The 144,179-nt window shown below is 39.4% G+C and overlaps 12 protein-coding genes across 12 annotated transcripts; 6 read left to right on the top strand and 6 right to left on the bottom strand.

Moving 5' to 3' along the window:
* Positions 1-18,661: 18,661 nt before the first annotated feature.
* On the top strand, positions 18,662-19,522 carry LOC308233684 (olfactory receptor 56A1; the record flags this gene model as incomplete). Its single annotated transcript, XM_080640656.1, has 1 exon — positions 18,662-19,522. A coding segment is annotated over one exon (861 nt), but the record flags the coding sequence as incomplete, so codon positions are not given.
* A 14,055-nt stretch (positions 19,523-33,577) lies between these two features.
* On the top strand, positions 33,578-34,534 carry LOC308233421 (olfactory receptor 56A4; the record flags this gene model as incomplete). The annotated part of the gene is made up of 1 exon (XM_080640350.1): positions 33,578-34,534. The coding sequence occupies exon 1, from the start codon at positions 33,593-33,595 to the stop codon at positions 34,532-34,534; it is 942 nt and encodes a 313-aa protein (XP_080496476.1). The 5' UTR covers positions 33,578-33,592.
* Positions 34,535-50,708: 16,174 nt separating this feature from the next.
* On the bottom strand, positions 50,709-51,617 carry LOC308233407 (olfactory receptor 52E8-like; the record flags this gene model as incomplete). The annotated part of the gene is made up of 1 exon (XM_080640338.1): positions 50,709-51,617. The coding sequence occupies one exon, from the start codon at positions 51,615-51,617 to the stop codon at positions 50,709-50,711; it is 909 nt and encodes a 302-aa protein (XP_080496464.1).
* Positions 51,618-63,591: 11,974 nt separating this feature from the next.
* Positions 63,592-64,807, top strand: LOC308233683 (olfactory receptor 52E8-like; the record flags this gene model as incomplete). Its single annotated transcript, XM_080640655.1, has 2 exons — positions 63,592-64,248; positions 64,490-64,807. 2 exons carry the CDS (start codon positions 63,592-63,594, stop codon positions 64,805-64,807), a joined length of 975 nt encoding a protein of 324 aa, XP_080496781.1.
* Positions 64,808-81,650: 16,843 nt separating this feature from the next.
* On the top strand, positions 81,651-91,804 carry LOC308233682 (olfactory receptor 52E4-like; the record flags this gene model as incomplete). Its single annotated transcript, XM_080640654.1, is given in 3 exon segments — positions 81,651-82,256; positions 91,428-91,430; positions 91,433-91,804. Coding segments are annotated over 3 exon segments (981 nt in total).
* A 7,170-nt stretch (positions 91,805-98,974) lies between these two features.
* Positions 98,975-99,922, top strand: LOC308233681 (olfactory receptor 56A3-like; the record flags this gene model as incomplete). The annotated part of the gene is made up of 1 exon (XM_080640653.1): positions 98,975-99,922. One exon carries the CDS (start codon positions 98,975-98,977, stop codon positions 99,920-99,922), a length of 948 nt encoding a protein of 315 aa, XP_080496779.1.
* Positions 99,923-105,138: 5,216 nt separating this feature from the next.
* LOC308233361 (olfactory receptor 56A3) lies at positions 105,139-106,086 on the top strand (the record flags this gene model as incomplete). Its single annotated transcript, XM_080640286.1, has 1 exon — positions 105,139-106,086. The coding sequence occupies one exon, from the start codon at positions 105,139-105,141 to the stop codon at positions 106,084-106,086; it is 948 nt and encodes a 315-aa protein (XP_080496412.1).
* Positions 106,087-112,251: 6,165 nt separating this feature from the next.
* LOC308233680 (olfactory receptor 56A1-like) lies at positions 112,252-114,203 on the bottom strand (the record flags this gene model as incomplete). The annotated part of the gene is made up of 2 exons (XM_080640652.1): positions 112,252-112,947; positions 113,955-114,203. The coding sequence occupies 2 exons, from the start codon at positions 114,201-114,203 to the stop codon at positions 112,252-112,254; spliced, it is 945 nt and encodes a 314-aa protein (XP_080496778.1).
* A 4,425-nt stretch (positions 114,204-118,628) lies between these two features.
* On the bottom strand, positions 118,629-119,576 carry LOC308233423 (olfactory receptor 56A4-like; the record flags this gene model as incomplete). Its single annotated transcript, XM_080640352.1, has 1 exon — positions 118,629-119,576. Exon 1 carries the CDS (start codon positions 119,568-119,570, stop codon positions 118,629-118,631), a length of 942 nt encoding a protein of 313 aa, XP_080496478.1. The 5' UTR covers positions 119,571-119,576.
* Positions 119,577-126,812: 7,236 nt separating this feature from the next.
* On the bottom strand, positions 126,813-127,754 carry LOC308233389 (olfactory receptor 56A4-like; the record flags this gene model as incomplete). The annotated part of the gene is made up of 1 exon (XM_080640319.1): positions 126,813-127,754. The coding sequence occupies one exon, from the start codon at positions 127,752-127,754 to the stop codon at positions 126,813-126,815; it is 942 nt and encodes a 313-aa protein (XP_080496445.1).
* Positions 127,755-135,319: 7,565 nt separating this feature from the next.
* Positions 135,320-136,261, bottom strand: LOC308233384 (olfactory receptor 52E5; the record flags this gene model as incomplete). The annotated part of the gene is made up of 1 exon (XM_080640315.1): positions 135,320-136,261. One exon carries the CDS (start codon positions 136,259-136,261, stop codon positions 135,320-135,322), a length of 942 nt encoding a protein of 313 aa, XP_080496441.1.
* A 6,248-nt stretch (positions 136,262-142,509) lies between these two features.
* LOC308233399 (olfactory receptor 52E4-like) lies at positions 142,510-143,446 on the bottom strand (the record flags this gene model as incomplete). The annotated part of the gene is given in 3 exon segments (XM_080640329.1): positions 142,510-142,677; positions 142,679-142,903; positions 142,907-143,446. Coding segments are annotated over 3 exon segments (933 nt in total).
* Between the last annotated feature and the right edge of the window lie 733 nt (positions 143,447-144,179).

Below are 144,179 nucleotides of genomic sequence, written 5' to 3'. Positions count from 1 at the left end.
GTCTTCTGTGTGGACTTCTGTGTGATAAGGGCCCTCTCAAAGCATTTGAAATGTCCACAGTGTGAGAAAGATACTATAATAGGCTCTAAGAATAAAAAGTTATAATCCCTCGTTAAAAAAAGTAAAATAAGCCTGTATTTAAAATTCATTGTATTTTAAGTTATTTATATATTTGCTTAGAATAAAGTGAGAAGAAGACCAGGTATTGAGTATATGTGTGTTTTATAAGTGTTAATTTAACAAAGTAGAAGTAACCATTACATGGTTATCTAATAACTATAAAATGTATTAGAGTCTGGTGTTGGTCAACATAGCTTTATTAATAAACTAGGGGCCAAGTGCACAAATTTGTACACCTTGAAGGAACTGTGGGCTGTGAGGTTGCTGTGGGCACAGGGGCAGGTCTCACCACATCCTCTGTGCCCCTCCTGGCCCCTCCCACACGGCCCCTGGTCCCCTCTCTGCTGGCAGTCCTGCTCCTGCCACCGCCACTCCCATGTGCTGACAGCATTGGCCCTGCTCACACCCACTGACTATGCTGCACGATTGGGGCCGGCGCCAGCAGCACGTGTGAGCAGGGCTGGCGCAGTGTGAGCTTGGCTGCTGCCCTGATCACCCCTCAGGAGCAGGGGGAGGTGGAGAAGCCTTGAGGGGCAATCAGGGCCAGTAGCCACTGTTTGCACCCACTGACAGCACTGAGTGATCAGGGCCGGTGCCAGGAGCCGGCAGTGGATGCAAGTGGGACTGGCATCAGCAGCAGGTGCGAGTGCCAGGTGGGAACACGGCATGCGAGAGCAAAGAATTTTCAGTAACCACCAGAGGTTCACCTCAATGACAGTGACCAGTGCCCCACCTTGGTCTGGTGACCCCGCTCACCTGCTCCACCATCCCGCCGCGGCTGACACTGGCCATGTTCCGTGCTCTGCCATCTTCTGCTGACACCCGCCATGTTCTGCGCACGCCCCCCTGGTGGTCAGCACATGTCATAGTAACCGGTTGTTCAATTGTTCGGTTGTTCCGCCATTCAGTCTATTTGCATATTAGGGTCATGTATATATATATGGAAATAGTTATGCCATCTGAAAAATGAATTTATCTTTCTGAAATGTGGATATGGAGTGAGGTCAATTAGGATTCTCATTTCTGTTCACAGCAACTGGTTAAAAACCTACAAGAGGATTGTCACAATTGGTGTATTGCCTCCTGTTTGTTGGTTATTGCCCTAAGATTTGTCTTAACTCTTTTGTGTGCCTTAAAAAGAACACTTTTTTTTTTAAATCCTCACCTGAGGATATTTTTCCATTGATTTTTAGAGAGAGTGGAAGAGAGAGGGAAAGACAGAGAGAAATATCAATGTGAGAGAAACACATCGATTGGTTGTCTCCTCCACATGCCCTGACCAGTGCCTGGGTCTGGGAGGAGCCTGTAACCGAGGTACATGCACTTCACCAGAATCAAACTCGGGACCCTTCGGTCCACAGGCCAATGCTCTATCCACTGTGCAAAACTGGCTAGGGCAAGAACCCATTTTTATTTGTTCAGTCCTGGAAGAAGTCAAGTCACTGCTACCTTTAGGTAGGATGCTCAAGTGAGGAGAGGATCCTATTTTGGGAATCAATAGTGCTAGAAGGGGTGGAGTGGATCGTTAGTGTTTTAAATTTCTCCTTTCTTTGTAAACTTTATTCCCAATAAATAGTTGTCTGTTAAAGAGACTAAGAATTAAGTCTTTAATTTGGTTGGCACACATGGATGAAATAGAAATGAGTGATGTGGGTTGTTCTTTGCAGGGGGAATTACACATTGTCATTACCTTGGTTCTAGGTCTAGGACTTAAACTCTGGTAAGTTGTCCTGGGGAAGCCCAGGCTATGGTGGATCACACCCATTGGAAAGCAAGTTCCTTGAGTCTAGAGGTACTTGGCTTTGCTAGGTTATAAAAGGAAGCAGTTTGTTCTCTCTTTACACTTAAACCACTGATTAAAGCTTGGGACAGGGATAGTATGATGGAGTCTAAAGCAGTTTCCTTCGATCACGAGATGGAATTATGAGCTGAAGATGGCAGTATGACACTTCAGAAGAACCTGTGTTCCTGAGGCTGTATGGGCCACCAACCCTAACTTAAACCTGAGACAGAAGTAAACTTGTACCTGGTTTAAGACACCATATAGAGGTTGGCAAAAGTAGGCTTACAGTTGGGAGTATGCAAAACAGAGTTTATTCTTATATTATTATTATTTTTTTAATTTAATAAATCTTTATTGTTCAGATTATTACAATTGTTCCTCTTCCCCCACCCCCCATAGCTCACCTCCACCCAGTTCCCACTCCACCCTTTGCCCTTACCTCCCCCGCACTGTCCTCATCCATAGGTGTATGATTTTTGTTCAGTCTCTTCCCGCACCCCCCACACCCCTTCCCCCCTGAGAATTGTCAGTCCACTCCCTTTCTATGCCCCTGATTCTATTATATTCACCAGTTTATTCTGTTCATCAGATTTTTTATTCACTTGATTTTTAGATTCACTTGTTGATAGATATGTATTTGTTGTTCATAATTTTTATCTTTACCTTTTTCTTCTTCTTCCTCTTCTTAAAGAATACCTTTCAGCATTTCATATAATACTGGATTGGTGGTGATGAACTGCTTTAGCTTTTTCTTATCTGTGAAGCTCTTTATCTGAGCTTCAATTCTGAATGATAACTTTGCTGGGTAGAGTAATCTTGGTTGTAGGTTCTTGCCATTCATCATTTTGAATATTTCTTGCCACTCCTTTCTGGCCTGCATAGTTTCTGTTGAGAAATCAGCTGACAATCGTATGGGTGCTCCCTTGTAGGTAATTAACTGTTTTTCTCTTGCTGCTTTTAATATTCTCTCTTTGTCTTTTGCTCTTGGCATTTTAATTATGATGTGTCTTGGTGTGGTCCTCTTTGGATTCCTTTTGTTTGGGGTTCTGTGCGCTTCCTGGACTTGTAAGTCTATTTCTTTCACCAGGTGGGGGAAGTTTTCGGTCATTATTTCTTCAAATAGGTTTTTAGTATCTTGCTCTCTCTCTTCTTCTGGCACCCCCATAATTCGGATGTTGGTATGCTTGAGGTTGTCCCAGAGGCTCCTTACACTATCTTCAAATTTTTGGATTCTTTTTTCTTTTCCGATTGAGTGTTTTTTGCTTCTTTGTATTTCAAATCTTTGACTTGATTCTTGCGGTCCTCTAGTCTGCTGTTAGGTCTCTGTATAATGTTTTTTTTATTTCAGTCAGTGTATGCTTAATTTCTAGTTTGTCCTTTTTCATATCCTCGAGGGTTTTGCTAAATTTATCGGCCTTTTTTAGGAAATTCTTGAAAAACCTTATAACCATGGTTTTGAACTCTATATCCAGTCGTTTGCTTTCCTCCATTTCTTTCATATGTGATCTGTTTCTTTGTCTCCACATTTTCGCTGCTTCCCTGAGTTGGTTGAGTAGCTTTGTGTGCTAGGTGTCCTATATGGCCCAGTGGCTCAGCCTCCCCCAGTTACCTGAGGTGGACACTTTTGGTGCACCCCTTTGTGGACTGTGTGCACAGCCTTGTTGTAGTTAAGTCTTGATTGTTGTTGGTATCACTGGGAGGAATTGACCTCCAGGCCAATTGGCTGTGAGGATCAGCTGTGTCTATGCTGGGAGAACTTCTGTGCTGGAAACACCCTTATGGGAGAAGACTTGCAAAAGCCTCTGTGCTCAGCTTGGATGGGTGGAGGCTCAGGGTGGGGCAGACAGCCTTGGCTTCCTGTCAGCCCTGCCCTATGAGGCCTCTGGGTCTCAGTGTCCCTCGGTAATCGTTGCAAGCACCTCTGAGAGAAAGCCACCCTCAAGTTTCGCCCGCTGCCAGACAGTCCAGCTTCTCCCCGAATGAGTTGGGGTTCCCAGATACTCACCAGGAACTGGAGTTCAGCACAGTCGGGAGCTTCCGTCTCCCTCTCGCTTTAGAAAGCCAGACGCGCACTCAGCCACCCATGCATTCAGCAGTCAGTCCTCTCTGCACACGCGCGCCTCCGGACCTCTGCCTTCCGCAGCTCCTGAGTCTCAGTGTGCTTTCTCTTTTCCTGACAGTCCAGATTCCCACCGAATGAGTCTGGTTTCCCAGCGTCTCGCCCAGGACTAGGGTCCACTGCAGTCGGGAGCTTCCGTCTCCCTCCCACTTTAGAAAGCCAGCCATGCACTCAGCCTCCCGTGCACACAGCTGCCTGTTCTCTCTGCGCGTGCGTCTCTATACCTCAGCCTTTTGTAGCTCCTCTGAGTCTCAATGTGCTTTCCTCTTTCCTTCTAGTGTAGAATTTCCACTCAGCCAGCTTTCCTGTGGTTCTGGATGGTGTCCATTTTGTCTTTTAGTTGTAGTTTGATATTGTTGTGCGAGGCAGCAGTTTAGGTGTTTACCTATGCCACCATCTTGGTTTCTCCTCTTGTATTATTATTAGAATCATAACTTAAATGTTTTTGTCCATAAAACTATAAACCTATCTTTACCCATCCCTGTATTTTTGGGAATCTTTGTTGCAGCTGAGTAACCTTATAGCCTAGTAAGTATATGTTTATTATCTCAGATCTTTCACATGGGATATGTATTCTGCCTGACATATGCTTTTTAAAATTTCCTTTTGAAAAGGTTTGTAGTTTTTATCTAAAAATCTCTTTATTTTACTCTCATTCAAATTTATTATCAGAAGATTGCATCATTTTCTTATTGTTTTATTTTCAGTGTCTGATGTACATCTTCTATTTCATTATATTTGTGTTTATTTTTCTGTTTTCCTTGGTCATCCATGATAAACATTTATTAATATTATAAAAACATTAAAACATTTAAATATCTAAACTGGGGGGTAGGGGAGGCCAGGGGAAGGTCAATGGGGAAAAAAAAAGAAGACATATGTACTACTATGTGTAATACTTTAAACAATAAAATAAAATTTAAAAAATGAAATAAATTAAAAAAATATCTAAACTATATAGTTATTCTGTTAAATGTTAGCATTGGCTCTTTGGATTAACATTTTCTCATTTTTACTGCTGACTGATATTTCTTTATGATTCTACCACCTCAAATTTCCATTAAAGAGGCCATTTAAAAATATTATTACATATTTTATAAATATCTTCATTTTCTCCATGCACTCTTCTCTCTAATGGATTAGCCTTTCTGCTTGTTGTTTTTTTTTTTTTTTTTTTTTGGGGGGGGGTGGTTTGTGTGTCTTTCTTTTTCATTCTATTTTCCTCAAATATATATAGATTCTGACTCTTATCTATTTGTTCATATATGAGAATTAGTTGGTTTGGGTACTTGGGGTGAGTTTCTTCAGAGGCTCTGAAGGGCACAGCTTCTGTGCCAAGATTGCAGGACTCTGTAGGTCATTGTGCAGAGATTTGCTGACAGGTAGAATTCCCTGCAGGCTGTCAAGAGGAAAATGAAGAGGTGAGCTGTGTTCTCTCTCCTTTGCTAAAAAAGAGAAGATTTTATGCTTGGAACCAGAGATGCTACAGTATGTTTTGTGGAGCTGGCATTGCATGTTTTTTCTCTATTTCTAACCTGCCCTATCTTGGAATTGACTCTAATTCTCTCTATTTGGTCTCACTGCAATGATAGAGTGTGGAGATACAGAAGCACCTCCTTCATTTTATATAGGGAGCTGACTTCTTTGTTGCTGAGTATGAAACTGACCGAGCTTCTCTGGCAATACAAGAACAATTACCTTCTCGATTTGCTAATGGATTGCTCTCCATTTCTGTTATCTTTTCTATTGATTGATTCTAAGTGTGGAGTGTCCCCTGGATCTCTTCACAGTAACACGTTCCATTACACAGCACTTCTTCCTCAGGTACAGTTGAAGCTTTAGCTCTGCTCTTCAGGCCATGACTATCATTTTTTGTGAACCTGTTGCTGTCCATAGGCATCTTCTCTGTAGACCCTCATCAGAGTCAGGAAGAAATAAGCAGAGGCACAGAACTCAGAGAGATTATCACCTTTTCCTGAAAATGACTGTTCAAGCTTCTTTTATAAATAAGGGTCATAGTGTTCTACTGGGTACCTTGCCATGTGGTTATGCCTATCAGGGGTTTGGAAAGGTAACACTGACATTTCAAGGGCATGTTATCCTAGATGCATAAGAACATGGACAGGGTGGGCTTAAGGTAAAGATTGACCTTTGATAAGGAAGCTATGGGCCTGGGATATGATTACCTGCCATGACCTGCCCAGTTAGGAATTTATGATCAGACCATCCTGTGTGGTTACTTTTGGTCACTGCGCTTGTCGGACTTGCCATGTAGCCTGTTGAGCTTGTCAGGCTTATTATATAGTCTCCTGTTTTTTTTGTTCACAGGTAGTAGGAAATTTAGGGCTCAGGCTCATCCAATTATCAAACCCAAAGATTAGACATAATTTTTATTTGCAAAATTCTGTAGGGTGAAAGCAAGGACCACTCTGTTAAGAAGTCCTTAAACACTGGTTTTGGTGAGTAGATCCCACAATTATTAAAGGCATTTGGAATGTAAGAGCAATGATCTTCTTTGGTTTTTGAAATGTCCCTTGACTGTAAATTGTAAACACTGGATGAAAAGGTATATATTATATGGTGTTAGAGTGTAACAAAAGTTAGGGAAAAGTGGAAGCCTGGGGAGGTGCTTAATTCCTTCAATTGCAAAGGGCACAAAAAAGTGATTAGAAAGTATTTTAAAGGAATTTCTTTGAAGAATGAGCAGAACTTGATTTTCATTTGAATGTGGGAAAGGGAGAGAACAATGACTATATTTTCATGCTGACACTCTGTGGGTTTGTTTGTCATCTACAGTCTTTGACAACTCAAGAAGTTTTGGCATGAGGTTCTCTTCTTATGGGTGAAGACAGAGATTGGTTTCCCAGAACTAAACATAATTAACCTAGAGGCCTGGTCATGCAGCTGTCCTTGCTCAACTTGTGAAAATCCCCAGTTACACGTTCTTCCATGAGACACTCATATTCATTCTAAATATACATCCTTATATCTCCACACACAAGGAAGAAAATTTTGATAGACTCTTCACTTAAAAATAAACCTAAGTACCATCTTCATCTTGAATATCCTGGAGTAGTCACATCTTACTTGATTTTCCATTTCTGTACACCACTGTCCTTTCTCCATCCTAAAGTTTATTTTCTCCAAATTCCTTAGGTATATTTTGGAGTTCCCAAATCACTCTGACCTCAGGTTCCCCCAGAGGCATATTTCCTTTTATTGAAGAAGAGAGAACTGCATAAAGAGATAATTCCAAAGATCTTCAGAGGGGCTTCCTTGGGTATTCAGCATAGTATGGACTGGTGCATGAATGTGCAAAATTATCCACAAATATTTGAGGAGACAAAAATAAAAACAATAAATCACATAATCACATAAGGAACTCTGGGATGGCCCTTTTCAGAGTTGCCTAATTTGAAGCATTTGGGCTAGGCCTCTTTTCTGTCTTATGAGCTAGTCTTTGAATAGCGTTTGCCTCAGGAAAGAAACTACTTTGGAGGAGGCAGCTCCCTTTTGTGGAGGGCGATGTGCCAAGAGGAACACAGTTGAATGCCCTATCAATGTAAAATAGAAATTCCTGGCCAACACAATCCTACCTAATAAAAGAGTAATATGCAAATTAACCATCACTCCGCTACACCCACAAGCCATGTCCTCAAGCCGATCAGGAGCGAGTATGCAAATTAACCCAACCAAGATGGCTGCAGCCACGTAGAGAGCAGGAGGGAGGCCTGGGTTTCCCTGGCGATGGAGGAAGCCAAGTTTTCCGCATACCCTGGCCGGCCCAGGCCTCTGCTTAAGGCTACAAAGTTTTAATTATAGAAGGTACATAAATCCCCCCAAAATGGCTGCTGCCATGGAGTGAGCAGAAGGCTTGGCTCCATTCCAGGCTACAAAGTTTCAGTTATAGAAGATAAATAAACCCCAGATACCAGGGCCTCTGCTTGGGTCGCCGGGGGGCGTGGCTGGCCTGCAAACCACCACAGGCCCCTCTCTCCAAGGGACCCCCCACCCTGATCCAGGACACCCTTCAGGGCAGCTGGCCCCCACCCATGCACCAGGCCTCTATCCTATCTAATAAAAGAGTAATATGCAGATTGATCATCGCTCCAACACACAAGAGGGCTGCCTCCATGTGAACACAAGATGGTCACCACAGATGGCCAGCAAGGGAGGCAGTTGGGAAGGATCAGCCTGAAAGGGTGGGTAGTTGTGGGCGATCAGGCCAGCAGGGGAGGGCAGTTGGGAGGGACCAGGCCTGCAAGGGAGGGCAGTTGGGGGCAATCAAGCCTGCAGGGGAGGGCAGTTAGGGTCAAACAGGCAGGCAGGGGAGCAGTTAGGCATCAATCAGGCTGGCAGGGGAGTGGCTAGGGGGTGATCAGGCTGGCAGGCAGAAGCAGTTAGGGGCAATCAGGAAAGCAGGCAGGCGAGCAATTGGGAGCCAGCAGTCCTGGATTGTGAGAGGGATGTCCGACTGCCTGTTTAGGCCCGATCTCCATGGGATTGGGCCTAAATGGGTAGTCGGACATCCCTCGAGGGGTCCCAGATTGGAGAGGGTGAAGGCTGGGCTGAGGGACACCCACCCCCACCTCCCTGTGCACGAATTTCGTGCACCAGGCCTCCAGTAAGTCATAAAAGAAAGGAGAGTTTTAGAGATCAGAATAAATTGGTTAAACTATCATTGTTTTCATATGCTATGATCATACAAAATAAACAGATTTTAAAAATTAGTTATATGTTCAGTAAGATGTTCAGGTATAATATGAACTTTAAAAAGCAATAGTTCTCTTTATACCAGCAAAAGTTACCTAAAAATATTAGAAATTAATATGCCATTCACAGCAGGAAAAAACTTCTTAATATGTAGAAATTGGCATCATAACAAACACACAAGACCTTTAAGGATATTACTTTAAAATTATGCTTAAAATATTTAAGTGAAGAGCTGCTTAAATGCAGAGATAAAACTTATACATGAAAAAGACATGTGAACATTTCAAAGATGTCAGTTCTTCTTAAATTAATTGATAAATTCAATGAATTTTAAGAAACTTTCCAGCAAGACCTTCAGGGATGTTTGTTATAGTTATTAACTCATCCTATCTAATAAAAGAGAAACATGCAAATTGATCGTACCTCCGCTATACCACAAGCCATGCCCACCAGCCAATCAGGAGCGAGTATGCAAATTAACCCAACCAAGATGGCGGTGGCCACAGAGCTGGAGCAAGCAGGAGGCTTGGGTTGCCCCTGGTGATGGAGGAAGCCAAGCTTCCTGCCGCCCTGGCCTGTCCTGGCCTCCGCTCAAGGCTACAAAGTTTTAATTATAGAAGATAAATAAATCCCAGAGACCTGCTTCCAGCCTATACTTGGGTTGCCGGGGATCGTGGCCAGCCTGCAAACCACCACAGGCCCCTTGCCCAGGCCGCCCCACATCCCAAGGGAACCCCCACCCTGATCTGGGACACCCTTCAGGGCAAACCAGCCAGCCCCCACCTGTGCACAGGCCTCTATCCTATCTAATAAAAAAGTAATATGCAAGTTGACTGTCAATCCAACACACAAGATGGCTGCCCTCATGTGGTCAAAGATGGCTGCCCCATGTGGACACAAGATGGCTGCCACAAGATGGCCAGTAGGGGAGGGCAGTTGGGAGGGACTAGGGCTACAAGGGAGGGCAGTTGGGGACGATCAAGCCTGCATGGAAGGGTAGTTGGGGAGGACCCAGGCCTTCAGGGGAGAGCTGTTGGGGGGACCAGGCCTGCAGGGGAGGGTGGTGGGAGGGGGGCAGACCAGCAGAGGAAAGCAGTTAGGGGCAATGAGGTTGGCAGGGGAGGGCAGTTGGGGGGACCAGGCCTGCAGGGAAGGGCAGTTGGGGGTGACCTGGCCGGCAGGGGAGGGCAGTTATGGGTGATCAGGCTGGCAGGAGAGGGCAGTTAGGGGCTGGCAGGGGAGCAGTTAGGCATCAATCAGGCTGGCAGGGGAGTGGTTAGGGGGTGATCAGGCTGGCAGGCAGAAGAGGTTAGGGGCAATCAGGAAGGCAGGCAGGTGAGCAGTTGGGAGTCAGCAGTCCTGGATTGTGAGAGGGATGTCCGACTGCCCGTTTAGGCCCAATCCTACCATGATCGGGCCTAAACGGGCAGTCGGACATCCCTCGAGGGGTCCCAGATTGGAGAGGGTGCAGGCTGGGCTGAGGGACCCCCCCATGCACGAATTTTGTGCACCGGGCCTCTAGTAGTATATAAAATGGAGATGCTTTCACGACTTACGGTTAAGTCATGAAACCGTAAAAATCCTGGAAGAAACCATAGGCAGCAAAACTCAGACATCTCTCATAGCAATATGTTTGCAGATACCAGGTATGTCTCCTAGGGCAAAGAGAACTAAGGAGAAAATAAACAAATGGGACTACATCAAAATAAAAAGCTTCTGCACAGCAAAAGAAATGATCAACTAAACAACAAGAAAGTCCACTGCATGGGAGAACATATTTACCAATGAAACATCTGATAAAGGGTTAATATCCAAAAGATATAAGGAACTCATACAACTTAACAAAAGGAAGACAAATATCCAATTAAAAAATGGGCAAAGGACCTAAATAGACACTTTTCCAAAGTGGACATACAGATAGCCAAGAGACATATGAAAAAATGATCATCAGAGAGATGCAAATTAAAATGACAATGAGGTATCACCTCACACCTGTCAGAATGGCTGTCACCAACAAATCAACAAATGACAAGTGCTGGCAAGGATGTGGAGAAAAGGCAACACTAGTTCACTGCTGGTGGGAATGCAGACTGGTGCAGCCATTATGTAAAACAGTAAGGAGTTTCCCCCCAAAATTAAATATGGAACTGCCATTTGACCCAGTGATTCTACTTCTAGGAATATATCCTAAGAAATCCGAAACACCAATCAGAAAGAAGGTATGCACCCCTATATTCATAGCAATGCAATTTATAATAGCTAAGATCTGGAAACAGCCCAAATGCCCATCAGTAGATGAGCAGATAAAAAAGCTGTGGTACATTTACACCATGGAATACTATACAGCAGTAAAAAAGAAGTATCTCTTACACTTTGATACAGCATGGAGGGATCTGGAGAGTATTATGCTAAGCGAAATAAGCCAATCAGAGAAAGACAAGTATCACATGATCTTATATATGAAATCTGATAAACAAAATAAACTGATGAACAAAATAGATCCAGAGACATAGGAACATGGAACAGACTGTGGAGTCTCAGAGGGAAGGTGGGGAAAGAGATCAACTAAAGTACTTGTACACAGCCTGGCCAGCTCAGCTCAGTGGTTGTGCATTGACCTATGAATCAGGAGGTCACAGTTTGACTTCCAGTGAGGACACATGCCTGAGTTGTGGGCTCAATCACCAGGGTGGAAGGGGGTTGCAGGAGGTAGCCGATCAATGATTCTCTCTCATTATTAATGTTTCTATCTCTCTCCCTCTCCCTTCCTCTCTAAAATCAATAAAAATATGTTTAAAAAAAGAACTTGTATGCATATATGCATAAGCCATGGATACAGACAATAGGATGGTGAAGGCCTGGGGTGGGGGATAGAGGTGGGAAGAAGGGGGTCAATGAGGGGGAAAAGGAGGCATATGTAATACTTTTAACAATAAAGATTAAAAAATAAAATGGAGGTGCTTAGCATAAAGGCCTGGGACATAATAAAGAGTTTATAACAGACAAATGCATAGAAGTTAAATGATATGGGATTGTATAATTTACTTATATACATAGCTCCATCAAGGCAACGGACTGCTACAATTACACAATCCCAATCTTGATATATGTAGAAAAACATAGATGAAAAGTGCTTAACCGATTGTTTATACCAGATATTTCTGATGGGTGACATTTTGCTGGACTTCAAATGATAATATCATATAATTTGACTGTTAGCATGTCAATGTATTATTTTATAATCAATGGAAAAATTAAAAACTTCTGTTCAATGGGCTGTTTTGTTCAGGATGAAAATTCAAAGGTAAGTATTAAACTGGTGAGAAAAACACATCTGTGTTTATGAGAAGAAAACGGATGAATTCAAGTACTCCTTTAAAGGCCACCAGTTAGGAACTCCAGGAGAAACAAAAATAAGGATGGAAGGAGTAGGAACTACAAAGCAGTCCTTTTACTCGTTATTGGCTTGATTGTAGCAATCCTTTTGAAATTTCAGTTTTGGCCAACTGTCTGTTTCGGGGCTATCTTCACAGCCCTATTGCTTCCCAGGTACACTGCTCCCAGCACAAGTGAATGGAGCTGTGTTACCAAGTTCCCAGCAGAAAGGCTCCTGTCCAGCTTGTTCACGGAGTTGTTATCTCTTTGTTCTTTTCCTTGTATCTATTACGGATGGGACCAACCCCCATCCCCACCCGTGCAATATAAAAGGACAGGAAGCTCCAGCGAGGCAGCAAACTGCTACAATTACATCAATACCAAACACATTTATAAAAGGGCACCAGGAGAATGTTTCTGCCCATTTTCTAATGAAAGGTAGCTTTCAGGCAGTGACATCTGCAGGTGGATCAGATGAGACAAAGAAATTAAATAGATTATTACCTAACAAAAAAATTCATATATCAAATTATTCCTCTGTTAAACATATTTTTTTTGCCTGAGTCCTTTCAGATTTAAGTAATTATAGTATATGTATCTCCTCCTATAATTATTAATTCATTTATTTTTCATTAGAATGTTATTTGCAATGGAAGTCCCATTGCTGGGAAAACTGGAATTGGCTGAATAATTAGTTCAGCCTGTTCTCAAAATTTAACTTGTCTTGTTGAAACTCCCATTTTTTGACTTATCTAATTTTTGTGGTTGATCTACTTGTAAAATTTAGATTTGAAACATAATAATTTCTAACTCACATTTTCAACTATCCTTAGTATAGTCACGATTGTTGGACAGCAAGACTATAAAGCCATTGATAGAATCCATTCTACACTCATTCATTTCTCTCGCCCTGACTTTATTCCTTGTCTCGCTTAGATTCTATAATGTGTTATTTAATTCTCTTGGAAACAATGTAATCTTCTTTGTTCTCTCCCTCCATTGTAGTTGCTGGAAAAAACCCAAACTCTATTCAAATCTAAAAGCCCGTTTCCTCTGTGAAAGATTGAAAGTTGCTAGAAAAATTCCCCTACATAAATTTATTGATTTTACATTAAATTATTATGACATGTAAACTCAGAAATACCCAGAAATCTTGCTGTCTGATGCCATACTAGTAAATAGGCTCAGATTCACCAAATTCTTTAAGACAGAATCCTAAGAATCATATTTGATTTCTACATAGAATACCTTATTTCTAATTCATCAGTATATCTACTTGATAATTCTTCCAAAATATGTTCATTCCAATTTATTTCCTCCACCACCAGTCTGGTTCAGGCCACTACTCTCCCTTGCCTGGATCATGTACTAGTCTTCTGACTGGCTTTTCTGCTTCTACTTTTGTTTTCCCTTCAATTCATACCTCTCTTCATTAAAGCCTTTTGATCTACCTTATCTAAAGTGTTGCTCCTGCCCTAACCAGTTTGGCTCAGTAGATAGAGTGTTGGCCTGCAGATTGAAGAGTCCCAGGTTTGATTCCAGTCAAGGGAATGTACCTTGGTTGTGGGCACATCCCCAGTAGGGAGTGTTCAGGAGGCAACTGAATCGATGTTTCTAACTCTCTATCCCTCTCCCTCTGCCTTCCTCTCTGTAAAAAGTCAATAAAATACATTAAAAAAAGTGTTGCTCCTATGGTAATGCCCTATGATAACACATGACAGGATTCTGTACATTTTCTTATGTATGATTATTAAATCTGCATATATTGCTCTATAATTTTATCACTATGTTTAAAAGAATAAAATTTAAAATTATGTAAAATTAGATAATACATGAACATGATTCAGTTAGTATTACTTTATTTATTTTATTGATTAAGGTATTACATATGTGTCCATATCCTCCCATTGCCCCCCCCACCCCACTCCCATACATGCCCTCACCCCCCTGCTGTCTCTGTCCATTGGTTATGCTTATATGCATGCATACAAATCTTTTGGTTGATATCTCCCCCTACTCCCATTCCTCCTACCTTCCAGTTAGTATTACTTTTGATTGCATATAATATAATATCCAAATAATGATGGCTTAAGCAAAAATTTTTTTCCTTCCATGTAAAAGAGTTTCAGAGGTGAACATTCAGGGCTGGAACTGGAGCTTCACCAGTGTCTCTCTTTCTGCATTATTATGCTAAGAATCTGACTTTCATTCTCAAAGTTGCTGAATGTTTAAGGTGGTTGTTAGAATTTTAGGCATCAATTCTGTGCCTGTTCCATGAGGAAAGAATGAAGGCAAATGGCCTTCATTTCTCAGCTGAGTTAGTCCACATTAAAGGGTCTTCTTGGAAACCCCACCAAGTGATGTCTACTAACATTTGGAATCTGTATTTTGGCAGTATATGTGGGTAAACAAATAAAACCGTGGTTTTTGTTACTAAGGAAGAATGGGGGGTATTGGGTAAACAACTAGCAATCTTTAACATACCATCTTATTCCTGTCTGCCACGCACATATTTGTCTTACTCTTATAGGTTTCTTATGTATCCTTCCAGAGATAACTTGATTATATATGAAATATCCTATATAATAAAAGGCTAATGTGCAAATTGTCCCCTCGAAAGTTCGACTGCTTGCTATGACATGTGCTGACCACCAGGGGTGTCACAGAACGAAGGAAGGCCTCAACTGGTAGCCAGCAGTCAGGGGAAGGAAGGCCCCGATTGGCCCTGATCACCAGCCAAGCCTAGGGACCCTACATGTGCATGAATTTCATGCACTGGGCCTCTAGTATATGATAAAGATATATTAATTTATATGTATTTGTCATATAGCATTACAAAATTATTTTGTGTAACATTCTATGTACTGTTTTGCCTCTTGTTTGTTTGCTAATCAATATATCTTTGAAATTATTCTGATAAGTACATTAGAGATGCCTATTTTCTTTTGACAACCACATACTTAGAATGAGCTCTTGCAAGGGTGAGGACCACATTTGCCTCATTTACCAGTATACACAGCAGTAAGTAGTTAGTAAGCATTTGTTTAATGGATGGGGCACACAAATAGCAAATGCCAGAGTAAGATTCTAATATGCTTGTGATTGGAATGATTGTATTTCCATGGTCTTATGTACAACCTTGATGTGTTAAATTATATTGAACTCTCTTTGCATTCTTTAGAAGATAAATGTATTTATTGGTTAAAAAAATGTTAGCAATTTGCTGAACTCAATTTGCTAGGATTTTCTTTCGGATAGCAGTACCTACAGTCACATTCCTCGGTCTAGTGGAGACTGTAGAAAAGAGTCATTAAAACACAGACATTGGAATCAGACATGTGGTAACCACGGTGGCTAACTGTGTGACTTTGGCTATCATCTCTCTATCTGTCTCCTACACAGTGGGGATAATAGTTTCTTTTTTTATTATTTTATTATTTATTTAAAAAAATCTTTATGTACCTTGGTTGGGGGCACATACCCAGTGGGGAGTGTGCAGGAGGCAGCTGATCCATGTTTCTCTCTCATAGATGTTTCTAGCTCTCTATCTCTTTCCCTTCCTCTCTGTAAAAAATCAATAAAATGTATTAAAAAAAAAGAGAGAAACATTTAAGTTTCCTCCATATCTGCCTGGCTGGTGTGACTCAGTGGTTGAGACCCCAGGCTGCCGCCCCTGGGAGGGGACCAGGCGTGGGGAGTGAATTTGTTTTTGTTTTTTATAAAGGGTCAGGAGGGCCTCTGGGCAGCATTCTGCCAGGCCGTTTACTCTGCAGGCTCTCAGCGGCAGCCCTCCCTGAGACTGGGGGACTCCTGCGGGGACCTGGTGCATAAGCCTGAAACACAAACATGAATGAAAATGTAGGAAGAGACTAAAAATCAAGATCCTTTATTACAATAACTATAGGCAGTCAGACATCCCTTTCACAATCCAGGACTGCTGGCTCCCAACTGCTCGCCTGCCTGCCTGATTGCCCCTAACTGCTTCTGCCTGCCAGCCTGATCACTCCCTAACTACCCCCCTGCCAGCCTGATTGATGCCTAACTGCTCCCCTGCCAGCTGGATCGTCCCCAACTGTCCTCCCCCTGATAACCCGAACACCCTGAATGCCCTCCCCTGCATATTCCCTCTTTATTAGATAGGGTTTTTTCTTTAACATATTGGACAGCCCTAACTGGTTTGGCTCAGTGGAGCATCGGCCTGCAGACTCAAGGGTCCCAGGTTCGATTCTGGTCAGTTTTGAGCAATTGGGAGCCAACAGTCCTGGATTGTGAAAGGGATGTCTGACTGTCTGTAGTTATTGTAATAAAGGATCTTGATTTTTAGTCTCTTCCTACATTTTCATTCATGTTTGTGTTTCAGGCTTATGCACCAGGTCCCTGACTTCTGGATTCTAGGCAAATTCTTATTTCAGTTTCAAACCACTCCATCCTTTATATTGCAACTCCTTACATGCAGGAGCACCATAAGTCAGAGTTCCCAAAGGACTCAGCTCCTTATCCCCCAAGTCTCTGCTTCCTAAGCCATCTTTTCCCATCTGGGTCTAAGAAGTGGGGCAGAAGAGGAATAAGGATCTCATAAACCTCTCAAGATTTATTTATCGAAGCCCCAGGATAGTTACTACTGCAGATGATACATCATCAAGGACTCATCTTTTACATCTTCTGTAAGTTCCAGGGTCAAGGGAGGGTATTACAGGCTATATTGGATCTATATAGGAAGAGTGATAAGTCAGGCAGGAGTCCTTTTCTAATAGGTAAGCTCCAAAAAACAGGGAGAAAAGACAACGAGGAGGTCGAAGGAGAGGTATAGTGACTCTGGATGTATTAGCATCCCAAAATCCTGAAAGATGCCTTCTACTTTCTTTCTTCCCCTCTACATTCCTTGCTTGGTTAGGAGACTTAGTGCAAGGAGAAAAATGGGCTTCATCTTTTCTGACCAGGAAAGAATGGAGGTCTATACATTCTACAATGGATATAGTGTATAAGATGATGCATTTAGTATATCACTGGACACCTGCATCTGAATTCAGAAAAAAATATTGATGAAGAAGCTTCCACTCAATAGCAGCTTAAACTGGAGAGAGAAATTTTTCTTAAGATGGATAGAAAGCTCTCATTCATATTTCACCAAACTCAGTTTTCCTCTGATCCCCCCTCTCTCCTTTTGCTTTTTTCTCCAAGTTACCCATTCATATATTTTAAAATTATCACAATACCTCTCCAAAAGGAATCCATGCTTTGTATCATCCTGTAACATGATTATGTCTCAGTTTGACAAGGAATTTCTTAATACATAGTGTCCTGAATTGGATAGAATACTCCAGGTGAACTAACCAGAACAGAGTTGAGAAAGATTCTCAACTACTTTGCTCTTGGCACTGTACTTATATGAAATAAATTAATACATAGAGTACAGTTAAAAGAGTGGCTGGTATATCCTGGACAATGGATATATCAACTGATTTTGTCAATCCAGTTTTAGAGTCCCTGCATTAACTTTTACTTTATGTACCACATTATCAGTCAATGTTCATGGATGCACTTCCACCTGTCAGAACATCTAGGAATCTGTTCCCTTTTCCTTCTCTCCTATTTCAGATTTTCTTATGTCTGCTTTCCTTCCTTCTCTTCTCCAATGTTAAATGGTAAAGAAATGGACTTTAATAGGCTTGGAGCTAAAGTGATAATGCTGGCTGGTTGAAGGCAAATGTCCTGGCCTAATAAAGTTCAGGCAATAGAGGTTGGCCTTTCCACAAGTAAATGGCCAAAATATGATGACTGGAAGCAGGTACATAGAAGAATTGATTAGCAAGTGGCCTTTGAGAAGGAGCATAAGAGGTCTGAAGATTATGTGAAACAACACTAGAAAAGGACAAAGTGCTCAGAAGGGCGTTCAGCAGGGATGAGGAAATAGGATATGGGAGGCTATGGGTCAAGGAGGATGCAGGGAGAAGAGATTTTGTATGGAGAAGTTGGTAATTATTTGGACTGAAAGAAATTTGAGAAAATTCTTACCAAAATAATAAGGGACCATAGAGTTGTTCTGTGTTTGTATTAGGGCAAGGGCAAAAGAGTTATGTCAGAGCCCTATCCCAGGTTTTTACCATCAACAAAAACAGGATCTTGAGGATCACCTGCATGCAGCAGCATGGGTAAGCCCCCAAGTTCCAACACACATTTTGTGCCACTCCCTGACCCTTGAAGCTCACCACACAAGCCCACAGGGACCATCATTAGTAGTACTGAGTAGAACTTCTTTTCCCTGCCTCAATGTCCTCTTCAGCACACTGAAACTCTGATTAATTCTCTCCTCTTACATTCTCTTCTTGAAATTTCCCATCAAAATAAAACACCAAGGCACAGTAATTCAAAGTATTTTTCAATGGACTTTTATTAAGAATCTCTGAGATATTAGAGAACATTAGGTTGTATAAATGGAAAAGTTCACTTCAGTTGTCCTTATATATAGGGGTATAGGGAGAGGTACAAAAGCTATGTGTTAAGGGTTACAAAGAAAATTATAGCAATAATAGAAGTTGCTTACTTAACGGACTAACTACTCCAATGATCTTACTTTCCTCCTGGCCATGGGGGCCAATGTTATTCTTCTGATCACCATCCTGCTGGAGGCCTCTCTGCATGAGCCCATGTACTACCTGCTCAGCCTCCTCTCTCTGCTGGACGTTGTGCTCTGCCTCACCGTCATCCCCAAGGTCCTGGCAATCTTCTGGTTTGACCTCAGGTCCATCAGCTTCTCTGCCTGCTTCCTCCAGATGTTCATCATGAACAGTTTCCTCCCCATGGAGTCCAGCACATTCATGGTCATGGCCTATGACCGCTACGTGGCCATCTGCCACCCTCTACGATACCCATCCATCATCACTGATCAATTTGTGGCCAAGGCTAGTGTCTTTATTGTCACACGAAATGCTCTTCTCACTGTACCCATTCCTATTCTCTCTGCCCAGCTCCATTATTGTGGGAAAAATGTCATTGAGAACTGCATCTGTGCCAACCTGTCTGTGTTCAGGCTCTCCTGCGACAATTTCACCCTGAACAGACTCTACCAATTTGTGGCTGGTTGGACCCTACTGGGCTCAGATTTCATCCTTATCTTCCTCTCCTACACCTTCATTCTAAGAGCTGTGCTTAGATTCAAGGCCGACGAGGGGGCTGCAGTCAAAGCCCTGAGCACGTGCAGCTCCCACTTCATCCTCATCCTCTTTTTTAGCACCATCCTGCTGGTTGTGGTGTTGACAAATGTGGCCAGAAAGAGGGTCCCTATGGACATCCTGATCCTGCTCAATGTCCTTCATCACCTCATACCCCCTGCCTTGAACCCCATTGTATATATGGTTCAGACCAAAGAGATAAAACAAGGAATTCAGAAATTGCTGCACAGAAAAATGTGAATATGTAGAAAATGTGTCTAAATTCTTTTTCCCTTTTTTCTTAGTGGTTTTGCCTAGGTAGCAAATGCCTAGAAACGCCTGTGAGTGAGAATTTATTATGCACATGGTGGCTCACTTCATAACTGATCCAGACACCTTTTTTTATGCTCTTTGCCTGGTTCAGGTGGAGTTAGGCAAGAGGGAGAAACACATATTTATTGAGTAACTGCTTTGAGCCTAGGCAATCATATTTAAGTAATTTCATCTTCACAACACCCCTGCATGCATCATTGCTTACATTTAACAAAGTAAAAAATGCTTTTAAGAGAGGTAACTGGCAAAGATCACATATCTGGAGAGGTATAGAGTAGATATCAAAATCCAGGCTATAGAGTCTAAGCTCTTTCTATAGAAATGCTTCTTCAAGTGCAATTGAAGCTGGAGACCAGTCTTCCACCCTACTCTCCTGTGGCCTGTGATTGTCCTTCTGGCTTTCTATATGTATTTCCTGCCTATACCTACTTCCTTGAGATCCAGGGTGTTCTTAGAGAAAACAGAGTTCTGCCCAACAAACCATCTGCAGGACCGCAGGAGAAGAGTGTCCACAAACAATACCAGCTTTCTATTCTATCCTCCACAACCTTATTACCTTCAGGGAGACTTGAAAATGAGGATACAGGTGGAGAGAGAGGATACCAATGGGGTGGAAAATAGAGAAACGGACCAGAATAGTGAGTTTGCCACTTTTCCTATGGTCTTGAGTTACCCATGCAGTGAACTGAAAATCTAGTCTCATTTGATCTGTTGACTCTGCTCAAGCACTCTAGCTGAAGGTGGGAAGGCATGGTATAATATCAGGTTTCTGGATAACAGTGGGCAAGTCAGGAGAGAAGATATCATACCCATTGTTTTTAGAAAATTTAATGTAAGCAATTGGTTAAATGGATATTGGAGAATTGAAACAGAAAAAAAAGAGGATGGCATAACATGGAGATAGTACCTGCAGGAAGAACCTTACACTTAGGAAGAGGTTGGGTCATTAGAACATAGACCCCATTGAACTGATGGGTCTCATCACCCTGGGGATGGGCTCTGGCTCTAACTGGTACTGATGTCACAGGAACTCAGAGGAGGTACCCTTAGAGCTGGGGCTAAGACCAGCCTGGGCATCACAAAGCAGACTGTGAATGGGAGGCTTTAATGCTGAGAGACAGGAGTTAATGACTGTATGGCTCCTCCTGGTTGAGTCTGAAAGCTTTGAAAGACATGAGTGACAGCTGTAACAGCACCCTGCAGTGCACAATGCATCCCAGGGAACTGGAGACAGAATCAAGTCCTCTGTTACAGGTAGGTAAAGAGACATGATGTAATGTCACAGGGGCAACTTCCATAACTATGAAAGAATTTTGCATTAAGTTAGCAGCAGGAATAGAGATTGACTGCCCCACACTAGCAATTAGATAGAGTAAACTGCAGTAAACTGCTCGTGTGGGCTCCAGGTTCTCCAAAGCCACACTCAATTAACAGCAGGGCAGAAAATGACAGCCATTTGCCTACAAGAAGGGGTTTTTAATACTCTTATGCTCTCAGGCTTGGCTCTCATTTTCTCAAACCAGAGCCACAGGTGTGACTTGGTACTTGTCATTTTTATAAAGAAGAGAATTCTCTACTAGGACTTCTCTACATTTCCTGGCTGCTAGAAGAGTTTTATCCACCACCATCTTCCTATTGTCCCTCCCAGGACAGAGTGGCCAATTTCAATACTGATTGCTCAAAATAATACTAATAATCTTAGTATCCTTATATATTGATAATAAGGACAGTAATCACAATAAAATAAAAAGCTCAAGTGTTTTGAGCACTTGTAAACTATCAGTGTCTGTGCATGATAATCTTTAATTTTCATAAGAGCCTTCTGTGGATGATTATAAAATGAGTTGTTTGTTGTTTTTTTAAAAAAATCCAGCAGAGAGGACAGAATTCATAGAAATATGATACACGTGGTCAGGTAATATTTTCACACATTTGGTCCCCTCTGTGGGTCTTTCTAGGAGTGCTTTTTCTAACTCTGCTATGCTTTCACCCCGGTGCAAACCCAGAAGGGACTCGAAGAAGAGTTTGTTAGTTGATCAAAATCTAGATTCTAATTCCTGAATCTGACTTCTCCAGATTAATGCAAATAGCCAACATAATTGTGAGAAGTTTACTCAAACTGGGTATACACAAGAATGGAAACTACCAACTTGCAAGAATTGGTAAAATATCAGAGACTAGCACACCGGTTGTCATTCATCATAGTAACTAGCACAATTGTGGCCCATTGAGGGGCTCAGTAAACACTCCCTTACTTACCATATTGAAGTGGCTAAGTGAAGGCTTGACAAATAGTGTTTTCAATGGGTCTCTAGTTTCATAGTAGTAGAGCCCTAAATATAAGGAATAGACAAGCCGCATCCTTAAGGTTGGCTCTCTGCTCTGGTTCTGAGGGGGGAGAAGTTAAGACCATTGTTTCTCAAAGAATGGTCAAGAAACTGGTCACAATGGTCCTAAGACAGGTTTTGGGGTGAATCCATACCAGGTAAAGGTGATGGGGAAACAGGATTGCTCAAGAAGCCAGATATTGAAGGACAAACAGAACTTTGCCGTAAAGTTCCCATCACATTAAAAATGAGCTTTGGTAGAAATCTTTGAACACTGCTTTGAGTGGATACAACGAACTATCATAAACTACAGGCATTTTAAATTGGTGAGGTATAAAAGGTACAAACTTCCAGTTATAAGTATTGGGGAAGTAATTTACAACACGATAACTATAGTTAGCACTGGTGTATGGTATATTGGAAAGCTAAGTAAATCCTAAAAGTTCTTATCACAGGGGAAAAAAATCTTTTTTTGTGTGTGTATTTGTATGAGATGTTGGATATTAACTAAACTAATTGTGGTAATCATTTCACAATAAATGTAAGTCAAATCATTATGCTGTATGCTTTAAACTTATAAGGGGCTGTATATCATTACATCTCAATAAAACTGAAAGAAAAAAATAAATTGATGGGGTACAGTTGTTTTGTCAGCTTAACTGAGAAAATCTGTGAAGAGTCACTTTGCTAATATAAGCTGACTATGGTCCAATTGTACTGGAAGAGGGTGTATTAATAACATGAGGAAGGGGAGGGGAGTGGCTTACTCACCTCACTGGCTGGTGTGCAGGCTAGTCACATTTGCATGAGAAATTTGCAATGAACACAGAGCCTTTTGAGAAAGAATATTTGAAACCACTGTATGCTGCTATTCAGGAAAAGAGCAGATTTAAATCAAGACCTACTGACAAGAGATAGCAACAAGTCCCCTGGAATTAAATATCTGGAGGAAAAAGAGAGTCTGTGTTGGTGACCATTGCTCAAAACAAAGCCTAAATATTGTTGAGCAAACAAAACTATGTTTTCTATGTATCATAAAATAGAATCAGGGTAGTCTCTTAGTACATAGTGATCCTGAAGCTCTATTGAGATTTGGGATATGTTCTAAGCATATAGTATTAGATGCTCAGTGTGGGACAGCAAGTCTGTGGCCACAGAGTCTAAACATATTGCCAGGATTAAATAAAAGCTTCATTGTAGGGAAATCAACAGTGCCTAAACATATTGCCAGGATTAAATAAAAGCTTCATTGTAGGGAAATCAACAGTGCCGTCTTGTGGCCATTAATGGAAACAGCAACACTGGCGTGAATTAAGTTCTCAACCTCTGCTTGGTGTTAGAAAGGAACTGACAATTCTGGATTGAGAAAACTCCTGAGATCTCCAACACTTAGGGGGAGGGTAGTGGGTAGCTTCAAGAAGAACATACTGTACTTCCTGAACCTAAGGCACAGGGAGATTTAAACGATCAATTTCAAAAATAAAATACATAACAATTCATACTCTGGTTTTCTTTTCTCCAGTGACATTTAAAAGTCAATATCATCAGTAATATGAGTCAAGTATTCAAAAAGGTAGAATGCATATTGGTATTTAATAAGATGTTGTATTAGCTGTATTTGGCTACGGAATATATATAGTAATAACTTTTTAAAAACCCACTCAATCAAAAAATAAGTTATTGAGTGTTTTATATATGAACATAGTAGTGATTAGCATAGATAATTACCAAGAGGTAAATCACTTTCAGGGAGATTATGGTCAAAATAGCCCAGGAAGGATTGCTATCCCCAATTATGCAGATTAGACAACTCAGCAAAAAAGATAAATTACTAATGGTCATTCAAACTAATAGGGACTAGAATCAAGAATGAGAAATTAGGTAAGTTTGCTACCTAAATCCATTTTTCTAATTACTAGGGAGTGAGCTACATTTTTAGACTTCAACTGGATAGCTTTGTAGTTTTCTGAAGTTTTACCTACTACAGATTTTAGTAGCAAAGGCATTGCACATAAAAGCCCTCCATATATTGAATTAGACACTGCAAATAAAGTTAGTTACTATAACAAAGATATCACAGTAAGTTAACACAGTAAAAGTTATCCATACCCCATTCCAATGCATGGGGGCTTTGCTTCATGTCAATATTTAGGGCCTTGTGCTTCTTCCATACGTGGATCCTCCATGTCCAATGGTGCTTCTGAACCTGAATGTTATACAAACAAAGGGAGGGAATGTGTAGAAGGTTTAAAGGGCTCAATCTACAGAGATTTACATCATTTTCTCTATCATTCCATTTGCCAGACTCCTCACATAGATCCAACTGCCCAAAGGAGACACTAGGTCACTAAATATTCATTTCTTAGGAGAAATAATCTTGCATGTAAAATATATGTTACTGCATCCCAAATCAGACTATACAAATTCTCATCTAGTACCTATGTGTAGCGCAAAGTCCAAGATCTCTGGGGGTGTGGTCTTCTCCTAAGTCCGGATGTGATTCCTATTAGACAAGTCATCTTCCCCCTTCCACTACACATTTAAGATGGAGCAGACACTGGGGACCAGCCATAAAGATTCCCAGTTGGAAGTGAAGCATAGAATTCATTTAGGAATAACTTGTCAATGGTAATGCTGGAATACTTTGGGGGCAGGCATCACACAGTTTTACCTCATGATAGTCAGGTAAGTTCCCTGATTGGACACTGGTTATGTTCTCCGGAGGAACTCTCCTGGCCATTGTATTCTCTTGTTCTGACTTTGGGGGGGTTGTACCCTTGTTATGACTTTGGGGGGGTTGTACCTTCTTCAGTGTCCCCAACTGACATTAAGTGAAGCAGGCATTGGAGCACATGACTTCATTTGCAGATGCTACATTTGGAGCCTACTTCTGGTTGTAAACTATTAGGATCAATCATTGTTTCAGTTTACCCGGTGGTGTAGCTCAGTGGTTGAGTGTTGACTTACAAACCAGGAGATCACGGTTCAGGCCTGATCCCCTGTGGGGGTGTGCAGGAGGCAGCTGATCAATGATTCTCTTTCATCATTGATATTTCTATCTCTCCCTCTCCCTTCCTCTCTGAAATCAATAACAATATATTTTAAAAAATAAAATTATTTCAATTCATAATAAAAAAAACCTTCTTTAAAAGCCACACTCATGTTTCTTTGGCAATGAACCCCTCAAAAACCTAACAGATTTTGATCTATTTGTGTTAGGTCAGTTCCATGTGCTAGTAATTACACTGTAGTGTAAACACTTGACAATTTAGCTTTTGTGATTGTAATGTAAGTGTCTGACACGAAGCTTTTGGTTGCTGAAGCATTCACTTCAAACACAAAAGATAACTATCTCAAATAAACTCATTGCCAGTTACACATTTAAATAAAGAGCCACCTATTAAGTTAGCTACTTTAGGAAGCTCCCGTAGACCTAGTTGACGGACCTTTTGTGTGACCCTACTTTTTTTTCCCTGCAGTTAATTTCCACTCCTACATTTTAAATTCACCAATGAAGAGTGAACTCATAAAACCTTGGGTACTTCACCCTCGATCCCAATAAAGACAGAACTCCAGGTTTGTTCTCTCTCTCTTTAAAAAAATGTTTTTTATTGATTTCAGAGAGGAAAGGAGAGGGAGAGAGAGATAGAAACATCAATGTTGAGAGAGAATCATTGATTGGCTGCCTCCTATAAGTGCCCCCACTGGGATGAGCTCACAATCCAGGCTTGTGTCCTGACTGTGAATTGATGACCTCTTGGTTCATAGGTGGATGGTCAACCACTGAGCCACCATAGCCGGGCTGTTCTCTCTTTTTCTCTGTACCCCGGACCTTGCTGTGTGGCCCCATGTGTCCTCTGTACCCTGCAAGACTTATGAGTAATAAACTTCATTTTTTTCAGCTTCCTGGCAATTGTTGCCAAAGTGCATTTTATAATCATAAAAAGAACTACAAGGGCTGCACCAGCCTCAATAGTGGCTCCTGTTGGGAAAATGTCTGAGGGCTTTCTGCCCAGGTGAGTGGCTCCAGGCATTTCTAGCCAATAACATCACTGTCTATAGGCTGAGACCTACACAAAACACACACCCAAAGAATTTAATTAGGCATTATTTTAAAAATTTTGTATTGTCTTTTCTCTTTCCCCATTCCACTCCTTTCCTACATAATGGGGTCTTTCTAAAGATATCAGACTTGACATGGACAGCTATACATACAATCTCATCTTTTCTCAGGGCTGGTTTCTGAGTTTTTGTTACTCAAAAACATTCTAGATTATTCTTTTTTTGTCACTTGAAGTATGACTACATTTACCTGCACCAGCTCCCAGATAAGGCCCATCCTTGAATCCTCCCTGCCCTGAAAGTATGCAGCTGGGCCTCTGGGAATTAGATGCTTGGCACAACAGTGTTGCTAGGGGGCTCTGAGCCAGAGGACCAAGTGGTCAGGGATTGTACTGTGGCCATGCCTCCTGGGGTTTAGAACTCCAGCTGGATCCCAAGTTCTTACCACAGACTCCTGCAACCAGGATCAACTCCGTGGAGGGTGGGGCCTAGGAGCAGGGTTTGCTAGGCGGTAAGTCTTTTTCCCTTTTGAGGTTTGGTGGGGGATGAAAATAGCCTTCCACCCTTAAAAACATGGGGAAGGGTGGAGGGCTCTGGGGAAAGAGGAAGGGGTCACACTGTCATGCTAAGGACTTGATTTTAACTTAGGTCTTTGGTGGAAGAATTATGAAAGAAAATCAATAAAATGGGCTTAGGCCATAAAAAAAATCATCTAACATGTTATAACAACTATGTTTACAATGGCCAAAGAAACAAAAGGTGGAGTCCAAAAACAGCAGAATGGAGGATTAATCTATCAGAAAACCAGGTATATTTGAAAAAAAGAACAATACCTTCTGAAAAATGTAAGATTAGTCATGGATATAAAGAAAAATAGCATCAAATTGACACAGCTGAGTCGAGAATTGGTCAAATGGAGCTAAAGTTGAAGAGCTTCATCTGAAAGCAGTACAATGAAAGAGAGTAGAAGGTGAAATAAAGGTGAAAGGGTAAAGAGAATTGAATAAGAAGGCTTAATATACCCCAAGCTGGATTTCTACAAAAGAATATAGAAAATGAGAGGGAAAAGAAATATTCAAAGGGATGACTGAATTATCTTCAGACTCAAGAAGCTTAATTAATCATGAGCAGAATAATAAAAAATATCTATACACATTTGTGAACATTCTAAAACCTCAAAGACAGAAAGTTCTAAGAGAGCCAGAGAGGCAATACATTACCTACATTGGAATGACAATTGAACTGACAGTATATTCTCAACAGCAACAATATATGTCAAAAAACTGTAGAAGTACATATATATGACATAAAATTATATGTATAACATATCCTATCTAATAAAGAGGGAATATGCTAATTGACCATCACACTCTCACAAAGATGGTGTTGCCCACAGCAATAAAGAGGGAATATGCTAATTGACTATAACACCCTTAAAGATGGCGGCACCCACAGCCACAAGATGGCGGCCCCCAGTCCCCTCAGCCCCACTGGGGCGGCAGGTGGGTCTGGCTGCTCCTCGCTCCTGCCTCGTGAGTCACCCAATCCCCTTAGCACCCTCAGCCACCCAGGGCTGGCCTGAGGCACAGGCAAGCCTTGGATGGTGGCTGCCCAGCTGATGCCTGAGGCACAGGCAAGCTTCAGATGGTGGCTTCCCAGTCGCCCAGGGCTGCCCGAGACTCAGGTAACCAGGGCTGGCCAAGGCTTGCGCTGCCAGCAGTGGCAGCAGCAGAGGTATGATGGGGACATCACCTTCCCCTGATCACCAGGTTGCCTCCTTCCCCTGAGGGCTCCCAGAATGTGAGAGGGGGCAGGCCTGGCTGAGGGACCCCTCTCTCCAGTGCATGAATTTTCATGCACCGGGCATCTAGTATATTATATGTATTACTCTATTTATATATGCATAAAATACTTGTCAATATTCAAACATTTACCCAGCTAAATTGTCACTAAGAATTTGCTTGAACTAATAAAATGGAAACATACTTTTAAAAACACAAGAGTTAAGAATGAAAGTCAAAACTAGAGAAGGTTATTCTGAGAGATAAACTCAGGATTTAAAGCTACTTCAGCTCTGAGGACTTTGGCAATCATGAAGAAATCAGTATGAAATGGATCAAAATTTGGCAACTTCCAGGCATGAGGAGATAAAAAACAAAGGCCAGGACTTGCCAAAAATAGAGTCTGATAATCATCTTCCCAAACACACATTTTAAACTTGGAATATACAAACAGGGTGTGGTTGAAATGAAGTTCATTAATCTTTTTGTTAACTGGTAGCTCTTAACTTGATTACATCTACAAAACCCATACTTCTAAATAAGGTTGCATTCATAGTTATCTGGGATTAGGACTTCAACATATCTTTTTGGGGGCACATTTCCAGCTATAACATTTTTTGATTCCTTATTAGAAATTGTTAATATAGCTGTTGACTATAATATGTATTCCATTAGTTCATTATGAAAATAAAATAAAATATTGGGTAATAACTGTAATAATAATGCATATTAAGGATTCAACAATGACATTATTACTCTTGCTAGTGTAATTCTTGGCATAACTTTATGCTCAGTTTTGGTTTCCTTCTCTAAGGTGGGAGAAACCATTCTTTGATGTACATAATTTCTAACATGTAGTATAGTGTTTTGTACAAAAAGGACAAATGTTTGTTTAATAAAAAAGTAAAAGTGTAATTATTGAATAATTACAGAGAAAAATAATGTTTTAATATGAGAAAATATAGAAATTAAAACCATTAGATCAATAATAGGTTATGCAATAAATTAATGTTTAAATATTACATAACAAACTCCATAAATTTTGAGGCTAGTGAAAAAGTTAAAAAATGAATTATTTTAAAAAAGTATAGAACAAAAATTAAAAGCCAGTTTATTAACATGGAAGAATAATTCTTCCTTTTTAAGTATGTAATTGCTATTAAAATCAGAAATAAGTTGTTTTATTCTAATCAGCTTTTTGAAATTATTTACTAAAGTATAATATCAACTTGATACAATAAAATTAAACTAGTAAATGAAGTAAACATATATAAAAATTAAAATTAATTACTATTTGCAAGTAATATATTATTCTTCCTAAAATATTGACAGAATAGTCTGAAAAATTGCTATTAACAAGATCTTCAGTGTTGTCAACTAAAAACCCAGATATATCTTCTGACAATAAAACCAGTTAAGAACATAATAGCCAAAGTGCAAAATCACAGTAACAACTGCACGCACACATATATGCACTGTTGAGGATCATCGACAGAACGTGATTACAGTGACCAACAAGCTTGACCTGGGTAATCAGAGACTTCTCATCCACTGCCCTGTTCTTGGGAGGTGAAATGTACTTCCACCTACCATTCACACACTAAAGACTGTTTCAAAGACACAGTCTTAAGAGAGTAAAGTGTTGTTGAGGGACTCTATATAAGCACTTTAAAAAAAATAGTATCTGTTGCCTGGCTGACATGGCTCACTGGTTGAGTGTCGACCTATAAACAAGGAGGTCAGGGTTCGATTCCTGGTTAGGGCACATGCCTGGGTTATGGGCTCAGTCCCCAGTGTGGGGCATGCAGGAGGCAGCCGTTCAATGACTGTCTCTCATCATTGATGTTTCTATCTCTCTCCTTCTCCATTCCTCTCTGAAATCAATAAAAATCCTACCTAATAAAAGAGAGTAAGTCCATTTACTCTCTTCTCTCCAGGATTCCTGTGCTCAAAGTCCCAAAGAGCCTACATTTAGTCTGAGTATCCCTGTTCTAAGACACATCTGGAGACCTTCACAGAGAGGCTATTTTCCAGGTCCTATTGTGCATCAGTTCAAAGTGGTGGCTGTGCTGGTGACAATCCCACTGTTTTCTCAAGGATCAATGCTAAGTGATGCTCTGTGGAAGGTGAATATGGTTAACAGCTGCACTTTCTACAACTATACTTAGGAAGCAGACTTTAGACAAAAAGGTAACATTTAGACATAAGACCATATGATAAACGAGGTCACTCCCAGGGATTTACTTGGGTCCAGACTGCTAATGTTCCCATTGCAGGAGAAGGGCTCAGAGGGAAAGTGCTCCCTGCCTGCCTGGTTGTCCGTTGATATGCATGCTCCCCTGATTGCTGGGGATGTTCCTCTATCATTTCCCTCTACAGAGCTACAGGGCTGAGGATAGGTTATTCCAGTTCTTACCCACATAGAATTTTTTCCCAAGGAGATCCTCATCACTCAATTTCCCCCCTTCTTTACCCAGAGTTTCTTTTTCTTTATTTAGATTCCCCAAGGGCTTTTGATCTCCCCTCCCTCACTCTATTCACAATGCTGAATTAAGCTTTTTATAGTATACTCTCTTGAGAAATAGACCAGAGATTCAGGGTACAGGTGCCTAACAAGAGCACATGTCCTGGGAGTAATGGAGAGGGAAGAGGCATAGTGGAGCCAGGGCCCATAAAAACAGCTTCTAGAGTCTTTGGAGGGCCAGTTTCGGTGCTTTTTCTACCAGACAGAAACAGCAATTGTGCAGGCTTCTGAAGACGGTGAGTCTTAAGTTAGGTCCAGGAAAAGTGTGAGAAAGGAGGGGAATTTGGGAGCCTAGTATATATAGAAGATAGAACTCTTTTAATAGGGTGCAGATGTCAAAGCTGCCAAGAGACTTACTAGTAGATCTTGGTGTAAGGGTGACCTAAAGCTGTTATTTCATGTAGAGCTGAGGCTGAGTCATTCTGCGATAATAAAGGGTTGTGGGTCCAAAATGTCTGTAGACTCAAAGGCTACCACCCACATGGCTAGGAGGTCAAGCCTCTGTGTCTGGTTGTGTCATAATCTTCCTTCTGACCCAAGGTGATCAGCCAAGGTGATCACTCCTTTTCTAGGCAATCATAGCCAGGCTTGAATCTTCTGTTGTAATTTTAGCTACCTCAGTACTTGTCTGACCTTCTCAGACTGTCAGTATTTTACAATAAGAGACTGTCTTGCTCATGAGTGCTTAGAACAAGGAACCATTATAACAACTTCTTTGTGAATATCAGCCCATGAATGCAAACTAATAGTATTGAATATTGGAGATCAAAACAATGCCTAGATAGCCAACAATTCCTCATTTCTCAGATTAGGAGGCTCAGTTTTACTGAGGAGTATACAGTCAGAGAGGAAAAATGGTTCCCCTATTAAGGAATTTAAAAGGAACTACAAGACAGAGCTAAAAGTATATAACTGCCTGAGAGAATATGTCTGTGCTATATAGGTCTGAAAATGACTTTTCTTCCCTGTATCAGTTAGAAGATCCTCTTTTAAAGATTCTTTAAATATGTTTTAGAGATCCTCAGTGACATGCTTGACTCCAGTCTCTCTCTGCCCCCTTAATCTTAATTTACACTAAATTCTGTAGTCCTCCCACCCCTCAAATACAACCTTTCTTCTTCACTTGCATGGGCTTTGTTCAGATTATAATCACTTCTCTTTTGAACTATTCAGAAATCACCAAAAAGAGAGTCCCTACCTTCTGTGTGATTCCCCTTTGTTCCCTCTCCCTTCCTCTCTAAAATCAATAAAAATATATTAAAATATTTTTATTTTGATTTCAGAGAACAAGGGAGAGGGGGAGAGAGATAGAAATATCAATGATGAGAGAGAATCATTGATTGGCTGCCTCCTGCACATTTCCCACTGGGGATTGAGCCCACAACCCTGACCCCGCAACCCTGAGCCCGCACGCAACCTGAGCATGTGCCCTGACGGGGAATTGAACTGCAACCTCCTGGTTCATAGGTTGATACTCAATCACTGAGCCACACTGGCCGGGCTGAAGCCAACTTTTTAACCACAGCACATTGCTTTATTTATCTGTATGTATGTCCCTTTCCTACTGTAAGATCACCTTTAGTAGGCCAACATTTATACTGCATTATAAGTGCTTTTAAAAATTTTTCTCTATTAAGTTCTCAGGAGATATTTGCTAAATCCATGATGCATATTAGCATGCCAAACATTAAGACCAGGTACAGGGAAAGCACTGACTATTTTCTCACTTGTTCAAATAGATCAAGTCCCTCTCTGGTCCTGAACTTGAGATTATTGGAAAGGAAGGTATGTTTTCAGAAAAGCAGATATGTTTTTTATCCTTATTTCTCTGATTCTCAATGAGGGTCATTTTCCTAATCACATATGAAACTACAGGACAGAACTGATATATACTTGTCCCTACCCCAGCTTTAACCTTCGAATCCTTGGTTTCTTAAAGCCCCACAATGGGTAGAAAGTTGTGTGTGTGTGTGTGTGTGTGTGTGTACTGTTTTGGAGAGTATGGGATGTTAAAAAGGAAAGGCCTTGGGTCTTACCTTCTCTGGCAGCTGAAGTCTGATACTTTCTCAGACACACTTTATCTCCTGGAGGAGACTATCAGATGAGATGGGTGAGCAGGATCAGTAATCCCAACTATACTGATTATATGCCTCCTGGGCTCACTCTCCACCTGCCATAAATCCTGGGCTTTTTCCTGATTCTTGGATGTAACAGCAATTACTATTACCCTCTCTAGCACTTGGTCACCTGCTCTCTGTTTAGCAGTAAGGAAAATAGACAGCACCCAACTAAAGAGACACCTGGAATCAAAGCTGATGAGTTTACAGAACACAGATTCCACAGGCTAGGGAAATTGGATCCTGGCCCCAAGGAATCATAGACAGTTTTGCTTACCACATATAGCAAATGAATCCCTATGTAGGTTTATATGCCTACACTCACTCACTACTAACTAGCTTCCATTCTCCCAAAGAAGATACTCTTGAACTAGGATCCAAAGAAGATACTCTTGAACCTTCAAAAAAGATAAACAACAGCACATAATCCAGTAAAAGAATGATAAACTCCATGCCTTTAAACCAAAACCCTCTTTGGGGCTGAAAGAAATTACTGCTTTTGGGTGGGATAAAGGGCTGCTCTACCTCTAACCCAGTATTTCCTGATGAGTGAAAATACAGAATCCCGATGTCGACTTCTGTCCAATTGTATGGAGTCGGGTAGTAGAGCTCCCCATACAGCTATCTCTTCTACACTGAAGGAAGGAATTATTCTGGTTGAGTGTAAATCTTGTGTGGTGGCTGGAAGCATGGACACTAGAGTTAGATTTCCTGGTTCTTCACAACTTACTGGCTCTCCTGATTTTGTTCAAACTACTCCGTTCCCTTTTATCTATACCCTTTCATTTTCTGTGAAATTAGTATAACAGTATTAATTATTCTTAAGTGTTTTTAAAAAGTATAAAGTGAGATTGTGAATATAAACATTCTGCATAATGCCTAGCACATGACAAGTGTTCAGTTAAATGCCAGTGAAGATGGATGATGATGATGATTTCAAACTCTATAGGAGCAGGGGTAATCTGGAAAACAAACTAAATGTATAGCAAGGGGATTAGTTAAATAAATATTGGTACATTTGTCATAAAGAAAAATAATAAATAAAAAATCCATTGGGACAAGTTAAGAAACTGAGTTCTTAATGAACACTGAGTTCTAATGAAACTAGAATATATACTTTCAACCATGATATATTCTGTTCTCATTTTCAGGGACTCTGAATTTCTAGCTTGTACAGGATCCTTTACATGGCATCCCCCAGCAACTACTCCACTGCTCCAGTCTCTGAATTCCTCCTCATCTGCTTCCCTAACTACCAGAGTTGGCAGCACTGGCTGTCCCTACCTCTCAGCCTCCTCTTCCTCCTGGCCATGGGGGCGAATGGTATTCTTCTGATCACCATCCGGTTGGAGGCCTCTCTGCACGAGCCTATGTACTACTTGCTCAGCCTGCTCTCACTATTGGACATTGTGCTCTGCCTCACCGTCATCCCCAAGGTCCTGGCCATCTTCTGGTTTGACCTCAGGTCCATCAGCTTCTCTGCCTGCTTCCTCCAGATGTTCATCATGAATAGTTTCTTGACCATGGAGTCCTGCACATTCATGGTCATGGCCTATGACCGCTATGTGGCCATCTGCCACCCACTGCGGTACCCATCCATCATCACTGACCAATTTGTGGGTAGGGCTGCGGTATTTGTTGTGGCCCGGAATGCTCTCTTTTCTCTACCTGTTCCAATCCTTTCTTCCCGACTCAGATACTGTGCAGAGAACATCATCAAAAACTGCATCTGCACTAACCTGTCTGTGTCCAAACTCTCCTGTGATGACATCACCTTCAACCGGCTCTACCAGTTTGTGGCAGGCTGGACCTTACTGGGCTCTGACCTCATCCTTATTGTTCTCTCCTACTCCTTCATCCTGAAAGCTGTGCTAAGGATCAAGGCTGAGGGTGCTGTGGCCAAGGCTTTGAGCACATGTGGTTCCCACTTCATCCTTATCCTGTTCTTCAGCACAGTCCTGCTGGTTCTGGTCATCACTAACCTGGCTAGGAAGAGAATCCCCCCAGATGTCCCCATCCTCCTCAACATCCTGCACCACCTGATCCCCCCAGCTCTGAACCCCATTGTTTATGGTGTGAGAACCAAGGAGATCAAGCAGGGAATCCTGAAGCTACTGAGGAGACTATAAGAGGTAAAAGGGATCAGGTCCATCTTTGGCATTATTAATGAAAGTCAGGAATTATTTTTATGTTGGAAAGGAAATTTCACTTATAATGAGTAGAATGAGTGTTGAATTTTCTTTTCCTTAATACCTCAAACAACAATGGAAACATTCCTCAGTGACATTTGTTTCCTCTTGCTTCAAAGGAAACCTCCCTTTCCTGGGTACTTGGGAAATATCCTAGACCAAATTTTTAACCAAAGTCTTGCCAAGCATTAGCAAAATGGAGCGGGAATGGAGTGTTTGGCAGCTAAGGACACAAACTTTATACAGTAACTTTAAAAAGATCTGCATGTTCTCTGAATTGCAAAGGACACACATGCCTCTGCTGTCTCTTGATTCAGCATGGCCTTTGTGTTATGAATTGTTTCTTGGGCTGAAGTGTAGACATTTACCCCAAAACTTAGGCTCTTGAGGTTGAATGTCTTACCCTGAGCATCTCTTGACTCTTCTCTGGCAACTATGGCAGACATGCCATCTTCTGGTTCCTCAGAGACTCACAGATCCTGCTAAGATTTTCTGTCTGTGAAAACTCTATGGGCACAGCATTTCCGAATTTTTCTTTCTTTCTATTAGGTTGTTCTTTCTTCAGTGTTTTTTGTCTGTAAAGGAGATAGACAGCTTTTTAGTTTGTGTGTGTGTGTGTGTGTGTTTGTGTGTGTGTGTGTGTGTGTGTGTGTGTGTGTGTGTGATCGGTGAAGGGGTTGTATTCCTCGAAGTGTTATATGCTCTTTTTTTCATCTTTATGATTTTAAAATCTTTTCATTGTTCTATCTCATCAGCCTATAAGGACCTTAGAACTTTTTTTTCTTTTTTATTGTTTAAAGTATTACATATAGTAGTACATATATATCTCCTCCCCCCCTCATTGACCTTCCCACAGCATCCCCTACCCCTTGTCGAATGCCCTCATCCCACCCCCCGCCCCCCAGTGTCTTGTGTCCATTGGTTGTGCTTATATGCATGCATAAAAGTCCTTTGGTAGATCTCTTGCCCCCCCTCCTCAACACCCCTCAGCCTTCCCACTGTAATTTGACAGTCTGTTCAATGCTTTACTGCCTCTGTATCCATCTTTTTTTCATCAGGTTATAGTGTTCTTTATTTTCCATAAATGAGTGAGATCATGTGGTATTTTTCTTTCATTGCCTGGCTTATTTCACTTAACATAATGCTCTCCAGTTCCATCCATGCTGCTGCAAATGGTAAGAATTCCTTCTTTTTTATAGCAGCGTAGTATCCCATTGTGTATATGTACCATAGTTTTCTAATCCACTCATCTGCTGAAGGGCATTTAGGCTGTTTCCAAATCTTAGCTATGGTGAATTGTGCTGCTATGAACATAGGGGTGCATATATCCTTTCTGATTGGTGTTTCTAGTTTCTTGGGATATATGCCTAAAAGTGGGATTACTGGGTCAAATGGGAGTTCCATTTTTAGTTTTTTGAGGAAACTCCATACTGTTCTCCACAGTGGCTGCACCAGTCTGGATTCCCACCACCAGTGCATGAGGGTTCCTTTTTCTCCAAATTCTCTCCAGCACTTGTCGTTTGTTGATGATTGCCATTCTGACAGGTGTGAGATGGTACCTCATTATCATTTTGATTTGCATCTCTCGAATAATTAGTGACTTTGAGCATGTTTTCACATGTCTCTTGGCTGTCCTTCTGTCTTCTTTCAAAAAGATTCTATTTAGGTCCGTTGCCCATTTTTTTTTTTGGATCACTTATCTTCCTTTTATTAAGTTGTATAAGTTCCCTGTAGATGTTGGAGATTAAATCTTTATCAGTCATAACATTTGCAAATATGTTCTCCCATACAGTGGGCTTTCTTGTTTTTTTGTTGATGGTTTCTTTTGCTGTGCAAAAGCTTTTTATTTTGATCTAGTCCCATTTGTTTATTTTCTCTTTAGTTTCCATTGCCCTAGGAGCGGTATTGGTGAAGAAATTGCTTCGGCATATGTCTGAGATTTCTCTGTCTGTGGAATCCTCTAGTATTTTTATGGTTTCCTGTCTTATGTTTAAGTCCTTTATCCATTTTGAGTTTATTTTTGTGTATGGTGTAAGTTGGTGATCTAGTTTCATTTTTTTGCATGTATCTGTCCAATTTTCCCAACACCATTTATTGAAGAGACTGTCTTGACTCCATTGTATGTTCATGCCTCCTTTGTCAAATATTAATTGAGCATAGTGGTTTGGGTCAATATCTGAGTTCTGTATTCTATTCCATTGGTCTATATGTCTGTTCTTTGAGAACAGTGGCTTTGTAATACAGCTTGAAAGATTCCTTTATTAACTTTTGGTTGAGAATATGTTTGTATATTTTCAGAAAACAACGCCAAGACCATGTGGATTCTTGCAACAGAGAGAAATTGACAGGACTGCTCCAGCCATGAAGACAGAAGAGAAACAGTCCAGAGATGGAAGACACTGATGACGCCTTGCCATACTAGCAGTCAGCAGCTGTGGGTCGTTGCAGGTTGCCCAGGACCAAACCAGAGAGGGTCGGACCTGCATTACCACCATTTTCCACCATCCAGAACTGAAATATCATTGCTGACATGTACACATAAGCAACTGTTTGACATTTAAATTGGGACTCAAAAGAACTGTTGGCCCAGAAAGAAACTCACTACAGACTGAATAATTTGCCTCTCAGCATAACCATTATTGCTTGTCTCATTTTTGGTTCTTATAAGTGTATTTCTAGTATCACATGATCTCACTCATCTAGGGGAAATAATGAACAACATAAACTGATGAACAAAAACAGACCAGAGACAGGGAAGCATCGATCAGACTGTCAAACCTCAGAGGGAAGGTAGGGGAGGGTAGGGGTAAAGGGGAGAGATCAACCAAAGGATTTGTATGCATGCATATAAGCCTAACCAGTGGTCACGGAAAACAGGAGGGTGGGGTCATGTGTGGGGAGGGGTTTGGGATGGAAATGGGGGGATGAGGACAAATATGTGATACCTTAATCAATAAAGATATTAAAAAAATAAAATAAATAAAAAAGAAAAAGACATTTTCAAAAAAAAAAAAAGAAATCTGGTATTTAGATCCCACCTACTTTGTTCTTCTTTCTCAGGATTGCTGTGGCTATTAGGGGTCTTTTTTTATTCCAGATGAATTTTTGGAGAGTTCTTTCTAGGTCTGTGAAATATGCCGTTGGTGTTTTAATGGGGAGTGCATTGAATCTATAGATTGCTTTGGGTAGTATGGACATTTTAATGATGTTGATTCTACCAATCCATGAACATGTTATGTTCTTCCATCTGTTTACGTCTTCCTCTATCTCTTTTTTCAGTGTCCTGTAGTTTTTCACGTATAGGTCTTTTACCTCCTTAGTTAAGTTTATTCCTAGGTATCTTAATTTTTTTGGTGCGATGATAAATGGGATTGCTTTTTTAGTCTCTCTTTCTGTAAGTTCATTATTGGTGTATAGAAATGCCACAGATTTCTTGGCATTAATTTTGTATCCTGCTACATTGCCGAATTCATTTATTAAGTCTATTATTTTTTTGATGCAGTCTTTCGGATTTTTTATGTACAATATCATGTCATCTGCAAATAAGGAGAGCTTTACATCTTCTTTTCCAATTTGGATGCCTTTTATTTCTTCTTCTTGCCTAATTGCAATGTAGTATGTTGAACAGGAGTGGTGAGAGTGGGCATCCCTGTCTTGTTCCTGTTCTTAGGGGAAATGGTTTTAGTTTTTGCCCATTGAGTATGATGTTGGCTGTGGGTTTGCCATATATGGCTTTTATTAGGTTGAGGTATGATCCTTCTATTCCCACCTTGTTGAGAGTTTTTATCAAGAAAGGGTGTTGGATTTTGTCAAATGCTTTTTCTGCATCAATTGAGATGACTATGTGATTTTTATCTCTCCATTTGTTTATGTGATGTATCACATTTATTGATTTGCGGATATTGTACCATCCTTGCATTCCTGGGATAAGCCCTACTTGGTCATGGTGTATGATCTTTCTGATGTACTGCTGGATCCGATTTGCTAGAATTTTGTTGAGGATTTTGGCATCTATGTTCATGAGGGATATTGGCCTGTAATTCTCCTTCATTGTGTTGTCTTTATCTGGTTTTGGTATTAGAGTGATGCTGGCTTCATAGAAGGAGCTTGGAAGTGTTCCTTCCTCTTGAATTTTTTGGAATAGCCTGAGGAGGATAGGTTTTAGTTTTTCCTTGAATGTTTGGTAAAACTCTCCTGTGAAGCCGTCTGGCCCCGGGCTTTTGTTTGCCGGAAGCTCTTTGATGACTGCTTCAATTTCTTCCATAGTTACTGGCATATTGAGCTGTTTAGATTCTTCCTGATTGAGTTTTGGAAGGTTATATTTTTCTAGGAATATGTCCATTTCCTCCAGGTTGTCCATTTTGTTGGAATAGAGTTGTTCCTAGTATTTTTTAACAATCCTTTGTATTTTGGCGGGATCTGTTGTTGTTTCACCTCTTTCAATTCTGATTTTGTTTATTTGGGTCCTCTCTCTTTGCTTCTTGGTGAGCCTGGCTAGAGGTTCATCAATCTTGTTTATCCTTTCAAAGAACCAGCTCTTGGTTTTGTTGATCTTTTGTATTGTTTCTTTGGTCTCTATGTCATTTATCTCTGTTCTGATCTTTATTATTTCCTTCCTTCTGCTTACACTGGGCTTTTCTTGTTGCTCTTTTTCTAACTCTTTGAGTTGTTGGTTTAGGTAATTTATTACCATTGTTTCTATTTTTTTGCAGTAGGCTTGTAGAACTATGAACTTCCCTCTCAAGACTGCTTTTGCTGTGTCCCATAGATTTTGGATTGTAGTGTTTTCATTGTCATTTGTTGCCATGATATTTTTTATTTCTTCCTTGATCTCTCTGCTAACCCAGTCATGGTTTAATAGCATGCTGTTTAGTCTCTATGTGTTTGATTTCTTTGGGTTGTTTTTATTGTAGTTGATTTCCAGTTTTATGCCACTGTGGTCTGAGAAGATGCTTGATATGATTTCTATCTTCTTGAACTTGAAGAGACTTTGCCTATGTCCCAACATATGGTCTATCTTTGAAAATGACCCATGTGCACTTGAGAAGAATGTATATTCTGTGGCTTTGGGGTGAAATGTTCTGAAGATGTCAATTAATTCAATCTGGTCTAGTGAGTCATTTAGGATTGATGTTTCTTTGCTGATTTTTTGTTTAGAGGATTTGTCCAATGGTGATAGTGGGGTATTAAAGTCTCCTACTATGATTGTATTGCTGTCAATCTCTCCCTTGATATCCTCCAGTAGTTTTTTTTATGTATTTGGGTGCTCCTGTATTGGGTGCATATATGTTTACCAGAGTTGTTTCTTCTTGTTGGATTGCTCCCTTTAGTATTATGAAGTGGCCTTCCTTATCTCTTGTTATGTCCTTCACTTTGAGATCTAATTTGTCAGATATAAGTATTGCTACCCCAGCTTTTTTTTTCAGTTCCATTTGCCTGGAAAACCTTTTTCCATCCCTTCACCCTCAGTCTGTGTGCGTCCTTTTTTTCTGAGGTGGGTTTCTTGTAGACAGCAGATATATGGGTCGCGTTTTCTTATCCAATCCGTTACCCTATGTCTTTTGATTGGGGCATTTAATCCATTTACATTTAAAGTTATTACTGATACGTACTTATTTGTCGCCATTTTTATTCTTTACCCCTGTGTTCCTTCTTCACTTCCTATTTTTTTTTTTTTTTTTAACAGCAGACCCTTTAGCATTTCTTGCATTGCTGGTTTGGTGGTAATAAATTCCCTTAGTCCTTTTTAGTCTGTGAAGCTCCTGATTTCACCTTCAGTTTTGATTGATAGCCTTGCTGGGTACAGTATTCTTAGATTCAGACCCTTCCTTTGCATGACTTTGTATATTTCATTCCATTCCCTTCTGGCCTGATGAGTTTCTGTTGAGAAATCAGTTGCTAGTCTGATGGGGGTTCCTTTGTATTTAACTTTCTGTCTCCTTCTTGCCACTTTTAAGATTCTTTGTCGTTGGAGTTGGCAAATTTAATTATAATGTGCCTTGGCATCGGTCTTTTGGGGTTCATTTTGCTTGGGACTCTGTGAGCTTCTTGGATTTGTGTGCGTTTTTTCTTCCCTATATCAGGGAAATTTTCTGTCATTATTTCTTCAAAGAGGTTTTCTATTCCTTGCTCAGCTTCCTTTCCTTCTGGAACCCCCATTATGCGGATGTTGTTTTGTTTCGTGTTGTCCCAAAGTTCCCTTAGGATCTCCTCCTGCCTTTTAATTTTTTTTTTTTAGAAGTTGCTCTACTTGTATATTTTTTCCCATCTTGTCTTCTAGCTCACTGATTCGGTCCTCTGCTTCTTCTAGTCTACTCTTGATGCTTTCTATTGAGTTCTTTACAGGAGCGATGTCATTTTTCATTTCTTCTTGGTTCTTCTTCATTTCCTCTAGGTTTTGCTCATATTGTCGAATTTGTCTTCCATTCTTTTCAACCACCTTATGCCCGTTTCTCTGAATTCTTTCTCTGGAAGGTTGCTTGCCTCCATTTCATTTACTTCCTTTTTTGGTGATGCCTGCTTTTCTTTCATATGCGGGCTGTTTCTTTGTCTCCCCATGGTCTCTCTTCTCTGGATGTCTGGTTATGTAGTTCTCTCTCTCCTTTCCATGGTGGAGTGTAGAGCTCCTCTGAATCTGCGTGTTTGTGCCAACTGGTGACCGGTGTTCTGGGGCTCACAGCTGTTCTGTGGGTGCCGCAGTTGTGGATTTTCAGGCTTCCAATAAGCTCCACTTTCCCGTTCAAGATGGCACAGATTCCACGTCCAAGCCCGCAGCTCTGGGAGGGGACCCAGCCGCAGTGGGGGCTGTCAGGTCAGGGGAACCCTGTCTAGCAGTCCCCCACCTTCTTCTGGAGTTTAGATGTCCCTTAACTTGCCAACAAACACTCCTCGTGCGACCCTCAGTTGTTCTTTCTTTCTATTCCGGGACAAGACTCAGAACACGTCTGTCTATTCCGCCGCCATTTTTCCTCCTCCGCACTTGTTCATTTAAGATTAATTATTGCTCAGATTTGTTTTGCATCTATAGATCTTTCCCCCACTCCAAAGCTTATATTCTGAGTGCATAGATAATACTAACCACTAATACACAAATATGAAAAAATTAAGTTTTAAGTTATATGGTGCTAACTATAGAGATACAGAAATGCAGAAAACCAGTACATCTTCCAAGCTTTCTAACTCACTTTCTTTTAGAAAGGAGTTGAAAGGCAGCACAATAGAAACTGCAAAGTAAGATAAAAACAGATATTAATTGAGAACATTACAGAAAGATTGGATGTCATGTGTAGCCTGGATAAGTATAGAATCACAGGAGAATGAATGACTTTTTTTGAGAAAGGATAAAAGGCAGCTCTAAAAGCTGTCAGCTGAAAGCTGGCATGGCATTAACATCCTGACCATGGTGATGCCCACTGAAAAAATACAACTTCACAAAATATGAACATCAGACAAGGTTACTCTGTGCTCATGATGATATAGTGAAGTGAAAACAAGACCTTTCCATAAACATGCCTGAGCAAAGAGAAAATATGCATACTGCCCCCACACCAAGAACTGTCTTCCCAGGAAATATGAGGTTATTTTTATCAAACATACCTTTAGTCTCCACTCTATTCCTCTGACTTTTTACATATAAACTAGAGGCCCATTGCATGAAGATTCATGCATGAATAGGCCTTCCTTCCCCTGGCTTTGCTCCTGGCCACCCAGGAGCCTGCAGTATTCACTCCCGGCCGGAGCGCTGCTCCTGCAGCTCCCTCTGCCCCCCACCATCCCGATCATAGCAGGCGTCCTGCCCTGCCTGGCTGTTCTGTGCCTGCGTATGCAAATTAACCTACCATCTTTGTTGGGTTAATTTGCATGCTCACTTCTGATTGGCTGGTGGGTGTCGCAGAGGTATGGTTAATTTGCATATTTCTCTTTTATTAGTGTATACTAGAGACCCTATGCATGAAATTTGTGAAAGAGTAGGTCTTCCTTCCCCCAGCTGCCGGCACTGGCTTCCCTCTGGCATCTGGGACTCGAGCTTCCCTCGTAGCCCTGGCTTCATCTGGAAGGTTGTCTGGAAGGATGTCCAGAAGGACATCTGGTCTAATTAGCATATTACATTTTTATTATTATAGATATTATGAAGATACCCAATATACTAATTAGCCTTTTTTTTAAACCACCTGCTTCTGAGAAACATCCCCAAAACAAGTCCAAATTCATCCTCAAACCCTTTCTTGAACACTCTGAGTCCCCTAACATTTCCTCACTGCATGTGGTGTCACCTGTCCTACCAAGTAACAAACCCTGCTTTGCCTTTACCACAAATGTACTCCTGGTGGTTGTTGGCTAGAGGGCACAGATATTTCCTATGTATAGAGTATCAGTGGGTCCACATGCCCACCAGAAATTGGCATTCTTGGCATTGTTTATAAACCATTCTTTAAAAGCTTGTAGTCTGCATTTCCCTGACGTCATCTGATGCTGAGCAATTTTTTATCTGTTTATTTGCCATCTACATAATTTCCTTTGGTGACATGCCTGTTCAAATCATTTGCCCATTTTTAAAATTTTCTTATTATTGAGTTTGAGAATTTGTTATATATTCTGGATACAAGTTTTTTTTTTACCACATATGTGTTTTGCAAATATTTTCACCTAGTCTGTGATTTGTCTTTTTCTTCCCTAAATAGTGCACTTTAAGACAGTCCAACTCATCTTCTTTTTTTTTCTTTTAAGAATAGTGCCTTGGTTTTGTTTGGTTTTGATATTTAAATAATGTATTAGTTTAATTTCTAATTTAGTAAAAAAAAAAAAAAAAGAACTGTGCCTTTGGTGCTATAATTAAGAAAACTTAGCATTAACTGAAGATTTTCTTTCATGTGGTCTTCTAAAAGTTTTAAGTATTGCCTTTAAAATTTCAGTCATTTCTTGAGATATATGTTAACATACTATTATTAAAGTGTAACAAACTTCTAGGAAAATGCATAAGATGCTAAGTTTAGGTTAATACCTTTTTACTAAGTACCAACACCAAATAGATTAAAAAACAACAACAGAATATTGCTAGTAATTCAGAAGCCACTTCATATCAGCACCCAGTTACTACTCCCTGACTTTTAACACCATACCAGGTGTACCAGTTAATAATGTGGATTTTGTGATCAAAGAAAACATGATAATTTCAAGAGAAACATCAAAAGTGCTTTATTCAAAGTAACGTCCATCACTAGCTGCACATTTCCCCCATCTTTCAGGTAATTTGTAGATACCGTCCCAATAGAACTTTTCTTGTTTTGAGGCAAACCATTCAGAGACCCAATTTTCCACTTCTTCGTACATTTTGAAGTGCTGCTCAGAAAATGCGTTCGCCATCTATTGGAACCAGTGGTGATCTGAAGGAACAAGGTCTGGTGAATACGGCAGATGGGTTAATACTTCCCAGGCAAGATCTTTTAACGTGTCTTCAACTGGTTTTGAAGTGTGTGATGGTGTGTTATCATGAAGCAAAATTACTTTGCAGTGTCTTCTGACCCATTCTGGTGGCTTTATGATCAAAGCGTGGTTCAAATTAATTATTTGTTGTTGGTAGTGATCAGTACCAGGTGTACTGGTTACTAATGCGGATTTTTTTCAATAGCTGGACTTACACTGATATATATTCAATTTGATATGTACCTGTACATGTCAAATCTCAAATATCTCAACATATGTGTAACTCCACAGCTGTTTGCAATCTACCAAAACAACATCACTGAATGAGGAGTTAGGAAGAGATATACACACAGGTCTCTCATGAGCCAAAATGAGCTTGCTCCAACATGTGTATCATCTTTTATAATTCTTATCAAACAGTTTGAAGAAATTGGTATTATATGGCTGTTGAAACATGTCTTAAATTATTTTCTCTGAGCTATCAGATTGAGAAAGACATTAAAAACTGTAATGGGCAATAGACACTTTTCGAAAGAGGACATTCAGAAAGCCAAGAGACACATGAAAACCTGCTCAAAGTCACTAATCATCCAAGAGATGCAAATCAAAACAACAATGAGGTACCATCTCACACCTGTCAGAATGGCAATCATCAACAAATGACAAGTGCTGGAGAGGATGCTGAGAAAAAGGAACCCTTCTTCACTGCTGCTGGGAATGCAGACTGGTGCAGCCACTGTGGAGAACAGTATGGCATTTCCTCAAAAATTTAAAAATGGAATTGCCACTTGACCTAGTAATATCACTTCTAGGAATATATCCCAAGAAAACAGAAACACCAATCAGAAAGGATATATGCGCCCACCCCTATGTTCATAGCAGCACAATTCACCATAGCTAAGATTTGGAAACAGCCTAATGCCCTTCAGCAGATGAGTGAATTAGAAAACTATGGTACATCTACACAATGGAATACTACGCTGCTATAAAAAAGAAGGAATTCTTACTATTTACAGCAGCATGGATGGGACTGGAGAGCATTATGTTAAGTGAAATAAGCCAGGCAGGGAAAGAAAAATACTACATGATCTCACTCATTTACAGATAATAAAGAACATTATAACCTGATGAACAAAAAGATAGATACAGAGGCAGAGAAGCATCAAACAAACTGTCAAATTACAGCGGGAAGGCTGGGGAGTGTTGAGGGTGGGGGTAGGGGTGGGAGTAAGAAATCAACCAAAGGACTTGTATGCATGCATATAAGCATAACCAATGGACACAAGACACTGTGGAGGTGGGGTAAGGGCATGTGCCATGTGCCGGCGGGTAGGGGAGCCCGGGGGAAGGTCAATGGGGAATAAATGGAGACATATGTACTACTATTTGTAATACCTTAAACAATAAAAAACCTGTTTTTTCAGAAATGGAGAACGCCCATTTCAAGGGCCAGATCAGCCAACCATTTAATTTTATCGTATCTAAAAGACAAATTATGCTTATAATTGCAAAGATACCACTCCATTCAAAAGCTCTGTCATCAGCATTCTGAAATCATGCATTTCTCTATGAAGTTATTCTTGTTTCTCTATACCAAGTGTACCAGTTAATAATGCGGATTTTCTTCAATAGATGAGTTTCACATATATATGCGATTTGATATGTATGCTGTTTTGATGTATTGTTTTCTCTGATTACAAAATCCGCATTATTAACCAGTACACCTAGTAGACTGTGGTTCCTTACAAGGAAGCAAAGCAGACCTGAAACTATTTTTTCTTTCTTCCCTGGGTGGCCCACAGAAAACAATGACTCTAAGGATAAAAAATAAGGATAAATCCTTGGTATTCATTTATGTGAATCTGATTTGACAATTCAGCTCTTGTGTTACCACTCCTTTTTTGTAATGTCAGAATACATGTAATCTTTTTCTATCTGGCTTATTTGCTGTTTATACTTAAAATTTGTTCATTCTCATTGCTGCACAGTGTTTTACTATTTAAATATATCACACTTGCTTTACAAATTCTACTACTAATGTACATTTGAGCTGTATCAATTATGATTATTGCATATAGTGCTTCTGTGATCTTCAGATGGCTTTATGCAATGCTTTTGTTAGGATATTTCTAGGATCAGAATTTTGGTCATAGAATATATACATGATTATTTTCTGAGATATTGCTAAACAATTTTCTAAAATAATTTTAGCAATTTACCTTTCACCGGAAATATATGAAGATTCTAGTTGCTCCAACATATTGGCTACTACTTAAAATTTTTTATTTTATCCATTCTGGTCAGTACATAGTAGAAATGCTTAGTGATTGTAAATGTATTTCTCTTCTGACTAAGAAAATAGAGCAGCTTTTCATGTTCATTAGAAATTTAGATATCCTCCTTTGTGAAATCTCCATTTGCTAATTTTTGTGAAAGTCCTTTGCTAATTTTTCTATGTGTGGTATCCCTTTTTCTTATAGAACTATAGGAGTCCCTAAATATTCTGTAATACAAGTCCTTTGGCTTGCCTATTCTCTCTGTTAATGGTAGATTTGATTAAATATGATGAACACACAATATAATATACAGATGATATATTATAGAATTGTATACTTGAAACCTATATAATTTTTTATTATTACATGAAGATATCTTTATTGATTTTAGAGAGAGAGGAAGGGGAAGAAAGAGTAAGAGAGAGAGAAGCATTGATGTGAGAGAGAAACATGAGTGGGTTGCCTACTGTATGTACACTTTCTGACAAGGGATTAAACCTGCAACCTAGGTATGTGCCCCAACTGGCACTCGAACCCACCACCTTTTGGTATATGGGACAATGCTCCAACCAAATGAGCCACCTCAGGGTACATAAGAACAAAGGAAAGAAAATAAAGAAGCACATCATCACTCTTAAATATTTCCTCTCAGAACTGACACTAGTCAGGTTACTTCTACAAATATTTTATTTATAACAAGTCCATGGCCAAGCCTAACTGCAAGAGGCTGGACACATAAATCTCTCATGTTCCTCAAAAAAAAGAGAAAACCGGAAATGCCAGTAAGCACAAGTAATGTCCAACTTAAGTATGCCAAACAAATATTTTTTTATTTTCATCTTTTGATTATTAAAACACATATTTGCAAGTTGTATATTCTTTCTCAAAAGTCCTCAGACAGAGAAACCAAGATGGCGGCATAGGTAAACACCTAAACTGCTGCCTGGCACAACAATTTCAAAACTACAACTAAAAGACAAAACAAACATCATCCAGAACCACAGGAAAGCTGGCTGAGTGGAAATTCTACAACTAGAAGGAAAGAGAAAAGCACACTGAGACGCAGAGGAGCTGCAGAAGACAGAAGTACTGAAACACATGCTCACGAAGAGGGTGGGCAACTGAGTGCGTGGCTGGCTTTCTCAAGAAAGAGGGAGACAAAAGCTCCCGACTGCACTGAACTCCAGTTCTGGGCTAGAATCTGGGAACCCAGACTCATTTGGGGAGGAACTGGACTATCTGGCAGCAGGCAGAACTTGAGGGCGGCTTTCTCTCAGAGGTGCTTGCAGCGATTACAGTGGTACACTGAGACCGGGGGCCTCTTAGGGCAGGGCTGATGGGAAGCCATTGCTGTCTGCTCTGCCCTGAGACTCCGCCCCACCCAAGCTGAGCACAGAGGCTTTTGCAAGTCTTGTCTCATAAGGGTGACTCCAGCACAGAAGTTCTCCCAGCGTAGACACAACTGATCCTCACAGCCAATTGGCCTGGAGGTCAATTCCTCCCAGGGATACCAACAACAATCAAAGCTTAACTACAACAAGACCGTGCACAGAGCCCACAAAGGGGTGCACCAAGAGTGTCCACCTCAGGTAACTGGGGAGGCTGAGCCACTGGGCCCAATAGGACACCTAGCACACAAAGCCACTCTATCAACTCAGGGAAGCAGCAAAAAGGCGGAGACAAAGAAACAGATCACAAATGAAAGAAATGGAGGAAAACAAACGAGTGGATATAGAGTTCAAAACCACAGTTATAGGCTTTTCAAGAATTTTCTAGAAAAGGCCAATAAATTTAGTGAGACCCTCGAGGATATGAAAAAGGACCAACTAGAAATTAAACATACACTGACTGAAATAAAAAATATTATACAGAGATCTAACAGCAGACTAGAGGATTGCAAGAATCAAGTCAAAAATTTGAAATACAAAGAAGCAAAAAACACCCAACCAGAAAAGCAAAAAGAAAAAAAGAATCCAAAAACATGAAGATAGTGTAAGGAGCCTCTGGGACAACTTCAAGCGTACCAACATCGGAATGGGGGTGCCAGAAGAAGAGAGAGAGCAAGATACTGAAAACCTATTTGAAGAAATAATGACCGAAAACTTCCCCCACCTGGTGAAAGAAATAGACTTACAAGTCCAGGAAGCGCACAGAACCCCAAAGAAAAGGAATCCAAAGAGGACCACACCAAGACACATCATAATTAAAATGCCAAGAGCAAAAGACAAAGAGAGAATATTAAAAGCAGCAAGAGAAAAACAGTTAGTTACCTGCAAGGGCACACCCATACGATTGTCAGCTGATTTCTCAACAGAAACTATGAAGGCCAGACGGGAGTGGCAAGAAATATTCAAAGTGATGAATAGCAAGAACCTACAACCAAGATTACTCTACCCAGCAAAGCTATCATTCAGAATTGAAGGTCAGACAAAGAGCTTCACAGATAAGAAAAAGCTAAAGGAGTTCATCACCACCAAACCAGTATTATATGAAATGCTGAAATGTATGCTTTAAGAAGAGGAAGAAGAAGCAAAAGTTAAAGATAAAAATTATGAACAACAAATACATATCTATCAACAAATGAATCTAAAAATCAAGTGAATAAAAAATCTGATGAACAGAATGGACTGATGAATATAATAGAATCAGGGGTATAGAAAGGGAGTGGACTGACAATTCTCGGCGGGGTAGGGGGTGTGGGGGGTGCGGGAAGAGACTGGACAAAAATTGTACACCTATGGATGAGGACAGTGTGGCGGGGGAGGTAAGGGCAGGGGTCGGGGGAAGCGGGTGGAGTGGAGCTATGGGGGAAAAAAGAGGAACAATTGTAATAATCTGAACAATAAAGATTTACTAAATTAAAAAGGAAGAAACGTACCTTGCCAGCCCCGTGATCTTAGACTTCCTAGCCTCCAGAACTGTGAAAAATAAATGTATATTGTCTAAGCCAAAAAAAGAAGTCCTCATTTTTTCTTACTGTGATTATTTCATCCAAAGTCTCAAGTTGCTGTAAAATGTTATTAATTTTCACATCTACTTATATCTGAATATTATATTATTTCTGCTTGTAAAGGGAGCAATAGCTAAGCTATACTGGCTAGTTTGACTTAATTAATTTGTCTGATGTCTGTTTATTAGATTTTGGTCTATTAGATTTTCTAAATACAAAAAGTAATAACTAAAGTCTATGGATATTTTAAGCAAATATGATATACAAATATCTATGCTGTCTTATTTACAATATTTTGCTAGATGTAACTACAAGATTTAGAAGGCAATTGCTAATTTTTTAGAAGGCAATATCTATATTTTCTTGTCAGGAAGTAGAAATTCTATGCTCATAAATGGAAAAAATAAGAAGTTTTAGGTTAAGTAAAAGAGATAACATAACTTTGGCAGACTATCTTGTATGTAGTTTCAAATACCAATTCCTTAATGAACTAGGTCAATAATTTCCATATGATTATTTTAGAAAGTGAAAACAAGTCGAATATATTTCTAGTTTTATGTAGATATCTTCAATATATTGTCCCAGTTTTTGGAATATTTATTGAATATCATTACAATGTTTTTAAAATGTTCCAAATATAAATTAATATACAATCCTATAGCATAAGTTTCTTATGACACGGGATTCTGTATTTTCATCTGCTTATCATTAATATTCATTTAATGAGTATATATTTTATAATTATGCACAATTATTCCCTGCTCTATTTATTTTGTTTCTAAATGTATGCCTTCTTCTCTTTCTGTAGGTGCCAGGAGCCAAAATCTGGATCATAATTTGTTATGAATAATCTTCTGACCCACACTTTACTTGTATGAAAATACAAATATTAAGAGTAACCACATCATAGAATTCACATACGAAATAGATGTGCTAAAATCAGCAAATTATTTAGAACATATATGCTAATGAGGTAAATAATGTCAATGTTATTAGTTTGAGAATTCTGGCACCAAAATTACCTACAACCCTGAACAAATTTCCTTCTGCTACTTTCATATTTCCTTTGGTGATTCAGAAAGTGGACCAATTTAAAAACGACCCTATTTAATAACATACCTCCCACTAACAGCTGGATTTTCAGATCAATTATATAACAATTATATAATTATATATATAACAACTAAATATCAAGTTTTCATTTGAAAAGCTGTGACTGTAATAACTACATTATAAGGCAATCTTGATTATCAATATAAACATAAACCTTTCTAAAAGATGCGAACCTTAAAATCATGAAATTATCATCAATAAATTCATTACTATCCTTAAACTCAAAGGATTATATGCCTTTGCTCCCTCCCTCCCTTTAAACCACTTCTAATGAGCATATAGAGAAAATATGAACAATAAAACATTCTAAGACTACCAATATTTAACCAGCTTTTAAAAAAATCCTCAAAACTCACTCCCTAATCTGCTTGGTCCGGACCCCATAGATTACAGGGTTGAGGGCTGGTGGAACAACAACGTATAGATTGGCCAAGAGAATATGGACATATCGGGGAATATTATAGCCAAAGCGGTGTGTCAAGAAAGAGAAAAAGGCAGGTGTGAAAAAGGCTAAGATAACACCAATATGGGATCCACAGGTGTTGAGGGCTTTGAGTCGAGCCTCCCAGGAAGGCAGGCAAAAGACTGCGTAGAGGATCCTGGCATAGGAGAGAATAATTAGGAGCACATCCAATAGTAAGAGAGAAATGTTGCCAAGGCCAAACATTATATTCAGTTTGATGCTGGCACAGGCCAAACGGGCAATGCCCATGTGCTCACAGTAGGTATGAGGGATGATATGATGCCCACAGAAGGGCAGCCTCAGGAGGAGAAACACCAGCGGGGCCACCATGTACAGGCTCCGCAGAATGGAAATGCCTGCAATAATGCTGATGACTTTGCTGGTGAGGATCATGGTATATCGAAGGGGTTTACAAATGGCAATGTAGCGGTCAAAGGCCATGGCCACCAACACAATGCTCTCCATAGCAGTGAAGAAGTGGATGAAGAACATCTGGGAAAGGCAGCTTTCAAAAGATATGTTCCTGAGGTTGAACCAGAAAATTCCCAGCATTTTGGGGATGGTGGCTGTGGACAGGCCCAGGTCGATGGTGTCCAACATGGCCAGGAAGTAGTACATGGGCTCATGGAGACTATGCTCAGTCTGGATCACGAACAGGACAGCAGCATTCCCCAGGAGGGCAACAAGATACACAAAGAGAAAGGGGAATCCAATCCAGACATGCATGTACTCTAGCCCTGGGATGCCCAGCAAAAGGAATGAGGAAGGATGGAACCGGGTGTCATTAGGCATACACATCCTTCCTGCCACTGTTAGCTGCTGTGCATATCAGAGACAATTATGGACTTCCCATTAGTGATTCCTGCTCCTCATCCATATGTCCAGATTCCTGAAAAAAAAAAAAAAAACCACACACACACACACACACACACACACACACACACACACCAAAGAACAGTTTAATCTCTTTTTGTTCCTATTAAAAAATTATGTTAAATAAAGATTTTCATCAATGACACTGTTATATACTTCAAAATTGTTGGGGGACTAACTCTTATATGTTCTGATCACACAAAAAAAGAAATGACAATTATTTGATGTGATAGAAATAATCACTAAAACTATAGTAGCAATCATATTGTAATATAGTAATTTATCAAATCAGTATGTTCTACAACTGGAACTTACATACTGTTATGTGTCAGTTATATCTCCATTCTTTTAAAAAGGGAAGGAGCCCTGGTTGGGTGGCTAAGTTTGTTGGAGTATTGTTCATGCACCAGAAAGGTTGTAGGTTAAATTCCAGGTCAGGACACATACCTAGGTTGAATGTTCAATCCCTGTGGTATGTATGGGAGGCAATCGATCAATGTTTGTCTCTCACATTACATCTCTCTCTCTCTCTCTCTCTCTCTCTCTCTCTCTCTCTCTCTCTCTCTCTCTCTCTCTCTCTCACTCTTTCCCTCCCTCCCTCTCTTCCTTCCTTCTTTCCTTTCTCTCTAAAATCTATAAACATATCCTCAGGTGAGGATTTTTAGAAGTTTTTTAAAAGGATTGGATTACATAGACTCCTCATGTTCTGCCAGCTTCTCCTGAGCATCATATGGTATCAGGAATAAAGCCAGCCTGCTCTGCTACCACTTTTCCTAATTTAAAAAGAAGTCTGCTATAAAGAACACCAAAGAATATCCTCTGCATAATGGAAATGCTAACTCTGAAGGATAGCCAGAAAAAAAAAAGATTAATTTCACAGTCTGTGTATCTGAGAGTATCCCACATATTTTTGCTTAATGTGCATGAAGATTCCTTTGGTATCAGTAATCTGAACTATCTCCCTATTAGGGAACCTAAAATCCTCAAAATGTGGAATGCATATTACTATGTGCATGTGTGTATGTATTTATGCATTTTATGTGTGTTGTAAATACTGGATGGTCTGATTCTTAGATAGTAATAAACCATTTATCTTTGTTCATTCATATGCCTGAAAAAAGTTCTGCCACATAAAAGTTCTCGATTTTAAAAGTTCAAAAATAGATGAATTGATAAAGAAAAGACGTGACAGCAAGCAATTTCAATGTCATATTTTATAAAATACTTAGTTCATGTCATAATTTGTTTCTGAAAAACAAATCACCGATCAGATTTAGAAAATGGATAATAACCAGAGGAGATACTTGACAAAGAATATTTTGCACTTATGATGAAACATGAATTGAGAGATTAATTTAATCTAGATGAGCCTATAATTTAGATGGAGTGTAACTAATCACATCCTGTAAAAAAAACTGTCCAGATATAAGTCAGCTGGGGGAGGGAAGACTCAATATTCTGGGCTAGGCAACGTCCAAATATATCTCTACCTTTTCTTCATGGGGAGAAGGCAAAAACACTTAAGATATTCTAAAATTTAGTTCCCATGTCTTTATGGATGTCTTCCTCATAGTAACACAGAAGGAGGAATTATCAAGTGATTTTGTGTGATAGTACTCATCCATAATATGTGGACATTCTGAGCTTACTTATAGAAAATTAAACATTTGAAGCAAACAGGGAGAAGTTCATTGCTGTATAATTTATTTGATAAAAACTAGTCATAAAAGAAGATGTGGAATGATGTGTGCAATTGGGCAGAAAGCTTTGATTCAAATTTAATAATACTTGGATGTTGGGGAAAGTCAGAGTTCAGAGCCTCCCATCAGAGATAAATGCATCTGAAAGTAAGTACATCCTACTTTAAATTCATGCCAAGGCAAATGCCTTTCTAACTGTGCCTATTGGAAACCTATGAAGAGTAGCAAAAATGAGAGATAATTTTATAGTTTGGAAAATTCTCAGGAAATACGTATTATGTATATGCCTGTGTGTGTGTGTGTGTGTGTGTGTGTGTGTGTGTGTGTGTGTGTAAGTTTGGACTGCTAGAGTTGGAGAGGAGACAGCTGAAGTTCTTAATTTTGTAATGTAAAAATGTTGGAGATATTGGAGATAGTATTCTGCCTTTCAGTAGAGGAAAATATATGTTAAGTGGAGTGGTGATCCCTCTATATACTAGCATAGGTTTGGCAATTTGAATATAATTTTGAATAAACTTGTCACATATCCTCAAGGATATGACTGAGCAGTAAGAAAAATAAAATTCTAAAGATGAAATTTGAAAATTGTATTGCAAGTGGTATGTAGAGGTATGTGCAGAATTTTGTAGGTGAGGAGGTGAGTCAAGAAAAATTCCAGGAAAGAGGTTAGGATAATGCAAAGACTCACAGAATAATTGTTTATCCAAAAAAGGAAGAAAATTGTATTCTAGATGGAGTGAAGAGCAAGGACAAAGTGAAAATAAAAGCACAGTGACAAGTCAAGACAGAAAAAGGAAATCGGGAATCTGTCATCCTCTTGATAACCTCATTCAGAAATTCAATAGATTGATGACCAGGCTCTTGTCTGGTGTCTTGGTCACTCTTGGTGCTTCATACAGCAGAAACATTTAAAAAATATATATGGCTACATCCCAAGAAAATCAACTCATTCCATTTATTTCTATGGATTTTCTAGGAGGGCTTGAAAACTGGAGCTTCCTTCCTTTCTGAGAGAAAATGATTTCCAGTCGGCAAACATTTATAAAGAAACCATCACTAATCATTCTATAATGCATACTGATCTATTTTTCCAACATATATATTCATACATCACCCATTCTCTGCTGAATTCAAAAATAAGACTGGATCCCAACCCTTCATTTGATCTCCTAACTCTTAAGTGCTACATGGGATTATATCCAGCTATCCAGCAGTCATTTCCTCAATATGGAATCTTCTTACTCTACCTAGTCCACCAACCTCCACCAAATATCCATATTTCCATTTCTTGCAACTGATGATCACAAGGAGAAGACATAATATTCACTTTCTTTCTCATCAGGTTAGCCTGTAGTCTCCTGGCCATCCTTCCATCCCTTGTTCATATGCTTCAGCATTATAACCCTAAGTCTTATTTTTTGTTTGTTTTTTATTGTTGTTGATTTTAAAGACAAGAAGGGAGGGGGAGAGAGAGAAACATTAACATAAGAGAGAAGCATTGATTGGTTCCCCACTCATCCATTCCCCCACCCCCACAGGCATCCCATCAGGGATCGAACCACAACCTTAGTATGTGTCCTGAACAGGAACCGAACCCACCACCTTTTGGTGTACGGGATGATTCTCCAACCAGCTGAGCCACACCATCAGGGCTAGGTCTTATTTTCACAAAAGTCTATCCTTCAGAGTCATGCTTCATGATTCACTTATTCATGAATTTATTACTCAAAGCATTTATTGATTCCCTTTACTATACCTAACACAGTTATGGAGAATAGAGAAAACCAGTCCTTGCCCTCTTGTTATTCACATCTGTGCACCTGCATACAGGGTCAGAAACAATCCCTACATTGATAAAGGATATATTGGTGCATCTCCTTCCATATCAGCTTTCACCCTTTCATTTTGTGTGTGAGATTATATAAACTCATAGATATAAGTACACGTAGGTAAAAGTGTAGCTTCAGAGCTTATGAGTGTGCATCCTCTCTTCACCTTGTTTTCCTTATTTTCACTTTTTCTCCATACTATTTTGGTATAAGCATACACCCTTTTGCTACTTTTACAATCTAACCATAATGTTACTTACCTTGGTCTTTAAATAGCTAAGAAAACTTCCTCGCATTTTCTTGGGGCCTGTCATTTATTATGCTGAATAGAAGGTATTTATATATATTTTTTACAACTCCATTCCCCCTGGGATGGGAATTAATAGTATCTTAAAGATACAGTCCCAGATGACTGTCATTATTTAACCTATCTGGAAGCTCTCAGGAAATTCCCTCTCACAGGGTTGTTAACATAAAAACATTCAAACTTGTAAAGAATTTTTGTGAGTTTATTTGAGCCAAGCTATAGACAATTGCTGGGAAGCACAATCTCAACATATTGAGATAATGCTCTGGAGAATGGCAGTTCTTCACCTTGTTTTATACATTACAATCAAAGAAGGAGACAAAAGTGGGTTACATGAAATCCATTGGTGATAGATTAGGGAGGCAGAAGAAAGCAAAGCAGGGAAACCTCTGGGATTGGGTAAAAGGTGAAATAATGGACACATGCTTCTTTTACTTAAGTGGGTGCAGGATTGTTAACAGTCAACAATTAACAAGATTACAATAACAATGAAGGAATTTATGGTCCCTGTCCTGGCGCCCAGGTGTATTTGTCTGTGCCCTGAGGAGTGTGGAAAAAGGGAAGTTACAAGTTACCCAGATATTTCACAAGGGTGTTATCTTAGATGTAAAAAGACAATAGGCTCACTTAAGGTAAAGAGTGACGTTTACCAGGAAATATACTGGTCTAGGACATAACTTCCCACTATCAACTGCTTTTAGTTAAAGTTTAAACTTCAGACCATTCTTTGTGGTTACTTTAGGTCTTTGAATTTGCAAAACCGCCATGCAGGCGTTCCCTGAGCTAGTCAGGTTAGCATATGGCCTTTCTTTAGTCCACAGAGTGCATCTTTATTTGACCTGACTCAAACTCACTCACTGTGAAAGACCTCTTCTCTGGGCTATTAGTCAAAACAATCAATAGAAATTGTTTAACATTGTAGCTTCTTGAAACTAACAAGAGACTGACCAAAAACTTAAAAGGTGAAATTGAGGAATTAATCGACCACACAGAGTTTTTCCAAACTCTGAAATATTACTAAACTAGAAAGCCACACACATGTAAATGACTATGCATGGTCCCAGTCAAGATCTGAGAAATCCCTAATTTGTCACCTCTGGCTAACTGGAGGTAATAATATTAAAATACAGAATGTGGCTCATTCTGTCAGAAAATATATGGCCAATTCAAAAAGTAATTTCACATGTACAGTAGGGTTTGTTTTCATGTTGCAGATTGTACATTTTTAAATTTATTTTTTATTGTTTGACAGCATTACAGATGCCCCTCATTTCCCTCCCTTTGCCCCCTCCACCCTGTCCCCACCCCACCCCAGGCTTTCACCACACTGTTGTCTGTGTCCATAGGATATGCATATCTACATTAATAAAAGAGAAAGATGCAAATTGACCGTACCTTTGCGACGCCCACCAGCCAATCAAAAGTGAGTATGCAAATTAACCTAACAAAGATGGGGGTTAATTTGCATACACAGGTGCCATGCAGCCGCTCAGGGCCTCTGGGCAGTGTGAGAAGGTAGAAAGGTGGCTCTGGGCCAGATCAAAGGTGGTGCTGGCAGCCAGGGGAAGGAAGGCCCATTCTTTTTTTTTTTTTTTTTAAATATATTTTATTGATTTTTTTACAGAAAGGAAGGGAGAGGGATAGAGAGTTAGAAACATCGATGAGAGAGAAACATCAATCAGCTGCCTCCTACACACCCACCACTGGGAATGTGACCGCAACCAAGGTACATGCCCTTGACCGGAATCGAACCTGGGACCCTTCAGTCCGCAGGCTGACACTCTATCCACTGAGCCAAACCAGTCAGGGCAGGAAGGCCCATTCTTGCATGAATCTTCATGCATCGGGCCTCTAGTATGCATATAAGGGTTTTTTTTTTTTTTTACTATATTTTAGTAAGAAAACTATAGGGAAAAAAATCTCTATGAATATAAATAAAAAATTCTCAACAAAATACTAGCAAACCAAATCCAACAGCATATTACGAAAGATTATGCACCATGACCAAGTGTGAGTAAGCCCAGGAACACAAGGTTTATTCAAGATAAGAGAATCAATGGATGCATTATATAACGTTAATAAAATGAAGGAAAATACACATGATCCTCTCAATTGGTGCAAAAAAATTTTAACAAAATCTTGAGCTAGCCGGTTCCTCAGTGGTTAGAGCAGCTGCCCAAGGATTGAAGGGTCCCAGGTGCGATTCTGGTCAAGGACACATACCTCCGTTGCAGGCTTAATCTAGGCCCCAGGTCAGGGAGCCTGCAGGAGGCAAACAATCAATGTGTCTCTCTTGTTGTGGAGAATGACCCAGGAGAAGCGACAGCCAGCACCAGAGGAATCAGGGAAGTAAAACCTATGTTACGAAGCGCTGCTAGTTCAGGGAACTTTGATCCAAGCCTGAACTGACAATGTGGAGAGGTTTTGATATATATCTCTTCTTGTGGCAGGCCCCTCGGGGTGAGCTTTGCAGCTCTGCCCAAGTCAGTTAGAATGGGGAAGTAAGATTACTATTTAACTAGATACTGAACTAGGCTGTAAGCCCCCAAAGTTAGCCCCCATATTTTCTTTCACACTCTCACATCAATGTTTCTCTCCCTCCTTTCCACTCTCTCTAAAAATCAATGGGAAAAAATATCCTCAGGTGAGGATTAAAAAACTTTGACAAAATGTAGCATCATTTTATGATAAAAACACTCAACAAATTATGAATATTAACATAGTAAGGAGCATTTATGGGTAAAAAATACAGCTCATATCAAATTTAATATGACTGAAAACTTTCTTCCTAATATCACAGACAGGAAAAGAATGTCTGCTTTCACCTCTGATATTTACCATTGTGCTGAAAGTGCTAGCCAGGCAAGAGAAAGTCATTCAAATTAGTAAGGAAGAAGTAAACTATCTCTATTTGTGGGTGCACAATCTTATATACAGAAAATTATAAAGAATACACAAAAAGCTATTAGAGCTAATAAAAAAATTCAACAAAATTACTCAATACAAGATCAACATACAGAAATTAGTTGTATTTCTATATACCAGCAATAATTAATCTGAATAGGAAATTGAGAAAACAATTTTATTTACAACAGCATCAAAAATAATAAAATATTTGGGAATAAAGTTAACCAAGAAAGTGCAAGGCTTGTACACTAAAAGCTACAAAACACTGCTCAAGGAAATGTTAAAAGGCCTAAAAAAAAATGGAAAGTCATCCTGTATTCATGGATTAGAAGACTCAATGCTGGTGACAACTCTTCCCAAAGTGATCTATATACTCAATGCAATCCTTATCAAAATTCCAATGTCCTTTTCTGCAGAAAAGTAAAAACTGATTCTAAAATTCATATGGAATATCAAGGGGCTCTGGATAACCAAAACAACCTTGAAAATGAAAAATAAAGTTGGAACACCAGCACTTCCTTATTTCAAAGATTATTACAAAGCTGTAGCATTCAAAAAAAGTATACTGACAAAGCAATAGGCTTTCAGTGAATGGAATAAGATTGTGACTTGAAAAATAAATCCATTCGCTTATGGTCAATTGATTTATGATAAGGGTGCCATGACCTTTCAATGGGGAAAAGAATAGTATCCTCAAAATGGTGCTAGGGTACCTGTATATCCACATAACAAAAATAATGTTGGCCCTAGCCAGTTTAGCTCAGTGGATAGAGCATCGGCCTACAGACCAAAGGGTCCCAGGTTTGATTCTGCTCAAGGGTAGGTACCTTGGTTGCAGGCTCCTTTTCATCCCAGACTCTGATCAGTGGCAGGTGCAGGAGGCAACCAATCAGTATGTCTCACATTGATGTTTCTCTCTGTCTTTCCCTCTCTCTTCCACTCTACCTAAAAATTAATGGGTGAGAATTAATAACAACAACAACAAAGAATAATGTTGGACCCTTAACTCATATCATTTACAAAAAGTAACTCAAAATGGATCGAAGACCTAAATATAATAACTAAAAAAATAAAATTCTTAGAATAAAACATAGGGGTAAGTCTTCATGAGCTCAAATTTGGCAACGATTTTTTATATTGGACAACAAAAGCAAAGCAATTAAAGAAACATACATAAATTGAACTTCATCAGAATTAAAGACTTTTGTGAATCAAATGACACTATCAAGAGAGTGTTAAGATAAAGATTGGGAGATAATTTGAAAACTGTATATCTGATAATAGTTAACAGAATAAAGAAATCTTATAGTTTAACGAAGTAAAGACAAACAACTCAATCAACAAAAATGGGCAAAGAATTTAATAGACCAGTCTTTAAAGACATACAAAAAGTCATTGTGCCCATGAAAAAAATGCTTAACATCATTAGTTATTAGAGAAATATAAATTAAAAACTCAATTAGAAACCATTTGGTACCTACTAAGAAGGCCTTAAAAACCAGTTTTGGAGAGGCTGTGGAAAAATGGGGGCCCTCATATATTGCTGATGGAAATGTAAATTGATTCAGTCACTGTGGAAAACACTTCTTCAAAAAAATTAAGCATAGAATTACCACATGATCCAAAAATTCCACTTCTTGGTATATATACCTAAAAGAATTGAAAATAGATGTTCAAACAAATCTTTTACAAGAATGTTCACAGCAGCACTATTGACAATAGCCAAATTATGGAAACAACCCAAATGTCCACCAACTGACATAAAACAAAAATGATTTATCCTTACAATAGAATACTGATTGGCCATAAAAAGACAATGAAGTACTGACATATACTACAACAAAGATACAACTTAAAAACATTCTGCTAAGTGAAAGAAGCTAAGCACAAAAGGCCACATGTATGTGATTCCATTTATACTAAATATCCAGAATAAAATCATTGGCTGAAATCAGATTAGGGTTTCCAGGGCCTGGAGAGAGAAAAGAATGAGAAGTGACTGCTTATGGGTTTAGGAGTGATGAAAATATTATGAAACTAGATAGTAGTGATAATTGCACAATATTGTGAATGTACTAAATGTCACTGAATTGTAAATTTTTTTTGAATTGTAAATTTTAAAATGTTAAATTCTATGTAATGTCTATTTTATCACAATAAAAAGAAGTTACTGGTTGTATAAATGGCCAACAGAACCCAAAGGGTTAGTCCAAGCAATTCATAGACTAAGAGAAAGATAAGGAAGAAGAAAGGAGAGAAAAAGATAAAATGTAACCTGTCATAACATTATGTGAAATGACCAAAGGGAATTTCTATTCATTTCATTTTAATTTTAATGCTTGAGACTAGCGCCTGGAGACTTCATCACAAATTCTCCCTCAATATATACACACAAAGACATTTTTTAAACACCTCTTAGGGTGTGTTAAGGTCTAAAACATATATATGTAAGATGTTCAAGAGCTGAATTTACAGCTGCTAGATGACTCCCTAAGACAGAAACAAGAAACTTGGTAAGTACTTGTGATCAGTGAATTTATGTGATGTGTGCTTAAGATTAGAATTTGGATTCACAAAAATTTGGTTAAGACCTAGAGTATGCCCTAGCCTGTTTTGCTCAGTGGATAGAGCGTCGCACTGCAGACCAAAGGATCCCAGGTTCAATTCCGGTCAAGGGCACGTACTTTGGTTATGGGCTCTTCCCCAGCCTGGGCCCTGGTTGGGGCTCATGCAGTAGGCAAACATCCAATATGTTTCTCTCACATGTATGTTTCTCTCTCTCTTTCACTCTCCCTTAAAAAAATCAATGGAAAAATATCCCTGGGTGAGGATTAACAAAAAACAAACAAAAAAAATTAACGAACAAAAAAGACCTAGAGTATCAAGTGGCACAGATTAGTAGTCTGGAGGGCAGCAGCAGGAAGACTAAGATGGGAAGTTGGAGAAAAAATTACCTGCTGGGCACCTACAGTATTTCACATGTATAATCTCATTTATCCCACCTATAATAATATGACATAGATAGTACTATGCTTATTTCTAGATAAAACTGAAACACAGAACATCATGTAACTTACCTAAAATGACACAAGGCCAGTAAGAACAGAGTCAAGACTCCATTGCATGCTGCAATGGCAGTAATATTAAATACTGTATGCTTTTGATTCTTTTTCCTATACATGCTACTGCCTTGATAGTGAGTGAGACACAAATTTGGATTAAAAAGCCATAGTAGGCAAATAAGGATAGAATAATGAGTCTTTACTCCCTTATACGTAAACTGACTGCACATATAAATGAGTCTTTACTCCCTTATACTTAGACTGACTGCACATACAATATAGTGATCAGATGTTGGTTTCTCTCTATGCTTCATATTTCAAAGGGATTAATCTGAATTTAAAAACTTGATTATTAGGAGACCTGAATTTATGACTGAAGCCATCCCTGGCTCAAGATGAGGCATGTGGTTAAAAGCATAGCTACAGCAATAGTAAAAGGTATATTTGGAACTAAATGAGTAGATGTGCAGAAAGAAATTGGCATTGCCCAAAGAGTAGTCATGGCCTTTCCTATTGGCTTTTAGGAAGTATTGCCTATTCTAAATCTTTGTATTCCTCCCATTCCTTATTTTTCTTTCTCCCTCCTTTCGCTACTTTCACTAACAAGTTTGCTAAGACAGGTCCTGATCAGTGTCATAAAGCCTAGTTTCAAACTAATTTCAAATTTTGTGTGTGTGTGTTGGGGGGGGTTATTATTTTATTTTTTATTAAATGTATTGGGGTGACATGGATTAATAAGATTATGATTCTGCTGCTTATTTGTTTTGTAACCAATGGGGAATCGATTAACATCAAAATCTTTCTTTTCCATATATCAGATACCAAGAAGAATTTGTGAAGTAGAATTCTGGAGAGAAATAAATGAAATAATATATGCAAATAACAGTAAAAAAAGATATCTGAAAAATAGTAGGTACCTAATTAATGATAGCTATTATTATTACTGTGGTGGTTGTTATTATTACCATCAATTTTATATCTCCTATAGTATTTATTTCTTGAGGAAGAGGAGAGATAATGTATTTAATCTGAACCCATAATTTTAAAAGAGACATGTTAGCTTATCTGGTGCCGATGAGAAGCTACCCTGGGATTATTTATTGAGAACTGAAAAAAGGAAAAAAATCAAAGGCCTGTTAAAAAGAAGGATCTCTTACCCTTTGAGACAGCATGGATGGATGTGGAGAATATTATGCTAAGTGAATTAAATCAGTCAGAGAAAGACAAGTATCGCATGATTTCACTTACATGTGGAATCTAAGGAACAAAAAAAAATTGACTAACAAGATAGCACCACAGACATGGAAGCATGAAACAGAATGACAGATCTCAGAGGGAAGGCAGGAAGGAGGGTGGGAAGAGATTAACCAAAGAATTTATAAGCATATATGCATAGTCCATGGACACAGGCAATAGACAGGTGAAGGCCTGGAAGGGGGGATGGGTGGAGGGAGGCAAAGAGTGGGAAATGGGGGACACCTGTAATACTCTCAACAATAAAATAAATTTTTAAAAAATTATATAGCTCGTAGGTGTACAATTCTATAACATATCATCTGTATATTGTATTGTGTGTTCACCACCCCAAAGCAAGTGTCCTTCCATCACTATTTATCCCCCATTAACTCTCTTTCTCCCCCACCCCACCTGTCCTCCTGCAATCACCATACTGTTTCAGTGTCTATGGGTTGTTGGTTTTTTACTTAATCCCTTTTTCAATGAGCCCCCAATCCCCCTCTCCCCCTCTGACAGCTGTCAGTCTGTTCTCTGTTATCAATGAGTCTGTTTTTTTGTTTGTTTGTTAGTTTATTTTGTTGCTTAGATTACTATAAATAAAATCATATGGTACTTACCTTTCTCTGACTGGCTTATTTCACTTAGCATAATGTTCTCCAGGTCCATCTATGCTGACACAAAAGGTAAGATTTCATTGTTTTCTATAGCTGAGTAGTATTGCATTGTGTAAATGTACCACAGCTTTTTTTAGCTTTTTATTAAAGTTATTAAGGTGATACTTTATTTTTAATTTTTGTAGATCTCCATTAACAGTGGATGAAATGTCCAACAGGAACCAGCAACTGTTTTTTTAAAATCATGTCACCATCAACCTGCAGAAGAATATCTTCTCCCAATGTCACTGAGTCCCACCCTTCTTCATTCCTATTGCTGGGGATTCCAGGGTTAGCAATGGTACAAATCTGGCTTGGCTTTCCATTCTGTGTAGTGTATCTGGTTGCTCTTGTTGGAAATATCATTATTCTGTTTGTTATCTGGACTGATCATAGCCTTCACCAACCCATGTTCTACTTTCTGGCCATGCTGTCAGTGATTGACCTGAGTCTCTCTACTGCTACCATCCCCAAGATACTGGGTATCTTTTGGTTCAGCCTTCAGGAGCTGTGCTTTGGGTGCTGTGTTGCTCAAGTCTTTTTTATTCACTTTTTTACAGTCATGGAGAGCATTGTACTTCTTGCCATGGGTTTTGATCGCTATGTGGCTATTTGCAACCCCCTCAGATACAGCATGATCCTCACCAACAGAGTCATTGGTGTGATTGCTGTGGTTGTAGTTCTAAGAAGCTTATGCATGATTGTTCCCATCATTTTTCTCCTTCTGAGGCTGCCTTACTGTGGACATAGAATCATCCCTCATACCTATTGTGAGCACATGGGAGTGGCACGTCTGGCTTGTGCCAGTATTAGTGCCAATGTCTACTATGGTCTTGGGAATATTTCTATCTTGTTTCTGGATGTGCTTCTTTTTTTTTTTTTTTTAAATATATTTTATTGATATTTTACAGAGAGGAAGGGAGAGGGACAGAGAGCCAGAAACATCGATGAGAGAGAAACATCGATCAGCTGCCTCCTGCACAACCCCCACTGGGGATGTGCCCGCAACCAAGGTACGTGCCCTTGACCGGAATCGAACCCGGGACCCTTCAGTCCGCAGGCCGACGCTCTATCCACTGAGCCAAACCGGTTTCGGCCTGGATGTGCTTCTAATCATCATCTCCTATGCAAGGATCTTATACACTGTCTTCCACCTCCCTTCTCAGGATGCTCGCTTAAAGGCTCTAAATACTTGCAGTTCCCATATCTGTGTCATCCTAGCCTTCTTTGGTCCAGCTCTCTTCTCCTTCCTCACTCACCGCTTTGGTCATAGTATTCCCCAGTATATCCATATCCTTCTAGCTAATCTCTATGTAGTCATCCCTCCTGCCCTCAACCCAGTCATTTATGGGATCAGGACCAAGCAGATCCAGAATCGGATACAGAGTATTTTTGTTAAAAAAAAAATGAGATGTAACTGATTCCAGTTATGGAAGTATAAAGTCTGAGAAGACTGAAATTTGTAAAAAAAAAATTAATAAATAAATTTATTTCACCAAAATTAATTGATATATGTATATGTATATGTATATGTATATGTATATGTATATGTATATGTATAATTGGCTGTAATTGTTGGAAGCCAATTGTGTGCCTGAATGTTTACTTACAATGATATTCTTTATTATCTCTGGCATAAAATATGTCATATAAGAGTAAACTTCAAGAAGAACTTGATGGGGATTAGACTAGTTTGTATTTTTTTTATGTGTGTGTGTGTGTGTGTGTGTGTGTGTGTGTGTGTGTGTGTTTGTTTTTCCTTTCTATGCTTTCAAGTTTCTGATTCTATGAAGCTCTTCATAAATGATCATCATTTCATACTCTCATTCTTGAACTGGTAGGTTTAATATTGTGGTACCTGTGATGGCCTTTTTTTCTTGGGGTTTAAAAATGCTTGTGGAACAAATGAAAATTATACGTGAAGTTAAATTGATGATTATAAAAACTTGTGAACATATTAGTTTTTGTTTTGTTTTGTTTTGTTTTGTTAATCCTCACCCAAAGATATTTTTCCATTGACTTTTATGGAGAGTGGAAGAGAGAAGGAAAGACAGAGAGAAACATCAATGTGAGAGAAACACATCCATTGGTTGCCTCCTGCATGAGCCCTGACCAAGGCACGGTCTAGGGAGGAGCCTGCAATGGAGGTACATACCCTTGACCAGAATCGAACCTTTGGTCCACAGTCTGAAGCTCCTTCCATTGAGCCAAATTGGCTATGCCTGAACATATTAGTTTTTATTGTTTCTCCAGCCCATGTCCCCCCACAGAAACAAATATTTGACAGCCATCCATAGACAAAAAAAAAAAAAAAGCCTTTGTGGGAGCTTTGGGATCCAGGTAGGAGGTTGTAAAACCCAGGTAGAGCCCCCGACAGAGAAAGGCTGCTTTGAGAAAGCAAGCCAATGGCAAATCAGATGATGGTGGTCCTACCTACATACTGGAAGCAGCCCTGTCCCCTGTAAACTCGGCTCCAGTCCCATTGTATGGGGTCCTGTCATTAGCTGCTTCTGCCAAGGAACCCAGGAGGTGCCTTGCCCATTTGTGTCTCTTATAAACAGGCACACCAACCTCAGATCTGACTGTGATCCATAAATCAGTCCCATGACCTGATTCCAGTCCCAATTTACCACAGATCACCCAAGTGACTCAGTGGGAATATGTTCAGAGACCCAGGGGAAGCCCCAACTATAAGCAACCTTCTTAACAAGCCTGCCAACTGTGGCCCTGACTGCAAACCAGAAGATAGTCATAAGACTTGGTTCCAACTCTATTCAACCATGATCGCACAGGTAGTCCCATCAGTCCAGGGACCTACTGGGAGAAGGACTTTACCTGCCAATGCCAGGCTAAAAACTGAAGGGGTGGGGGCTGGGGGGTACCTGTTCCTTCAAATGCACATACCAACTCAAAGCTACATGGATCATAAAGAATCAGACAAACAGGACACCAACAAAGGTAACTAATAAAGTTCCAATGACTGATCCTAAACAAGGGGAGATCTATAAACTATTTGACACAGAATTCAAAATAATCATCTTAAAGAAACTTAATACACTACAAGAAAAAACAGACAATGAAATGCAATCAGAAAAACAGCATATGAACAAAATGAGAGATCCCACAAAGGAATGGATATAAAAATAAGCGAAACAGAAATCCTGGAGCTTAAAAATATAATGACTAAACAGAAAAATGCAATAAAGATAAAGAAAATGTGATCTAGATATGCAATGAAATATTATTCAGCCTTTAGAAAGAAAATCATGCTATTGCAACATGTGGACATAAACCTTATGCTAAACATTATGCTAAGTGAAATGTCAGTTACATAAAGACTGATACTGCATAATCTCTCCCACAGAGACCAAACTGATGGTTGCCAGAGGCGAGAAGGCTTGTGACTGGGTGAAAAAGGGTGAAGGGCTTAAGAAGCACAAGTTGGCAGTCATGAAATAGTAATGGAGATGTAAAGTACAGCATAGGGCATATAGTCAATAATATTGTAATAGCTTTGTATGGTGCTAGGTGAGTACTACACTTACTAGGGTATTGCTTTATAAATTATATAAATGTGTAACCACCATGCTATACACTGAGTGGCCAGATTATTATGATCTCTGAATGCATAATAATCTGGCCACTCAGTATATATATATATATATGAGGCCTGGTGCATGAATTCTTGCATAGGTGGGGTCCAGCCAGCCTGGTGAGGGAGAGGAGACATGGGAGGTTGGCTGGCTGGCCTGCTGGTCGAACTCCTGGTCAAGGGGACAATTTGCATATTAGCCTTTTATTATATAGGATATACACTGAGTGGCCAGATTATTATGCATTCAGAGATCATAATAATCTGGCCCCTCAGTGTATATTCAATACTAATATTACTAAACTGAAAAGTAGTTTTATAGTTATTCATTTAGAAAATAATACAATAATTAATAAAATAATAATACAAAAATAAATTTTTGTGTACTCACAACTGTAAACCTACTTTTGCCAACCCTGTATAACATCAAAAATCAAATGTAATTTAATGTTTTTTAATTTAAAAAGTCATATTGGGACAGCTGAATTCCAGAAGGAGGTGGGGGACTGCTGAACGGGGTTCCCCTGACCTGGCAGCACGAACTGCGGCTGGGTCCCCTCCCGGAGCTACGGGCTTGGACGCGGAGTCTGCGCCATCTTGATCCGGAAAGTGGAGCTTATCTGAAGCCTGAGAATCCACAACGGCGGCACCCCAGGAACAGCTGCGAGCCCCAGAACAACGCTCCCCAACTGGCGCAAGCACACGGGTTCAGAGAAGCTCTACACTCCACCACGGAAAGGTCAGATTTCGCCTGGGATAAGGTGAGGTCTCTGGTCCCGGCGGGAGAGAGGAACGCGGGTTTTGCGGGAGCTGGAGGACCAGGGAAGTCTGTGCCTAGAAAAATCCGTGGCTGTAGGGGCTGGCGTGATCTGTGACTGTGGAAAGGGGTCCTCAGAGCTGCTAAGAGAAGGGCACTCTAAAAAGCAACCCATTTTGATCTGAAGTGCAGGGACACCCTAAGAATTTCAGGCAGTCCAGACTTATGCGCAGCCCGTGCGCTCCCTGGGTGCCTGGGCTTACTCGCAGTCCCGGAATTCGCACACTTGGGCTTTTTCCTCTTCAAATCCTTGCATCTGATTACTAAGCCCAATACATAGGATCACCCAGTTGGGGACACCCTGGGAGACTGCAGGGGAAGGTTGTTTTTCTGGAACTTGGGGATCGGAGCGGGGAGTGACCATCAGAGAGCCAGCTCTGAGGCAGCCCACTCCCACAGGCCCGTGGCGAGTGCCACAGGGAAAGAAGGCTCTAACACTGCCTAGAGAGGACATAGATAGACCCGGAAGTCAATCCAGAAACACTGCCACCCAGGGGCTGAATCACAAATTGACTCTTGTGTAATAAAAAATAAAGGAATACGAGAAATTAAGACACACCGCCTGCTTAAAATCAGGACTGGCTTACAACACCGAAGAGCAGTGGATCGCAGGGAACTGCAATACTGTCTGGACTGAGAAACAGGCGTGCCAAACAGAAAAACAGAGGAAGTGAATGACCTTCACTACTCCACATTTTATTTTTACCTTTTATTTTTTTTATTTTTTTATTTTTTTTTAAATTTTCATTTTTTGCATCTTTTAATCAAGAAACTTTTTTTTCTTTTTTCATCACTTGATTTTGCCTTTTTAATGATTACATTTTTATTTTCAATCCGTATTATTACTACTGCTATTTTATCTTTTTTTTTTTTTTTTTTTAAGTGTCATTTTATTTTCTCTTCATTTTATTTTGGGATTAGGGTTCTACATTCTATTTTTTATCTTTCCTTTAGCATCGTTTTACTCTATCTCAACTCTACCTTTAGGCCATCACTCTCTTCCTAACCTCCCCCTTTTCAGTGTCCTGTTTGTCTTACCCTTTTACTGCTTTAGATTTTCCCTATTCTTTCTGTTTACCCCTTGTTAAAATTTCACCCTACTTACATATCTAATCTCCAATCCCCTGCTCCAAGTCCACATACACCTTTCCCTTCGCTGTCTGAGTTATCCATAAACTTGTCCTTATCTCTGTCCTTTTGTTGTTGTTTGCTTGAATGTAGATTATATCCAATTTTTATGCTTTTTTGTGAGATTGTTTTGCTTATTCTTCTTTTATTTATTTTTTTGTTTGTTTTGTGCTTCAGCTTTCCCTTGCCTCACTCCATATTAGTTGGTGTTGTAGTTTGTACTAATCCCCAGGCACTTGTTGCTGGCATTTGCTGGGATTAGTGATTGTTCTATTGGAGTTTTATCCCCAATATATATAGTCTGTTCCCCTTTCTCTCTTAGTCAATTTCTTGTCTCTCTTACTTTTTTTTTTCTTCTCTTTACTTTCCCTTTTCCCAATTTCATTTTCACACTCCTTTTTTCTTTTTTTTTTTCTTTCTTTCTTTTTTCCTCTTCTTCTTTCTCTTCTATCACCTAATTTGCCTTTCTCTGGTGGTCACCTTTATTGGAGGTTATTAATATCGTGAATACATTCCTGTTCAGTGCCTTGTGAGTTGTACCTGGTAGTGCTGTATTTTGTGCCTTTAAATCAACCCAGGAGAGAGAGAACTACATAACCAGACACCCAGAGAAGAGAGACCATGGGGAGACAAAGAAGCAGCCCGCATATGAAAGAAAAGCAGGCATCACCAGAAAAGGAAGTAAACGAAATGGAGGCAAGCAACCTTCCAGAAAAAGAATTCAGAGAAATGGTCATAAGGTGGCTGAAAAGAATGGAAGACAAATTCGACAATATGAGCAAGAACCAAGAGGAAATGAAGAAGAACCAAGAAGAAATGAAAAATGACATCGCTGCTGTAAAGAACTCAATAGAAAGCATCAAGAGTAGACTAGAAGAAGCAGAGGACCGCATCAGTGAGCTAGAAGACAAGATGGAAAAAAATACCCAAGAAAAGCAACTTCTAGAAAAAAAAATTAAAAGGCAGGAGGAGAGTCTAAGGGAACTTTGGGACAACACGAAACAAAACAACATCCGCATAATAGGGGTTCCAGAAGGAAAGGAAGCTGAGCAAGGAATAGAAAACCTCTTTGAAGAAATAATGACAGAAAATTTCCCAGATATAGGGAAGAAAAAACCCACACAAATCCAAGAAGCTCACAGAGTCCCAAGCAAAATGAACCCCAAAAGACCGACGCCAAGGCACATTATAATTAAATTGGCAAACACCAACGACAAAGTAAGAATCTTAAAAGCAGCAAGAGAGAGACAGAAAGTTACATACAAAGGAACCCCCATCAGACTAGCAACTGATTTCTCAACAGAAACTCATCAGGCCAGAAGGGAATGGAATGAAATATACAAAGTCATGCAAAGGAAGGGGCTGAATCCAAGAATACTGTACCCAGCAAGGCTGTCAATCAAAATTGAAGGTGAAATCAGGAGCTTCACAGACAAAAAAGGACTAAGGGAATTTATTACCACCAAACCAGCAATGCAAGAAATGCTAAAGGGTCTACTGTAAAAAAAAAAAAAAAAAAAAAAGAAAGAAAGAAAGAAAGAAACAGGAAGCGAAGAAGTAACACAGGGGTAAAGAATAGGAATGGCGACAAATAAGTACCTATCAATAATAACTTTAAATGTAAATGGATTAAATGCCCCAATCAAAAGACATAGGGTAACAGATTGGATAAGAAAACACGACCCATATATCTGCTGTCTACAAGAAACCCACCTCAGAAAAAAAGACGCACACAGACTGAGGGTGAAGGGATGGAAAAAGGTTTTCCAGGTGAATGGAAATGAAAAAAAAAGCTGGAGTAGCAATACTTATATCTGATAAATTAGATCTCAAAGTGAAGGACATAACAAGAGATAAGGAAGGTCATTTCATAATACTAAAGGGAGCAATCCAACAAGAAGAAATAACTCTGGTAAACATATATGCACCCAATACAGGAGCACCCAAATACATAAAAAAACTCCTGGAAGATATCAAGGGAGACATTGACAGCAATACAATCATAGTAGGAGACTTTAATACCCCACTATCACCATTGGACAAATCCTCTAAACAAAACATCAGCAAAGAAACATCAATCCTAAATGACTCACTAGACCAGATGGAATTAATTGACATCTTCAGAACATTTCACCCCAAAGCCACAGAATATACATTCTTCTCAAGCGCACATGGGTCATTTTCAAAGATAGACCATATGTTGGGACATAGGCAAAGTCTCTTCAAATTCAAGAAGATAGAAATCATATCAAGCATCTTCTCAGACCACAGTGGCATAAAACTGGAAATCAACTACAATAAAAACAACCCAAAGAAATCAAACACATGGAGACTAAACAGCATGCTATTAAACCATGACTGGGTTACCAGAGAGATCAAAGAAGAAATAAAAAACATCATGACAACAAATGACAATGAAAACACTACAATCCAAAATCTATGGGACACAGCGAAAGCAGTCTTGAGAGGGAAGTTCATAGCTCTACAAGCCTACTGCAAAAAACAAGAAACAGGGGTAATAAATTACCTAACCCAACAACTCAAAGAGTTAGAAAAAGAGCAACAAGAAAAGCCCAGTGTAAGCAGAAGGAAGGAAATAATAAAGATCAGAGCACAGATAAACGACATAGAGACCAAAGAAACAATACAAAAGATCAACAAAACCAAGAGCTGGTTCTTTGAAAGGATAAACAAGATTGATGAACCTCTAGCCAGGCTCACCAAGAAGCAAAGAGAGAGGACCCAAATAAACAAGATCAGAAATGAAAGAGGTGAAATAACAACAGATCCCGCCGAAATACAAAGGATTGTTAAAAAATACTACGAACAACTCTATTCCAACAAACTGGACAACCTGGAGGAAATGGACATATTCCTAGAAAAATATAACCTTCCAAAACTCAATCAGGAAGAATCTAAACAGCTCAACATGCCAGTTACTATGGAAGAAATTGAAGCAGTCATCAAAGAGCTTCCGGCAAAGAAAAGCCCGGGGCCAGACGGCTTCACAGGAGAGTTCTACCAAACATTCAAGGAAGAACTAAAACCTATCCTCCTCAGACTATTCCAAAAAATTCAAGAGGAAGGAACACTTCCAAGCTCCTTCTATGAAGCCAGCATCACCCTGATTTCAAAACCAGATAAAGACAACACAATGAAAGAGAATTACAGGCCAATATCCCTCATGAATGTAGATGCCAAAATCCTCAACAAAATTCTAGCAAATAGGATCCAGCAGTATATCAGAAAGATCATACACCATGACCAAGTAGGGTTTATCCCAGGAATGCAAGGATGGTTCAATATCCGCAAATCAATAAATGTGATACATCACATAAACAAATTGAGAGATAAAAATCACATAGTCATATCAATTGATGCAGAAAAAGCATTTGACAAAATCCAACACCCTTTCTTGATAAAAACTCTCAACAAGGTGGGAATAGAAGGATCATACCTCAACATCATAAAAGCTATATATGATAAACCCACAGCTAACATCATACTCAATGGGCAAAAACTAAAACCATTTCCCCTAAGAACAGGAACAAGACAGGGATGCCCACTCTCACCACTCCTGTTTGACATAGTACTGGAAGTATTAGCCACTGCAATTAGACAAGAAGAAGAAATAAAAGGCATCCAAATTGGAAAAGAAGAAGTAAAGCTGTCCTTATTTGCAGATGACATGATATTGTACATAAAAAACCCGAAAGACTCCATCAAAAAACTAACAGACTTAATAAATGAATTCGGCAATGTAGCAGGATACAAAATTAACACCAAGAAATCTATGGCATTTCTATACACCAACAATGAACTTACAGAAAGAGAGACTAAAAAAGCAATCCCATTTTCCATCGCACCAAAAAAATTAAGATACTTAGGAATAAACCTAACCAAGGAGGTAAAAGACCTATACGCGGAAAACTACAGGACACTGAAAAAAGAGATAAAGGAAATGTAAACAGATGGAAGAACATACCATGTTCGTGGATTGGTAGAATCAACATCATTAAAATGTCCATACTACCCAAAGCAATCTATAGATTCAATGCACTCCCCATTAAAATACCAACCGCGTATTTCACAGAACTAGAAAGAACTCTCCAAAAATTCATCTGGAATAAAAAAAGACCCCGAATAGCCACAGCAATCCTGAGAAAGAAGAATGAAGTAGGAGGGATCTCAATACCAGATTTCAAGCTGTATTACAAAGCCACTGTCATCAAAACAGCCTGGTACTGGCACAAGAACAGACATATAGATCAATGGAACAGAATAGAGAATCCAGATATCGACCCAAACCAATATGCGCATTTAATATTTGACAAAGGAGGCATGAGCATACAATGGAGTCAAGACAGTCTCTTTAATAAATGGTGTTGGGAAAATTGGACAGATACATGCAAAAAAATGAAACTAGATCACCAACTTACACCATACACAAAAATAAACTCAAAATGGGTACAGGACTTAAATATAAGACGGGAAACCATAAAAATTCTAGAGGAATCCACAGGCAGCAAAATCTCAGACATATGCCAAAAGAACTTTTTCAGTGATACTGCCCCTAGGGCAATGGAAGCCAAACAGAAAATAAACAAATGGGACTACATCAAAATAAAAAGCTTTTGCACAGCAAAAGAAACCATCAACAAAACAACAAGAAACCCCACTGTATGGGAGAACATATTTGCAAATGGTATCACTGATAAAGGTTTAATTTCCAACATCTACAGGCAGCTTATACAACTTAATAAAAGGAAGATAAATGATCCAATAAAAAAATGGGCAACGGACCTAAATAGAAGCTTTTCGAAAGAAGACAGAAGGAAGGCCAAGAGACACATGAAAACATGCTCAAAGTCACTAATTATCCGAGAGATGCAAATCAAAACAACAATGCGATACCATCTCACACCTGTCAGAATGGCTATCATCAACAAATCAACAAACGACAAGTGTTGGCGAGGATGCGGAGAAAAAGGAACCCTCGTGCACTGCTGGTGGGAATGCAGACTGGTGCAGCCACTGTGGAGAACAGTATGGAGTTTCCTCAAAAAACTGAAAATGGAACTCCCATTTGACCCAGTAATCCCACTCCTAGGAATATATCCTAAGAAACCAGAAACACCAATCAGAAAGGATATATGCACCCCTATGTTCATAGCAGCACAATTTACAATAGCTAAGATTTGGAAACAGCCTAGGTGCCCATCAGCAGATGACTGGATCAGAAAACTGTGGTACATCTACACAATGGAATACTATGCTGCTGTAAAAAAGAAGGAATTACTACCATTTGTAGGCACTTGGATGGAATTAGAGAACATTATGCTAAGTGAAATAAGCCAGTCAATGAAAGAAAAATACCACATGATCCCACTCATTTGGGGATAATGAAAAACATTATAAACTGATGAACAAAAAGATAGTTACAGAGGCAGTAAAGCATCAAACAGACTGTCAAATTACATTGGTAAGGTTAGGGAGAGGTGGGGGAAATAAGAGATCAACTGAAGGACTTATATGCATGTATATAAGAGTAACCAATGGATGCAAAACATTGGGGGGTGAGGGCATGTATGGGAGTGGGGTGGGGGTGGGGGGCAATGGTAAGATATGTACACATATAATACCTTAATAAAAATTTGAAAAAAAAAAAATATCCAAACGGACAATCTTAGGATGGCTGGATGGAAGTAAGTATTTCCTGCTCTGCTGAAGTGAAGATTCTGCTAGACAAAAATCCTCCTTCACTCAGCACTGGAAGTCAGTGAACCTAATTAGGTAGTGGGATTTATAGGGCTTCTTAAAAAAATCTGTAGTCCACAAGTCTTTTCCCCACCACTACAGGCTGTGGGGGTCCCTGGAGCTGCTCTAAGCACATTTACTCTTTTCAGTAAGGCAGTGGGTTCCCCAAAGCCCCACATTGTCTACTTGAATTCCCTACAATACCCAGGACACCGCAAGTGAAGGGAAACAGACTGCCTCTTGATTCATGTAACCCTTTTTTGGACAATTTTAGCTTTTAAAAAAAATAACTTTCTAAAATGTAATAGTAAAATTGGCACACACCCCCCCCCCAACAATTTAGAATTTACAATTTTGACTTTTTTTTTCTTCTTTTAATTTTATGAAAAAAATTAAGTGTTACAGATAAAGTTGAAGTCCCTTCTCATTGGTCAGCCTATCTCCCTCCTCAGAGGAATTTAGTGGGATCAATTTGAAGCTGTTTCTTAAACTTTTCTAGATTTAGTTTGAATAATATGTTAATCTTCAACTGTTTCTTGATCTAAGTAATTCAATTTCATGTGATTCAGCCTAACATATACACGTTTTGTGGATGTGCCTTTTAAAATGTACATAAATGGGAGAGAAACCAAGATGGCAGCATAGGTAAACACCTAAACTGCTGCCTCGCACAACAATTTCAAAACTACAACTAAAAGACAAAACAAACATCATCCAGAACCACAGGAAAGCTGGCTAAGTGGAAATTCTACAACTAGAAGGAAAGAGAAAAGCACACTGAGACTCAGAGGAGCTGCAGGAGGCAGAGGTACTGAGACACACGTGTGTGTGCAGAGAGGACTGGCAACTGAGTGCGTGACTGGCTTTCTCAAGCGGGAGGGAGACAAAAGCTCCTGACTGCGCTGAACTCCAGTTCCAGGTGAGACTCTGGGGACCCAGACTCATTCGGGGAGAAACTGGACTGTCTGGCACCGGACAAAACTAGAGGGTGGCTTTCTCTCAGAGGTGCTTGCAGTGATTACCACAAACACTGAGACACAGGGGCCTATTAGGGCAGGGCTGACAGGAAACCAATACTGTCTGCTCCACCCTGAGACTCCGCCCCATCCAAGCTGAGAACAGAGGCTTTTGCAAGTCTTATCTCATAAGGGTGTCTCCAGCACAGAAGTTCTCCCAGCATAGACACAGCTGATCCTCACAGCGAATCGGCCTGGAGGTCAATTCCTCCCAGTGATACCAACAACAATCAAGGCTTAACTACAACAAGACTGTGCACACAGCCCACAAAGGGGTGCACCAAGAGTGTCCACCTCAGGTAACTGGGGAGGCTGAGCCAATGGGCCCTATAGGACACCTAGCACACAAAGCCACTCTATCAACTCAGGAAAGCAGCCAAAATGCAGAGACAAAGAAACAGATCACAAATGAAAGAAAGGCAGGAAAGCAAATGACTGGATATAGAGTTCAAAACCATGGTTATAAGGTATTTCAAGAATTTTCTAGAAAAGGCCGATAAATTTAGTGAGATCCTCGAGGATATGAAAAAGGACCAACTAGAAATTAAATCACTGACTGAAATAAAAAATATTATACAGAGACCCAACAGCAGACTAGAGGAACGCAAGAATCAAGTCAAAGATTTGAATTACAAAGAAGCAAAAAACACTCAACCAGAAAAGCAAAAAGAAAAAAGAATTCAAAAATATGAAGATAGTGTAAGGATCCTCTGGGACAACTTCAAGCATACCAACATCAGAATTATGGGGGTGCCAGAAGAAGAGAGAGAGCAAGATACTGAAAACCTATTTGAAGAAATAATGACAGAAAACTTCCCCCACCTGGTGAAAGAAATTGACTTACAAGTCCAGGAAGTGCACAGAACCCCAAACAAAAGGAATCCAAAAAGGACCACACCAAGACACATCCTAATTAAAATACCAAGAGCAAAAGACAAAGAGAGAATATTAAAAGCAGCAAGAGAAAAACAGTTAGTTACCTACAAGGGAGCACCCATACGACTGTCAGCTGATTTCTCAACAGAAACTATGCAGGCCAGACGGGAGTGTCAAGAAATATTCAAAGTGATGAATAGCAAGAACCTACAACCAAGATTACTCTACCCAGCAAAGCTATCATTCAGAATTGAAGGGCAGATAAAGAGCTTCACAGATAAGAAAAAGCTAAAGGAGTTCATCACCACTAAGCCAGTATTATATGAAATGCTGAAAGGTATTCTTTACGAAGAGGAAGAAGAAGAAAAAGGTAAAGGTAAAAATTATGAACAACAAATACATATCTATCAACAAGTGAATCTAAAGATCAAGTGAATAAAAAAATCTGATGAACAGAATAAACTGGTGAATATAATAGAATCAGGGGCATAGAAAGGGAGTGGACTGACAATTCTCAGGAGGAAGGGGTGTGGGGTTCGTGAAGAGACTGGACAAAAATCGTACACCTATGGATGAGGACAGTGGTGGGGAGGGGTAAGGACAGAGGGTGAGGTGGGAACCGGGTGGAGGGGAGCTATAGGGGGGAAAAAGAAGAACAATTGTAATAATCTGAACAATAAAGATTTATTAAAATAAAATAAAATGTACATAAATGATATAGTAAAAAAAAAAGTCATATTGCATAATCAAGATTTTATATGGAATCTTAAAAAAAAAGGCTAAACACACAGTAACAGAGAATAGAATGGTGGTTACCAAAGGTTATGGAATGGAGGGAAGGGAAGACAAATAAAAAATAAAAAGTAGAATGGCAGTTGCCAGGAACTAAGGGGAGGAGGTCTTGGGGAGTTTAATGGGTATAGAGTTTTAGTTTTTGCAAAATAAAAAAGTTCTTCCCTGACTGGTGTGCTCAGTGCATAGAGCATCAAACCTCAGACTGTGTTGAGGTTTCAATTCCCAGTCAAAGGCACGTACCTGGTTGCAGGTTTGATACCTGGCCCTGGTTGGGGTGAGTGCAGGAGGCAACCAATCGATGTGTCTTTCTCACATCGATGTTTGTCTTTCTCCTCTTTCTCTCTTCCCCTCTCCCATTCACTCTATTTAAAAATCAATAGAAAAAATATCCTCAGGTGAGGATTAACAAAAAACAACAACAGCAAAAAAAAAAGTTCTGGAAATGGATGGTGGTTATGGTTGTACAACAATATGAATATACTTAATACTACTGAACTATACACTTAAAAATGGTTAAGATAGTAAATTGTATGTTATGTGTGCTCTACCAAAATAAAAACTTGGGGAAAATGGGAAAGACAGAAACACTAAACTGAAGGGGGAAATGTGCATGTAATAATCGCAGTACACACTGATACGAAAATACAAAAGACATAGAGATCAGATCTAGCTGATTCATACAGAATACCATCATGGAGGACATGGTAATTGAGGCAGAGTTGATGGAAAGTGGAAAAGAGCAGTGGCTATTTCAGAAGTAGAACGTATGATCATCAAAGACAGGGTAATGTTTTAAAGAGTCATGAAGTAGAATTAAAATTTAAAAGGGTTTTTTATTGTTGACACTATTACAGATGTCCCCCAATTCTCCCTTTACCCACCTCCAAGACTTTGACAACAATGGTATTTGTACTTTACTATATAAAGTCTATTGTATGCAACAGAGAAATGGAGATCATAGGAAGGGATTTTAACAGATTACATAGTGTCAGAATTGGTTTTCAAAGATAAATGTTGATACAGTGGGGATGATGTATACCATGATGGAGTGACCAGAAACTAGGGAGTAAGCTTCTCATTAATCAAAAAGAGAATAATGAAATGAGAAGATATCAGATAGAACCAGAATTTCTTTTGGGATAGACAGAATTATCTTCTCTCTCATAACAACTTGAAATTGTCTGAATTTAGAAGATAAAAAATAAAAACTGGAAAAGGAAATGAAGGAAATAAAGATGTACAAATTTTCAGTTATAAAATAAATTATAGGGATGTAATTTACAGCATAAGGAATATCATCAATACTACTGTAATAATTATGTACAGTGACAGATGATTACTAGACTTATCATGTTGATCACTTCATAAGGTATATAAATGTTGACTCTCTATGTTGTACACATGAAACTAATATAATATTTTATGTTAATTATAATTAAAATAATTTTTTATAAAACTGACTATCTAATGTATTCAATTGTCCCTCAGTGTTTTTCTATCTGTACTCAGGAAAACCATGATCTAAGGCATGTCCTAGTACTAACAGGTCTCCTCCATCATTACCCAGGAAGGGAGACTAAAGAAAACTCTAGATCTTGAGCTCTACCTGGATTCTGTTTTCTCATGAGAGTATGGAGTTTTCTTCACCTTCCTCCAAAAGATCTAAAACACAGGAAAGCTCTACTCCAAAGACTCTATCTATTTATCATTAGTTATAGGTTGGGAAGGAGAATCTAGCTGGGTTGGAAGAAAGTTGATACTGTTATCTACATGTATGAACACTGTCAAAAAAAAGAGTTGCTACCACAAAGTCTAATGTGTCTATTTCGGGGATCTTCTTCATCTTTTGATAGTTGTAACAATGTTCAATTGCATCAGGATTTACTTATTTACATTAAACAATGCAGAAGAGTTGCTAAGGACAGTTACCTAAGAAGTCACACTTTGAAGTTTAATGGTATAAACTTAATATTTTCATGGCTTCTGAAGAGGGTAGAATCAGTATCATCCTCCATACAGATCCCTTTCCCTTCAGGATATTGCTCTAATAGTTCATGAGACTTCCCTTGCCCTGAGCTACAAAGCTATATCTGGTATGGTGATGTTTTCTGCAGATGCAGCAGGGAGGAACAAATTGTTAGATGAACTTAATGACCCATGAGCCCATGTTTATGTCTGAAGACTACAGGGATATCCCCACTTCTCTATAAAGATTTTCTCCATGTGACAGGACAAACTTGGGACCCGGAGGCTTGCAGGGGCTCCAGTCAACATGTTCAAGCACCTGGGCTTATGTTGAGATATTGCTCTAAGTGAGGACAGGAAGAGGAAATATTAGAAACGTAAGGATGCATGGGCAGGGGAGATAAAATGCTACAGAGAAGAGTCAGTGGGAGAAAGAGCTAGTAGCTAAAGGAAAAATTACGACTTCAATGAATTCACTGTGGGTGGGCACTAACTGGGAAAAATCTCTAACTATTATCAATTGAGCTTTTGAAATGAACCTTGGGACTGAACTCTTTGTCGATTTGCATATAGAGAAAAAGATAAACTATTACCTTGCCCTCCGGGAATGACCCTTGAGCTTATTGGCCACACTGTTTGCCATTGTTTGTGGCACACAGCTGCAGCCGCAAGAAAACAAGCATTCTAACCCAAACTGTGAGAGAGTGGATGTCCTGTTGAATTTGAACTCCACTGTCAGAGTAGAGTATCCTTGGCCACTGCCCTGGAAATTCTCCTCAGCTAATAAAATGGCATGTGTTGAGAAATAGGCACCTTAAAGATGAGGCTGACTCTGGACTGTATGTCTCTTGATGTTATCATCCTGTTTCCTCAGACTCTTCCAAGTAAATTTCTACAAGCCCTCTAATTTATATCAGCCTGGTTCCTCCCCTAAATACAGGCAAGCACATTGACAATTTTCTCTCCAGCTTCTTTGGATACCAGAGATGCTCTTTTTCTTCCTCTATTGTGGAACAGAGGATTTTTAACTCCCTTGCCAGGGCATTTCTACTGTGCAATAACTACCTGGCAAAGGTATATGCCACTACATATAAAACTTCTAATAAAACTTCTCTCTTTATCTCTTTCTCTCTCTCTCTCTCTCCTTTTCTTCCTCCTCCCCCCTGATTTACACACACACTCACACATGTATACATTCACATATACACATACTTATACAAATCCTGATTCTATTCAACAGCTAAATTCTAAAAAAAAAAATAGACATCATATCTTCATACGGCAGTTTTGGGGATATTAAAATGAATATCTCCTGGTTCTTTGCCCCCAATAGCAACATTTCTGTTAGTAGACAATAGGTAAATACATAAATTAAGTCATGTCATGTTAGATGCTGCAGAGTTGTACAAAATCCTAGAGACACACAAAAATTACAATAATTTTCTTTGTTACTTTGGGGAGTTGAGGAAGATTCACAAAATTGTAATTTCAGTGTCACTTAAATTTGCTAGATATTTTATCTATTCATACCCAAATATAGGCATAATTTCAGGACATAGGTATGATTTTTGTATGTTAATTATTGGTGTTATAGATTGTAATAAAGATGGACATGATTCAACTGATAAACCAAGGATAATTTACTGGAAGACCATCAGGGAATCACAGAATAAACAGAAGTCTGGAAATATGGGATTAAAAGCCAAGCCATTCCATAAGATTAGGAAGCATCAAAAATAGCAACCTCCTTTATGTTGTATGAACACATCATATCCATGAGGTAAATCCCTACATTTATATTATATCAAACCATAGACAATGGTATAAGTCACTTATTCTCATTTAGACTTAGGATTCATTTTTTAAAATATATTTTTATTGTTGATAGTATTATAGCTATCTCCCATTCCTCTCCTTCCCCCGCTTTAGACTTAGGATTCTTTAATACCACACAGTCTTTGAGAACCACTGTGTATAGTAATTTCCCAAAAGTAACCAAGTGGACACTTTTAAAAAGGAATGCAAGGAAATGTAAGTATACCCTACTTTTTGAAATATTCACAATTCCTTCAATATCTCAGATATTAGAAAAAAATAAAGCCATGGACATATTGCCTATAATGTGTATTGAGAAAATTGATCAACTATCCTCTGGAAAAAAAGAGAATCTTTAATGTTTGTAAATTAATTGCTTCTACCATTCTTTCCAGCATACTGGTTAGAAGTCTTTTCATCTTTCCAGGATCTTGACAAGAAAATATCTTAAAGAAAGTAAGATCCTACTCCATAACAGGAATTCAATGACACTTGCTAAGAGAATGTCTTCTTTCAATGATACCCAGTTCCATCCCCCCTTCTTTCTCCTGCTAGGAATATCAGGACTAGAAACTGTGCATATATGGATTGCTTTCCCATTCTGTATTGTGTACCTGATCGCCCTAGTGGGGAACATTACCATTCTCTTTGTGATCAAGACTGAATATAGTCTCCACCAGCCCATGTTCTACTTCCTGGCCATGTTGTCTGTGATTGACCTGGGTCTCTCCACATCTACCATCCCCAAAATGCTGGGCATCTTCTGGTTCAACCTCCAAGAAATCAACTTTGGGAGTTGCCTAGCTCAGATGTTCTTTACACACATGTTTACATGCATGGAGACGGTTCTACTGGTGGCCATGGCTTATGACCGCTTTGATGCCATCTGCAACCCTCTCCAGTACACAATGATCCTCACCAATAAAACAATCAGCATCCTACTCTCTGTTGTTGGAAGAAATTTAGTTCTTGTGACTCCATTTGTGTTTCTCATTCTGAGGCTGCCCTTCTGTGGACATTACATCATCCCTCACACATACTGTGAGCACATGGGTCTTGCCAGGTTGGCCTGTGCACCCATCAAGATCAACATTATCTATGAGCTAATGGTGATTTCTAATATCATTGTAGATGTGATCCTGATTGCCTCTTCTTCTTCTTCCTTTTTTTTTTTTTTTGGTGTTCTCTTTTTTTTATTAAGGTATTATATGTGTACATATCTTACCATTGCCCCACCCCACCCCACTTCCATACATGCCCTTACCTCCCAATGTTTTGCATCCGTTGGTTACTCTTATATGCATGCATATATGTCCTTCAGTTGATCTCTTATTTCCCCGACCCCCCCCTAACCTTTGACAGTCTGTTTGATGCTTTACTGCCTCTGTATCTATCTTTTTGTTCTTACTTTATAATGTTTTTCATTATCACCAAATGAGTGAGATCATGTGGTATTTTTCTTTCATTGACTGGCTTATTTCTCTTAGCATAATGTTCTCTAATTCCATCCAGGTGCCTACAAATGGTAATAATTCCTTCTTTTTTATGGCAGCATAGTATTCCATTGTGTAGATGTACCATAGTTTTCTGATCCAGTCATCTGCTGACGGGCACCTAGGCTGTTTCCAAATCTTAGCTATTGCAAATTGTGCTGCTATGAACATAGGGGCGCATATATCCTTTCTGATTGGTGTTTCTAGTTTCTTAGGATATATTCCTAGGAGTGGGATTACTGGGTCAAATGGGAGTTCCATTTTCAGTTTTTTGAGGAAACTCCATACTGTTCTCCACAGTGACTGCACCAGCCTGCATTCCCACCAGCAGTGCATGAGGGTTCCTTTTTCTCCGCATCCTCGCCAACACTTGTCGTTTGTTGATTTGTTGATGATAGCCATTCTGACAGGTGTGAGATGGTATCGCATTGTCGTTTTGATTTGCATCTCTCGGATAATTAGTGACTTTGAGCATGTTTTCATGTGTCTCTTGGCCTTCCTTCTGTCTTCTTTAGAAAAGATTCTATTTAGGTCCGTTGCCCATTTTTTTATTGGATCATTTATCTTCCTTTTATTAAGTTGTATAAGCTGCTTGTAGATGTTGGAGATTAAACCTTTATCAGTGATAACATTTGCAAATATGTTCTCCATACAGTGGGGTTTCTTGTTGTTTTGTTGATGGTTTCTTTTGCTGTGCAAAAGCTTTTTATTTTGATGTAGTCCCATTTGTTTATTTTCTCTTTGGCTTCCGTTGCCCTAGGGGCAGTATCAGTGAAGAAGTTCTTTAGGCATATGTCTGAGATTTTGCTGCCTGTGGATTCCTCTAGTATTTTTATGGTTTCCCGTCTTATATTTAAGTCCTGTAACCATTTTGAGTTTATTTTTGTGTATGGTGTAAGTTGGTGATCTAGTTTCATTTTTTTGCATGTATCTGTCCAATTTTCCCAACAGCATTTTTTGAAGAGACTGTCTTGACTCCACTGTATGTTCATGCCTCCTTTGTCAAATATTAATTGCGCATACTGGTTTGGGTCAATATCTGGATTCTCTATTCTATTCCATTGATCTATATGTCTGTTCTTGTGCCAGTACCAGGCTGTTTTGAGGACAGTGGCTTTGTAATACAGCTTGAAATCTGGTATTGAGATCCCTCCTACTTTATTCTTCTTTCTCAAGATTGCTGTGGCTATTCGGGGTCTTTTTTTATTCCAGATGAATTTTTGGAGAGTTCCTTCTAAGTCTGTGAAATATGCCGTTGGTATTTTAATGGAGAGTGCATTGAATCTATAGATTGCTTTGGGTAGTATGGACATTTTAATGATGTTGATTCTACCAATCCATGAACATGGTATGTTCTTCCATCTGTTTACATTTCCTTTATCTCTTTTTTCAGTGTCCTGTAGTTTTCCGCGTATAGGTCTTTTACCTCCCTGGTTAGGTTTATTCTTAAGTATCTTAATTTTTTTTTGTGTGATGGTAAATGGGATTGCTTTTTTAGTCTCTCTTTCTGTAAGTTCACTATTGGTGTATAGAAATGCCATAGATTTCTTGGCGTTAATTTTGTATCCTGCTACATTGCCGAATTCATTTATTAAGTCTGTTATTTTTTTGATGCAGTCTTTCGGATTTTTTATGTACAATATCATGTCATCTGCAAATAAAGACAGCTTTACTTCTTCTTTTCCAATTTGGATGCCTTTAATTTCTTCTTCTTGTCTAATTGCAATGGCTAATACTTCCAGTACTATGTTGAACAGGAGTGGTGAGAGTGGGCATCCCTGTCTTGTTCCTGTTTTTAGGGGAAATAGTTTTAGTTTTTGCCCATTGAGTATGATGTTGGCTGTGGGTTTGTCATATATGGCTTTTATTATGTTCAGGTATGATCCTTCTATTCCCACCTTGTTGAGAGTTTTTATCAAGAAAGGGTGTTGGATTTTGTCAAATGCTTTTTCTGCATCAATTGATATGACGATGTGATTTTTATCTCTCAATTAGTTTATGTGATGTATCACATTTATTGATTTGTGGATATTGTACCATCCTTGCATTCCTGGGATAAACCCTACTTGGTCATGGTGTGTGATCTTTCTGATGTACTGCTGGATCCGATTTGCTAGAATTTTGTTGAGGATTTTGGCATCTACGTTCATGAGGGATATTGGCCTGTAACTCTCCTTCATTGTGTTGTCTTTATCTGGTTTTGGTATTAGGGTGATGCTGGCTTCATAGAAGGAGCTTGAAAGTGTTCCTTCCTCTTGAATTGTTTGGAATAATATGAGGAGGATAGGTTTTAGTTCTTCCTTGAATGTTTGGTAAAACTCTCCTGTGAAGCCGTCTGGCCCCGGGCTTTTGTTTGCCGGAAGCTCTTTGATGACTGCTTCAATTTCTTCCATACTAATTGGCCTATTGAGCTGTTTAGATTTTTCCTGATTGAGTTTTGGAAGGTTATATTTTTCTAGGAATATGTCCATTTCCTCCAGGTTGTCCAGTTTGTTGGAATAGAGTTTTTCATAGTATTTTTTAACAATCCTTTGTATTTCAGCGGGATCTGTTGGTATTTCACCTCTTTCAATTCTGATTTTGTTTATTTGGGTCCTCTCTCTTTGCTTCTTGGTGAGCCTGGCTAGAGGTTCATCAATCTTGTTTATCCTTTCAAAGAACCAGCTCTTGGTTTTGTTGATCTTTTGTATTGTTTCTTTGGTCTCTATGTCGTTTATCTGTGCTCTGATCTTTATTATTTCCTTCCTTCTGCTTACACTGGGCTTTTCTTGTTGCTCTTTTTCTAACTCTTTGAGTTGTTGGGTTAGGTAATTTATTACCATTGTTTCTTGTTTTTTGCAGTAGGCTTGTAGAACTATGTACTTCCCTCTCAAGACTGCTTTTGCTGTGTCCCATAGATTTTGGATTGTAGTGTTTTCATTGTCATTTGTTGCCATGATGTTTTTTATTTCTTCTTTGATCTCTCTGGTAACCCAGTCATGGTTTAATAGCATGCTGTTTAGTCTCCATGTATTTGACTTCTTTGGGTTGTTTTTATTGTAGTTGATTTCCAGTTTTATGCCACTGTGGTCTGAGAAGATGCTTGATATGATTTCTATCTTCTTGAATTTGAAGAGACTTTGCCTATGTCCCGACATATGGTCTATCTTTGAAAATGACCCATGTGCACTTGAGAAGAATGTATATTCTGTGGCTTTGGGGTGAAATGTTCTGAAGATGTCAATTAATTCCACCTGGTCTAGTGAGTCATTAAGGATTGATTTTTCTTTGCTGATTTTTTGTTTAGAGGATTTGTCCAATGGTGATAGTGGGGTATTAAAGTCTCCTACTATGATTGTATTGCTGTCCATCTCTCCCTTGATATCCTCCAGTAGTTTTTTTTATGTATTTGGGTGCTCCTGTATTGGGTGCATATGTGTTTACCAGAGTTATTTCTTCTTGTTGGATTGCTCCCTTTAGTATTATGAAGTGACCTTCCTTATCTCTTGTTATGTCCTTCACTTTGAGATCTAATTTATCAGATATAAGTATTGCTACTCCAGCTTTTTTTTTCATTTCCATTCACCTGGAAAACCTTTTTCCATCCCTTCACCCTCAGTCTGTGTGCGTCTTTTTTTCTGAGGTGGGTTTCTTGTAGACACCAGATATATTGGTCTTGTTTTCTAATCCAATCCGATACCCTATGTCTTTTGATTGGGGCATTTAATCTATTTACATTTAAAGTTATTTTTGATACGTACTTATTTGTCGCCATTTTTATTCTTTACCCCTGTGTTCCTTCTTTGCTTCCTACTTCTTTTTTTTTACAGCAGGCCCTTTAGAATTTCTTGCATTGCTGGTTTGGTGGTAGTAAAATCCCTTAGTCTTTTTTTGTCTGTAGGACCTTAGAACTTTTGATAAGATTTCAGGTAACATCCCAATCCCACTATGACTTGTCCTTTGAAGACACAAATAAACTATCCTATTCATCCCCTCTATTGTCTTGTTTGTTTCAGCCTCCATCCCAAGCTGTGGCTGGTGTTGCTCTCCAGTGTTTCAGGCATGATAGCTCTAGGGTTTGATTTTCACAAATAAGTGTGTTTCACTCTTTTTTTAATCCCCTTTTTCATGATGTCACACATTAGTCCAACATTTCCAAGAAATATTTTTCAGGAGCAGCCTATGTCCTTTGAAGATGATATTGTGTCAAGTTCTGCATTTTCTCAAAGATTATTTAAGTAATTTTCCCAATTGGATGATCCTACTTTTTTTTGTACTGAAGCTTATGTTTACCAAATGACTTTAAATTAAAATGTAATATTTCTACAGTATTTTTCTTTTTGTGTATCATTTTATTTTTTCTAGTTTTATTGAATATAATTGACATATAGCAATCCTACATAATAAAGAGGTAATATACAAATTGACCCTCACACCCTCACACAAGATGGCCACCCCCTTGTGGTCAAAGATGGCCACCACAAGATGGCCAGCAGGGGAGGGTAGTTGTGGGCAATCAGGCCTGCATGGAAGGGCAGTTGGGGGCAAACAGGCCTGCAGGAGAGTGCAGTTAGGGGAGACCAGGATAGCAGGGGAGGGCAATTGGTGGGGACCAGGCTGGCAGGGGAGGGCAGTTGGGGGTGATTGGGCTGGCAAGGGAGCAGTTAGGCATCAATCAGGCTGGCAGGGGAGTGGTTAGGGGGTGATCAAGCTGGCAGGCAGGCAAGCAGTTGGGAGCCAGCAGCCCTGGATTGTGAGAGGGATGTCCAACTGCAGTTAGGCATCGATTAGGCTGGCAGGGGAGTGGTTAGGGGATGATCAGGCTGGTAGGCAGAAGGGGTTAGGGGCAATCAGGCAGGCAGGCAGGTGAGAGGTTGGGAGCCAGCAGTCCCATATTGTGAGAGGGATGTCCAACTGCCTCTGATCCCAGAGGATCGGGCCTAAACTGGCAGTTGCACATCCCCTGAGGGGTCCCAGATTAGAGACGGTGCACAAACCCTCTCCAGTGCACAAATTTCGTGCACTGGGCCTCTAGTGTATTAATTTAAGGTATGCAACATAGTGATTTGATATATCTGTATACTGCCAAATGATTACCACAATACCTTTAGTTAATATCCATCACCTCACATAGTTACAATGTAGTTTTTTGTGATGGGAATTGATGGAATTTTTTTTTTTAAGGATGTCTTTCTTTGGCATAGGTACCTGGTCCTGCTCTGCATTTGAGAAGGTTAAATTCCACTGCATGAATGTATTTTTGAAGTGCTGGTTTTGAAAGAGACTTCTTTTAGGGTCTGTTACATCACATTTCATAACATTGGCCTCATGAAGGTATCAAGAGATTGATTTGGCTGAGCTCTTTGTCCTTTTCTTTTATCCCCTCTAATCTCTCCTTTTTATAAACTTACTATTTGAATAGCTCCATGTGCCAGACACTTTTATATACATTCTTATTTTACCTTTACTTTTGCCCTGGGAAGTTTTTATGTTGGCCTTAGATGAAGAAACAAACTCCCAAGCAATTGAGCAGGATGAATCCATGTCACTTGGGTTCCTGAAGCCTGAACTCTTTATACAAAATTGCTTGTCCCAACCTTGGCAACAGAATAACTTGTTGAGTTTTTAAAAACCCTTGAGTTACATCCCAAACTTCTTATATCCCCAGCCAACTTTGGTGTCTGGCACTTTTGGAATATGGATGAGCTGCTAAAAGAGTTGATAAGTTGGTTTCCTATTATATAATGAAGTCCTAGTAGAAACTAAAGGTAAAGTAATCAGAGCAGAGAAAGAGATAATGAAAAGAGTAAGATGACTTAGACCCATTTGATATAAAGTCATTGAAAGAAAGGATTGGGAAAAAGGAAATAATTCTTAATTAATCTTGATAATAGAGGGGTAAAGGGTGGCATGGAGCATCCCTAATTTTTATGAAGACCATCTATGATTCTGTTACACCTCATATTCAATGACCAGGAATCTCTTTCTCTCTCTCTTCCACACACATACTTCAAATAGAGTTGAATTATCAAACATATTTCTATATGTTTTTTATTATCAGCAGTGGATCCTAAAATATTGATTAGAAGAGCAATAAATAAGAATATTCATCACTACTTTTTGTTTTAGAGTTTTTCCTCTTCAATCTTCCATCCATATATACAATGCAGATGATGTGTATCAAAGACATCATACACCGATGACTCCCAAATATTTATTAGCAGCCATGACCTATCCAGAGTCAGGCATATATATATTTTATTTTCATAAAACATTATCTGGAGTAATTATTTTTGCAATTATATATGTAATTGTATATTTTTATGTCCACTGGATACTTTTTTGAAAAATAACTAGGAGTGGCGTTGTTGAAAATAGTGAGGATGTATTTTTTACATCATAAGAAATATGCCAAACAGTTTTCCAAAGTAGTTGTACATTTCACATACCAAACCTCAATGTATGAGAGTTTCAGTTATTCCACATCTTCTTTAATATATTATAATGTCATTCATTTTTCCTTTAGCTGCTCAAGGAGAATAAAATGAAATCATTTTGGAATACTAATTTTCATTTTCCTGCTGACTAATGATGCTGAGTATTTTTTCATTTGCTATTAACCACTTGTATACCTTCTATAAAAGTGTCTGTTCATCTTTTTTCTTTTTAATTGATTTTTTTGTATTCTTAGTGCTGATTTTTAAAGCTATTCAACTTTATTTTTATAAAACATTATCTGGAGTAATTATTTTTGCAAGCTTATTGTCTTTCTTGCTAATTTAGAATGTAAGAGTTATGAAAAAAGACTGTTTCTTTACCATGACCATGTATCTTAAGTATTTCCACATCCAACACTAGCTATAAAGTAAATAATAAATATTAAATAAACACTTGAAACATTTATGTCTCAGAAAGACTTAGAGGACCCAGGATATCCAAATGTTACCATAGAATAACATTGTATTCCCCTAAGAACTACATTTTAGCTGTTTAATTAAATGGATTTCTTGTGATCATAACTTAAGGATATGCTACAAACTTATTTTAATATTTAATGGTAATTTATTATTTAATATTTTAATTACAAAATCTTATTACTTAGAGTCTGAATATTTGTATTTATGTATTTAAAGTCTATAATAAGACCTATAGAAGAAGCATCTTTTCAATATGTTTACTCTGTTATTTGCAAATGTATTGAATTTCCAGAAGGCTCAATTTTAGTATCATCCATGAACAACTTCTACCATCTGAGAGCTTTTCTGATACACTAATGATGTCCATTTCTGAGGCTTTGGTAAATGTCACTTAGCCCAGAAAATGAGTAATTTAATTGGAAATGAGTGACAGAGTGAGGTCAGTAAGACTGTAATTTCTACGTAGCATAACTCTCCAGAGATTGTAAATATTTTTAACATGGAAAAATATGATATTATCTTAATCACAATAGGGATCCTATTATTTTTAGAGTCATGTGAATGGAATTTTTAGTGTTTTATAAGCTCACTGATGTCCAAAAACTGGACTTCAGTGAAAACGGGAGCTTAACTCATATTCTGCCTGATGAGAATTTGTGCTTGATTCAATATGAATTTCATATCTACTCATTGCAGAATTGATGTCAACAACCTCACCCATAAATTAAGATAAACAAATAAAACTCTCTCATATTATGTTCCATATCTTAGTGAATAGCACAATAGTCACTTAATGGTCCAAGACAAAGTACTAGAAATTAAACATGACTTATTATTCTCTTTCATCTCCCAAATCATATCAGAATTTGTTCCCTGCCAATTTATTTTATATACCATTGCCTTGGCATCTCCATTACTATTTATTTAAATTAGGCAAGCAATATATCTCTCAGCTTACTTCAAACTCTTACTTGCCCTTTCAATCCATTCTCCATTGTAACATTACAGAAGTCCTCCTAAAATGTAACTGAAATTACATCATTGCTGAGACTGTAGTAGAACATCAAATTTGGAATATATTTTGGACAGGAAAACAAGATGTCAAGAATCTGGTCAATTCTGTCCTGGGAGCTTTTTAAACCTTTTATCATTTTTCACTCCAGGGTCTTCTGCTGAGTATTAAGTCAGAGAATTGATGACGTGTATTTCCGTGATCTGAAAAAAATGACATGAATGGGATTGGAGTCTTGAGTTGAGTGAAAAAACTGACCAGCAGCCATAAAGATGGCCCATCGCAACACCACCCAATTCCATCCTTTCACCTTTGTCCTTTTGGGGATTCCAGGCCTGGAAAATCTTCATATCTGGATTGGTTTTCCCTTTTGTGCTGTATATCTGACTGCCCCCCTGGGGAACATTATAATCCTGTTTATAATTCAGGCTGAGCCTACTCTCCATCAGCCCATGTTTTACTTCTTGTCAATGTTGGCTTGCACTGACCTAAGCCTGTCCACTACCACTATCCCCAAGATGCTGGGCATCTTCTGGTTCAATTTGAGGGAAATTCTTTTTGGTGCCTGTCTTGCACAGATGTTTATGATTCATCTGTGCACTGGTCTGGAGTCTGGGGTACTGATAGTAATGGCCATAGACCGCTATGTTGCTATATGCAGTCCCCTTAGATATACCATGATCCTCACAGACAAGGTAGTGGCCATTCTAGGTATAGCCATGATAATGAGATCGTTAATCTTTGTTATCCCTTTTGTGTTTCTCATCTTGCTGTTGTCATTCTGTGGTGCCAGAATCATTCCCCATACTTACCGTGAGCACATGGGCCTTGCCCATCTTTCCTGTGCCAGTATCAGGGCCAACAATTTGTTTGGGATAGTTGCCTTTTCTGTGGGATTCATTGACCTTATAGTAATTGGTTTCTCCTATGTGAAGATACTCTTCACAGTGTTCCATTTACCATCATGGAATGCCCAATTCAAGGCGCTCAACACCTGTGGCTCCCATGTCTTTGTCATGCTCATCTTCTACATCCCAGCATTTTTCTCTTTTCTGACCCACTGCTTTGGTCAGAGCATCCCTGGCTATGTCCATATATTTCTGGCCAACTTATATATGGTTGTTCCACCTGCACTCAACCCTGTTATCTATGGGGTCAGGACAAAACAGATCTGGGAGCAATTCCTGAGAATTCTTAACCCAAAATATGTTTGTTCCTCAGCTACCCCAGTCATGATGATATGTATGATATTGTGATTTATATAAATGTTATATGTATGCATTTGTGTTTGGATTCAGCTAGAAGGAGAAACCAAGGTCAAGTACAATGTTTGTATTAACACTCAAGCACTGTGCATTATACCCATGTTTCACCCTACTGACTTTCTGAGCCAACTTGATAAAAGCTTTACTAGAGACATTAATTATTATCTTCCTGCCCTTGTCTCATGTTTGTCACATGTCCCATTATACAGCTGTGCTGTGTGTGTGTGATTCAACTTTACTTTCCACAACTGACTCAACTTGCCAAGGTTTGTCATAGGTTGGCTTTATTTAGCAGAATTAGCTGGACTTTTGCATTTCTAAAAGGCCATTTGAAATCTAAGAGAAATAATGAGTTCATCAAGGAAGCTACAAAGTTTAATATAAACTTTAGTGCCAGAATATTTGTCATGTATGAGCTATGTTATGTGTTATTTATCTACAAAAATTTTTCCATTGAGAGGACTTAAGGGCTTTTGTGCAATTTTCTAAAAGAAAATAACTTGAAAGATAACCATATTCCCTTAGTAAGTATATCTTACCTTAATATTATTCTTTTAAGTCTGGCCTCTAGTGCTCCTGGAATACGCCCTAGAGATCCACATACCTCAATAACTATACAGGTAAGTTTTGAATCAAGAGAGACTCCAATAATATCTCAGATTTCTCTCCAGCATATATGCAGGGATTTTATGTAATGTAACCTGCTTCTGGCACCATTATTAAAATGATGGCCACTGCACCAATCAGAAAGGATATATGCACCTCTGTGTTCATAGAAGCACAGTTTATGATAGCTAAGATTTGGAAACAGCCTAAGTGCCCATCAGCAGATGAGTGGATTAGAAAACTGTGGTACATTTACACAATGGAATACTAAGCTGCTGTAAAAAAGAAGGAATTCTTACCATTCACAACAGCATGGATGGAACTGGAGAGCATTATGCTAAGTGAAATAAGCCAGTCAGAGAAAGATGATATCACATGATCTCACTCATTTGTGGAATATAATGAACAACATAAACTGATGAACAAAAATAGAACCAGAGACATAGAAGCATCGAGCAGACCATCCAACCTAAGAAGGAAGGCGGGGGGTGAGGAGTTAAGAGATAAACTAAAGGACTTGTATGCATGTATATAAGCATAACCAATGGACACAGGATGGGGGTGAAGGCATGAGCTGGGGGCTGGGAACAGCTGGGGAGACACCAATGGGGGATAAAGGAGACTCGTGTAATACTTTAAACAATAGAAAATTAAACAAACAAAGAAGCAAACAAATAAAACGATGGCCACTGAATCAAATCAGGAGAGAATTGTGGTAGTAGACAGATCCAAGTGATGATCAAAATGATTGGAAAGATATTGCCATAACTTTTGTCCATCATTGTTTGGACACTGTTGCTCAAAGCTTAATAAGGACACATGTAATACCTTAATTAATAAAGATATTTAAAAAATTTGATAAAAGCTTTAATCTCCTGAGACTTCAGCCCTGCCCCAACCACAAGTCTAGCATGCTTCCACAGCCAGAGGGCGCTCCCAGGCCCACTCCCAGGTGTTGGCAGGAGAAATGAGTTGCTGTGTAATCAAAGTGCAGAAGGGCTAGGGACCGGGCACTGACCGTGTCTGCTACAGCCTACCCTGCACTGGTTAGACCTTATTCTCTATGTTTGTTAGCTCTGTCCTGTCACTAGTTCTTCAAGATGTGGGTTATCACAATTTCTAAGGAAGCATTTAAGATAAGAAGATACATTTCTGCCACTGCAGTTTGGCTATAATAACTTTCTTTCCCTCTCTCCTTTATCGCTCATTCTGGATTCTGCTCACAGGCAATCAGTGCTTTTAGAAATCACTGCTACTTCTGGCTGCCTCCTCTTCCCTGACTCATGCTCTGAGGAGGGGGGCATTAGTGTGAACTATTAATAGCTAATCTATAATAATAAAAGCATAATATGCAATGCATGTGCCAAATGCATTGGGGGGAGAATTCATGTGCTTTCTCCCCAGACTTCTTTGCCTCTGATGTTCAAGTCTTGCTAATTCATCTGGTTAATGGCCAGATGCACTGTTCAGAACCCTGTCTCCATCTTTGCGGTTTTTCCATAATTAGGACTATACTGTGGAAACTGCTCTTAGCTTGTACATAGTGAGATTATTCATTCATTACCAGGACCGAGCTTTTTCCTCTCCTTTTATCTGGTCATAGGGAGTCCCCCTGAGACCACTGTGTGAGGAGAGGGAAAGGCATTCATGCAAATGAGGTAGGCAAAATGAGGTCTGGGACAACTGATTTTTTAACTCTAGGCAACCCCCCAAAATACTATTCTCTTGATAGAATGGGTTGCTGCCATGCCTATATAACTTAATTGCTTCTTTGTTTCAGACAGTTGTAGCTGTTTCAAATAGTGGCTAATCCTCTTGCATTCTTTGCTGCAGACTCTGGGTTTATTCTGGGCTTATCAGAGACTCTCCCCCCCCCCACCCCCGCCCCACGCTTTCTTTATCTACCACTAATGCCAGGAGCACTGCCTGTATCTCCCTCGTCCTGTAGTCTGAGAAGCAGGCTGCTAAACCTGCTATAGAATTCTCCCTTGCTCTTGGTCCCAATCAAAACTGTCAACCTCTGATGTCATCAGATAAATCATACGTTAGACTAGAATTTTCAAGGGTATTATATGCTGTCTCCAAAATCATGAGATGCTTCTTTCTTAGTGGTGGGAGATGCACGTTACAATAATTTGTTCTTTAACATGGGGGGTGATGTCTGAGCATGTTCCCCACCATTGGAAATGTAAAAACACTCTTATTATGGTAAGCTCCTGAATCTCTGTGGATTCTTCCACCCTGTCATGTGCATGTGTCTTATCAGAGAATCCAGCGTCCTTGACATTTTCTGTTTAAGCACTCTAATTCATATGATGACATCGATATACTGGATCAGTGTGATAGGAAGCATCTAAATGATCTAGGACTTCTAGGTTGTTTCAGTCTGTATTGTGACAGAGCAAAACGGTAAATGTAACCTATACAAAGTCCTTGTATGCGCACTGCTGCCTACCCTAGTTGACTGTTTTCTTGATAGAGATTAACTGAAAAGAGCACACCAGCAAGAACAATATTCACATAGTAAATGTTAGACACCTTGACTGTTTTAGTAAAGATGCTTCATCTGGCTCAGCAGTTGTTGGGGCTACAATATTTGTTATTAAGTAAATGAATGTATAACCAAACAATAAAACAGAGCCCAGTGTAGTGTTTGAAAATTGGGACAGACATTAAAATTCTTAGGACTGCCACATAGCAAAAGGCATATATTATGTAATAACTAGAGGCCTGGTGCATGAAAATCGTGCATTGGGAGGGGGGAGGGAGGGTGTCCCTCAGCCAGGCCTGCACCCTCTCACCATCTGGGACCCCTCAGGTAGGATCCTTAGGCCTGGCTGGTGATCAGGGCCTATCGGGGCCTTCTTTCCCCCCGGCTGCCAGCAGCTGGCCCTGCCCCTGCTGCCACTGCTTGCCATCTGTGCGGCGCGGCCTCCCCCTCCCCTGCCACTGGTCACCTTCCTCTGCAGGGTGATCATGGGGTGATGGCTGGGCCCCCCTGACCAATTGCATCGCCTTGGCTGGCCTGGCACCAGTGCGTGTCAAAGCATGGTCGTCCGGAAGGTGGTCCGGATGGTCGTTCTGCTGTTCAGTTGTTCAGTGGATTTGCACATTATGCTTTTATTATTATAGATTAGTTAGACATAAGCAACCATCTTGGATTTTTATACTAAAAATGTCATAAGGATAGGGCTTCTTGAAAACATTTCATTCAAGTAGAACTCTTGGTCAGACATTAAAAAGTTAGGGAGTGATCTGAGTGTTTTATAGTTACTACAAACTATAGCAGTGCACATAATTGGATTCATGTACTTTTTTATTAATACATTTTTGGGAAATCAGAACTTAGTACCCACTGACATTTTACCTAAACCCTCTTGCCCTAAGGCTTCGCTTTTGTATAATTAATAAATAATAATTAATACTTATATTTCCCAATTATCACATTCTACTCATTCAACTGGTACAGGGTAATTACTCTGAGACTCTACCTATGCCTTCAGGGAAAAAATTAAATGCTTAGGGATCACAGAATGTGAAGAACTGAGAGGAAAGCTTTCTACCTCAGGGGTAAGAAGATGCTGGGCTCTTGAGTCTCTGTCCCCTTTAAGGTCAGCAAGGCAGTCTTTCCCTGGGGAAGTTCAAGCATAAATTCTACTTTCTGAAAGCCAGAGTGTAACAGGTTCAGACAGAAAGAGTTGGAAATAGCCCTTCCAGGCAGAGATCACTGTCTCCATCCAGTAAGTCTGGCTCTACCAGAATGGGAAGGCACTAAGCCACCACCGTGGTGTTGGACAGCTGGCTAGAGTAGGGACTGTGGTGGGACTAACACCAGGCTTTCAACTGGAAAAGCTGTAGGATTGAAGTTGAGGATAGGAGCCTGAAGGGAAAGTAGGGGAGAAAAATGACATAGGGTCAGATATAGATGGCTGTGCCAAAGCAGAGCCCAGACTTCTGTGTGCTCTGGGGAGAGGTTAGATCCAGATGGAGGTTCAAGGATCTGCAGCAGAGTATCATGAGGGAGATGTCTTGAAGAGTCTTAATGGTACTGTTATGGGAAAATGAGGGAGAATGCAGATTTAAAAGGGTAAGAGGATTCCCAATCACACACCCTTGATTATCATTACTAAGAAATCTTCACTAGTCTGCCTTTTACTGTCTTTCTCATTCCCTGGAAGTACTCTGCTCCCTTTCTGCTCTTTTCTTTACTTCGTTGTCCTTTCTATTTACATCCAATCTCTTCTGTTTTGATTGTAGTTTTCTCTTTTCCATTTTCTCTCCACCATCTATTTTCTGGGCATGTATGCTTCTGTTCTCCCCATTCTTTCCTCTCGCTCTCCCAGTCTATCCTCACCTATTGGCTTTGATTCACTCCACTGTTAACAGCTTCCTCCAAACCAACAGAGGTACCCCAGGGAAGCAAGCTTAGATTACTGTGTTCCACTCAATAACTTTCTCTGCTCCCTTCATCATTATTACATTCCTTACCCCTCTCTCGCCTCCAGGTCCTATTGAACAGGTTTGACATCAGAAATAATAATTTTTTTAAGATTAAGATGAATTCATATCCACCTTCTCTATACTCTTAATTTAGTGCCCAAAAAGATAACAGAAAAGTCTCTGCCCAGATGTGGGCTCTGTAGACACAAAAAGCAACAATCATACAGGTTAGATCACTGTGGTTTGTTTGTGAAATAGCCCATTAGCGATAATAATTTTACCCCAGAAAGACTGTCTGCAGGCTATCTGAGACAATGAAGTGGACAGTGACACCATTAAGCTGCACAAAGAAATCTAACAATTAGGGAAAAGAGGGCAGAATGATATAAATACAGGGGGTTAGAAGGAGAGGCATGAGGTACTGTGAGAGTAAGGGTACCTTTCAAAAAAGAGGTCAAGAATCCTAAGACTAGTGTGCAACTCTAGTATCAGTGCCCTGGCACACACTGATTCTTCTGATTGTTATAGTCACATTAATCTTTAATGTCTTTTCTTTGTCTTTGGTATCTGAAGTTAGAAGATGAAATCAAGGTTTACACACTTAGATATATCTAGGTGTGAAATTATTTTTATTTATCTCACTGAGATTCACTTGAATTCTTGAATTTAGTTATTGATGTATTTTATCTCCGCTGAAAAATTCGTAAGTCTCTATCCCATTCTCTCTCCCCCTCAGTCTGGAACTCTGACCATATGTAAGTTATTCTATCCTCTATTTTTGTTACTTTCTTCAGTCATTTTCATTTTGAAACTTTCTCTTCACCTTCATTCTGAGTAAATTATTCTGAATCAGATTCTGTTATCTATTGTTTTTGTGGGCTTTTTACTCATGATATTTTTCTTAAATTATTTTTTATTTTTTTACTGCAAGCAACCCTATCTTCAGAAGGATCTGTGTTGAAGTTCTCTGAGGCCTGAGATAAAAGCTGGTTCCTGAAAAAAGGATTTGGGCTTACTTCTCTCATCTGTGTTTCATCTTATATTTTCTGGGCCACTACAATTTAGGATAACTTTGAATTTCTCTTTGAGCCAAACAGTTCATGTGAACTCAGGCTGCAAAGTCACATGAGGACCAGCCTGCAGTTCAGGTTTTACAGGGAAAGTTCTTCTACCAGCATACAGTGAGTTTGAGGCAGTGCGTTTTCTTTGAATTCAGGTGGGGATGAGGGATGGAGATGAAAAAGTGAGTTTATTTCTAGCCCCTTTATTCAGGATATAGTGCTGTAAAGGCCTATCATGTGGGAGATCACCTAATAGGTTTGTCACCTGCTTCAGCCTGTATTTTACTTCTGTCCCTGAGCTCTATTAGGTAACGAAAACTGGTGCTTCAGTTCATATAATTCCACAAATGCCCTCCGGTTGAAAGCCATTATCAGTGTTTGATTTTCATGTCTGGATGTCACTCATTCTGTAGTCTGATAATTCTTTCTTTTTGCCTGCTATGGATACATTCAAGGTATTCAAATATACATATAGGTATAGCTATAGAAAAGGCTATTGGTATATATAGAGACATAGACTAACCATAGATATGATTGTTATTAATTTTCATCAGGAGATTTACTCTATGTACCCAGACCATCATGCCTCTAAGTACTTTCATCTTTTACTTCTTTAAAAACTTAATTGTGGATACCATAGCTTTTAAAATGTATATCTATACATTTAAAAAATTTAAACTAAAATCTTTTCTTTGATTTTACATGTTTTATTAAAATAACATTTGATGCTCAAATGATTTTTAACCTATGAAGTATTAACCAAGAAAACACGCTAAAAAGATTTCTCCAGTTCACACAGGAGATGATATAAAATGAAACACAGATGAAAGAACAACAGGAAAACATTATTTTACACATTCAACAAATATTTTTTAGCCACCTCTTATGTGTTAAAAAGTGTGCTAGGCACAAGGGAAGTGGGGTAGATGAGGTGGGCTGTGTCCTTATCCTCATGGATCCTGCAAGCTAAGTATGTAGTCATCAGCCTATGGTAGAATTAACTTCTTTCTTCTTCAGCTACTCAAAGACATCTACCTCATGAAAGTCACTGTCAATGCTGCCTGATAGCAACAGCTCCCTCTCTGCTGAAGTCTCTGAATTCCTCCTGAATTGTTTTGTCAGATCCCCCAGGTGGCAACTCTGGCTGCCGCTGCCCCTCAGCCTCCTCTTCCTTTTGGCCATGGGGGCCAACGCCACCCTCCTGATCACCATCTGGCTGGAGGTGTCTCTGCATGAACCCATGTACTACCTGCTCAGCCTCCTCTCTCTGCTGGACATGGTGCTCTGTCTTACTGTTATTCCCAAGGTCCTGGCCATCTTTTGGTTTGACCTCAGGTCCATCAGCTTCTCTGCCTGCTTCCTCCAGATGTTCATCATGAACAACTTCCTGCCAATGGAATCCTGCACATTCCTAGCCATGGCCTATGACCGCTATGTGGCCATCTGTAAACCTCTGCACTACCCATCCATAATCACTGACCGATTTGTGGCAAAAGCCATTGTCTTCATCTTGATCCGGAATACATTTATCACTGCACCAATCCCTATCCTCTCTGCCCGGCTCCATTATTGTGGAAAAAATATCATTGAGAACTGTATCTGTGCCAACCTCTCTGTGTCCAAGCTCTCCTGTGATGAAGTTGCCCTTAATAAAATCTACCAGTTAATTGTGGCCTGGACTCTCCTGGGCTCCGACCTTATCCTCATCATTCTCTCCTACACATTCATCCTTCGAGCTGTTCTTAGACTCAAGGCAAAAGGGGCAGCTGGCAAAGCTCTGAGCACTTGTGGCTCTCATTTTATTCTCATCCTCTTCTTCAGCACCATCCTGCTGGTTTTTGTTTTCACCCATATGGCCAAGAAAAAGTTTCCCCCTGACATCCCTGTCTTACTTAATGTCCTACACCATGTAATTCCTGCAGCTCTCAACCCCATTGTCTATGGCGTACCAACCCAGGAGATTAAACAGGGGATTTGGAAATTATTAAGGAGAAGTGAGTGACAGAAGAAAGTAATTGTGTTCTTGCTTTGCTTTTCGCAATAAAGAATACTCATAATCACAATCGGAAGGCAGGGATTGAAAGAAATGCAAATCATAATCTCTCTGGACACGCCTAATAAAACGAACTGTATTTTTCCCCTCATATGCAGGATTACATCCTATTTCTTATTATTTTATGGTATCCTGGCAGAAACTAAGGATATAGTTGTGTAATTGCTCACCATACTACTCAGACCAGGGGCTATGAATTTTGATGAGTCAAGCATCAACACTAATTGTCTGATCCTGATGAAATCTCCAATAGAGCCAGTGGAGATGGAAATTCAATACTAATTAAAGATGTGCAGAAAATGGAAATCTAAATAAATAAATCTTGATCCCATTATATAAAAAACAACACATAGTCTGGTGGAAAAGACAAGCATATGTAAAATCAACTATATTGCAATGTAATAAGAGATTAAAATACATAAATAAGGCAGTTTGGAAGCCCAGAAGGGAGAAGAATTTATTTTGTTAGGTGGGACTCACTTACCTATTTGACTTCCTCCTTCAGTTTACTACATGTAAACTGCCTTCCTAGCAGTTTTGCAAAAACATGAACCATATTTCTGCCTTTGGGACATTTTACTGTTTGTTCCTCTGCCCATGTAGCTTTCTCCCTCATGCCCATGGGTCTTCTTGACCACAGTATTTAAAATAACATTCAACAATATTCCCCCCAAACACAAATGATTTCCTAATGCCTCCTGTGTTTCACTGGTCTGCATAGGATGTATCACTGTCAATGACCATAACATTTTACTCATTTATTTGTTCAGTCAGTCTATGTTCACTAAAATGTAAGCAGGATAAGGGCAGGGATTTTGTTCTGTTATGTTCACTGCTGTATCTTCAGTGCCAGAACAGTGCTTGGTGTATGGTAGAGACCCATAAATGTTTGTTAAATAAATGATTAAATAAATGTTGTACAAATGATTGAATGTATGCTAGTAACTAGGATTATAATTCAGACATGGTCCTTGTCTTCTGGGTTATTACATTAGATAGCAAGAGTGTGGGAGAGAGCATGAGGTTATACTCTGAGAAATTGTATGAAACATCATTATAGGAGGAGGTAGAGGTTTAGGGGTAAGATCAGAAGTACATTTTTAGGCACTTTGAGTTTGATTACCCATGAGACATATAAGTGGAAGTACATAGTCAGCTCTTGGACTTACAGGTTTGGCACTCAAGATAAAAACATGGGAATTGAAGCAATAGGAGTAGATAGGATGGCCTATGGAAAGAATATAGAGTAAAAAAACCTACTAAAAGCCCTGAAGAGCCCCATATAATCCTTATCTCTCAGTGTGAGGAGATGAGCATGGAGAGAACACAAAGTAATGGTCAGGAGAGGAAAAGCAAAACTGAGAGAGTTACAGAAGAAAGCCCCTCAAAATGGATTTGGTTAATTCAAGGCTATCTGTAGAGTATGTAGGACTCCTGTGTATATAAACAACTTAATGTTTAAAATGCATTATAAAATTTTTAAGTCCATGTAAGCCCATTGTAAAATGTATGTAAAAGGAACAAACTTGTGGAAATAGAAACAAAGAAATGAATAATGTTTCAATGAATACAGAGGTCTATATATCTTTATGAAGAAAAGCTCATACATTTAAAAAATGTAAGACTCCAGATTGAAAGGTGTTATAGAGACAAATTAGATGTTAAGAAATAGAAGCAACTAGATACATTATAGTATACTAGGGGCCCAGTGCATGAATTCATGCACTTTGATAGAGACTGTGAGCCCCGAGGCTGCGGTGTGCACAAGGGTGGTCTTGGCCCCTCCTCCGTACCCCTGCCTGGCCCCTCCTGCCATGGTCTCCAGTCCCCTGTCTGTTGGCAACCCCGCTCCTGCTGCTGCTGATCCCACATGCTGACGGCACCGGCCCTGCTCACACCCACTGACGGCGCCAGTAGTGGGTGCAAGTGGGGCTGGCGCTGTCAGTGGGTGTGAGTAGTGGTTGCCAGCCTTGATCGCCCCTCAGGAGCAGGGGGAGGTTGAGAAGCCCTTAGGGGTGATCAGGGCTGGCAGCCGCTGCTTGCACCTGCTGATGGTGCCAAGCAATCGGAACCAGCGCCCGGTGCCAGCAGCGGGTGTAAGTGGTGACTCTGGTGCCAGCTGTGGGTGTGAGTGGGGCTGGCAGTGGGTGCAAGAGGCAGCTGTCGGCCCCAATTGCCCCTCAGGGATTCTCCACCTTCCCTGCTCTTGAGCCGCCATCCGGGCTGGCAGCTGCCTCTTGCACCCGCTGCCAGTGCCAGCCCCACTCGCACCCACAGCTGGTGCCAGAGCCACCACTCACACCCGCTGCTGGCACCTGGCACTGGTCAATTTTGGTTAAAGGCATGTATCTTGGTTGCAGGAGAGTTTTCACTTTCCTGAAGGGAAAAGAAATAAGAGCAAGGTAGAGATATGCAGAAGAAAGAACAATAAAGCAAAAGAAGGGCTTTAAAGAAACTGAAGTACATTTATGGAATTCATTTCCATAACATGAGGAAATGTTATTCATTTCCATAACATGAGGAATGTGAATAATTCACATAAGGTCAAAAAAGGAAATTTTAAAAAAATAAAGGAACAAATCATGTTTTGTAATAATCACTTGTATATTCTATCCTGTTTAAAAATCTTTCACCACAGCAAAAATTATTGTAGGATTCTCTCTCTGAAAAACACGTTACATTTTCTCAGTAATATTTTATTTAAAAATTTCCTGCATTTTTATCACTATAATCTCTATATATATAAAAGCCTAAGCAACCGAACAACTGAATGACCAGTTGACCGGTTGCTATGATGCTCACTGACCACCAGGGAACAGACTTTCAATGCACATGATTGGGCTCCCTTCTGTCTGGATTGGGCCTGCAGGGATTGGGCTGAAACTGGCTATCCAACATCCCCTGAGGGGTCCTGGATTGAGAGAGGGCGCAGGCCAGGCTGAAGGATGCCACTGGTGCACGAATCCATGCACCGGCCCTCTAGTGTTACAATAAGTTAACATTGATCCATTCAGTATCATGGTTTGGAATGTACCTATCTAAAAAACATGTGCAGAAGCTCAGGAGGACTTCTGAGTGAGCCTTTGGATTCATGGAAGGTGCCAAATGTGCAGGTGCAAATGAGTATGGACATGTATGAATGTTTGTAGATCCCTATACCCAGGAGACTGACTTGTTGCCTACAGAACACAGTCAATGTAAGGCTGGAGTACCAAAGGTCCTTTCTTTTAGGAAAAAAACCAAAAACCTATAACATCATTTTCTCATCTGCCTGCCTGTCTATTCTGAGATGGCCTTTTGGGCCCAAGGAAGTAGGTATGGAGAAGTTCCCAGAGGGCAGAGTCCCTTAGGCTCTAGAGTTATAATTACCCCTAATACTTGAGGAATTAACCAGAGCTCTAATGTCAGCGGAACCGGACTCCACAAATCAGGTCCTTTGGCTAGAGGGTGTCTGAGAGGCAGTTAGACCAAGATTATCCACAAGACAGGAGAGACCCATCTCTTCAGCCCAGGTCTGTGCTCCTGTTCATTCCTGAGTCAGTACAGCTGAAGTAGTCCAAAAAATGGGGTAACAGGGACTGGCCTGTCTCAGGTCAGGGGGCACATGTGAGACCCTGTGTTCTGGAAACCTCTCTTTTGTCCTCCTTTTGCCTTCTCTTTTGTTTGGTAGTGACAGATGCATGGGTATGTTCATAGGAGGTTAATGGGAGTGAAAGAGCTAGGAAGTGCATTGAAGTGAAAATTGGGTTTTTAACAATGAATATAAAAATTTAGGGGCTTTAGGAAGAAAAATATGCCCACAAATGCTTAAATCATAAGGTAGGAATTAAATTTAATCTATATAACTTCAGAGGTTGAGAACAAAGAACACAATTGGTGGCAAGTGGGGATTAGAAAGTAGTGCTTCAGATTTCAGCTGAAGCTGAAGAATTTCTAAAAGCTACTGCTGCTAAAAACAGAAAATTATGGCCCAGGATATCAAAATTCCCTGTTGTTGGGTGCATTCGATATTGTCTAAAATGACACTTGAGCAAGAACCTTAGTAGAATCCTTTTTCTTTATTGTAAATGAGAGCAACACATTGCTTTATTTTACAATTATTTTTCTCCAGCCTATTCCGTATGTCAGAGTTAGTCAAGTCTCATAATAGTTGGTGAAAGACCCTGTCATTGCCCATATTACTTGGTATTATTATCCAATGTCTCCAGGATTGCATTCATTTTAGAGAATAAGGACAATTTCTTATTTAACATTGTGACCCTCGTACCTGAAAGAATGCTGGGGGAAAGGTTAAATGATAATAGCAACATTGCACTAGTGCCTGGAAGGGGAGAGTGTATACCTGGATCATTATATTGAAGATGGAAAGGGCAATAGAAAGGAGATGAAAGGACTTTAAAAGTGGACTTCATCACTCTCACACTATTCCAACCAGAAGAATCAACTTTTCATCTTGTTTAATGACAGGTATCACTCCTATGACATTGCTAATTTCCCTTTTAAGGCTGTTTCTTTCAGAAGTTAAGAATTCTACAAATATGAAGACTTAAGAAATAGAATAAAAGTAATTTTTTAGCAGGGTTTGTACCTATCAAATTAAAGTGACTTAGACAAAAATGCAGATTAACTTTATTTTCAGTGTATAATTTTAAAAACCTCTAGTTAAAGCAAAATAAATACTGCTGAAAGGTCAGAATAGGGGTGGCATGGAGGTCTAGGGGCATTTATCGGAGTCCCTAGTTTGTGCCAGGCTTACTTGGGTATATCATTACAGTTGAATTATATATATAGTAGTCTTTTTGGTTATTATAAAAGGAAACAAACTTATAAATACAAATTTAGAGACTCACTTGTCACAGAGTAGTTTTCTAAGTAATTTTCTCCTGCTCTTTACTGTGAAGACATTATCTATTCAAAATAAACCTTAACCAAAACAAATATGTATAAATCATATTACTTCAGTACTCTCTATATTGTTTAAAGTGATAGGAATAGCCCAATAGCATGGCACAAACAGAAAAATTCATTTGCCTCTGGATAATCGAGAGGATCTGCTAGTTAATCTAGGTAGAGCGAAGTGTGTCTTCATGTATTTTGAGTAGAAGCTAATTATATCTTAATTTTACAGATCACTAAAATAAAGCTATGGAAATATATGACAAGATATGACAGCACACCTAAATGAAACCACCTCTATTGAGGTTTCAGACTTCCTCCTGAATTGTTTTGTCAGGTCAACCAGTTGGCAGCACTGGCTGTCCCTGCCCCTCAGCCTCCTCTTCCTCCTGGCCATGGGGGCCAATGGTATTCTTCTGATCACCATCTGGCTGGAGACATCTCTGCACGAACCCATGTACTACCTGCTCAGCCTGCTCTCACTACTGGACATTGTGCTCTGCCTCACTGTCATCCCCAAGGTCCTGGCCATCTTCTGGTTTGACTTCAGGCCCATCAGCTTCTCTGCCTGCTTTCTTCAGATGTTCATCATGAATTGCTTCTTTGCTATGGAATCCTGCACATTCATGGTCATGGCCTATGACCGCTATGTAGCCATCTGCCACCCTCTACGATATCCATCTATCATCACTGACCAATTTGTAGCTAAGGCTGCCATTTTTATTTTGGTCAGAAATGTCCTTCTTACAGTGCCCATACCCATTCTCTCTGTCCAACTCCATTATTGTGGCAGAACTGTCATCGAGAACTGCATATGTGCCAATATGTCAGTCTCCAGGCTCTCCTGTGATGACATTACCATCAATCGTCTCTACCAATTTGCTGGAGGCTGGACTCTGCTAGGATCAGACCTCATCCTCATCTTCCTCTCCTACACCTTCATACTGAGAGCCGTGCTGAGACTCAAGGCAGTGGGTGCCATGACCAAGGCCCTAAGCACATGTGGTTCTCACTTCATCCTTATCCTCTTCTTCAGTACCATCCTTCTGGTCTTTGTCCTCACTCATGTGGCTAAGAAGAAGGTCTCCCCTGATGTTCCAGTCTTGCTCAATATCCTTCATCATGTCATCCCTGCAGCCCTCAACCCCATTGTTTATGGAGTGCGAACTCAGGAGATCAAGCAAGGAATTCAGAGGTTATTGAAGAAAGGATGGTAATAAGGACAACTGGATCTCTGAATTCTTAAAACACAATGACTTAAAAATCAGGAAATGGGAAATTGGGTTGAAACTCATAGCTCAGAAACATAAGTTCAAGGAGAAAAATAAAGAGCAGATTTTTGTGGATGACCTGCTGTTCTCCCATATGCTAGCATTATTGGTCAACACTCATATATGATTCAAAAAAAAAAAAAAGGAGAAAAGTGGTTTTAATTCTGAAACAATTTCTTGACTCTATCCCTCCCCTTTAAACTCCCCTGTTATTTCTGTAACTTAAAATTTCTTCCAATCTTTATGATTCTGTTTAGTCTAAAATGTGAGAACTCAGGATAATGAATCCTATAGTGCAGAAATAAACCCCACTTAACATTGTATTTACTATTTCTGTACATGTAATTAAAAAATAACTATAGATGGAAATGTTCATGCCTGTAACTTACTATTAACCTAGTTGCATAATACTGTTGTGAAAAGACCACAGCATTTTATTTTTATTTTTAAATCTTTATTGTTGAAAGTATTACATAGATTCTTTTTCTCCCCATTAACCTCTTCCAGCCTGCTTCCACCCTCCTCCCAACCCAGGCCCTCAACACCCCATTGTCTCTATCCATGGGTCATGCATATATGCATACAAGTTCATTGGTTGATCTCTTCTCCCCCACCTTCCCCTCCCTTCCCTCTAGGTTCAACAGTCTCTTCATGCTTCTATTTTTGATAAACAGTTTATTTAGTTAATCAATTTGCACATATGAGTGAGATAATGTGATACTTTCTCTGACTGGCTTATTTTGCTCAGCATAATACTCTGCAGAAGACCACAGTATTTTAAATGTCTGTATCAAATAATGAAAAGTTGCTAAAGTCCATACATAGGACTCTTTTACTTATCTCCAACAAGGCCAATAACTATACTCTCAAAAGGGTATAGCTCTTGAAAGAATTGCTCACATGTGGAGAAATGAGATTTACTGGGTGTAGGAGAAGGAATGATCATATAAAGTCTGTTTCTCAATGTCTTCACACCATTGTCTGTGTTTTAAATCTTCTCTTCAGGATTCATGATGTGCATGTAGGGCTCTGCCTTGGTGTACTAATATGGCACAGTATCAGAAGATATTCCAGCAATGACACTGAAATATACTAGGGCATGTTATTAATTAAAGAAAGACTTTCAAGCAACTACTCCGATACAGGAACTTTGTTAGAGCACCAGGGTATGAAGATGCACAGAAAAAAATTTTCAATCATTAAGGAACTCATATGCTGTTTAGATAGCATATAAAGCAATATAGGAAGGAATGTTTTCTTCTACATAGAAGAAAGTATAAAGAAATGAGGTAGAAATAAATACAGGGAGTGACTTGAAAAAAAGAAAAGGCATGGTTAGTGAGTTAGAAGTTCTGCAGTCTAGGCCTTGCACAGCCACAAATAAGATGCATGACAGGGAGCAAATCAGCCACATCACTGAGTTTCAGAGTCCTCATCTGTTACGTGAAGACAGTGAACTAGTTATTTTAAAACATATTTCTAGTTCTAAGGTATGTATTACCATGTCCTGTCTCAAGACAGCCATCACTCACACTGTCTTTTTTCATACTTCTTCCCTTTTTTAAACATAATTTTTATTTTTCAGTTACAGTTCACATACAATATTATATTAGTTTCAGGTGTACAATATTGGGATTGAACATTTATATAACTTACAACATGATCACACCAATAAATCTAGTACCCATGTGACATCATACATAATTATTATAATATGATTGACTGTACTTTACATCCCTGTCACTATTTTGTAACTACCAATTTGTACTGCTGAATCCCTTTCCCTTTTTCACCCATCCCTCAACCCACCTGCCTCCCATCTGGCAGCCATCAAAATGTTCTCTGTATATATGAGCTTGTTTCTGTTTCATTTGTTTATTTTTTTAAATGTATTTCAGAGAGATAAGAAAGGATAGGGAAAGAGAGAGAGAAAGGTCAATGTGAGAGAGAAACATCTATTGGTTGCCTCCCATTTGTGCCCTGACCAGAAATCGAACTATGATCTTTCAGTGAATGGGATATTACTCCAATCAACTGAGCAACACTGGCCAGTGCATGCTTACTTTATTATTTTTTTTAGATTCCACATATAAATGAAATCATATGGTATTTGTCTTTCTATGTCTGACTTATTTCACATAGCATAATGCTTTCTAGGTCTATTCATGTTGCTGCCAGTGGCAATATTTCATTCTTTTCTATGGCTGAGTCATATTCCTTGTATATATGCACCACTTCTTTATCCATTCATCTATTGATGGACACGAATGTTGCTTCCACATCTTGGCTATTGTAAATAATGCTGCAGTGAGCATGTGGATGCATATGTCTTTTCAAATTAGTGTTTTGGGTTTCTTTGGATTAATTCCTAGAAGTGGAATTGCTGGCTGAGTCCTTCTTTGCCTCTTGGTATAGCCTTTGTTTTAAAGTCTATTTTGTCTGGTATAAGTATTGCTACCACAGCTTTGTTTGTTTTGTTTCCATCCTCATGAAATATCTTTTCTATCCACTTACTTTTGATATGTGTCTGTTTTTCAATCTAAGCCATACTTTTTTCCTTTAAACACAATTGTAGATACTTCCCACATTCTCTCATAACCAGTGAAACTAAATGGGAAATTTGAACATTGTATCAAGGTTAACTTCCAAATACTGTAATTTATTATTTTGTTCACAAGCATGCCTGAAAGATCACTTATACATTCACATAATGTATAGATCCCAGCCTGTATTCACCTGCCCAGGTATGTTTACTCCTTGGTCCAATAGCCAGAAGGCTCCAATAGACAAAGCATTTCCCTCTGAAAAAACTAAGTTATACTATTTGAGTCTTCATCTTGTCTTTAGGATTGACAAGATGAAGACTCAAACATTCAAATGTTTCTGAGGATTATTGATGTGAGAAATATCAATTCCATTCATGGAAAGTCTTGCTACACCCCAAATTATGGGTTCCTGCCTTCTGACCCCAAAAAGAAAATGTGTCAAAGTCTACTATCAGTACAGTTCCCAAAGTCTAGGCCATTTAACTTGAGTTAAAATATTAGATAAACCACTGATCTGTTTAAGGTACAGTGTTCTATGCTTTGTAAATTTCTTTAATCCTCCATCCAGTAATGAAAATAAATCAATCTTGAACTTCTTCTGATTGTCTTTATTTACATAAACATTGGACTCCTATTATTATCTGCTTGAAAATGAAAATGCATTTACATCATCCTAACAATAAACAGTAATTTCAGGTACTATTACGTTCAAATTCCATTTATACAATACATTCTCTATGATACAGACCAGTATAGCCAAGTAAAATCTCACTCTTGCAAACCATACTATTTCAGAAGTTCTTAATTCAACATATTTCTAACTAAATATCAATGAGGATTCTCAAAATAAAAATATGATATACTTCTAAAGCAAATTTAATCAACTGCTACTGTAAAATATATAATGTTTGCAACTTCTAAATGGTATTTACCAGCATCTTTTGATCAATGCTCTAAAAATTATGAGGTTTAATAGTGATTCACATCAACTTATTTCAAAACAAACACAGATTTTTTAAAAAATAAAATGGCAGAATGAAACTTATATGAAATGACTTTTCAGAGCTGAGAGAATTTTGAATTTTTTTGTATTATTAAAATATCTGCACTGTTTGTCTACTAATTTTTAAAATGTGGGAACAGGAATTCTGGCTTACTTATACATTTTATGCCCTATCTCTATGTGAAAAACACAATAAAGAACAACAGTGGATGTATTGTATTCACAACATACTACATGGATTAATATTTTCCTCAGATATTGATGTAAAACTCAGGAATATGGGTAGGAAAAGCAAGTTAATCCCTGGCCAGTGACTCAATTGATTGCAGCATTGTCTCATACACTAAAAGGTTTCGGGTTCGATTCCCAGTCAGGGCTTATATGGGAGGCAACCAATGGATGTTTCTCTCTCACATCGATGTTCTTCTCTCTCTCTCTCAAATCAATAAAAACATATTCTCAGGTGAGGATTAAAAAAAGAAAAAGAAAAAGCAAGTTAATTGGTTTAAAATGTTTAATAAATGACCACAATAATAAATGAAATCTCTCTGATTTGTGTCTGCTTAACCACAAAGAGAAAAGGAAGCCAGAGAATTAGGGTGAATTCTGAGTTCTTTGCATGAAAATAATGAGACTACAGAATATAAAATATTGGAAAACGGTGAAAGATTAGAAGCTCAAAGTTCTTATTGATTAGCTTTATGCATGTCAAAGATTTGTCTCCTATCACTGTTAAGTGCATCAAGCAGATATCTTAAAGGACATTCCAACCGACACTGGAAATTGACCTAAGAATATATTTCAGTATGATCACAGGGTGTGGCAGTGGCCGTGCACACTAAACTTTGGAACCAATTTTTTTTGAACCAATACATCTAATATATTTTCAACACCTGATATGTGCCAGATATGTCAGGATCTAGGAACTGAGAATAAGATCATGAGCAAAAAAGACAAGCTGCTTGCAATCCAGGTACCTTTTAAGGTGAATTCGATTTAAGGGAAATGTAATTATTAAATAAATAAATAAATAAATAAATAAATAAATAAATAAAGAATAAGAGATGGCATAATGTGTTTGAGAGATCTGAAATAGCAGAAGAAGGTCATTTTGGGTGTAATTTTGGGAACATACTCTCTATAGAGGTAATTTTTGAATTGAAATGTTAATGCTGAGAAGTTAATCATTTGAACATACAGGGTAAGACTTTCCAACCAGACGGAGCAATAAGTACAGAGGCACAAGTCAAGAACAAACAGAAGTCCAAGAAGTAGTGGACATTCCTGGGGTGGGTGGGAAACAGTCATGGGGAGGCAAAGACAGAGTTCCAGGGCCTTGGCAAAGAGATGACTATCATCCTAGAACTAGCAGAGACATGGAGGTTAATGTAGGATAACAGAATGAGAACTCAGGTCAGAACCAAAGCAGGGACTCCATCCTACAAACTAGATACTGACAAAAGAAGAGTTTGGGGTTTAAAGGCCAGACCCTATCATCATAATGTTACTAGAGAGGGAATGATACAACACAGAGATGTTATGTTTTGGGTTTCATTGGAATGATGCTCAACACTAAAGCATTCTCTTTAAATATTGCTTGATTGCATAATTGCATCTGCATTACTCCTAGGCTGGATGCCACTGGAGGCAGATCTGAGCCAAATGGACAGTGAATATTGCTGGGGTAGCTGTAAATAAAGGAGAGCTAAAACAATTACGTTTCTTGATATACTTTACCAGGGATTCAAAGATCTGGGATAGAGCAGGGCAGGGTGAGGCAAATTCAGCCTGGTCCTTTAGGGATTTTAAGTTTTCTTTCTATTGACTAAATATTTGGTAACACCATAATGTATTCATATCCTTATGTTTTTATTGAGGTATAATTGACATGTAAAATTATTTTAGTTTCAGCTGTACAACATAATGATTAGATAATTGTATATGTTGTCAAATATTCACTACAATAAGACTAGTTAACATCCATCATCACATATGGTTACAATTGTTTTTCTTATGATGAGAACTTTTAAGATCTATGTTATTAACAACTATGATATATGTAATACAGTACTATTAACTATAGTCACCATGCTGTGCATTACAATCCCATGTCTAATTTTTTAAAAATTCAAAGTTAGTATCTTTTGACCCCCTTTCCCATTTTGCCCACCTCCTACCCCCTGCCTCTGGCAACCATCAATGCAATCTGTTCTCTGTATCTGTGAGCTCACATTTTGTTTTCTTTTGTTTTGTTTTGCTTTTTAGATTCTACATGTAAGTGAGATCATACAGTATTTGTTTTTCCCTGACTTAATTTACTTAACAAAATGCCCACAGGATCCATCAGTATTATTGCAAGTGGCAAGATTTTCTTCTTTTATATGGCTGAAGAATATCCCATTGGGGCACTGAGGGTAAATAGTGTAATAGTGGTTGAGAAAGGTTTCAGTTCAAGATGAGGATAGCAGCATGGATTCCATATTGTTTCTTATGGAATTCAGATGAAATAATCACTAATACATGCCCCAAATTCCATAATCCCTGATCTTTGACTCTCACCTCTCAATAGTGGTAGTTCAGTAGCTTGATAATTCCTTGCTTGATCTCCTGGGTTCGCACTCCATAAACAATGGGGTTCAGGGCTGGTGGGATAAGGTGATGGAAGACATTGAGAAGAATGGATACCTCTGAGGGCACCTTCTTTCCTGCCTTGTTTGTGAAGATGAATACTAGCAGCAATGTATAGAAGAATAGTATAAGAATGAGGTGGGAACCACAAGTACTCAAGGCCTTGGTGGCTGTACCTCCTGACTGCAGACGCATCACAGCCCGCAGGATGAAGCAGTAGGACAGTAAGATGAGTACCAGATCAGAACCCAGTAGGCACCAGACACTCACAAACTGGTAAAGTTTATTTAGGTAAATATCCCCACAGGAAAGCTTTGCCACAGAGATGTTGGCACAGATACAGTTCTCCACCACATTGCTGGCACAGTAGTTGAGCCTGGCAGCCAGAACAGGTGTGGGCAGTGTGGCCAGAAAATTTCGCAAGACAATGAAAATTGCTGCATTAATGACAAACTGTTCAGTGATGAGGGATGGGTAGCGAAGTGGGTGGCAGATGGCTACATAGCGGTCGTAGGCCATGACCAGAAAGGTGGAGGACTCCATGGGAAGGAATGTATTCATGATGAACATCTGCAGGAAGCAGCCAGCAAAGCTGATGGGCTTCATGTTGAACCAGAAGATGAGCAGGACCTGCCAGAATCATCATTCTCAAAAACTGTGCATCCATTTCCACCCTAAGGTACCTAACATGGAAAACGCTCAGATGGCTTCAACCTTCCATATCCCCAAGCAACAGCCCCATAATCCCTCTGGGACAGAATCCTGTTTTCAAGTACCTTCTTTGTGCATCCAAATCTCCAGAGCCTGATTTACAACCATTTCCCTCCATCTATAGAGCACAATTTTTATTTAAAAATGTTTATTTAGCCCTAACCAGTTTGGCTCAGTGGATAGAGCATTGGCCTGAGGACTGAAAGGTCCCAGGTTCGATTCCGGTCAGGGGCATGTACCTTGATTGGGGGCACATCCCCAGTGGGAGGTGTGCAGGAGGCAGCTGATCGATGTTTCTCTCTCATCGATGTTTCTAACTCTCTATCCCTCTATTTTCCTCTCTGTAAAAAATCAATGGAATATATTTTAAAAAAATAAAAATGTTTATTTATAGCCTGTCTTCTCTTGATCTTTATAGTTTTTACCCAAACTCCAGCTGACACATCTGCCCATCTAAATGTATCACAAGACATTAAGCCCAGTAATCCAATATTTATATTTAAACACCCCAACCTCTACATATTCATAAGAATCCTTTTCCAACTATGTTTCCTATATCAGTAAATGACATATGCCTACATCCAGTCTCATCTTAGAAAGTAAATTCTAGAGGCTTTAGATGTAAGGGTGGGGTCATTCACAGTCAAGGAGAATCACCCTGGAAGTAAAAAGAAGGGCAGAAGTTGGAAAATTACTGATTCAGACATTGAGAGAGGGCCTGTTATTTGGGGAAGAGTAAAGCCTTAGAAAAACAGGGATCTGGAGAATGAGAGGTGGCATATCTTAGCTTAGATAGACCAAATGTAATGGTGCAGGCTGTTTATTGAGTATTTTTATTCAGGTGTAAGTGAAAAAACAGCAGGAAAAAACAAATAAACCAAGAAAGATGATTGGCTGCCTGAGAGTGAATTCAGAGAGGCACTGACCTTGGGGATGACTGTGAGGCAGAGGATGACATCCAGCAGGGAGAGGATGGCAAGCAGGTAGTACATGGGCTCATGTAGAGATGCCTCCTGCCAAATGGCAAGTAATAACACAAAATTGGCACCTAGTGCCAAAACCAGGAGGGGAGCCAAGGCTACAGATAGCCAGTGCTGTGTGTCCTGCATTCCTGGAAGGCAGATCATCAGGAATTCAGTCACCTGGGTTCCTGTGCTGTTGATAGATAATACCATGACTGGCAGGTGGACCTGAAACTGGCTGAAAGAAAACACACATGAATTTAGGGTTTGACTGTTTCATTAAAAACCTCTTATCTTATCTATTTGCCTCCATTCTAGGCTGTAAAGTTTCTTCACAATTCTATTGGCATAAAATCTCTCTACAATGTAAATTGTATCAAATCACTCCATATTAAAAATTTTCTTAGTATTCATAACTTTATGAATAAAGAATAACTCCCTTCAAGTATGTTCCTACCTCACCCACATAGACTCAGGCACCTATTGAACATACTTTGCCTGATCTCATCTTTGTGTTTTTGTATATGTCATATCTTTCTTATAGAATCAACTCTCTTGCCCTCAAATAACTAACTTCTGCTTGTCATATTCTACCTGTACCAAGAATTACACCTCTTACAAATGTTTTTAAATTATTATTCTTTTTTACATACATAGATGCCTCTTCTCTCCATTGTTTCTCTGATCACGCGGCCAACAAATATTGATAAAAGTTTCCTATACTCATTGATGTTTCCTAATTGTTTTCCAAAAAGTCTGTGCTCCATCTGCCAGCAATAGAATCTTATCTTTATATTATAGCACAGAGGAAAACACAATGTACCTGGAGACATAATAGGCATTCAATAAGTATAGTTCGAATACATGGACTGACAGATTTTTGAAAGTATCACAACACCCTTGAATAATTTAATTTAGCATCTCCATATCTTGCTCTACTATAAACTTTCAGCACCTTTGCTTAACACTCAGTAAAAAGCTGAACAAAGCAGAATCAAATACAAAATAATTTAGTGATGAAAAAAATGTAACCTTGTGATAGAACAATAAATACAAAAGATACCTGTGCAGTCTCTGATTTGTATTTGTATATATATTTGGTAAGTAACTGCCTAAAGAAGTAAAACCTCCTCTGCAATTCCCTGGAAAAGGAGGAAAAATCAGGAAGTGAGGGAAGGACAAGGGAAGAACTGAAGGAATCCTTAAACATGCCTCAGGATATGATGCTACACAGACTGCAGCTTTAGTTCCCTTTGAGTATCTCCTTAACCATCCAGGATCCTGCTGGTGAAGAAGTTGCCAGGTTCTGCTGTGCTCTCCTCTGAAGCAGAGGAAAGGTCATCTCTTACAGATGGATGCTTTGGGCATCTGGTCAGGGCACCCCTGGATGCACAAAAAATGTCCTAATCAAGGTTTAGAGTTATTTTATTTTTTTCTCAAATATATAGTATAGTCTTCTCACCATGATTTTCTTTTATCTAGACCACTAGTTCTCAAATGCGAGTATGCATCAAATCACCCAGATTTCTTGTTGAAACACAGATTGCTGAACACAAACCCCAGTTTCCAATTTTGTACATACATCTGAGGGGGAAGCCCAAAATTTTGCCCTTCTAACAAATTCCCAGTAATGGTGGTATTGCTTTTCCAGGAATAATACTTTGAGAATGACAGAGCTACACCCAACCGTGACAACTAACCTAACCACTGATTTAAATTGACCCTAATTCAAGGCTGCTGCCACATTTTAGCAGATCTGGCCACAGCTCTGCTCAGATTCAGACATCCAATTGGTTCTCCTCCCATGATCTGTACTTATTTAAGCAAAGTCTGGCCAATCTCTAGTGTCCCAATTTAAAAGTGATCTTCCTCACATGGACTCTCTGGGAAGTTTGTAGGTTCCTTTTTTAGTTTTATCTCTCTGACTAGATCCATAGTTCTTAACCACCTCTCCTAGGAAGACCAAAGTTCATTATGGTCAAGGACAAGGTTTCATTCATTTTTCTTTGTGACAGTTGGCACAAATCCAGACACTTACAATATATCTCTATTGCTCAAAGTAGGAATACTTGCTGGTTAACTGTTCTGCTGGAGACAGACTAGAGCTTACCTACTGTAAGCTCAGCTGACCCGTGCTCTAATGGGCTCATGCTTTTTTTTTTTATATCAGTGATTTTCAAGGTCTTTACAAACTCATATATGAAGGTGCAATAACATTCTCTAAAATAAACAAAGAATTAAGTAGAAGACCAAACTTAAAGTCTCACTTATGATTCACTTTCCACTGTACTATTCTCAAAAGACTTACAAAGTGCTCCAAGTAGCAGTTTGATCATTCAACTGCTTCCAGGCAGTGTGTGACTCCTTAACTTCTCACTGGCCTTCTATTGTGGCTTTAGCAACTGGACAACTCTATGAAGATGCTGACTCTATAAAAGCCACTCTCCTGTGGCTGAAAACATGAAGAATTGGTTTGGGAATCCTGCTCCCAGGAGCTCTGGCCTCCCTGCAGGCATGTACACATTTCCAATGTAAAAGGAGAGATTTGAAGTGAAAGAGAGTTGATCAGTTTATAGTTTCTCTTCAGATGTCTAAGAGTTATGTAAACAGATATATTGTGTGTCATAGCAAAGAATATCACTCAGGGACTTGGAGGATGTATCTAAGAGATCCTTTCAGAAGACAAATGTCATTATAGTTATGGAATGACCTCAACTTGCATGTTAGCTGCATTCTAGAAATATTGTATTTAAAATAAGTGCTTTATGATGATTGGGCATCATTCTTCTTTAATGAGAAAACTAGAGCTAGATTGGTGAGTCAAAAGTTACACATCTAACCAGTGGCCAAATTGGTATACCTGGGATTTCAATAAAAGTCTTTGTTATCTCATCCCAAGATAAGCAATCTTAGGTTCTATGATATATAAAATTGCATTGAATGGTGACTTATATAATACTTCTTGTAAGGTGCTTTGGGGTATACAATATATTAACAACTTGATCCTTTCCTTAAGAAGTTTTCAGGGGAAATAAGAGATAAGTTACACACATATGAATTATTCACTTTTATTAAATAAAAAACTACAATATATAAATTATTGTATTCACAACTCTTAAGTATGTAAAGTTAAGAAGATGAATGAAACTCCTCCTCAGACTCAGAGGAATTTATAAACTAGTATCAGAAAGAGATTTATACATAGTTCCATATAGATTCATTCCATTGGGGTGAATAAAGGAAGGAATTTTGTAATAGGTAGAGTTTAAACTGAGACTTGTAGAATGAACATAGTTTGTCAAATAAAGTTGTTGGTTTTTTTATGTGGAAAAAGATACTTCTGCATAGACTTTAAGAAAAAATCTTGGAGTACATGATCTAAAAATAATGAACTAGGACCAACTGAAATATGGGTGAACAGAAGAGGGTTTAAGAAGAGTGTTTCATATTTTGGTTAGGATCAGTCTTTAGAGTTGTAAAACAGAGAAGAGCAAAGCTATTACTTTTATAAAAGACAATGCCATAAAAATGATGTTATAAGCCCCCCAGGAATGGCTAACTTCTTTGTAGATGAGCTACATTAGAGGATATTTTCCAATGATTCTCATATATGAAGTTCTCAGTATCCAAAAAGGGGCCTAGTTACCAGTGTAAATTAATCTCAGGAAATATTGGCTCAGTATCTGAGTCTCCACCATTTTCAGGGCATGGTCAGGAAGGGAACTGCAAAGAGTAAAACAGACATATCCTTATTCAAATAACCCACTAATCCAAAGGTCTGGATGCCATAAGAAACTATGTTGGCAACAGCACAGAATATAATGATTGACACAACAGGAATGAAAATAGGCTAAGTCAATTTAAATATATCTAAGATAAGCAGGAGAGAGTGTGGATGGATCATGCCTAAAATCTGATGGAAAATTTAGGTGGGATCATATGAATTCAGAAGTTGGTAAAGCACATCTGAAATAAAAAAAAAACCTCTCACTTAAAACACACACACAACTGAGTGATCCTAAAATTTATTTTTTAAAAATTTTTTTAAAAAGAAAAGAGCAACAGGAAATTTATGCTACAAAGAAGTGTCATTAGATAAATATATCAACAGGATCTGGCAGGGCTAGAGGAGGCAATGGATGGCACATGGCATTCACTCAACTATAAGAATCCAAGTTCTGGAGTGAACTTTCTATATATTCACAAGAGAGCCGCTCATGGTACAAAACCAATTTGATCTGTATATCAGATCTCAGGTAGAATTAAGGGATCTAATACCTATCTAAATATTAAGTAATTGATGAAATTGAGAGGTGTTGAAAGTGATTAGACTACCATTTATTCTTTATTTAAAAAACAATAGCACTCTAATTAAGCTCGTGTGATTATGGCTTGACAAGTCCCTTTCACATAGGTGAGGCCAGGAGAAACTTCTAGGTAACTCCAGAATGCAAAAACAGTCAATGAAATAGAAAACAGGAGTCAAAATATAGATATCTCCATGATCAAATGAAACATTAGAGAAAGAAAAATCCATACTTATTTCTGCAGTAATCATTTACATTTTCTATGCATCATGGAAATTATCCCCCATTATCAGTTTCTGCTTCCAAGGTCAAATCTCACTTATGTTAGTTCTTACAGCCTCCTCAGCAATTTCTGGATTCCCTGCTTGATCTCCCTGGTTCTCACGCCATAAACAATGGGGTTCAGAGCTGGGGGAATCAGGTGGTGCAGGATGTTGAGCAGGATGGGGACATCTGGGGGGATTCTCTTCCTGGCCAGGTTAGTGATGACCAGAACCAGCAGGACTGTGCTGAAGAACAGGATGAGGATGAAGTGGGAACCACACGTACTCAGGGCCTTGGCCGCAGCACCCTCAGCCTTGATCCTTAGCACAGCTTTTAGGATGAAGGAGTAGGAGAGAACAATAAGGATGAGGTCAGAACCTAGTAAAGTCCAGCCTGTCACAAACTGGTAGAGCCGGTTGAAGGTGATGTCATCACAGGAGAGTTTGGACACAGACAGGTTAGTGCAGATGCAGTTCCTGATGATGTTCTCTGCACAGTATCTGAGTCTCGAAGAAAGTATTGGGATAGGCATGGTAAGAATGCCATTCCGGGCCACAACAAATATGGCAGCCCTAGCCACAAATTGGTCGGTGATGATGGATGGGTACCGTAGTGGGTGGCAGATGGCCACGTAGCGGTCATAGGCCATGACCATGAATGTGCAGGACTCCATGGTCAAGAAACTATTCATGATGAACATCTGGAGAAAGCAGCCAGAGAAACCAATAGATTTGTTGTCAAACCAGAACATGGCCAGGACTTTGGGGATGACAGTGAGGCAAAGCACCATGTCCAGCAGAGAGAGGAGGCTGAGCAAGTAGTACATGGGCTCATGCAGAGAGGCCTCCAGCCAGATGGTGATCAGGAGGGTGGTGTTGGCCCCCATGGCCAAAAGGAAGAGGAGGCTGAGGGGCAGGGACAGCCAGTGCTGCCAACTCTGGTAGTTAGGGAAGCAGATGAGGAGGAATTCGGAGACTGGAGCAGTGGAATAGTTGCTGGGCAATGCCATGTAAAATATTCTGATCACAACTGACACTTTAGAAAACCTTGAAAGGGTAAGACATAATAAATACCCATGGAAAAAGAATTAATATTCCAAAGAACCATTGAAAAACAATCATAGTTAAGTGTCTGGTACTATCTAAGTCCTTGGTAAATATAAACCAATTAATATTATTAAAAATCCTGTAAGTAGAATGATAGTAGGATGACTATATTTCTTATTTAACTGACGAAATCCCTATTTATACCTCTTTTCACTCTTAATAGTTTCTGAACTTGATTGGTAAATTACATGATCATACTTTTTATAATTCCATTGCTATTTCAATTTTGCAGATGAGGAAACAAAGGCAATAAAAGTCATTTTACTAAAATCACAGTAGTGAAGCCATGTCATGGGACCATGAAGTCTGAATTACAACTCTTATTACCTTTTCTGTCTCTATAAACAAAAGCACTTATGCAGAGCAGATAAGCCATTGCCCCAAAGATATGCCTTCCCTTGTTCTTTCTCCAAGAGAGGACATCATAGGCAAAGGAGAAATCAAGCCTTAGTTCATCACTGGAAAATATCTGAAGACTTCATTAGAGTTAGGACTATCATTTGTACAGGACCGTAGAGAAGACATTAAAAAGTTTCCTAATGTTCTGGGCAAGCAGTCAAGATAAGAACAAAAAATTTCAAAAGTCATAAATTTTGGTCCAACAGGACTATTCCAAGAGTAAGGAATAAGAGGGTCTGCTGTCTTTATCTTATTCCATCATGGATTCTCAGTCAGTAGTCACAATACTAACTTGACTAAATAGGATCTCATGGGTTCAAGGCCTGGAATATCATAAGCGGTTATAAACAAAATCAAGACACTTATGAGATAACCTTTATATGGTTGCCATACCCCAGTGACACTATTTGTTTTTAATGCTCTGAGACAGTCCAATCTTAACAAGTTTTTTGTCAACAATGTCTGTGTTCCCAATGAATCAGCTTCCCTTTATTTTCTGGGAAAGTGAGAGCCTTACAGTCAAGAAGTAATTGTGAATATTTGAAGATTTGGAAGTTGGAAAAAAAAATTTGCTCTTCTGTTTTGCCTAAGATATTATCACTTTCCATATAATCTGCAGCAGCACTTTCAACAGAAATACAGTGCGAGCCATATACAAAACTTTCAATTTCCAGTAGACATTTTAAACATTAAATGGACACATGCAAATTAATTTTAATAACGTATGTTGTTTTACTGAGTACATCCAAAATATTATCACTTTAATATGTAATCAATGTAAAAAACTGTTAAAAGAACTAATTTATATTCTTTGCTTTTATTTTTGTACTACGTCTTCAAAATTAGGTGTATATTTGACACATCTCAGTTCTGACAATCCACAGTTGAAGTGCTCAATAGTCACATGTGGCTAGTGGTTAGTCTAATGGACAGTACAGGTCTGGAATTTTGGAAAACTAAACATTTTTCTTTCGATTTTGCTTAACATATGAGTTTGCTTTTGGTGGTATCTATGACTCTTGGGTTATATAGTGAATTCCTTTCATTTAGTTCTATTTCTGAATCAGCTCAAAATTATAGTTTTTAAAATTTTCTTGTTCAATACTCTTTATCAAGTTTTCTTTAGAGATTTCTTAGCAAAGCGATCTTTCAAATTCAGGATGGTAATACCTCTTTAAGGACAGAGATAATCAGCATATGAAGTGTTCCCAGTTTAGGTGACACAGATGACTGTACCAGAGCCTAGGACTTTCCAGCAACCTTGACCTCCTTGACTCAGACTGGATACTACTCTTCTCCCACTCCTACCTTAAGCCAGTAGAGTGGTTTTTTTTGTTTGTTTGTTTTTTAAAGAATCAATGTCACTATTCAGTAAAGAATGCCAAAGTGTCCAGATATTTCCAAATGTGCTCACAGGAAGATAATTCCTTTACGTAAGGTATATTTGGGAACTGGAACTAGATTTTGTTAACAAAGAGTGGCCAAAGATCGGAGGTACAAAAGGGAGAATCAGAATTAGAAAAGAACTATATTTTCAGACATAAATCCACATAAAAACTATCCTGTTAGTAAGATCATACAAACTTACCTGTAGTCAGATTCCAGTTACCTTAAAGAAATAAATCTATTCCTATGAACTCATCTGCTTTGTTTTCAGTTGGTTATAGTGGATCAATAAACCACAAATAAACAATTGATTCTACACCTAATGTGAAGTCTTCTGGGGAGCATGGTTGCTTGAGCAATGAAAAAGCTATTCTATTCCACCCAGAGAAGCAGGAAGGAACACTGGGAGACAAGGCAGGATGAGCCAGAGAGCCAAGAGGGAGTAATCAGGCAGCCGAGATTACTGTCCTATCACATCTGGTAATTCTAGGGTAATCTTCTCTAGGGGTGGCCAAATTGCAGTTAAGAATATAGACTCCTCATGAACAACATAAACTGATGAACAAAAACAGATCCAGAGACAGAGAAGCATTGATTAGACCATCAAACCTCAGAGGGAAGGTAGGGGAGGGTGGGAGTAAGGGAGAGAGATCAACCAAAGGACTTGTATGCATGCATATAAGTCTAACCAATGGACATAGGCATGGTGGTGGTGCTGGTGGGGGGAGATAAGGACACATATGTAATACCTTAATCAATAAAGAAAAAAATCAGTCACTAATATTTTTGATCACCTGCTCTATACTCAACATTTTAGAATCAGTTTTGTGAAATAAAAATGACAGCATATAGGAAAAATAAAAAGAATATAGACTCCTGGTCTTCAGTTGCCATAGACAATCTATAATAATAAAAGCATAATATGCTAATTAGACCAGTCGTCCTTCCAGATGACCTTCTGGACAAAGCCAGGGCTGCGAGGGAAGCCTGGGTCCTGGGTGCCTGCGGATGGCCAGAGGGAAGCCCAGGTCCTGGGTTCCGGAGGGAAGCCCGGGTGCCAGAGGGAAGCAGTACTGGCAGCCGGGGGAAGGGAGGCCTACTCTTGCACTAATTTCATGCATCAGGCCTCTAGTTAATAATAAAGGTATAGATTTAATTCAAGAGCACTCACCTCAAAAATCTTGGCTTTCCAAAATGGGTACTGTACAGCTTACACTAGAAAAATGTGTTCCCATATGAAAGCAGTGACCCACCAGATTTGTGGTAATTGCTAGCTTATGAATCTGCAGCATCAGATGTATAGTAGTCCTATCCACTCCCAGCTTATATTGTATATGTGGAATGCTACGTGTCTCATCATTCCCATCGTTATGACTTTCCTGGCTCCACAGCAGACCTACTAGCTCTAGGAGGCTATACTGTACTGCTGCTATTTATGACTGCTTACTGCACCATCTGGTTCCTCAGAGGCTATTTTCAGGTCCCTAAACTGAACTCTGTCCCTCCCCTACCTGTAGCCTACAGAGCTAAGACCATTTTAGGCATCTGAACCTTGAGAATAAGGCCACTCCTGGGGGCAGGGGAGAATGGGGCAAAAGAGGGAAGAGAGCAGCAAGAAAAGAGAAAACACGGAAGACAAAATTCAATATCAGAGTATTGAAGAACAGGGAGAGAGTTAAGAGAAGCCAGGGAGGTGGGGGGGGGGGGGTTCTGCAAAAAGAGTGTATATGTTTGAAAGAAACATCTATTTCTAGACTTAGAATAAACAGAAATGTATTTTAGATATTAAGTGTACTCTTAGAAAATTTATGTTTAAATGAAGATCTAATATTATCCTTAAACAGGGGTTATTTAATTACAGCCAGTGTACAAAGAATGGGCTATGAAGTATAACATGTTATGGAAACACTAGAAGCCCAGTGTGTGGCCTCGCCGTGCTTGCAGCCTTGCCTACCGGCGCCAGTCTTTGGTCATTACGGCACTAGGGCCAGTGGGTTTTTATAATGTAGATTATTTTCCCTTATTACTGACAGTGCAGTAACTTAATTAGAAACAGGAATGAACAAGTGAAACATTTATTTATTTATTATTTGTTTTGACTTTAAATAATATTTTTAATTAGAGTTGGCATACGCTATTATATTAGTTTCAGGTGTACAACCCAGTGATTAGATATTAGAAAAGTTACTAAATTATCACCCTCATAAATCTAGTACCTACCTGACACCATATATAGTTTCTAGAGGCCCGGTGCATGAAATTTGTGCATGGGGGTGGGAGTGGGGTGTGTGTCCTTCAGCCCAGCCTGCACCCTCTCCAATCTATACCTTTCACAATCCAGGACTGCTGGCTCCCAACTGCTTGCTTGCCTGCCTACCTGATTGCCCCTAAGTGCTTCTGCCTGCCAGTCTGATCAACCCCTAACCACTCCCTGGCCAGTCTAATTGATGCCTAACTGCTCCCCTGCTGGCTGATTGTCCCTAACTGCCCTGCCCTGCTGGCCTGGTCACCCCTAACTGTCCTCTTATGCAGGCCTGGTCACCCCTAATTGCCCTCCCCTGCCAGCCTCGTCACCCCTAACTGTCCTCCCCTGCAGGCCTGGTTGCCCCCAACTGCCTTCCACTGCTGGCCCAGTTGCCCCTAACTGCCCTCCCTTGCCAACCTGGTTGCCTCTAACTGCCCTCCACTGCTGGCCCAATTGCCCCTAACTGCCCTCCCCTGCTGGCCTGGTCGCCCCTAACTTCTCTTCCTTGCCAGCCTGGTCTCCCCCAACTGCCCTCCCCTGCTGGCCCAATTGCCCCTAACTGCCCTCCCTTGCTGGCCTGGTTGCCCTTAACTGTCCTCCCCTGCTGGCCTGGTTGCCCCCAACTGCCCTCCCCTGCTGGCCTGGTCCCCACCATCCCCAACTGCCCTCCCCTGCAGGCCTGGTCACCCCTAACTTCCCTCCCTTGCCAGCCTTGTTGCCCCTAACTGCCCCCCCCTGTTGACCCAATTGCCCCTAACTACCCTCCCCTGCTGGCCTGGTCACCCCTAACTGCTCTTCCCTGCCAGCCTGATCTCCCCCAACTGCCCTCCCCTGCAAGCCTGGTCACCCCTAACTGCCCTCCCCTGCTGGCCTGGTTGCCCCCAACTGCCCTCCCCTGCAAGCCTGGTCCCCCCCAACTGCCCTCTCCTGCTGGCCTGGTCCCTCCTCAACTGCACTCCCCTGCAGGCCTGATCACCCCTAACTGCCCCCCACCTGCTGGCCTGGTTGCCCCCAACTGCTCTCCCCTGCAGGCCATCTTGTGGAGACTATCTTGTGTCCACATGGGGGCAGCCATCTTTGACCACATAGGGGTGGCCATCTTGTGTGTTGGAGTGATGTTCAATTTGCATATTACCTCTTTATTATATAGGATAGGATTACAATATTATTGACTACATTCTCTATGTTGCACTTTACATCCCCATGACTATCCTGTAACTACCAATTTTTACTTCTTAATCCCCTCACCTTTTTCAGCCATTGAACTAATCTCACTCTCATCTTAAAGAAAACCCTTTAACATTTCTTATAATACTGGTTTGTTGGTAATGAATTCCTTTAGTTTTTTCTTGTTTGGGAAACTTTTTATCTGTCTTAGATCCTAAATGATAGCTTTTCTGGGTGCAGTAATCTTAGTTGTAGGTCCTTGCTTTTCATCACCTTGAATATTCATTCCAATCCATTCTGATCTGCAAAATTTCTGTTGAGAAATCAGCTGACAGTCTTATGGGAGCTCCTTTGCAGGTAAAAAACTGCTTTCTGCTGATGTTAAAATTCTCTTTGTCTTTAATCTGTGGCACTTTAATTATAATGTGTCTTGGTGTGGGCCTCTTTAGGTTCATCCTGTTTAGGACTCTGCACTTCCTGGACTTGTATGTCTATTTCCTTCACCAGTTCAGAAGCTCTTCTACTCTAAAAATAAAAATTGGACTAAAGAAAGGACTCCATGGGATCTGAAGAAAATATGTGATGCAGTATTGTGTGATCCATTTATTTCTTTTGGTTATTTTAGAGGTAAACTGAGAGTAATATTCCTTTGTACTGCTCTGGGTAGGGGTTGCAAAGCAACCAAACATCTATACACTATGTGGCCATAAATCAATTAGACAATTTATTAAGACAGATGCAGAAAGTGTAGCATGGTGAAAGCAGATTGCTTTATCATGACTAGTGTGTCAGAGCCGGTTTTGCTCCCTCCATAGCACAGGTTGGGATGTGGAGAAATTTTGGGGGACAAGTGACACTGGAAGCCATATAGCCCCCAAAAATGTGAGTACTATGTGGTATCATGGTCACATATCACTTGAGGCTGTCTTTTGGAACTCCAGAAGATATGTTTGTAGGAAGCCTTATGGCACACCTAAGATGAAATGAATGTGAATAGAATATATCAAATTGACTGTTATATGGAGCACCTTATTGTTTAGGTAAAAGATTTCTCAAGAAAATAAACTAGTAATAAAAATGACTCTAGAGATGGAGAAACACTAAATATCATGGATACCATGTACCGTAAGGTAAATGGGGAGTGAGATAATGATCTGCTCCTATTCCAAGGACAACAGGAAAAGTACTGTCATTAGAAAAATAAGGATGAGAAGGAGGTAATGGAAGAAGAGGAGGAGAAAAAGAAGAAGAATCAGAAGAACTCATTTATGTCTATGTATTATATAATGTGTATATATTCAAGGTACTGAACAAAAATTTTTATACTTAGTTTATTCACTTTTCAAAATAACAATAAGTAATAAAGAGAGGTTGTACAGATGGAAAATCTTATAGGGTCTAAAAGGATCTGAGAAGGAGAAGACACGCCACAGTTGCCAAAGAAGAGAGTCAAGGATGTTCAGGGTAAAGCATTCAACCCCAAAAGCCAAAGTTCTGAGGTAAACATCTATACATTGACCAGTCAACCCTTTACAACACAAGCCATGTAGGACTCTGTCAGGCTGAAACAGGAGACAGGACAGGAATCAATGTTCTTTGCAAATCAGGGGACAGACAGATCTTTTTAAAGTAAATCTATAAACTTTGTTTCTTGAATGGCCAAACACTGTCACTCTAAACCAGCTCCACTTTGCTAAGACTTGGCATGATCTTGGTTAAGAATTTGATCTAGGATATTCCCCAAGTAATCAAAAAGTCCAGGAAAGGAAGGTTTCCTTTGAAGCAAAAAGAAATCCACAGAGGAATTTTTCTATTGTTGTCTGAGATATTAAGATAAAGAAGAGTCAGAACTCATTCCATGACTATAACTGACATTTACTTTCCAACAATAAAATAATTCCTGACTTTCATTGACAACTCCAAAGATGGACCTGATCCCTTTTACCTCTTACAGTCTCCTCAGTAGCTTCAGGATTCCCTGCTTGATCTCCCTGGTTCTCACGCCATAAACAATGGGGTTCAGAGCTGGGGGAATCAAGTGGTGCAGGATGTTGAGCAGGATGGGAACATCTGGGGGGATTCTCTTCCTAGCCAGGTTAGTGATGACCAGAACCAGCAGGACTGTGCTGAAGAACAGGATAAGGATGAAGTGGGAACCACATGTGCTCAAAGCCTTGGCCACAGCACCCTCAGCCTTGATCCTTAGCACAGCTTTCAGGATGAAGGAGTAGGAGAGAACAATAAGGATGAGGTCAGAGCCCAGTAAGGTCCAGGCTGTCACAAGCTGGTAAAGTTGATTGAAGGTGATATCATCACAGGAGAGTTTGGACACAGATAGGTTAGTGCAGATGCAATTCTTGATGATGTTCTCTGCACAGTATCTGAGTTGGGAAGAAAGGATTGGAACAGGAAGAAAAAACATGGCATTTCGGGCTACAACAAACATGGTAGCCTTAGTCACAAATTGGTCAGTGATGATGGATGGGTACCGTAGTGGGTGGCAGATGGCCACGTAGCGGTCATAGGCCATGATCATGAATGTGCAGGACTCCATGGCAAGGAAACAATTCATGATGAACATCTGGAGGAAGCAGGCAGAGAAGCTGATGGACCTGAAGTCAAACCAGAACATGACCAGGACTTTGGGGATGACGGTGAGGCAGAGGACCATGTCCAGCAGAGAGAGGAGGCTGAGCAAGTAGTACATGGGTTCGTGCAGTGAAGCCTCCAGCCGAATGGTGATCAGGAGGGTGATGTTTGCCCCCATGGCCAAAAGGAAGAGGAGGCTGAGGGGCAGGGACAGCCAGTGCTGCCAACTCTGGTAGTTAGGGAAGCAGATGAGGAGGAATTCAGAGACTGGAGCAGTGGAGTAGTTGCTGGGTGATGTCATGCAAAAAAATCCTGTACAAGCTAGAAATTCAGAGTCCCTAAAAATGAGAACAGAATATATCACCATTGAAAGTATATGCTCTAAGATGCAGTAGAACTCAGTTGCCACTGGGGCTCTCAACCTGTCCCAATAGTTTTTAAATCATCATCATCATCCATCATCACTGACATTTAACTCAACAATTTTCATATGCTAGGCATTTTGCAGAATGTTTATATTCACAATCTCACTATCATTTAAAAAACTTTTAAGAGCAATTAATATTGTTATACTAATTTTACAGATAATGAAAGAGCGAGCAGAGTAGTCTGAACTAAATCAGAGAGCCAGTAAGTGGTGAAGAACCAGGAAATCTGACTCTTGTGTTCATGCTTCCAGCCACCACAGAAGATTTACACTCAACTAGAACAATTACTTAACTAAGCCCTCCTTCCTTCAGTGTAGAAAAGATATCTGTATGGGAAGATCTGACTCCATAGAACTGAACAGAGCCCTACATCGGGATTCTATATTTTCACTCATCAGGAAATATTGGGCTAGAGCAGTGGTCGGCAAACCCCTTGAGTGTAGCTCTTCCACAAAATACCACGGCCTGGGCGAGTCTATTTTTAAGAAGTGGCGTTAGAAGAAGTTTAAGTTTAAAAAATTTGGCTATCAAAAGAAAATTCAATCGTTGTACTGTTGATATTTGGCTCTGTTGACTAATGAGTTTGCCGACCACTGGGCTAGAGGTAGAGCAGCCCTTGACTCCACCCAAAGACAGTGATTTTTTTTAGTTCTGAAGAGGATTTTAGTTTAAAGGCATAGCATTTATCATTCTCTTGCTAGATTATTTGCTTTTATGTCTCTTTGTGAAGGTGCAATAGTGTCTTCTTTGGTTTAGGCCCTTCAGAAGGACCCAACTCTGGTGACAGTTAGTATTGAGGGGTACACTGAGATGTTTACCAAAGGCAGTGAGTTGATATAGTCATGTAAGCCTACATAGGAATCCATTAACGTGGTAATAAAAATAGTCTGATTGCCTGGTTGGTGTTGCTCAGTGGTTGAGTGCCGACCCATGAACCAGGAGGTCATGGTTTGATTCCAGGTCAGGGCACATGCCTGGGTTGTGGGCTCATCACCAGTGCAGGAGGCAGCCAATCAATGATTCTTTCTCATCAGTGATGTTTCTATCTCTCTCTCTCCATTTATCTCTCTGAAATCAATAAAAAATATTAAAAATTGTATATGATTTCTTGGAGCAAGGATCCACTATTCCTAGCCTATGGAATCTATGTTCTGTCTACTTACCTGGTATCTGCTTTAATTCCAGTTGTTTAATCCAGTTGGTACTGTCTTATTTCCTCACTGCTAAATAAAGAGCAGGGTGGCCAAGTGCTAGGAAGGGTAATAATTAAGGGCTGCACAGCAAAGGAAAAGAAAAAAAAAAGAGGGAGTCATGGCAGGAGAAAAAAGAGAGCCCAGGAGGCATATAATCAGTATAGTTGAGATTACTGATACTGCTCATCCATCCCATCTGATAGTTTCTTCTAGGACAGTGAAATGTGAATGAAAAAATATCAGACTCTAGCTGTCAGAGAACATAAGATCCAAGGACTTTCATTTTGAATATCCCAGACTTTCCAAATACAGTACAAACACACACACACACACACACACACACACACACACACACACACACGGCTCTGGGGTTCTAACAGTGGTAGGGACAATTATGTATCAGATCTGTCCTGTAGTTTCATATGTGATTGGGAAAATGACCCTCAGTGTGAATCAGAGATACAGAAAGAATAGACAGCTTACTCCCATTTTCTGAAAAGACTTCTCTTTTTTAATAACCTCAGTTATCTTCAGAGTGACTCCATCTATTTGAACAACCAGAAAATAGTCAGTGCCTTCTCTGTACCTGGTCTTAATATTAGGCATAATCATGTATAGCATGGATTTAGAAAAACATTTCTGAGAACTTAATAGAAGAAAATTGAAAAAAAAGCATTTAAAATGAAGTATAGTTGTTGCTCTAATAAAGATAATCTGACAAACAGTGAGAAAGGGATGGAAGTACAGATGAATAAAGCAATATGCTATAGTTAAAAAGTTGGCCTCAGATAAATTTCAAATCTTCTTCTTAAAATTCTTCTATGACCATGATATCCATTTAAACTTCATGCTATCTAGTTTTCTCATTTATGAAATAAATAAGTGATATTTAAATTTAAGATGTTGTTGTGTTCTGTTAGACCCAGAGACATAGCAAGCTGGGAGCATCAGGGAAGAATAGGAAAAAAGAGGCAACATTCACCTAGGAAAAAGAACTATCCTTGTAGACAGTGGTAAGAGAAGAAAGGCCTACCTACATGAATGTTTAGTAATGATTATTGATGAGGTGTAGGCACTGGTAGATCCTAGATCTTTGGGGCAAGGAGGTAGGAGAGCAGAGTGTCAGGAGACAATGATCAAACATTCAGCCATGTGAGGTCCACTGGGTAGCAGTAGATGTCTTGTACACTATAAGAAACCACAGAAGATTTGAAACAGAGTTGATGTGCTATAGGACAAAGGGTAATCATGCAGAAGGTATGAATAGTGCACAGGAGAAGTGATTACAGTCTGAACAAAGACCATACAAGTGAAAAAGAAAGGAAGTATTTGAAGGGTGGGAGGACTACAGAATTTATTGCAAGAAAAGTTGAGGTAGCAGAGAAGGACTGGAGTTAAGAATATCACTGATGGTCTTTGAACTGATACAGGAAAGAAATATCCCTTTCAGATCTCCTATAGCCCAGATATATTCTTTTGGGTAGTAATAAAATTTCTGCTTTGTGTTAGAGTCTCTTTTAAATTTCCTAATAGCTGTGTCTATTTTTATTCTTTCTATCTGTATTCTACTCAGTGAAACCGAAGCCTCCTGATCTGAGAAATGGATTGCTGGCTATCTGAGCATTGTTTTGATTTCAATGCTCAAATTCCATCAATTTTTATCTATGGACTAATATTCATAAAGGTGCTGTTGTAGTGGTTTCTTGTTCTAAGCGCTAATGAAAAATGCATGGTCTCTGCCATAAGATACTGGCTGTCTGGAAATATGAGAAAAGTACTGAATTAACCAAAATTACAACAGAAGATCCAAACTCTAGAAAAAGAGTGATTACCTTGGCTCATAGATGAATTTAGACTAGTGTAGAAAGGAAGATTCTGACTCAACCAGACACAGAGCCTTGACCTCTTAGGCATGATGTGGGTGGGAGTCTTTGAGTCTACGAAAGTTCTGGGTGCACTACCCTTTATTATCACAGAATGACTCAGCCTCAGCTCTGAATGAAATAACAGCTTTAAGTCAGTTTGTGCCACTCATACTTGTACCAGGATTTAAGCATTTTGGCAGCTTTGCCATCTATACCTCATCTTATTGAGAATTCAATTTCCTGTACATACCAGTTTCTACCTTCATCATTATCATCTTCATCATAATTTTTCTGATCCCAACTTGAGACTCACCGTTTTCAGAAGCCTGCACACTGCTGTTTCTGGCTCTTGGAAAAAAGCACTAAAACTGGCCCTTCCAAAGGCTTTAGAGGCTGTTTTTATGGGCCCTGGCTCCACTATGCTCCTTCCTTCCTCATTGTTTACAGGACATGTGTCCTAGTTAGGCACCTGTACCCTGAGTCTCTGGTCTATTTCTCAAGAGAGTATATTATAAAAAGCTTAATTCAGCATTGTGAATAGAGGGAGGGAGGGGGGATCAATGGCTCTTGGGGAATCTAAATAAAGAAAAAGAAACTCTGAGAAAAGAATGGGGGAAGTTGAGTGATGAGGATCTCTTCAGGAAAAGTTTATATGGATAGACCTATGGGTAAGAACTGGAATAACCTATCCTCAGCCCTGTAGCTCTGTAGAGGGAGATTATAAAGGAACATCCCCAGCAATCAGAGGAGCATACATCTCAAAGGACAACTGAGGCGGGCCGGGAGCACTTTTCCTCTGAACCCTTCTCTTGCAATGGGAACATTAGTCTGGACCCAAGTAAATCCCTGGGAGTGACCTTGTCTACACACATTGTCTAATGTTTAAATTTTACCTTTATGGCTTTTTTTTTGGTCTAAACTCTGTTTCCTCTGGAGACCTGTAGAAAATGCAACTGTTAACAGTACTCACTTTCCACAGAGTAACACTTAGCATTGATTCCTTGGGAAACAGTGGAATTGCCACTAGTATAGCCACCATTCTGAATTGATGCATAACAGGACCTGGAAAATAGCCTCTCCTGTTAAGGTCTCCAGATGATTGTTAGGACAGGAATATTCAGGCTAAAGTTAGGATCTTTTGTGCTTTGGGCACAGGAATCCTGGAGACAGGAGAGCAAGTGGAGTCTGGTTCTAGGTCTTACACATTCCTACTCACAACTTCAAGGTAGAAATGTAATCCTATTCCCTCTGTACACTAATTTCTCTTCTGCTCTGCCTCTATCTTGTTACCTAGAGGTCCTGAATAAAGCGTCAAAGACTTTGGTAGCATCAAATAAAATTAATTGACTTTTCTATGAAGAAAACTATTATATGAGTCAATCATCATTCAATAAAAGTATGCTGCTAGAGCATGCAGTTTACATTGGGCAAAATATCCTGGTCCTCAAGCTTTTTAAAAACAAATAATCCCTCTCCACTCTCAAATTATAGGATGTAGCAAAGAGACAACTAGAGGCTTAAGTTTGAACCCTTCTCCTACCATTTCATGATTAGTTTCTCCTTGGACAACTTCATAAGATCTCAGAAGCACAATTTTCTCATTTTAAATATGGAGATATTGAACCTTTTCACAGAGGGGTGTTTAAAGAATAAAATTGCTTTTATTTTTTCATTGAGTGAACATTATGACTCTATTTCATTCAAAACACTTTACTACAGGTTAGACATAACGGTACATCAAAGAATGGTTTCTGCCACTTTAGAGAAGGAGAACAAAACTTAAATCACGCCAAGAATTACACTAGTGCCCTTGCTGGTTTGGCTCAGTGCATAGAGCATTGGCCTGTGGACTTAAGGGTCCCAAGTTCGATTCCAGTCAAGGATACATGCCCAGGTTGTGAGCTCAATCCTCAGTAGGGGGCATGCAAGAGGCAGCCGGTCAATGATTCTCTTTCATCATTGATGTTTCTATCTCTCTCTCTCCCTCTCCCTTCCTTTCTGAAATCAATAAAAATATATTTAAAAAAGAATTACACTAGTAATCCTATCTAATAAAAGAGTAATATGCAAATTGACCATCACTCCAACACACAAGATGGCTGCCCCCATGTGGTCAAAGATCCTGCCCCCATGTGGACACAAGATGGCCACCACAAGATGGCCAGCAGGGGAGGGCAGTTGGGAGGGATCAGGCCAGCAGGGGAGGGGAGTCGGGAGGGACCAGGCCTGCAAGGGAGGGCAGTTGGGGGTGACCAGGCTGGCAGAGGAGGGAAGTTGGGGGCGACCGGGCCTGCAGGGAAGGGCAGTTGGGGGGGACCCAGGCCTGCAGGAGAGAGCAGGTAGGGGCAATCAGGCTGGCAGGGGAGCAGTTAGGCATCAATCAGGCTGGCAGGGGAGTGGTTAGGGGTTGATCAGGCTGGCAGGCAGAAGTGGTTAGGGGCAATCAGGAAGGCAGGCAGGTGAGCAGTTGGGAGCCAGCAGTCCTGGATTGTGAGAGGGATGTCTGACTGCCTGTTTAGGCCCGATCCCGGTAGGGATCCCTTGAGGGGTCCCAGATTAGAGAGGGTGCAGGCTGGGCTGAGGGACACACACCCCCGTGCATGAATTTCATGCACTGGGCCTCTAGTAGTAGTAATAATAATAATAATAATGGTACATCTTTATTTTATAAACTAGAGGCCTGGTGCATGAAAATTCATGTACTGGAGGGGGTGTCCCTTAGCCTGGTCTGCCCCCTCTCACAGTCTGGGAGCCCTCGGGGCGGGGGTTGACCTGGTGATCAGGGGAAGGTGATGCCCCCATCACACCTCTGCTGCTGCCACTGCAGGCAGTGCAAGCCTCAGCCAGCCCTGGTTACCTAAGCCTTGGGGGGCCCTGGGTGGCTGGGCAGCCGCCATCTGAGGCTTGCCTGCACCTTGGACCGGCCCTGGGCAGCTGGACAGCTGCCATCGGTGGCTTGTCTGCGCCTTGGGCTGGCCCTGGGTGGCTGGGGGGTGGAGGGGACTGGGGGACTCTGGAGGCAGGCATGCAGTGTGGCCGGACCCGCCTGGGGGCAGGCCCAGCTGTGCTGTGTGCCTGCTCCCTGGCAGAGCTGAGTGGACTGGGCGCCGCCATCTTTGAGGGGGTGGCAGTCAATTAGCATATTGCCTCCTATTGGCTGTGGGCACCACCATCTTTGTGAGGTTGTGACAGTCAATTAGCATATTCCCTCTTTATTAAATAAATATGTTTTCTTCATTTATTAGTTGAGTTTTATATTATCAAGTTGATATTATAAGAAATATTTATTAAATAATTTTGAAAAGTTAATTGGAAAAACCTTAACTTATTTCTGATTTTAATAGCAAATATATAGTTAAAAAAAGAATTGTTCCATGTGAATAAACAGGATTTTGCCCTAACCAGTTTGGCTCAGTGGATAGAAAGTCAGCTTGCAGACTAAAGGGTCTCAGGTTCAATTCCGGTCAAGGGCACGTACAAGGGCACGATCCCTGTTCCTCAATTCCTGTTCTATTGTCGGGGTGCATGCAGGAGGCAACCAATCAATGTGTTTCTCTCATATTGATGTTTCTCTCTTTCTGTCTCTCCCCCTCCCTTCCATTCTCTCTAAAAATCAATGGAAAAATATCCACACAATAAACAGAATATTTATTTTGCTCTACAATTTAAAAAATAATTTACATTTAAAATTTTTTCACTAGCCTCAAAATTCATGGAGCTTACTGTATAATATTTATGCATTAATTTATTGATATAGTGGTTTACATAATTTATGTATTTTCTAATGTTGAAACATTATTTTTCTCTGTAATTATTTGATGTAAGAAGAGTCTGATATAGGTTTAGAACCTAGAATGTAAAACTAGGGAGACTCTTAGTTGTTACATAATATTAGTGAAAAAATTTATCATTTTGAAGTCAATTTTCATTTATGTAAACTGACATTAATAGTGGTATCTCTCTTTTAGGATTATTTTGAAAATTAAATGAATAGAAATAAAGCACTTGGCATTCAGTAAGAACTCTTCTAATTATATACATTATATTATTTAAAAATATATAGTCAAATCAGCTTGTCAAATTTATAATTTTGTATCTGAATATCTATATGTGGCAAGAAAAATTTGTATTTTTCTTTCTTCTGAATTTTTTCTTCTGTATTTTCCTATTTTCCGACCAGAATAATGTTAATTTTCTAAATTGTCAATGGAGAAAGATCGATGTGAGAGAGACACATCAACTGGTTGCCTCTGGCACCTGCCTGGACCAGGGGCAGGAAGCAAAGCTGAAACCCAAGTACGTGCCCTTGACCAGGAATCAAACCTGAGACCCTTCCGTGCCTGGGCCAACACTCTAACCACTTAGACACACCGGGCAGTGTCAATAACTTTTAGGGTTAAAGATCCTTAGCACACGCTCTCTTATCTGTTTTGTTCTAACCCCATAGATTATAGGGTTCAGAGCAGGAGGAATAATCACGTACAGATTGGCCAGAAGTATGTGGATGTAATGAGGGATGTTATGACCAAAGCGATGTGTCATGAAGGAGAAAAGGGCTGGCAGGTAGAACGCTAACATGACACAGACATGGGAGCCACATGTGCTGAGAGCCTTGCGCCGGGCATCCCAGGATGGGAGATGGAAGACTGCTCGGATGATTTGAACATAGGAAAATCCAATTATAGAAAGGTCAATGTATCCCACTGAGAAAGCAATCAAGCCATAGATAACATTGACCCTAATACTGGCACAAGCCAATTTTGCTAAGCCCATGTGTTCACAATAGGTGTGAGGGATAATGTGCACACCACAGAATGGCAATCTCAGGATGAGAAATATAAATGGAGTCACAAACAACAAAGTCCTGACTATGATGACTAGGCCTAGGATGGCTATAACCTTATTGGTGAGGATTATGCTATATCTGAGGGGGTTGCAGATGGCAATATAGCGATCTATGGCCATGACTGTCAGCACCACGGACTCCAGGCCAGTGCATATATGGATAGTGTACATTTGTGCGATGCAAGCACCAAATACAATGTCCCTGAGGTTGAACCAGAAAATACCCAGCATCTTGGGGATGGTGGCTGTGGACAAGCCAAGATCAGTGCAGGCCAACATGGCCAAGAAGTAAAACATGGGTTGGTGGAGGCTGCGTTCAGTCTGGATCACAAAGAGGATAGTGATGTTCCCCAGGAGGGCTATTAGATACACTGCAAAGAAGGGGAAGCCGATCCAGATGTGTGCATCTTCCAGCCCTGGAATGCCCATCAGAAGGAAGGAAGGAGGGTGGAACTGGGTATTGTTGGTATGCAGCATATCAGTGCAAATTGGTTATAGACACATTTCTTGCAGGAGTTTTCTTTCTTCCAGTGAGAAAACCTAACCTCCTTTATAGCATGATGCCTATTTTCTGGAGAAACAGAAATGCCATTCTTTAATTCCATAATACAGCAGAGGAGACCTAGAGAGGGAATAGGGGCTACAGTTAAAAAAAAGACACTCTCCCTTTAAAGTATTTGCTTCACATACATAGAAAACCATGCAGAAAATATTCAAATACAACAACTCTGCACTTCTCATGTCTTTCTTCCCTCAGTCTCTAAGGAAAAATCTGTGTACTGCATTAAATTCACAAATATCTGTTGTTAATTATATCTGTTAATCAGGAAGTTAAGCATAAATAAGATGGTATGTGTGTGTGTGCATGTGTATGTGTGTGTTCGCGTGCGTGTGTGTAAAATATCACTGGACTGGAACTGAGGAGGAGATAATGACTCAGCTGGTCTGGTGGTTCAAGGGAATGATATATTCTTGCAAAAGATGAAAAATAAAAAAAATCTATGTGGGAGAGAACCCAGTAAAGGTGAAGGACTGCATAGTTGTTCTTTGGATCTGAGTTGAGGAATGGAATTAAGACATTTAAACACATTAGGAGGCTATTATATAATTACAGCAAAACAGCAATTTTTCCTAGAATTTCAAAGTCTTAGTTGCTGGGGAATGCTTTCCTGAGTAAGTGCTAACTAACTTGATAGCTGATGGATGAGAATTCACTAAGAAGTGGAAGAGGGAATTGAGCAGAGAAAATATTGCTAGTTCACAGGAACAGAGGATGCAGAGACTGTGTGATGGGATTATATAGGTCCATGTAGTTGATTTTTAAGGAGTTTTATCTTCATCCTAGAAACAATGGGAAGAAACTGGGATTTTAAGCTGCAGTGTAGCATGATCGAATTTGCATTTCAAAACATCACTCTGGTTGCACTGTCAAAATTTATTAAAGGCAGCAAGTGCATTTGTAGTCAGATCAGTTAGATTATCACAGGTGTCCAAGATGAAGACAATGTTATCTTGTACCATGTTGTTAGTGACTGCTTGGAGCAGGTCAACTTTCTAAGTGTTTAATAGTATTAGTCTTCAGAAATAGCTACCAAACCTATTTTTCTTCCCCTTCACAACTAATGTGTTAATTAAGATGTTTAATCTTTTATCTAACTTTTTCCTATAATTATTTCCTCTTCACCAATGGACCTCTCAGTGCTTTTCCTTTGGAAAACATGTGACTGATCAATACAAAGTGGGGCAACAGTAGGTTTACAGTTGTGAGTATGCAGAACAGTTTATTCTTGTATTATTATTTATTAATTATTGAATTATTTTCTATTTGAATAAGTGTAGACTTACCTTTTCCCCACCCTGTATAATCCCACTAGTAAAACATGGTTAAGTAGTAGTGATTCACACCCTAAGATTTTTATGTTTAATAAACTTGTCCATATATATTTTATTTTTTAAAAAATATATTTTTAATTGATTTCAGAGAGGAAGGGAGAGGAATAGAGAGATAAAAACATCAGTGATAAGAAGGAATCATTAATCAGCTGCCTCCTGCATGCCCCACACTGGGGATCAAGCCCACAACCAGGGCATTCCCCTGACTGGAAATCAAACCTGACCTCTTGGTTTATAGGTTGACACTCAACCACTGAATCATGCTGGCTGGGCAACAACCAATTCTTCCATGTATATTTTCTAAGTTTGCCTTTACCAGGGGGCTCTGTGCAGAACTAGGGAGAGGGATTGAGGACTTATACATAGTTTGAGAAGTCCTCTGTTAATACCTTGTGGTGGCACTTGGGGTGGGCAGGGAGGGTGGAGGTCATTAACATGTCTTGATTTCTTATATTGTTACTGCTTCCAATTACTTACATTTTATTCCTTCTATATTTAGGATCATCTACAAACTTACCACCACTACCACTCTTTGCCCTCATCTGTTATATTATAGAAGTTTCCAGTTATTTATCTTTAATTCATATGACAAATAGTTATAGAGTACTTACTATCTTCCAAGTACTGCTCCAAATGCAGGCAAGCAACAAAGACTGAGTCAAAGTCCCCAACCTCATGAAGCCTAAAGTCTAGTCACTGAGGACAAATATGTGATACCTTAATCAATAAAGAAATTAATAAAAAAAATGAAGTCTAGTCACATGCTAGTTTTTTGATTTTGATCTTACACATAGTAATTCTTTCATTTTTTAAATAGTCTTCACAGGGAAACTTTTAAAAAGGTGCTTTGGTATTCTAAATATACTACAAATTCAGAATTCTTCTAGTCAGTAACCTTGTTGTCATTGGCAAAATGTATTGTCTATCTAGGTCACTGCCTCTGTGGCCACCACTATCATTACTATGGCCATGGTTGATGTAGTCATCTTTACCTTTTATTGGTTTAGTCATTTTTTAATGTTTAATAAACTCTCCCATGTATGTTTTCTAAGTTTACCTTTACCATAAATCTCTGAGGCTTTCTCTTCCTCTCCCTTTCTGAACCTCTCTCTTCCCTTTCAGACACTCAATTCCTGGGGTAAACTGATCTTCTGCCAGGGATAGGTTTCTATTCTTTGTAGCAAAAATGGTAAGCTCTTTAACCAGGTTCCCAGTCTTCCCATCTCTCAACCCTTTATGTCCCATTTCTAAATATACTGTAACTTTCTCCCACTGGGATGACTGTGCCCAGTGTGAGAAGTTCTCCTCTGAGGTGACAAAATAGAAGTAACTAGAGAAGAAAAAACCTCATTTGTGCTAGCTAATAAGAGTTAGCATTGGTATTTCCCCTCGTGTTTGCAAACAACATTCTTTATTCATATATCTGCATCTACATGGATGTTCCTGGGTTTGTTGATAGCTGTTTATTTAGAACAGTGAGTGTTTTACTGTGTGGTTCTGTGTTAGCAAATGACATGCGATAATGAATCCAGTTATTGTCAACATAATTCCTTTCTCATTTGCTACATTGCTTGGAGATGGCTCTATCTAAATACTCTGGCTGAGTCATAGGAGCTCCATCACTCACACAAATCACTTTAGTTACTTTCACTGAGAACCCTCTTTCAGCATAACCAGGAGCTGACTCACTTACCTCTGCCCAGCATCTGAGAAATGGTTTGCGAAGAACTGGATGCCACAGACTGCAACCTGAGTGTGACTGTATCCTCAATAGCCAGGACCAAGGAGTTATACTGAACTCTAGTCCCTTGGGAAGGGTCTCCTCACAGTGGGTTGTGTCCCGGGGTGTAGGGTAATGGTACAGAAAATTTCCATATCCCTGAGGATCAAGCTCTATGATTCTGGTCAGAGATACCTTCTGGTTATAGATGATTTGGAATTTGCATCCTGCAGCAAGTATCCTCCCTAAATAAGTCCCAAGAGTCTAGTTACTTATGAAAGGCAGGCAGTGAACACAGGGCAAGAGCACCATAGAAAAACCCCACTATCTCCTCAGAAATATATGTACACTTAGTAAATGGCAGAGCCAGAATTCTAATGTAAGTTCCCAAATCCCGAGCTATCCCTGTTTTAAGAATTGCATTAGATAATTTGTTGTGAGAATATAATGCTTTGAATACTATGTATAATATTATTAGAAACATGAAAATAAATATAATTGCACAAAGGAAAACCAGCTTATGATATATACGAAGAACATGACTTTTTTGTCCACTTATTTGTTCTGTAACCTTGGACAATTTAATTTGCCATTCCAAGCCTTGACTTTCTTACAGGCAAAACGAGAAAAATTATATTGACTTACAGGATTGCTTTAGTGATATAATAGGATAATGCCTAGAAAGTAGCCAGCAACTGTTTATTATAAATTAATTAATAAACAAATATCTTCCCTGTGATAATAGCTAAGTGATGTTGAACACATATCTTAACTTCTCTGAGGCTTATGTTACCCCTATAGATTCAAAAAGCTAATGAAAATGACCATACACATTTCACATGTTTCCCTCCCCCCCCCTGCCAAATTAAGTGAGATAATGCATTTAACTAAAATAACAACATTTGAAAACAGATCCAAGCTTTATTACTTATATGAAACAGATGTGCTTTTTCAGTGTTGATTTTTAATAGAAAAACTCTAGTTATTTTTTAGTTCACTAGATTGCTCATATAAACAATTTATTTAAGAAATGTATTTAATTTCACCACTAGATGTCAGTAATGCTCGTATGACAAGCAAATATTCCTTGACCCAACCTACATTTACTAAGCTGCCATGAGTTAGATAACACTCTAATTAGGTGCTCAATAATATAAGCCAAATCAATACAAGTGTGCTTGTCATTTTAGCATTTTATGTAACCGTCAAATCATCTACATTCTTGAACAAATAACAAAAGATCTCATGTGAGCTCTCAGGATGGCTAACTTAAGTTTTCAAGATATTTGACATATATATCTTTACGTGTATAATTCCAAAGTTAATAACTATCTTCTCTTCAGGGAGCCATGATTTGTTTTGTAATAAATGAATTTAAAGAAAAAAAAGTTAATGCCTCTTCTTAATTATTTATAATACTAGAGGCCTGGTGCATAAAATTCGTGTACTGGGTGGGGGGGGGGGTCCCCCCTCAGCCCAGCCTGCGCCCTCTTGCAGTCCAGGAGCCCTCAGGGGATGTCTGACTGATGGCTTAGGCCCGGACATCCGGCAGTCAGACATCCTTAGCGCTGCCACGGAGGCAGGAGAGGCTGCTGCATTTGCCTGCTGTAAGTCAGGCTTCTGGCTGAGCGGCATTTCCCCTGTGGGGGTGCACTGACCCCCAGGTGGCAGCTCCTGTGTTGAGCATCTCCCCCCTGGTGGTCTATGTGCGTCATAGTGACCAGTCGTTTTGCAGTTTGGTCGATTTGCATATTAGCCCTTTATTATATAAGATACTCTACAAAATCTGATATATCTGGCTATACATTTTTATATCAATGTTTTTGAATTTCATTATCGGTTAAAGCTTTAGAAAGCTCAATATTTTCCTCAATACCCATAAATCATATTAAAAAACTCCTGTCATACCACATCTGCCCCCCTTTATCCTACTTTGGGCCTTAGAGAATACTCTAAAATTATGTGAAACTATCTAGGAATACTAACATAAAACATGGATGGCAATTACATGATTATTTTATTCCTTCTTTTAAAAGATTTTAATCCCCAAGGAAAACATGCTAGTTTTGATTTCAAAGTGTATTCGTCTACATGATTTAAAAAAATAAGTATTATTTTAGATAACTGTCTAACAGCATAAAAAGAAATTTAAACCTCTTCTAAGGGAACTCTGAGAACAAAAAGAGAGACAGTAAGGTGAATAATTATTAGACAACTGTGGCTCTATTCTCATTACATGTCTTTTCCCACTGCACTACCACTGTATATTATGCCTGGGACCAATATTTTTGTGAGGTCACTGACCATTTGACTAAAAAAATGTATTACAAAATTCATGGATCTATGTGATATATAATAATTTTTTAATGAAAACTTAGACTAATGGGTAAAAATAATTATATATTTGATTGTTGTTCAATCACTGTACATAAAGATTCTTTCTAGTGTTCAGGCATTTTTCCTTTTCTGTTTAGTTTCATAAACCATCTATTTATATTTTTTATTGTCAAAATAGACCATTTCTGGACATTTCAACTCTCCTGCTACAATAACACTGTAACTACTTACAATAGCTTTTCAGAACAATATAAATCATCTTGCTTCTAGCATTTCCAAATTCTATTTATTCATTAGGTCAGTGTTCCTTCAGGGTCTAAACTGACTTAGAGAGAAGCCATATGGAGAAATGGGGAGAGTTCACACCCTTTTCCACCAGCCATTCTCTTTCCCATTCTCTTGCCTCTTGAATATCTTCCTTTTCCATTTGTGCAGTTACATGGGAGTGGGTGAGCAGAGTGGGCAGCAAAAGTGGCTTTGCTCTATCTGTCAATCCCAAACCACTTTCTTTCTTTTTTCTTTTTTTTTCCTTGATGTCTGTAGCCAAATTTATCCCTGAGGCCCAGCAAAGGGGATCAGGGCCCATGCGCCACAGCGTTTCTGTGACAGCCTTCTGGGCCAGTGCTTGTCATGGGTGGGGCAGGCACAATCCCAAACCACTTTCAATAAAAATGAAAAATCTGGCCACTATTATCCAATATAAGAAAAAATTTAAAACAATGCTCAGATTAAATATAGGTAGTATGTGGATATATTTCCCCAATCTTTACAAATATTATTTCTGAAAAAATATCTTTACAACCCGCCCTCGGATTTGCTTGGTCCTGATTCCATAAATGACTGGATTAAGAGCAGGTGGGACAACCACATATACATTAGCCAAAAGAATGTGGATATAATGTGGAATGTTTTGACCAAAGTGGTGTGTCATAAAAGAAAAAAAATGCTGGTGTATAAAAGCACAGCATGACACAGACATGTGAACCACAGGTATTGAGAGCCTTTAGTTGGGCTTCCTGAGAGGGAAGGCGGAAAACAGCTTGAAGGATAAGGACATAAGAAGAGGCAATCAGGATCACATCTACAATGATATTAGAAATCACCATTAGCTCATAGATAATGTTGATCTTGATTGGTGCACAGGCCAACCTGGCAAGACCCATGTGCTCTCAGTATGTGTGAGGGATGATGTAATGTCCACAGAAGGGCAGCCTCAGAATGAGAAACACAAATGGAGTCAAAAGAACTAAATTTCTTTCAACAACAACAGAGAGTAGGATGCTGATTGTTTTATTGGTGAGGATCATTGTGTACTGGAGAGGGTTGCAGATGGCAACAAAGTGCTCATAAGCCATGGCCACCAGTAGAACTGTCTCCATGCCTGTAAACATGTGTATAAAGAACATCTGAGCTAGGCAACTCCCAAAGCTGATTTCTTGGAGGTTGAACCAGAAGATGCCCAGCATTTTAGGGATGGTAGATGTGGAGAGACCCAGGTCAATCATAGACAACATGGCCAGGAAGTAGAACATGGGCTGGTGGAGACTATGTTCAGTCTTGATCACAAAGAGAATGGTAATGTTCCCCACTAGGGCGATCAGGTACACAATACAGAATGGGAAAGCAATCCATATATGCACAGTTTCTAGTCCTGATATTCCTAGCAGGAGAAAGAAGGGGGGATGGAACTGGGTATCATTGAAAGAAGACATTCTCTTAGCAAGTGTCATTGAATTCCTGTTATGGAGTAGGATCTTACTTTCTTGAAGATATTTTCTTGTCAAGATCCTGGAAAGATGAAAAGACCTCTAACCAGTATGCTGGAAAGAATGGTAGAAGCAATTAATTTACAAACATTAGAGATTCTCTTCTTTTTTCCAGAGGATAGTTGATCAATTTTCTCAATACACATTATAGGCATTTTGTCCATGGCTTTATTTTTTTCTAATATCTGAGATATTGAAGGAATTGTGAATATTTCAAAAAGTAGGGTATACTTACATTTCCTTTCATTCCTTTTTAAAAGTGTCCACTTGGTTACTTTTGGGAAATGATTATACACAGTGGTTCTCAAAGACTGTGTGGTGTTAAAGAATCCTAAGTCTAAAGGTGGGGGAAGAAGAGGAATGGGAGATAGCTATAATACTATCAACAATAAAAATATATTTTAAAAAATGAATCCTAAGTCTAAATGAGAATAATTGACTTATACCATTGTCTATGTTTCGATATAATGTAAATGTTGGGATTTACCTCATGGATATGATGTGTTCATACAACATAAAGGAGGTTACTATTTTTGATGCTTCCTAATCTTATGGAATGGCTTGGCTTTTAATCCCATATTTCCAGACTTCTGTTTATTCTGTGATTCCCTGATGGTCTTCCAGTAAATTATCTTTGGTTTATTAGTTAAATCATGTCCATCTTTATTACAATCTATAA

This window comes from Plecotus auritus (assembly GCF_963455305.1).
Source record: "Plecotus auritus genome assembly, chromosome: 9".
In the NCBI taxonomy this organism is placed as follows: Eukaryota; Metazoa; Chordata; class Mammalia; order Chiroptera; family Vespertilionidae; genus Plecotus; species Plecotus auritus.
This window is presented reverse-complemented; position numbering and strand designations above follow the sequence as displayed.